Raw genomic sequence first — 127,016 nt, forward strand, 5'->3', positions numbered from 1 at the left:
TGGGTGTGTCAACCTTCGGACATTTAATAAGCACACACCCTCCTTGCTAGAATTTCTCCAATTCTTCTGTGCCTCCTCATAGCCTCTTTTTTCCCTCCCTCTTTCGCTCTTGGCCAAGTTGGCATTTCGGCCGTAGCCGTCGGTGCATTACAAAGCACACACACTCTCTCTTCCACTACCGCTAACACCGCGTTCTGTTCCCTTAATCGACTGATTGACTGTACGCTTTACATCATGGCTTACAACTAATTTCTTTAGTTGCGACAAACCTCGTGCGTCCTCCAAGTTTCTTTTGCTCCAGAATATGGAACCTCTAATGTGATCAGCGATACGCTAGGCAGTAATTCCGCCTTTCTGTCTCTACGGTTGATCGCCCTGAGTCTTTGAGTGTTAAAGACTTTTGTTCTACTAGTTCTGCCTTAAATATCTCGTGGGGGTTGTCTCAATGAGATTGAGATTGAGATTAGAATCGTGAGATTTGGGCATGGTTACGGGTTCAGTGTTACGGAGAGATTTCTCCTTAGACGGTTCGTGCCAACTTGTATAACGGCCAGTCCTACTCTTGTTTGGTTAAGTTGTAATACTGGGCATTGATGGGTGAAAGATAAACAGTCCCTTGAGATAACTGGACAGCAACACATAGAAAGACATTGAATGTCCGCCCCAGCGTACTGGAGAGTGGTCCATCATCGTCAACCACTTAGACAGCCCTTCTTCATCCAGTGATCTGTGTAGTATACTTCTCTACCGACAATAATTCCCGAACTATCTTACTCTATCCTTAGTCAAACAGTCTACCCTCACACAAGCCACGTCCCCTTCTCCGCAAAACAAAGGATCACCCCAGCACAAGCGCATCTGAGATACTAGCTGTGCCAGGGATCAACCTGCATATGGTTGACTTGATTTGATATGTAATACACTCACGTTGACTCCTTGAAACGTCTGGAAGTCAATGGCCGATAGGACACGGCATCTTTGCCGCCTACCATCTTTGGCCGTGCGTGACAGTTGGGTCAGGTAGACCATCAGGACTGAACATACATACCGACAGTAGATCACCGTCTTAGAGTCCTTCCCCATGGAGATTTCCCCACATGCATTGGGACATGTCCCCGCGGGTTTGAGCCTTGTTCTCTCGTAAGGAGTGTTGGGGTTCAGACACTGCTTTGAGATGGTGCTTATGAGGTTGAAGGGGATTCTCTTGTTCTTTTGACGCACCAAGTAGGATGGGCCAAGTCTGTAACCATCTTTTCTTGGTTTCTCGTTGTTTGGGTCTACTTGCCTAATTCTTTAGTTGTCAGGAGAGAATGGAAGATACGGGCCGTTGTTCCTTTGACCTTTCATACCTATGACTACACCACAAAGAGATTGTTTCCCCAAAAGACCGATTGCCTCTGTTTTTCCTATTGACCTTTGAGTGATAGTTGTTATATCATTCTCGTGTTTATCCCCCAATTCAGGTGCATGTTGTATGCATTCAACTGCACCGTCACCCCAAAAATGCTACTTTACTAGGGTCCTTTTCCTCTCCCCACGCCCTCTCTTTTGTTTAGTGGACACTCCACTGTCACTCCACTCGAGTCTCCATATCACTCCACGGGACATGACAGTCTAGCCCAGGTCCCCCGTTCCCAACTCTTTTTCTCTTGCCCTGATGTACCTAATTAGATATTCTCATCAATTTTCTTGCCCTTGTCTCTTTCTTACTTTATAAATCTTGTCTTCTTCCCTCCATTGCCACTTGTTTATTCTCTTATTCTCTTTCTTCATACTCTTCAACTAAATTTGCTGTGCCGTCATTGTCGCTTATAGACTAGACTCTTTTACTGTTTGCATCACACCATCACCACTTATAGACATCTCGCGGCTTCACAAGCCCCCCAAACTCAATTCAAAATGGCACAAAACGATCAACTGCCCGAGTTTCAGCAATCTTACACAAATGATCTCCCTCACGATTCAGACAAGACTCTTGAGCGTCAGACAACAGCTGCTCACCAAGCTGCTCACCCTCATCTCTACCCCAATCCTCAACACATCCATCCCGCATTCGGTGGTGCTATGCAACCAGGTCTTTGGAAGCCTGTAGAGGCGCACCGCAAGTTCGCCAACCCTGCTCCTCTTGGACTATGCGCTTTCGCTCTCACCACTTTTGTCCTGTCATGCATCAACATGCACACTCGCGGTGAAACGTCTCCCGCTATTGCTATTCCCGTGGCTTTTGCTTATGGAGGTCTTGTCCAGCTTTTGGCTGGAATGTGGTATGTCTTATAATCTCACCCGAACCAACCTTAACTTTATACTGACCAAACTAAACAGGGAAATGGCCGTTGGAAACACTTTTGGTGCTACCGCCCTGTCATCTTACGGAGGTTTCTGGATCTCCTACGGTCTCTTGCTGACTCCCACCTGGAACGTCCTCGGTGCTGATGGACCTTATGAGGGTGACACAGGCTCGGTCATGGGTTTCTTCCTGACCGGCTGGTTCATCTTCACTACTCTTCTTCTCATCTGCACTCTCCGTTCCACCGTTGCGTTCTTCTTGCTCTTCTTCTTCCTCGACATCTGCTTCTTGCTGCTCGCCACTGAGAATTATGCTCATGATTTGGGCAACCACACTGCTCAGATCGCTCTTCAAAAGGCTGCAGGACTCTTTGGATTCTTGGCTGCGTTTATGGCTTGGTACAACGCCCTTGCCGGTCTACAGGACAGCAGGTACGTAACCTATTATTCCATCACCAATGTCCAAAATAGCTTACTAACATGTCTCCAGCAACTCTTTCTTCCAAGTCCCCGTCATCCACTTCCCCTGGTCTGATGAGGGCCGAGCCCACCGTCACCAAAAGGCTGAGGAGCACCTTGCTTAGGCTTTTGAAGTCTACTTGTTTGCATTTTCACGCGTCACGATATGATTTATTGTTAAAACAAAATGGGAGGCATATGCATCATCTCGACCGGGACCACCAATAGTTTGGTACGAGCCCCATTGCATTGAAGGAGTTTAGAAGGTCATTTTCGCTGTTCCAAACGGTCATAGTTGGCTTCTGTTTAGGACCTGCCGCTTGGACCATGGCATATATAGAGGGTGGTTACTATATGATATAATATGATGGAGGACGTACATATCTTGGAAATGATGAATACTCATTTGGAAATCGCACTTGAAGTTCTTGAAGATTGTAGTCCCCACGGGTTCATTAGATCTGCCGCTATTGATGTCCTGCAGCACCCCCACACTTATAAACCTCAAGGAACACTAGCTCGACGAGTTCCAAGAACCCGGTAGGATGGGGAGTTGTCAATTTGTGCGTTACAGTCTTGAGTTGATGGATTGCGATCGTTTGGTTCCGTCAATCCCGGAAGTGGGGCCGCCCCAAACCCCGAAACGCGGGACCGGCCGGCCGATGATACGTTCATGTTTAATAACCAAAGAGGAATCTTGAACTATCCTCAAATTAATGGGTAAGTATTTTCAGTCTTCCTTATCAATCGTTGTTAGAAATATGAACAGTTTGCTATAAGGCTAATAACTCCGAGACATCTCACCAATCGTACGATCAAAATCACCTGACAATAAAACAGTCCACAATGATCCAACTGCCGACAACCACCTCATCAACCGCTTCCTATAAAGCATCTACACCGCCGATCCCGCCCATGGTTACAATCCCCCGCAATTAATAAACCCCCTTCAATGCCTCGTATCCTTCGCTGGACAATGAGCAGGCCGCAAATCCTGTTCCTCTCTTGCATTGGTTTCGCAGTCGCCCTCACTGCTATGCTCTACAGCAACATCATTCATCCTTCCACTCTGACTTCTATTCTATCAAAAACCATGTCTTCTTCTATTCGTCCCGTAGTCGTCGTGGGCTCAGGTCTAGCTGGACTGTCAGCATCGTACGAGGCTCTGCAACGGGGTGCACCATCGGTTCATCTTCTCGATCGCGCTCCTAAACCTGGTGGTAATAGTATCAAGGCTTCGTCTGGTATCAATGGTGCAGGAACAAAATACCAACGCGCCGCTGGTGTGGAGAGCGATACTTCTTTTTATAGCGACTCTGTTCGGTCAGCTGGCTCGCGGTTTCATCTCAGCCAACCACCTGTGGATCGAGAGGCTCTTGTTACCAAGCTCACGACTGAATCAGCAGCCGCCGTCGAATGGCTTGTTGACGAGATCGGTGTTGACCTTAGCGTCGTTGCACCCCTCGGTGGGCACAGCGTTGCTCGCACCCATCGAGGTGCTGGAAAGACACCCCCCGGAGCTGCCATTATTATCGCCTTACTAAACAAACTGAAAGGGAACGAAAAGTTCTCTATTACAAATCTCGCCGAAGTCAAGGCCCTAGTCAAGGAAAACGATGAAGTTAAAGGCGTTGAGTACGAATTCGAAGGCAAGAAGCACAACCTCGAAGGCTCAGTTCTATTTGCTAGTGGTGGCTTTGCCGGTGATGCCACAGGTCTTTTGGCACGTTATCGCCCTGATCTAAAGGGAATCCCCTCTACCAATGATGAGAGGCCCGGATCCCACGATATTCTCACCTCCGTTGGAGCCGAGCTATTAGATATGGACAGTGTTCAAATCCACCCAACAGGCTTCGTCGACCCCGCCAGTCCCAACACGATGCTCAAGTTCCTCGCAGCCGAGATGCTCCGTGGTGAAGGCGGTATTCTTCTTTCACCCGACGGGTCACGTTTCGTCAATGAGATGAATACCCGCGAACACGTTAGCAATGCCATTATGAAGCTTCCAACTGCCACTGATGGCGACGGTATGATCAAACAGTGGGACATAACCATTCTTCTCGATCCCGGTGCTTCTGAAGCGTCGGCAAACCACATCAGCTTCTACGAATGGAAAGGTCTCCTCAAAAAGGTCAAAATGCGCGATCTAACCAACGCTCAAATCGTTGCTGTGGATAAGTATGCCCAAACTGTCGCTGACGGGTCAGCGGATGAGTTTGGTCGTACACAACGTGGAAGGTGGACACTTCCACCCGGAGAGAAAAATCGAGACCAAGATATTTACGTCGGCAGAGTGACGCCCATTACACACTTCACCATGGGAGGAGTTGCTATCGATGAGAAGGCTCGTGTGTTGAAGAAGAGCGGCGATAAGCTTGTGCCTATTCCTGGTTTATTCGCTGCTGGTGAGATTACTGGTGGTATTCATGGTGATAATCGCCTGGGAGGATCTTCGCTGCTGGAATGTGTCGTGTACGGGCGGACTGCTGGTACTGAGATTGTTGGCTCGGCGTAAAGAGATGATTTGAAATATCATGTTTGACTCATATGATGTGCGTCTATGTAGAAAATAATCAATGATATGTATTGATTGTGGTTTCTTGCTATACTTGAGAGTACTAGAAAAATTGGCCGTTGGAAGCATAAGGGACAAAATTATTAGGCCAGTTTATACTACTTAGGTCAGACTTCTTAGGTTGTTTATTTTTGTGTCCTAAAGCTTGGAGCCCAACTTTTCTGGTGCTATAGTTTATATAACGCATTTACAGTGTGTATTGATGAATAAAACAACAGCTAGGCTATTCCACAGTCTATGCCCCATTGGCAGTCTGGCTCACAACAAACTAATGTCATTAATCCTAACCATCTGTTCAGAGACTATCTACTCCTGCGTTGCATCAATCTCCATTCACCTACTCCAATTTGAGAGGGTTCGCCTTGAAGAACTCCTCCGCAGTTACAAGCTTACCCCTGGCCCTCTCAGCAGCCCAAGCAACAGACTTTTTCTCCCCAGGACCAAAGTACCCAAACTCGTCACCAGAATGAAAAGCCTCTACAAAAACCTCCTTGAAAACAGGCAACTTGTCTGCAAATTCCTCGGGGGGAATCTGCTTGTATGTGATCTTTTTCCCAGTGGCTTGACTCTCAATAGCCACGATATCTTCCATGGTGTAGTACCCAACAGCCGCGTTGAAGCCAACACCATCGTACTTTTCAGGCTCGGCGAGAATGGCACCAACGAAGCTGCCAACGTTGCTGCCGTTGTCAACCCATGGGATACGTGTCTTGGGTGAGAGTTGGAGAGCCAAAACCCAGTTCCCTTCCGCGTCCTTCTGAGGTTGCCAGAAAGGGATCTGGACAAGATTCTCGAAGAAGAAGGCGAGACGAACAAATGCTTTCTTGATGGGGAGTGTACGGATGTACTTTTCGCCCTCGGCCTTAGCGTCAAAGGGATGGATTTTGGTGTATTTGCCGCCAGAGATGTCAGAACAACTGGGAAGACTGCTAAAGATGATGTACTCAATACCAGCTTCAACAGCGGTATCAGCAATTTTCTTGATGATATCATATTCAGGCTTTAGGTCGGTAGCAGTCCAGAAAGCCGCAGTCACGAGGAAGAAGTAGTGAGCACCCGTAAGAGCCTTCTTCATGGAAGCTTGATCGGTTAAGTCGCCCTGGACAACTTCAACACCGCGCGCCTTGAGGTCTTTGGACTTTTCGGAATCGACATCACGGGCGATGGCGCGGATGGTGTATTGTTTTGAGAGTTCTGGGTCGTTGAGGACGTAGTTTATGAGGCCACCACCTTGTTTGCCTGTGGCACCGGTGACTGCAAGAACCTTTGACATCTTGGAGTTGCTGATTGTGGTTTTATAGAAGTATTGATGTTGTATTCCGGTTCTAAGAGTGGATGGCTTGTTCGAGTCTCGGGGAAAGGCTATCTATCGTCTTATAACTTTGATGAGATGCGACTTTGAAGAAGTTCATTGCACAATAATCCAAACTCCGCATAGTCCGCCAATTTTACTACAAACAACAATAAAGCGAATGCGATAATAATCCTTCGGTCTTTCCCCAATCTGCCGGCCTTTGTCTATCAACGAATAACCTGCCTCCATTCCCGAGACAACAAGGGTTAGTGCTGCTGTCAGTTACTAATGCACCTAACCCAGCGCTTACACATGCGTTAAGCCAAGTCCGCAGAAGCGTTACACAACGTTAATTGATGTCACTCTCCGCTATAATAGTTCATCCGATTGAGAGCCATGTAAGCTTGCGCTGTAAAGTTGCGCCGACATGATAAATCAGCTAGGATATGCATCCTGATAGCCAATATGGGCATTGGCGTGATTCTGCATTCTGTTCTCATCAATCAGATCTAGATATACATGGCTTTCGCATAATTAACGATGACTGTGGGCATTCTGTGTAACGGTATTAACTGGCAAAGCATGCCTGTCTATTATTGCAAGGCACTGGCTAATTAGTTGAGATCTCTATGCCAACTTGGTCAAACAATTAATTAAAACAAATCCGCTGGGTAGTTGAATGCCCAAAACAAAACTTTTCTCTTTCCGCCGCGCAAAACTCCGTCATGAATCCTGAATATGTCTTCCAAGCTCGGCAAAGTCCCCAACATCTTCTCCCGTGAGATCCCAGTCCGGATTGTTATACATAGAGTAGCAGTGCTTGTAAAAGTCATCGTGCGGGATATCCGCCATTAACATCTCCTGCTGCGAGTTTCCATCGGCCGCCTCGGCCATGGGAACCCAGAGGTTTGAGAAATTGTCCCAAAGGTCTGTGTCGAGAAGCATAAAATCGTCTGGAGATGTGCTTTGAGCGCCCGGGACAAGATCGTTTGGAAGAGCGCCCGAGTCACTGAATCCAGCTGGTGTTGCACCGTTGGTATGCGCCGCTCTGTTGTTTGCTTGGGAATCACCTGTTGTGCCATGGGGAGACACATTGACGACTTGGAGTGACTCGATCTTCTGCGCCATCACTTTCCATAGCCTCTTGACTTCGTGCAATCTCTCGCGAGCATATGTGTTTCCATGATCAGCAAGGTGCTGTAGCTCCTCCAGTGCCTGCGTCAATCCAGGTTTAGGACCGATCTTCAAATTATCTTCGCAAACTGAGTCTAGAATGGCAGCGAGGATCATGATGAATGCAGCTGAGAAGGAAGCCTCAAAGTCGTAGAAACCAAAGATTGCTGGACTACGTTAGCACAGAACAATGAATGAGGCAAACTTAACTTACCAATCATGTTTCGCTTTCTGAGGGTGGCAACTACCTTGAGCTGCCGTCTTGCGGCTTCAGCACAAGTTCTAGATAGTCTTCCAAGTGGCGAAGCATGCAGTTGCTCTCCTGTTGGACCATGGCCGCTGAGAATGAGCTTCGCAGCATGCAACATGATCGGCCTAATCGTCAGGATAGTTGCCTGTATAAATGTGAGTATCATCGTTGTAAAGTGGGAGGACTGACATACCTGGAACAGCATCAGATGCAGTGAAGCAGTCGTCCTCAAAGATTGATCACGGCCCAAGTTGTACACATCCGTGACTGAATCTGAAGGGATTTCCTGAGAAATTTCGTAAAGAGACTTGACAATGTCCTGGACACGAGGAATAAAAGTGTGTTCTGACTCGTCTTCTGGGTTGTACAGTACTGTTCAACAAGGTCAGCAGCTGCCCATCCTCGACTGTTCTAGAAGGATTCTTACCGGCCAAGATACGTCCTGTCGCCCTGGCGATCTTGATGTTTGTACACATAGGCCCTACAGGTGGAAATCCAGGGGAATCAGTAGGGAGAGGGATGTTGATTGCCTCATCTCCTATGCTTGGAGGGTTTCCCGTTGCTGCAGCCAGGCGTCTGAACAGATAAATCATCAGTAACCATACGATGAGGTTCTGTCTAGAAAACTTACCGTTCTTGCATATAGATTGTCCACCAGAGGCGGTTCATGTGAACTCTCTCCGACTGCATCAAGTGTCTTGTTCCACAGACTCTGTGATACTTTTGTGAAATTGCAAGCCGCATAGCAGTGCTAATCTACATGATATTAGTTAACCGGCGGATCTGGATGTCTGGGCATATCAACTTACATAAAGATACGCCTCTTCTTTGCGGTTCATGTTGCCGAGGTAGATAGCAAAAAGAGCAAAGATCTCAATTCCAATCTTGCCTTTGAAGCGTAGATCAGACAACGTTGGAACGTTTCTGTGGGCGTACTCGAAAAGTACAACGCCTGAAAACTCGTCATTACCCTCGGGATTAGCATCGAATAGAGTTCCAATCGCAATCATGAGAATCATCTCAAGAACCCATAACGATTCCAGCTGAGCAGGATCATCACGGTTCTGGTAGAAAGCCCACATCTTATCTGAAAACTCGCGAGCATCGATGTGATGTTGTGACTGGCCAATGTAGAACAAAGCAGTGTCCAACAACCGCTGTGCTTCATGTCTGGGTGGTAGCTTGGGGAAGTCGCTGCTGGAAAGACGCCATGGGTGGCTGATGATTTCATGAACTTGATTTGCCTCGGGGCTTATCCAGGGTTTACCACTCTGTTCTAGTTCAGCACGAGATGAGCCCAATAAGTCTTGAACTCGAGAACCAAAGGTGTGGCTGGAGCTAAGTGAAGAGCCAGCAAGGATAGCTGTAAGAGTATAAGTAAGAGATTGGATGTGTAAACTCAGATGAGTTTGACTTACTGGCAACTGGTGATGCCTGAGTCCCATCATAAGAAGGATATTTAGGTTGGGATAGAGGTGCCGAGAAGCTGGTGGAAGGACGGATGAAACTCGATGATCGTGATCTGTTATGCTGGGGGTCATGTGGAGAGGATTGAGACAATTGCGGATGGATGGCAGATTCCCTTGTTTGGTCGATGTGAGCCGTCCTTGAGACCGGGGGTTCTATGGTATATCAGTATAAGTCAATGTTATTAACAGGTCTTCACATACCAGATGCCCTAGGAGGTAGAGTGGAGGGCAGTCCATCATATCCGTCTCTTTCATATCTGGCTAGCTTGCTCTCAAGTTCTTCGATTCGACTAACGAATCGTCAGATACAAAGTGTAGAGGACATTAGGAAAGGAACTCACTTGGCCATGTACATGCGTTTATGTCCATGCTCAGGAACCGTGCAGTCTAAGCCGCGCTTGGTACAATATTGACAAGGGGTAGTCCCCGAACACCGAACCTTTTTCTTACGACAAGTAAGACATCTGTTGCATGTCAGTCACTGGGTCATTCACTTTCACTTAGACAATTCACAATTAATAGTGGAGAAACACAAACAAAAAAGAAACTCCAAATTTACTTACGCCAATGATGTTTTGCGCGCATCTTTACCATCGGATGGCGCCGAACGCTTCCGAGCCATTGAGGAGGGAGTTGTGTCTTGGGCGACGACGCTCATTGATAAGACGCACAATTTCCTCACACGAACGAGGAAAGAGAGATTCTGGAAGACTTGACCGAAGATTTGGAGGGGCTCAGATACTGGAGCTCCGAAAGAGACGCGGGGGGTGGAGGGGACTCAAGCGTTGTTATTCTCTCGGGACAAGTTCCGGACTTTGAACTTATCAGAGGCGAACTTCTCCGCGACGCTAATCCGATCACGTGATTTTCTCCCCATGGAGCCGGGCCAGCTGCCGCCCTGTGATGAAGAATTAGATCCACAAGACGATTGAATTAGCAGGGTTTAGAATGGAGTTTATCTTGATGACTGGCGTTAGTTAGAGGGGGAAATGCGATCCAGGGACCGGTTCAATTTGTAAAGAAATGAGGTCAACACAGGTCTACTACAGCAATTGGCGATTGTCGGGATGACTATACAAAAGGAGATATCTAATCCCGTTGTTTCTATACATAATTGACCAATTCTGAAATTCTTGTGACTCTTCTATCCTTAGCTGTTGTTCAATGTCTGCCTTGAATCTTGAACTGACTAATGCTTGGCCCGACATCGGACACTATGGCCGAGGCATCGGAGAAGCTTCCGATCCTGTGAGACACTAACCACCCGTTGCGAATTTATCAAGAAACCAATGGCACTGAGTGCCATCGTATATACTTAGAGAACCTAAGAGATCTTTATCATTATGGCGAAAGTCTATCTTTAAATTGGAACCGCAGATCTCTTGGTAACATACACTATCAACAACGCCGGTGGTAAAATCAACTTAGTAAACTAGACACTCACTTAACCAGCTTGGTCCCTTTCAGTCTTTATACACGGCAAATCTAAGTAATACAGAGTGTCTATACACTTTGATATATCATACTCTGATAAATCGTCTTGTCTTGAACATATCAACTCTATGTATATCCTCAAGTTTTTCGATCCTCAGGCCTATTGTCCACTGACTATGCCTTGTGTGACAGGTCATCCATGTAGAAACATGACTAACCTTGATGAATCAGAAATCTTGTACTACGGCAGTACTACTCCCCGAGCTCTCATATTACATCATAGTCATATAGCTTCGTATCTTTGTATGGGGTATATACGCCAGTCACATACACCCAATCCTTCTCTCTTTGGAACATCGAGTTTCCAATATCCATCACACGTTGAAGCGGTCTACAAAAACGTAACATTCATCGGATAGCATTCCTTCCGTGAGTATCTGCTGATACAATTTATACGAGAATTGATGTATAGACCCCAATTTCGGAGGCCATGCAGTGTATTCAAGCGGCACAAATCCTCGGCAAGTGAAGACGTGACATGAATCAAGACGGCAAGCAATTTTCGGACCCCAATAAACAATCGATCGATAGTTCTCAAAAAGAATACGAAATTTAACTTTAACGAATGACTTGCTCATGATTGCATTTTCTCGCACTCTTGTCCTCATTAGGAGATGCACTCATGGTTTAAAAAACTTCCGAGATGCAGATCCCTTTTTTAACATGGATTGGAAACTCAAAACTGTCAGCGCGCGTGTCAAAAGCCAAGACGCTACCTTACTCAATCAGGTGCTATGAGCCGCTGCCAATGCACATTGACAAGCGCCCGCACCCTGGAATAGTTGAGTGGGCAAAAAGTTGGGGTCTGTCTTTGTCTTTTCAGTTTCCTTTTCCAGTTATCGCGTCCCCCCTCCTTATTTGCTTTGCTTTTTGTTAGTTGGGGGCCGTAAAAGGGTCGTTTGTTTGCTGTCTTTCTGCACGGAAAACAAGATTCAAACAGCATTAGGCTCCTTGTTAGTCTCCCCGAAAGTGATAGCCGCCCTAGTGGAACGTTGCTTTTCGGTCTGGTGTCTGGATAGGGTCAATTATACGGATCTTTTGCGATAATCTACCTATCATGTATCGAGTTGAAAACTAGATAACAGCTCCTAAACTTGGCATAGCTAATAAGCTAAAGAGCTTCCCCTCATAAGGAGCTGTCTGCATCGGTAGCTAAGCGATAGCTGTGAGGTACCTAGCTCAAGTGGCAGCAGAGCTATATCACCAGTTGACCGATTGACGTCATTGGCATCATTGTCAGTCGAGTTCATTGTAGTCGAATACTTAAGTAACTTGTTTCATCCTTTCTTTCCCGTATTATTATTCTTCTTGTAGTCAAGAAACACTTGCAATTATTCGCTATAAATATCAAGGCTGTCATTATTAATTGTGTTGCCGCAGCTATTTTCAAATCCTGTCCTCCTCTACCTTGAACGTGGTAGTGACCTTGACTGCACCACTGCTCTTGGGTCTCAGACCTGGCGTCAACTCTTCCTCACTCGAGTTGCCTGTACCCCTTCGAGAGTCCCACGTCGACACTACTGTTCTCTCCGCCGACGGTCTACCAAAATGGTCCTTCCCAGCGTAAGCTGCCTCGCAGTCTCGCCCGTGGCCGTTCAAGTCGTCCTCCCGTGCGAATGTAGCGAGCCCAAAAAGATCGCTCTTCTTATTGCCGCTGTTGGTAGCCCTCGAAGGACCAAACTGTCCTAGCCCTGTTCCTGTTCGCTGATCCGTGTCTTTCAATTCAGACCGTCCCGATGTCGTTATGCCAAGCTTGCGGCCGAGTAATCGAAGCAAAGGCCTCAAAGTTGCCAAGGAGCCGGCGGTGATGGCAAGACCTTGTTCTGTGGCCGACCAGATGGCGATATCGACCGTTGCCCCTGTTTATGATTTGTTAGTCTATGATCAACGACTTTATGATTAATGACTTGAGACGTACACAAGAAGTCTGGGTTCTTGAAATCCTTAACAAAGGCGAAACGAACGACAACGGCTGAGCTGGCCCTGTATGGTGTGAGCTGGGGTACAAAAGAATAATGAGGAGTTACTAACACGCAAGCCATGGCAAATAGAGGAATCACAGCAAGCTTTGTCTTTTTTCCCATGTTGAGCTTGGATATCAAGAAGATGGGCAGGATGGCGCAGGTAAAGTCGGAGATGACACTGAAGACACTGTACAGATATGTGAGGGCGATGATGACGTCGGGGCTGACGCATTTTCCGTCTTGGTTCGTGTTCCAGAAATACGAGATGGGCCAGCATTGGAAGAGGGTGACAAAGAAAAAGACGATTCCGGTGCAGAGTGTTATGGCCATTGTGCCGTAAAGGATCCAGATGTCCATCTTTCGGTTGGTGATTCGAAGAAGGGTGATGCCGATGGATATCTTTGAAGTAATCATGGTTAGGCAGTACCACAGATAGCACCACCACCACCAATTTCTCGCTTTGATATAATCTGCTGGATCGAGGTCACTTCGGTGACGACCGGTTCCGTGCGTGACACCACTAAGGGAACTTGTGCAAAACAATAGGAATGTGACCTGAGGTCGTGGTCAGTAGACAGTATGAGTGCTGACAGACGAAAGACTTACAAGAGCAGCACACATTGTCCAATCATCCATACCAAAGTTCTTGACCATCCGCGTACGAACATAGATTCTTAGTCCAACTGCTATAACAGAAGAGACAAGCAGTGTGTAACACACTGCCTGAAGCTCAGGGCCTCTATTCGGAACACCCATGATTCTTGACTATACAAAGTCAAGCTTCAGATCCAAGCAACAGTCGCATACGGTAATAAGAAGAAGTAACTATTATAACAGAAAAGAAAAAAGAGAGACAGAGAGGATTGACGATAGACGAAGGAGGATCCAGGACGGGGGAGGAGCGGGCCGCCAGGCAACTGGAGTCGGTGGTCGCAGATATGTATATAATAATGGGAACCGAGAGACCGGTAGCTTTCGGTTAGGCCATGGTTCATGTTCCTATGAAACCAATATCTTGGATCAAAGTCTCCGCTGCGGGCCTTTGGACACGGGCGGAACCATGACAGATTATACCGAATGAGGTTATTGATCCTACAGGGGCTTTGGATCATCTCGTAGGGGACCCTGGGGATGCGACTTATTCTGATCGACTCCGTGAGGTACAGATACAGACTTGGGGAGCAACGCTATTCGCGAATTGGGCGTCCAAAATCCACAATGTTACCTCGCTTTTGGGTCTCATTCGAGGGGCAAAGCAAGCCGGAACCCCGGAACCCAGCTTATGACGAATACTAGAGCGATGTACTGTACACACGGAGCCGATCAGAAAGGGGATACAAGGGCTCTCGCCTCGGAGAGAAAAAGAGGAACAAGTAAGGCCCCAAGGACCGGGCACTGGCGTTAGTGCTGCATAGTCTTGATTGTGGTTGATAAAGTTTGCCTTGCAAGAGTAAATAATGTCTGTTCGCAGAATGTCTAGATCGTTCCGGTAAGGCAGACGAAGGTACTAAGCCAGGTTGAAAGTTGTACAAGCACCGTTTGTTCCCCATACCTGCCCAAGCAAAGTGGTCATGTCAGCCAAGTCTATGTCATGATAAAAGATTGAACCGAGGGACGGAACCTGACTGCCAAATGGGGAAAGCGAGCTACAATAGTGGCGCCGAGATAATCTCCACAACCACCACCTCAACATTTAATTTTTCTTCAACTCCCTTTCTTAGAAGGAATAAAGAACGCACCTCGGCTTGTGTGTTGTTTTTTAGGCGTCATTAAAGAACTTTCGCAACGCCACACGGCATTCTAGTCAATGTCACGTAAAAAGTTCTTGGTTCAGTTTTTATCAAATCAATCTCCAGAGATCTCAAAAGGTTCGAACCAACGCTAACACCATATGGTACAAGCAATTCCATGACTGGCCTAGATTATCAATCCCCCCGTCACTACTACATGCCGTGTCTACTAGTGTAGGGAGGGGAAGCCGGGAGTTGTGAAGTTTTGACGCTCAAGAAAGCGCCCGCAGTTAGCTTGAACAATTTCCAGTCCGTCAGTAACTACTACTGCTGTAGTGAAAGTCTTGGTGTGGGCTGTCAATGTCAACTAATCATACAATCAATGCCTTATGGCCTCCACCATAATATTATCAGGGACCCAAGTGCACAGACTGTTCCCAGGCACTGACTGTTTCCACCCGACATCGTATTTCCGCAGAGTTCCAGAATAAAATAACGGTTCGCCAAAGATGCGTGGCAACCAATTCCGCTCTTTGATACTCCATCTGTTATATAGCTGTATTATGCCCCCTCGACATTTCTCATCGGTGAACCCTTGGAATCACCAGCACGGATGCTCCGTACTGTATATGTCTATGTGTCAAGGGGTCACCCTGACCCCAGGCCCTGACAGCTCTTGATCGTTCTAAAATCGTGGCTGTGGATACCTGATTCTCAGACTTTTGCTTTTTTCTCCTGACTATGGCCGAACAAAGTGATGATCATCCGCCCCCTTGAAGATTCAGAGCCTCAGTTTTCCCATCCACTTTCCCCTTTTGCTATCGCGGCATGGCATCGGCAGTGGATAGTCGGCGATCATTGCTGTAGAGACTAACACTTGCATTCGAAGAAATGATTCCAATGCCATCTTCCATTTCGCTACAGATCAGCCCAACCTTGCCCTTGCAAGCAGCTACTTCACACACCGACAGACTTAGGCGACGACAAATTTGCAGCCGGTGTTTCAAACAGTGTGTGTCTTGTGGCTTGCAATTAGTACCCATCTGTAGTTTCTGTAGAGTTTCGCATCAGGTCAGATATCACGCAATGGCTGAAGCCTCTCTCCAGTCGGGAATTTCTCCACTTGTTGAAACACATTCTAGATCGACTGCCAGTCATCGCTTATAAACTTTGCAAGGGCGAGGCCACGTGTGACGTCGATCGATGGCTGCACGCGCGCACGAACAAGACGCCACTGTGCGCCCCAGGTTTAGGATGGCCAAGACCTGGGATTTTCAGGACACCTGCAGAAAAAGCAAAGAAAAAAATGAACTCTTACTAGGGGCCCTATGTTATGGGAAATTGGTGCTCTGTAAAGCGTATCTGAGCAATGGTATCCGGTCAAGACGGCTAAATGTGGTGGTTTAGCACGGTAGGTGGATTCTAGAACTTCGTAAGGTGTCGAACCAAGATAGATACAAAATAATGGGAACTGGCTCGACCTCACAGCAGGACAGATCGGCATGAATAATCTCTCACTTCTACTGCACCTCATCAGCACTGTAGTTGTGCTACAGCTATCTCACTACGGATCTATTAGCTTATCTATTTGCTCCGTTTAGCGCCTTCAAACCTGAGGATTAGACGGACAAGCCGGACCCGGAATAAGATTCCCTATTTCTTTGACCCACCTAGTTGTGATACAAACACCGTCAACGTCGCAACGCTCATGGTGGATCGTCCCACTGGGCTCAAGTTTTAGAGTACAAAAATAAACAGCCTTTAAGTCGGATCTAACATGACATGAAATAACCATATTATTTTGTCTCCCACATTTCCGGTGGCCATCTTTTGTAGTGCCTTGAGGCTATCCTTGTCAAGTCAGTCTGACAGCTGATGTGTCGAAATTATGGAAACTCAATCTCATCATTTATATGGAGTAAATTCAACATATTCCCGTCCAATCGCCATTTACAATAGTAAGTCTCGTACAACAGGTGACGCTGAAACGTTTATCTACCCAGCCAAACACATCGGTAAACTACAAAGTGGGCTGAGTGCACTTCACAACACGGATTTATTCGGGTAACATGGTTTCTCTTGGCTGATCATACATGACATGCGCGAGATGTCAGAGATTCCCGTTCTTGATTCAATCTTGCGTATTGTTGGTGTGTCAGCCATCTTGTTAGGCTACGCCAAGATAGCCACCCACTCAAGCGGATCGCATGAATATCACTTCTGATTAGTTAAGTGGTTGATAGAACTATCAAATCAGGTTTATTGATTATCTATCCATGGCGTACTGGCATCTTCGTCTGATCTTCTTCAAGCCCCTGTTCTTTTGCGAAATGCTCGTAACATATTCCTATGCAATGACTTCCTCAACAATGAGACAGAAGGTCTATGTGAGGCTCCCAAACAACCGTCCACCTGATATCAATTAAATGAATCGGTAAAATAATGTACGGGTAATTCTTGAAGTTGTCCGGGAACTGCAAGTCTTCCAGATGCAAGACAACTCCGACATCACCGCCTTCTTCCATCATCATCGTTGGAGTCCGGTGCCATTTATTGAGAAGAGATGCTTTACTGTATTGTAGAAATATAAAGTGGCAGCCACGATCATGTAGCTTCTTGAAAGACTTGGGCAAGTTTGAAATGAGAGCGGATTGTTTAAAGGCAATATACTTGTCGCCACCGACTACTCCATGGCTCTCGCTGTCTTGTGCGTCTTTCTGCCCAATGGTAAACCGTCGTCCACAACATGCCACAACCTGTCTGCCGACGGCAGAAGAATCGAAGATGAAAAGATCGCACGTATCGTAATCGGTGGATTTGAGAAGCTTTTTGAGGTTTTGCTTGATATCTCTGATTTTGGTCCTCTGCGAGTTCGGTAGCGGACTGTTGTAAAACCTGACGATGTAAGAGCCCATTTTGATACCTTTATCAAGGCTCTGCAGTCTATCCAAATGTTCTTCCAGACTCACAAGAGGAAGCTCCACCACAAGTTGGTTCCCTAACTCGTAGATGGCTTCACACCCGGGCCAGAGATTAGCAAGATAGAGTATAACCTCCTCTGATGGACACTTCCGGTAAAGCATCTGGTCAGCAAAATCGTCCTCAACTTCAATCGGATCGCCTTGCTCAAGGTTTACGACAAAAGGCATATCGCCGAAATTTGTGGCATCAGTCCAAATAGCAATAGCTCCAGCCACTGAGGATGGTCGCTTGTCTTCGTCTGGCGGACCGTCTTGGCATCTGATGACTAGGAAAAGTGATGATTCAATAACATCAGTCGCCTTGTAGTACTTCTGGAGAACCTCCATTAGAGCATTGTAGTGGTCATCGCTGACTTCTTTCCCTGCTGAAGCGTCAACGCTATCAGAGAAGTCGAACTCTTCGAACTCCAGGGATACATCCCAAGGCGACCGGTGTATCGGTGTGATAGTAGACATAGTTCTGATGGAGGAGCCCAAAACAGTGTTGGTGGCGAAGGGAAAAACAGAAGAGGATTGTCGATGCACTTTCGTTAGTGTAACAAAGATTAAGTTTTGTAAGATTCCTGGATTGTTGGCCAAAGGAAGAAGAAAGAACCTTTGTTATATATTCCAAGATGCTTGAGGTTTGGATCAAGTGATGTCTTGGGGTCAAACTGTATTCAATTTTGTTTGATGGTTCCACACGATTTCTAAAGTCTAATATCGACTTTTTCCCTCGCTCTGAAGCTTTAAGTTCCAAAACGTATTCAATTTTATCTTTATTAATTCAAATAGAGTTAAACATTTCTGATAGCATATATCGATTAGATTTTCCGCAAATTTTCTGCCAATAGGTCAGGACGGATTTCGCCAATGCATGTCTCAAAATATAACCTCTATTACGGAGAAAAAAGAAAAGAGAATGTCAGCGACAGACAGCGTACCCTGCACCTGGCAGCCAACAGCCTCGGATGAGACCCCCGCAATTGGTAATTTCCCAGAGGCGGGGGAATCGCGGGGGATGGTAAGAGCGACCCTTGAAAAACCATCCAAGAATGGGATGGTTCATCAGGTGACCAAGTAGGAAGGAGGTATAGTATGGTCACACTCACCCCCAAAATCTCGAATTTTGAGACCCAGGGCCAACTTTGGCTTTCATTTCTGGCTTTTGTCTCACTCGTAACATCCGTCCACCGCAACTAAGAGGCGCGCAGAGGTTGACCTGTACCGGAAATCAGATTCTGGGGAAGGAAACACGTCTACGGATACCTAGCCGAGGTCAACAACAGGTCACGGGCCAAGATGACTTCGTCGCCTCCGCGTCAGAAACGCCGCAAGGCTTCTTGCAAGGAGTTTCAGTGCACCCACGAAGGCTGTGGGAGGACTTATTCGCGTGCCGAACATCTTCAAAGGCACCAACTCAATCGTAAGCAAGACTCAACCAGGCTGGTTGCCATTGACTGACACGTTTCCAGACTCCCCCAAAGAGATCTACTACTGTGACTATCCTGACTGTTCATTTACATTTGTCAGGAAAGATCTCTACGCTCGCCACAAATTGAGACATGAGCGTCAAGTGGAACAGTATGGCAATGGCCGTCTATCTCAAAGGCCTCAAAAGGAGTTTTCAAAAATGCCCAGGCAACGAAGTGAACGATACTCCTTTAGTGAAGATGGCTCAGCTTGGAGTGACACCCAAGATGAAGGGAGAGAAGAATCAGAAAAGGGACGGCAGGTCTCAATGGTCCGGCAGTCCATGGATGCTTCCGGACTTGATTCTAACAACTCAAAGCAATTCGGAATCGATGGGGGCATGACGCGTCAAGATTCTGGTCAACGCGACGAAGTGGGTGGACCAAGCAGCTACTACGGAGACCAACGACAATTACAGAGTCGCGATTCATCCCCAGAAAAACAGGCCATGGGATCTGTACCGTTTCGGATTGATCAGATGCCGCCTGCTGATATGTCTATGCCCCTGACAAGTCCCGAATTGACCGGTCGTCCGGGACGGGCTCGAGCTCAGTCTTATGCTATGCCCAACGGAATACCAGCGTCAAACACGGAACATGTCAACATAGAAGAACAGCATTTCGGACTTTCCCCATCGAGTACGGATGAGTTTACCACTTGGCTATTTGCTGGTCAGGGGCTAGGTTCTAACTACAACTTTGTGCCCAGTACTTTTGGCATGGCAGGATACTCCAATAACTTTGGGCAATTGTGTACAGATTACACGCCTCAACCAGGCATGATGGGGAGTTCCTACGTCGAGCCTATCAACAGCCTATGGTTCCAGTCAGAACCATTGACCATGGAGACACCAGTAGTGGACTTATCGCAATTTGGGAAGAACAGTTTTTCAGAGCACAAACGACAAGCGCTAATCCACTATATGCTGCAGCGTTTCAACGAGATCAGCCTGCAAGGCAGCAGGTCGGCCGCGGATATCAAGGGTGAAATCTTTGGAAGTGACACTGATGCTGAGAGCCATGTTCTGAGTCATGTCAATGTTGAACGTTATCTCAACTCATATTGGGACAACTTTCACGATCAACTGCCTATTCTCCACCGTCCAACATTTATACCCGAAACTGCAAACGACTTTCTTCTGTTGGCTGTGCTTATTATGGGTGCTTCCATGGTTGATAAACACGGTGCATCACAAGATACTATGGAAAAAATTTCAAAGTTCACCACTTTTGTTTCTTGGAATCTGCGTTGGCAGGTTTTCATGCATGCCGACTCTCATCCACCCGCGAAGCTTTGGGTCATACAGACATTATTAATTCTCGAGGTGTATGAGAAGATGAACGCAAGCCGGGTTCTTCACGAGCGTGCTCATATCTACTTCCCTACAACACTGTCTCTCATGCGCAGAGGAAGTGCCCTGACAGGGAAGCAGTCCTCGTATGTGTCCAGAGTTCCAACCCCTCTGGGTAGCCCCAAAATGGGATCATCCAGAATGTTTCCTGGATCGAATCGGCCGGGCTTTAACTCGTCCCCTGAGAAATGGTGGGACCACTGGGTTGCGCAGGAAGCTACTCGACGAGCTGCTTTAGCTGCATTTATCATCGACGCTACGCATGCGGCTTTATTTGGACATACACCCACACTTGTGATTCACGAAATCAAACTGCCACTTCCTTGTGACAACACTCTGTGGTCCTCTGATTCGCCATCAGAGATTGGTTGTGTCGAGTCAAGTCTTCATGCCAACGGCGTCACGCCAATCACTTTCCTTGATGGTTTACAGCGAACACTCAATGGCCAAAGAGTGCGAACAAGCCCATTTGGAAGGATAGCACTTCTAGCTGCCCTTCTTTCTGTGACATGGCAGATGCATCAGAGAGATCTTGACCGCTCAACACTTGGGACCGACACCATACCTGGCGTCCAAGAACGTTGGCGGCCAAAATTGCTCAGAGCTTTTGATTGGTGGAAGAAGGACTACGATGATGGTGTTGCCCATGTCAAGCACGCTGCGTTTGATTGGCAGAGATTGGGATTGATTAACAGAGGAGGAAGCGACGATGGTGAAGCCATGGAAACGCAGGGCACAGTGCTCTACCATTTGGGTCATATCACAGTCTACATCAGCATGCCAGAACTTTGTATCTTTGCTGGTGTCCCGCAGATTCTTGGCAGAACTGTTTCTTCTGTGGATTGGAGGAGGACAGAAGCCAAGATCAAGGAGTGGGTGGCATCACCCGGAGCCATTGGTGGGGTTTATCACGCCTTACAGCTCATCCGGCTTATTCTTCTCCAAGAGGAACCGAAAAGAGGAGGCATGGCTAACGAAGCCAACGGGCTGCCATCGGCTTGGTTTCCTTCCACTTATCCAAAATACGATGCTGGAAGTGATAAACTGCTGGTCAGACCTTGGGCTCTGTATTATGCATCTCTGGTATTATGGGCATACGGATTCGTACAAGATGGAAATATCGACCCATTCCCAGACCATCTGCAATATCCTACCAGTAACATCGGAATTCCAACAATAACCACAGACTCAAGTGTTCCTCCAACCTCCAACCAAGGGGCAACCAGTACTCCTCAAGGATCTCAAGCCGAGAAGACCCCTATGTCATCCAACATGGACTACGAAACATTAAAGCGCGACCGTCACGAAGATCTCCGAACATATCTGCAAATCATGATTCCTCCCACGATCGATTCCATCAAAGCTTTCCACCTGCACCAAAATCAAGCTGGCGTGGTAGGAAACAGAAACAAGATCATTGGTTTGTTAAGTGTTGTTGACGATGCTCTGACGAATACAAAATGGGAGCTTCTGTCTGAGGCAAGAAATAGACTGAAAATGGCGGCGTCGATGATGCAACGACCTATGATGTAAGGTTGCACATTTAAGGAGTAATATCTAAAAATTAATTATACTTGATGAGCTTGGGATACCTTTGTTTATATATGTTCGTTGATAACAGAATTTCGTCACGCGATATTACGTGTCAGAAGGCACCCACAAACTGATGATACGAAAGAACGTGACAGTGTCTTATACTAGAGGCGACCCAGATGTTTCCCAAGAATACATAGTCTCTAGTACCGGGCATTTCCTTACGTTTGGCAGTCTACGCCAAGACCGAGGCGAACAAGCATGTTGCAACTGGGATGGAAATGGTTTGTGCTTCATTGTTAAGCTCAGTCCGGTCCATACCGAAAGTCGTGGACCAAGCTAACGGCAGTGCCAGCCGTTAACCGAACAAAGTCTTAAAAAGAGGCAGAGCAGGATGCAAGCATGAAACACGTCTGGAGACTACTGCATGCTACTGCATATTGTTAGTTCACCTGATGCCTTAACCCCTAGGATCATGGCGAGTCAGACATGGCTCAATGGCTGTCTCTGTAGCTTTGGTACCGCAGTCTCGGGTCAAGGTCGACCGAACGGCGTTTAACTCAGAGTTCTCAGTTGCACCATCCAATAATCTGTTGTTTTGCTCGGACTGCATTAGGACGAAATTAGCCTGAGTTGGTCAACGCCGCATCCGTGCATCGTTGAATGGGGGTCAGTCGTGGCTGTCAACTCCATATGCAACCCTACTAATTCGATCAAATGGAGTGACAGGGTTTGCAGCAAAAAACAGGCTTTGAAGTCTGACCCGGGCGAAAGCAGTGCAAGTGAGGAGAAGCGCGAGAGAGTGTAGGCCGCAGCGACAAGCCGAGAATTTCGCCTAGAAGGAGGGCGCTCAGAACGAAGAAAATGGCATTGGGTGCCCCCAATGTCTCGAGTGTGGGAAGGGTTACTTCTCCAAGATAAGCATGGTAATCGTGGTAGCTTATGTGAAGGCATATAGCTCCAAGCTTGAGACAAGATGATCACTGTACAGATGTGAATGGGTGCAGTTGCATTGGGAATTTATTCACGAATCATCGTTACAGGTGTCATGGGGTGACATTCAAGGGGCCCTGGTTCCTGGGCATCAACTCTGATCATGATCGGAGTGGAGAGAAGTTGAGGATCATTAGTTGTCCGATTTGGATGACAACAGATGACAATTACATTTACCCGGAGGTTGGAAATAAGCAGCATGTGATGGTCTGGTCCAAAAAGTATCTCTCACTAAGAGAATGTGCTCGAATCTTGCAAGCGATATGGAGAAAGGCCAGTGATCGGCACCGTTAGGTTCATCCCCCAGAAAATACCCCAGACTCTCCTCAACAGTACAGTCTGGGGAGGGCAAGGATGGCTCTGAGTGGTCAGATGGTTGCTTCAGCATTACCCGGACCATTGACGATCGACGTGATGCATCCTTCGAAAACGCCAGAGAAATCACCCCGCAGAATATTCCACCAATGGTTGGAGATGGCTTCAGAATTGACTAACACGACGGGCCGTCGATCCTATTTCTTGCAGAACGCTAGACGATTTGAACGGAATCGCGGGCTTCGAGCTTGACGATGCATGAGGAGAAGTGATTGCCATCCTTGCCTGTACTCAATTGAGGCGAGATATAACTATTCACCATGTCCAACCCACAGTGACTCTGCCATTCTCACTTCTGTAAAGTAGTTCGCTGCTTTGAAGCTGTAGAGTGAATCAACCATGGCTACTTCAAAGCAGACCGGAGAGATCAACCCTCACATCGAGAGCACCGATGCTGGTCTCGATCATCTGAAGAATGTCGACCTTCACGATAAAGCCCTCGCTAATGAAGCTCTCGAAGCCACTGCCGACGAGCACAGTTATGGCGTCGTGCAGGGTTTCAAGACTTACAAGGCCGCTGCTTTTTGGTCAATCGGTGAGTTTCCTTTCTCTCGACAGTTGAACGTAGTTGACAGTGTCAAGTCATCTCGACGACCGTCATCATGGAGGGCTACGATGTCACCCTTCTAGGATCCTTCTACGGATACCCAACATTCAGAGAAAAGTACGGCGTCTGGCTCGACGAGAAAAACGGACATCAGATCTCGGCCAATTGGCAGCAGCGTTTCAACTGTCTCGGTGCTCTAGCCAACATTATCGGTGCCATGCTCAACGGGTGGGCGACGTCTCGATGGGGGCATCGCGTCGTCCTCATTAGCGGTCTCTTTTGGCTGACCGCCTTTATCTTTGTCGTCTTTTTCGCACCAAACATCGAGGTCCTACTCGTCGGTCAGTTCCTCTGCAACATCCCTTGGGGTATCTTTGCTACGACCGGTCCCGCCTACGCCGCTGAGGTGACGCCCTTGGCCATTCGAGGATACCTCACTGCCTATGTCAACCTGTGCTGGTGCATCGGACAGTTTATCTCAGCTGGTGTGCTCAAGGGTCTCGTTAGCAACCCTACCCCGTGGTCATACAAGATTCCCTTTGCGATCCAGTGGGTTTGGCCTATCCCACTTGCCATTGCAGCATACCTCGCCCCCGAGTCGCCTTGGTACCTTGTCCGTACGAACCAGCTTGAGAAAGCAAAGGTTTCCCTCGAGAGACTGTCTAACCCGGAGCACAACATCAACTACGACAATGCCGTTGCCTTGATGGTCCACACTAATAAGCTGGAGATTGAAGAGCGATCGGGAACATCGTACTGGGACTGTTTCCGAGGCAGTAACCTTCGACGTACCGAGATCGCCTGCATGGGATTCCTATCTCAAATCACAAACGGTGGTGCTCTCTGCTACAGCGGATCTTTCTTCTTCCAGCAAACTGGTATCAGCCCTGAGACATCGTACGGCATTGCCCTCGGCGGAACTGGCATTGCCTTCATGGGTACCATCATCTCGTGGTTCTACATCTACAAATTCGGTCGACGAACCATCTGGCTCACTGGCTTCTCATGTCTCGTGGCCATCCTCTGGACGATTGGTTTCCTTGCTTTGCCTAAACAGAACCAGCCCTTAGCCTGGGCGCAGTCCATCCTGTGTGTGGTGTGGCTAGGAGCATACTCCATGACAGTCGGGCCCATTATCTACACCATCGTCGCTGAGATTGGTTCGACTCGTCTGCGAACTCAGACGATTGTGCTGGCGCGTTCGACCTACTACGTTGGAAACATTATTTGTGGAGGATTAATCCAACCTGAGATGTTGGCGCCCGGTTCTTGGAACCTCAAGGGTAAAACTGTGAGTCTTGATGAACTCAATAGGGTACCGATTGCATACTAACAAAAAATGTAGGCTTTCTTCTGGGCTGGCTTGGCCACTTTGACCCTGATCTGGGGTTATTTCCGTATGTTTGAGACAAAGGACCGCACTTTTGGTGAGATGGACTACATGGTAAGTCGCGCTTTGTTTGTCATAACAACAAAGAAAGTCAAGCTGACAAAGTTGAACAGTTCCAAAAAGGTGTCTCAGCACGCAAGTCTGCCAAGTACCAGATCAACGAGGACGAGTTCTTCATGGCTCATGACAGGCCTGAGGCAGAAAAGCAACAGGGTTAGGTTTAGATTGGGAGGCCTGACAGATGGAATTGTGCTGTTAGTTTATGACATGACATAATTTTCGATACCATCAATGCTCGAGTACCAATTTTGTTTTCGTATTTTTATGTCGATCGTTTTTCGTTTGTTGTGTTGAAACAATACTAAATTATCTAGCGAACAACAGAAGTCATAGCGGAGTGTCGTCGTGAGACGTTGGACCCTCGGTCAGCGCTTAAATTATGTCAGTGAAAGAGTTGCCGATTCAGGGTCTACTCTGGTACGGACAGCGCGCGCTTATGCTGATCTTCCAGCGAAGATTTCTCAAGTGAAATGCATCTTTTTCTTTCTGTTTGGAGGTTAAATAAGGTCTAGTCCATCAATTCAGCATCATCTGTAGTGAAAGACAGCTTCTACTTATCTCATAACTTCCCTACGTACTGCGATACGGTACGTCTATAACAGGGTCATTGACTACCATTCACATATCGCAACATGCTTTGTACATTCTTTCATCTCCAAAAAACAACCATCCAACACTTTTGTTATGACTTCACATCTTTGTTCATATTCAAGCCACTTTCAATAACGGATCGAGCGGCCTCTTAACCGTGCCAGCCAAGGGCTGCTATACCCACTTCAAGGGGGAAAACGAGACGGCCCAGTCGCATCTAATTTAGCGCCTTTTGCCCCAGGGCTGTCAAGGGTTGCCAAGGAATTCTCCGGCCTCAGCGAAGAATTGCTTCTTACGTAGTGTTTTATGTAGAGAAACGAGCTGAAGGAGAGCGTCATAGCATAGGGCTTGAGAGAGAGAAAATATTGGGGAAGTATTAATTACGGGGTATCCTTAAATACCCTTATTTGATGTCTACACAAAAAGCCAAAGCAATTCGAATGTCTTTGTTCTTGGCTTCGTATTACAGAGATTGGTCCAAGGAATTAATCCCAGCACCAGATCCTGGTTGTCAATATGCATTTGATTTATTCAGCTTGTTTAGCTTTCATCTGTTCTTCAGTGATTGGCGTGTTTGGGCACCGATAAGTGTTCCTTGCATAAACTGCCGCCACCCGTGTCAAAGACGCACCATTGAACTCAGTTTAGAGAACTCAGTTTGAGAGACAACTTCAAGACAAATGTTATGTCGTATCAAATCTAAGAGTACGAGAATACATTGTAGGGATATGTACGAATGTCAGGTATTCGCATTACTCATGAATACGTGGTGAGCCATCATTCATCTCTTGATTCTTTATCGACGATCATACCGCAAGATTACTAGCCGGGTATGAGACAGGAGAAGGTGCAGACCACAACCAATCACCGCCTGTACCCAAGACATTACATGCTATTCTTAGCGGTTTAACCATAACTTAGTGGACCAGCGTCGTAAGCATTCCCCTGAAAAACCAGGCACTTAGTGCTTGTCCGGCACGTGACGGCTCCACGTCCGCTGCAACCGAGCCGCCCCTACCTAATCTCAGCGCGTTCCGAAACCAAAAACAAAAGACGGTCTTTTCTCATTCTTCATCCAGACATTTCCTCTCTTTCCGTCCATCTATCTCTCTTTTTTTTTTGGGTAGACTTTTTTCCATTATTTCCTCGTCACTCTCTTTTGCCTCAACGGCTTTTATATCCAAACTTAACTCACACTCCTTTTTTGAATAGACTTTATAACAGTCTAACGTGGTGTGACCGTGCTCAACGTTGTACCGAATAAAAAGTATCACCACAAATCGATCGATAATCAACTCAATCAGTCAACATGAAGGTTTCATCCGCTGCCGTTGCTGCTGGTGCCCTCGCCATGGGCGTTGAGGCCAAGAACTACCTTGGTTTCAACTCTGGTGCTACTCTCGCCAACCGAGAGGCTAAGTTCAAGGCCGACTTCCAGGCCGAGTTCGAGACTGCCCAGAACCTCAAGACCTCCCCCGGTGACTTCAACGCCGTCCGTCTCTACACCAACATCCAGGCCTACTCCGAGGATGACCCTATCGAGGCTTTCGAGGCTGCCATCGACACCAAGACTCAGATCCTCCTCGGTGTCTGGACCTCTGGTACTGACTCTATCGACAAGGAGATCAGCGCCCTCAAGAAGGCTGTCGCTAAGTACGGCTCTGACCTGACCGACCTCATCATTGGTGTTTCCGTCGGTAGCGAGGATCTTTACCGTAACTCTGTTACCGGTGTCAAGAACAAGGGTGGTGTCGGTGTCCAGCCCGATGCTCTCGTTGACTTCATCGACGACTTCCGCTCTGCCTTTAAGGGTACTCCCATCGCCAAGGTTCCCCTCGGCCACGTCGACACCTGGGATGTCTGGGGTAACGCCACCAACAAGCCCGTCCTCGATGCCATTGACTTCATTGGAGTCGATGAGTACCCCTACTACGAGAACGACAAGGGCAACAGCATCGACAATGCTGCTAAGCTCTTCAACAAGGCTTTCGATGCCACCGTCGCCGCTTCTGCCGGTAAGCCCGTCTGGGTCACCGAGACCGGATGGCCCTACAAGGGTCCTGACTGGGATGAGGCTGTTCCTAGCGTGAAGAACGCTCAGAAGTACTGGCAGGACGTTGGCTGCAAGAGCCTCTTCAACAAGGTCCCCACCTTCTGGTACAACCTCCGTGACTCCAACCCCGACAACAAGATGAAGTTCGCCATTACCGAGAACCTCTCCACCACCCCCCTCTTCGACCTCTCTTGCGACAAGATTGACGATGAGGAGACCTCCAGCTCCGCCGAGTCCAAGACCAAGACCTCCACTGGTGCTTCCAAGGCTACCGGCGATGCTCACTCTACCGGTACCTTCGTCACTGCTACTGCTTCCGCCACCGGTACCGGCTCTGACAGCGAGGACTCCACTGCTACCGGTACTGGCTCTCAGTCTAAGCCCACCTCTGGCTCTGGCTCCGGCTCCAGCTCTGGTGACGATGACTCTGAGTCTGGCTCCTCCGGCTCTGGATCTTCTGGCTCTTCCGAGTCTGGCTCCTCCGGCTCTGGATCTTCTGGCTCCGGTTCCGCCACCGAGTCTGGTTCTTCTGGTTCTGGATCTGGCACCGAGGCTGGCTCCAGCTCTGAGACTGACGCTGCTGCCGAGACCCCCAGCACTGTCAACGGTGCTGCTGGTTTGACCATCTCTGCTGCCGCTATTGCCTTCTTTGCCATGCTTGCTCTGTAAATGTCCTAAATGGATCTGGGTTGAATGACGCCCATTAGCGTGTCTTTTTTACTTATTTCTCGCACCCGAGATCTGTTTCTTGTAATATTTTATGGATAGATTACGGATAGACAAATGTTGGCTATTTTTTACAATATTGCGTGTCAAAAAATTGTGATTGAAATATCACTACATATACGTGAGACATGTACGTGAAACTCTCAAGAACGAAGAGTCGACTTATAAGTGAAACCAAGGCTTGACCGTTGCACCTGAGCTAACTTTCTTCCCGCCTCAACGACCAAAGCCACAACCTTTTTCACCAACTCAATTCGGTACAAGACAATAAAGTAGCAACATCAGAACAAAAAAGAATCAAGCCACTAGGATCAAAAGATGAACCCAGCAAAAGAAAGGGTCTGGCCGGGGATTGAACCCGGGACCTCTCGCAAGCAATGCTATAGGGTTTTCCCTAAGCGAGAATCATACCACTAGACCACCAGACCGAGCATGAGACTGTTAAATGAATCACGTGATTTTTTGATGCTGAGAATAGTCGAGATTGCAATTTATGTCGCCAGTTCTTGGTGTTGACAGCCTCTAGGGTGGGACACATGCTTTGTTGACCTCGTTCGACAAGCGATTAATTAAAGTGTGATGGTAGCAGGTATGAACTGTATACATACATGATCTTTGTTCATCTCGACTTTTCTTGAGCCTGGAATTCTAAGGGTATACACAGTTAATGCGGCGTTGGCTCCCTCGTATCTCAAGTTCTTAACATCAATGTTAGCTCGATCGAACTGGGCGGAGCATTTTCCCTAGTCAAGGATGGAAACAAGTACCGGCAGAGCGGATTGACGAATAAGCAACTTCCGACATGAATATCTTCCTCCGGTCATTTCCTCTTCTGCTGACTGACGGAATTAATGATACGCGAACCTGATTTATGTCGATCAATTTGGTGTTTGGGGGCTGTAAATGCAAAAGGATGTTTTCTCTCGACGATCATTGTCGTTCAAAGCTTCCATGTTTCATATCATGATTAATATGACGCAATCCCGAATCCTCATGATAGATTACAACTCATTAAAGGCCACTCATTAAGAGTTCTGGGTATCTTTTGATGTTAATCAGCCTTACAGACGCCGTCGCTCGACTGCGCCTTGTTTGTGGGTTTCTTTCTTCAGCCTCAAGCCATCTGTCCACCCATTAGACACATGTTCTCAGCTCCCGCCGCCATGAGGGGTCCTGAAGTTGTTGAGAAAGTTACATGTGACGTTTGTACCACAAGGGTCTCCCCTCTATTTGCTGACAGTAAACCTGTATAAATACCACAAACCCATCATCCATAACATCACCAAACAAGACTTATTATCCTCTATACCATTTTATTAAACCGTTTATTTTTGATCCTACAAGAAAACAATCATGGCTGCCGTTCAACTCCAAACCGCCCCTCACCAGGTCGGCGTCTTCAAGAACCTCATAGCCGCCCAAACTGAGACGCTCGTTCTCAAAGAAAAAGTCATGTCCCTTACCGGCGATAGCTTCGACATTAAGCTCGCCAACGGCCAACCCATTCTCAAGGTCGAGGGTAAAGTCATGAGCGTTTCCGGCCGCAAAAAGGTCTTTGACATGCAGGGCAACCACCTCTTTTCCATCGTCAAGGAGCTCATGCACATCCACGCTACCTATGCCGTGGAGGACCCTCAGGGTGTCAAGATCATGGAAGTCAAGAATAGCTTCAAGCGTGAGTTTTATCCTTCTTACCATTGTAAGGAACCGCATTCTGACTGTCTATTTAGTCATGGGCTCCAAGGCCACTGCTACCTTCACCTCCAGCGACGGCACCGCAGAGGTTCTGGAGATGAAGGGCAATTGGTTCGATTACGCAGCTGATATCTTTGACAAGTCTACAAATACTGTAGTCGCGCGCATCGACCGCAAGATCCTCAGCGGTCGTGACATGATCTTTGGTCAGCAGACCTACGCTCTAATGGTCGCGCCCGGTGTCGACATGGCGCTCATGGCGGCGCTGTGTATCTGCATGGATGAGAAGAACAACGAGAAATAAGATCGATGTCCTGATGAGAGTACGTGTGTGATAGATACCCCGGGAGTGACGACGCGCGGAACGACGCTGGAAAGTTGAGGTTTGCTTTGAATGGCCAAGGAAGCGATGGCCTTGTTGACATGTATAATTGCCCTATTAATTGAGAAACAAGAATGAATTGCAATCAAAAAATGTTGATGATCAAAGCGAGCGTAGAGATAAGCGTGAAACTGACGACAGGTTCGGCCAGTGTGAATACTTCGTCTTTTGCAATGTTACATACACGGTACTATAGAAGGGAAAGAGACCCTTAGGGGAGTCATATTCTTTTCACGAGCCAAAGACATGTATTTCGTATCAAGAATTTTCATCGATCATCAATTGCAAATTTATTACCAGTTTATAAAGTTCGGTTTTTGCATATAACCCAATGTGAAACCTTGCGAACAACAACCACGGCAGCATCTTTTACTGCATAACCAAGACATTTCTGAATCGAGGCTTTCCAGCTTTCAGGCTGTCGACTGCATCCTGGACCTTATCCAATGGGTATTTCTCAATCATGCACTTGACTCCATGCGTCAAAGAGAAGCGTAGTGCCTCCTCGGAGTCGAGAGCATGACCGCTAGGCCAACCAACAACACTGGCACCCTTCAGCACTAAAGCCAGAGTATCAATCTCTGCAGCACCGACGGGTGCAAGGTTAAGCAACTTGCCCTCGGGGGCGAGACCTTGGACGAGAGGAGTTATGGCTTTGGGGTTGGGTGCTGTCTGGACGATAATTGAAGCACCTCCAAGCTTGTTCAGTTCCTCGCCAACGTCGTGCGTCTTGGTGTTGATGTAGTGGTGAGCGCCGAGCTTCTTTGCGAAGTCTTCCTTGTCGTCGGTTGTGGAAAGAACAACGACTTCGTAGCCCATCTTGTAGGCGTATTGAACTGCGAGATGGCCTAAACCACCGAGACCCTGAACTGCGACGATGCGACCCTGCTCAACATGCATCTTGCGAATACCGTTAAAGACAGTGACACCGGCGCAAAGAAGAGGAGCAGCGTCGGCGGGCTCAATCTCCTTGGGTACACGCACAACAGCCTCAGAGCGGAGGAGGACATACTCGGCGAATCCACCATCGCGGCTCACACCATTGACCTCCTTGTGGTCGCAAATTTGGAACTGAGCTCGTTGACACTGTCGGCAAGTTCGATCGTGTCCACCGTGCCAAGGTCCACCAACGCGGTCGCCATTCTTGAAGTTGGAAACATCTTCGCCGACTTCAACGACATCACCAATGATTTCATGGCCGGGGACACGGGGGAAGACGTCGCCCATGTGGCCTTCGCTCGTAGCTACGTCTGAGAAACAGACACCACAAGCGAGGACCTTGACGAGGACTTGGCCCTTTGAGGGATGCTTGAGGGGGACATCTTTGAGTGTAAAGGGAGCATTGGCTTTCTCGATAACACAAGCCTTGTATGTTTGGGGAAGAGAAGACATGATTGATAGGGTATTTACTGAAGTTGGGACTCAATTGGTGTTTATGGATGAGAGTGTACTATTGAGAAGTGTGATGAGATAGATATACACATCTCTCAGCTAGGAGGACGATAACTTATATATAATAGAACCACGCATGCAGCAGCGGAGCTCCGGATGCGATGGCTAACATAGTTGACGCTATCAATGAAACATCACCAAAGTCTTTCCCCTCATGAGATGCTCAATTCGGTCATGGTGCTACCATAGAACACATTGATAACAAAACAATTGCACATTAAGCAGCGGAATAAACTCTAGTGCCGCCTAATTCCGCGCGTCATTGGGCAGCGCACGGGTTTATGGGGTTGAGTATTACATCACCATCTCCGACGGGACGAGAGGCCTGCGTTAGTTAGTTTCGTGTAGTATTGGGATATCAGATCTCCATAGACACTATTCCGTAGATGGTTGTCGGAGATGAAAACAGTAAATGTTCCAAAACCGATGGTTCTTGATTGGTTTAGATGGTTAATCCGAGTTCTGAGATGATCCGAGATAAGCGCCACGATAGCTGCAGCCACACCTTGAACGCCACAGTCTTCCATAGAAAATTTCCCCCACCATGAGCAGCATTTGGTGATGCGCAACGCTGCTATTGTAGCTTAACCCATACATGCAAACAAACCTAACGAAAGATGCCTCTCGATACCTCAACATATGAATTAGCGCTTCTGCGCGTCGACGGGCGAAGATGGAATGAACTCCGCCGTCTTCACGCCCAGATTAGGACCCAAGATGCCGCCGACGGTTCATCATATCTCGAAATGGGCCATACAAAAGTCATGTGCGTCGTGACAGGCCCTTCTGAACAGCAGCAGCAACGACGCGGCGGTCAACAAGGATCTCGCGACATGGCGGCGATCAATGTCAATGTGGTGATCGCAGGATTCTCAAGCGTGGATCGCAAGAAGCGAGGGCGCAATGATAAGTGAGTTTTTCCTTGCCCATCACGATTGCTTTGGACTAACTTTTGCAGGCGCATCCAGGAGATCGAAACTACAATTGCCAATGCACTCGCTTCGAACCTACACACGCATTTGTTTCCCAACTCATCGATCTCAATCTCACTTCACGTTCTTTCACAAGATGGATCGCTACTCGCTGCTCTACTCAATGCTACAACACTGGCGCTTATCGATGCTGGTATTCCTATGTCGGACTACATTGCTGCCTGTACGGCGGGCTCGACCTCTACATACGCTGCTGGGGACGACACGGCCGACCCCCTACTCGACTTGAACACCCAAGAGGAGCAAGAACTTCCGTTCCTCACCGTCGCGACGCATGGCGCTACCGACCGAGTAGCAGTCTTGGTATGCGAGAGTCGTGTGCAAGTCAGCAGGTTGGAGGGTATGTTAGTAGTAGGTGTGGATGGATGTAAACAGGTCAAGCAGTACTTAGATCAAGTGGTGAAAGACAAGGGTGCTGAAATGGTCCAGGAGGGCGCCGTTGAAAGGAGTGACGCGATGATGGATTTGGACGAATAGTATTGATACCAAGGGTTTTTGCATCGGGACAGAAAAATTAAGTTTGGAGTTCTTTGTTTGATCCGTAGTTTTAAGCTACAGGTATGTCTCCAGCGCTAGAATAATATCATAGTGTAACAGGCTAATTGTAAGATTTCGAAGTTGAACCGTGTGGTATTTACAGCTCCTCGTGCTTGATCTCGTGCTTGGTCTTGGGCTCGGCTTCGGACTCGGCGACAGGCTGGGCCTCAGGCTCGGCAGTGTCTTCAGCGTGCTTAGTCTCAGTCTGAGTCTCGTACTCAATTTCGGTCTCAATGACGGTTTGGGTCTCCTGTCCGTCGGCGCCAGTGACAGTCTCGTACTCGGTCTCAATCTCAGTCTCGATAACGGTCTTGACATCGTCGGGACCATCAGTCTCGATCTCAGGCTCGGGGTCAGTGGCCTGGGTGGATCCAGCCTTCTTCTCGACGACAACACCCTCGGGGAGCTTCTTCTTGGCACCCTCGCCCATGCGGATCGCGTCAATCCAGCTCTCGACGTTTGAGAGGCTAAAGTCACCTTCGTACTGGCGCCACCAGTTACGGCGGGTGTTGATAGCAATCAGGTTGACCTTGTCGTTGAGTCCAAGAGCCTTGGGGAGAGTGGAAGCGGCGTCGCTGTCGCTGGGGATGGCGATGAAGGGGAAAGTGTTACGGCCTCCGTGGACGTACTTGGTGTTGAGGTGGGAGAGCGACTCAACAGCCTTCTCGCCAGCTTCGCCAGGAGTGAAGAGGAGGACACAGGTGTGAGACTTCGGGGCGAGGCACTCCTCGGTGAGCTTCTCTAAGCTCTTGATAGTAGCGATAGGAACAATGGAAGGGACAGGCTCGGCAGTAGGCTCCTTTGATTCGGCGGTAGGTTCCTTGGCCGCTTCAGTGGACTTGTCCTTCTTAGCGCTCTTGGTGTCGTCCTTTTTGGCCTTGGTGCTCTTGGTGCTCTTGGTGTTGCCAGTAGCGTGAATAGGGTTAGGCTGTCCAGCTTGAGTGAGGAACTTGACCATGCCCTTCTTGGCCATCTCACCGTCATAGACAATAGGGTCCTTGCCTTCACCAGGGATCAGAACGAGAGCGGGGAACTTCTCAATGCCAAACCTCTTAACAGCACCCGCTTCCTTATCACGGATCTGACCCACAGAGATGACATCGAGGAAGTCAATGGCTATGCTTCGAATGAGCGCACTAGTAGTTCCCTTTTGAGTGAACAGGACAGCCTTGGGCTTGTCACCCTTAAGGAAAGAGTCCAGGTCCTTGTCACTCACACGTGTAACGTGGTTGTTGATCTTGCTCAGGACAGCCTCCTGGATAGCACCAGCAGTTCGCTGGCCCTGGTAATCCTCAACGATGGGCTTACCAGACTTCTTGCCAGGGCGGACAATCTTGAGAGTGGGAAAGCCCTGGACGCCCATGGAGCCACAGAGCTGCTTGTTGGCGTCATCATCACAGTCAATTGCAGCAACTTGAGCAAGGCCATCGAGGTTTTTGGCAGCTTTCTCATAAGCGGGCTTGAGATTCTGACAGTGACCACACCAAGGAGCGTAAAACTCGACAATCTAGAAGGTGTAAGCAGAGAGTCACAGATGCGGGTAGGGATGACTTACAGAGGTGTAGTTGGACTTTGCAATGATCTTATCATAGTTGCGAGCGTTTAGCTGAAGAACAGGAGAGTTCTTGGTGTAAATAGCAGCTTGAGCCTCGGGCAGAGCCGCCAGGGCTGCTGTCAAAGTTACCAGCAGAGAAGTGGGGTTATGCATTGTAAAGGTTAATGCAAGGTTGGCGATGTAGTAGAGAGAAGAATGAGAAAGTGTTGCTCTTGGACTGATCAGTCTTGAAGTTGAGTCTTATTTACTGGGCTCAATGACAAGAAATCAGAGTCACTTGGTGTCGTCGTCAAGAACAAAGTGGCATCTTCGGAGAAAAAGCCACGGTGATCAGACAAGGGAAAGTGAAGCTGGGTCCTTTGATTCGACGGTTCCAGATTCAGCTTGTGCCACAAGTGGCGTGAGCTGACCGAATCCGGGGAAATATGTGGCTATGCAAGCGAACCACTAAAACCGTTACGTCAACGCGAAGGCAGAAGCCCCAGGGTACCAGAAAAACTGACCGCTGCAAGTTTAACAGACGAAATTAGTGGACCACTTTATGCCTTTTAGATGATCACTCTTAGACTGCTTATTTTTATATACTAAGAATTAAAATGCTATTTTTTCTGTTACCCACTAGAGAAGTCAAGAGAATGAGGAGATCGAGATGAAGGTGGGGTAAGGATCTCCAAAACAACTTGGAGTTGACATTCAACTTGCGTCATTCCAGTTTAGTGCCCGACTTTTAAAGAATTATCCCTCGTTTCGAATCTGAGCCATTTCCGAGAAACTGTCAAACCTGTCAAACCCGTCAAAATACCGCACATTATGGCCGAGCCACTACCAGCCGGGCTCAAAATCCCCGAAGTGAGCCGCTTCATCAACCGCGCGAACCAGCTCAGAACCATCAAACCGGCCCTCGCATATTGGTGTAGGCAACCACCCAACCACATAATCACGACATAGTCTATACAGTTGCTAAAACCTTTGACTGCAGGCGAATACCATGCTGTCAACCAGATCGTAGGCAAGGGCCTACACAACTCAGACGACGAAGCTTTTGAGTTCACAAAGACCCTGATCGAGCGCCTCGAGACAACAAAGACGGAGCGCGCTGACGATGAAGCGATTATCGACAATGCTACTGGACAAGCCTACGTTGAGCAGTTCGCCCAGCAGACGTTTGATCGCGCCGAGCGTGCCCTGCGAGCTGATAAAGTGACGAGGTACGTCATGGTGTCGATACCATGCCCAAACATGCGAAATTGACATATTCTAGACAAACCGCCGACACATTCGATGCTGCTGCAACCTTCTTCGATCTTACCCGCGAATGGGGCGAGCCTGATCCCGAGGTTGTGAAGAAGATCAAGTTCGCAAAGTGGAACGCTGCTCGAATTCTCAAGGCAATTCGCGAGGGCAAAGACCCCAATGAAACAAATCCTAGAGCGCCAGAGCCCGAACCCAGTGTTGGCTTGGACCCATCTGACCCCGAGGTTCAACTCTTGACGGGAGGTCAGAGAGCTACAGTAGAGGATGCACCAGACGGTGGAGAGTCGCCCAAAGTTGTCACACCTATAGAGGCGCCATCAAAAGACCCAGCTGACCCTAGTTATTTCCCACCCCAAGCTGAACCGGAGGGGCAGGCACCAGAGCCTTTTGTCCCGTCACCCATGAGCACAAGCTCTACCCCGGGTGGTGAACTTGGTCGTCCACCAGTCGGTCCACCACCTGATGTTTCTCCCGCAGCAGAGTCTCCAGCACAGCCAGCAACACAGCCTTCAACTGATGCCCCCTCATCCACGGAGATATCCGACCACCACGATGCTCTTGCAAGACCTATGATGCCTCATCTCAATTCGTCACACCCCGGAAAGCCCCCAGGCATGGAATCACCAGCACCACTTTCTGCTGCTGCGGCTGCCAGACCATTCCTACCTCACCTTGCTACATCACACCCTAAGGCACCAGTTGTTGAAACACCATCTCCCATTGAAGCTGCTGCAAACGCAAGACCCTTTTTGCCTCACCTCACTTCTTCAGCCATTGGAAATGGACCAGTCCCTCCAAGGGGACCCCCTCCATCCAGTGTCAACCCTTCATATCCTGGCAAGGCACCAATTGATCATTCGAATCCTCTAAATGCCGCAGCAGCCGCAAGGCCATGGCTGCCCCATCTTGCTTCCGCTCCTCCTGGAAAGGGATCGGTTTCCGAACCCCAAGGACCTCCCGCTGTCGAGCCCATCAGACCGATGATGCCACATCTTGCCTCTTCACACCCTGGAAAGTCCCCGGCTCCTTCACCTCCATCAATGACCCCCACATCTGCACCTGCTCCAGAAAAGTACTCGACAGACCAGAAAGACATCAACCAGGCTCAGAAGCACGCCAAGTGGGCGATATCGGCGTTGAACTTTGAGGATGTACCTACTGCAGTCAAAGAACTGCGGAACGCGCTCGCGATGCTTGGGGCTCAGTAACTTGTTTTGACTTCACGAAGCATAGAGATGGACAATACCACGGGTTGGGATAGCATTGAACTTGATATAGTTTCACTGCATGGATATAGCTAGATTATAGTAGCCATATACTGCATTATTGTATATAAAAGAAAACGTGCTCGTCGTAAAATTCATCAGAACCAAGAAAAATAAGCTCAGGCTGTACAACACTAGGCCAAAGCCAATAGACCATGCGCTTCATATCCAGGGTGGGGGAATCCTTCAGGATAACCCACCGGCTCAGCCCCTTCTACCTCATCGTCATCGGCGTCAGTCCATCCTCTTTCAGGACCCCATTCAATGCCGAGGCCTTGTTGCTCGACAATGTCCATGAGACCTTGCATCATGTCTCCGGATTTCTTGACGCTAGTCCAACCATCGAACTGAACAACCTGAAGGGAAGGCAATGCCTCCAATACATCAGTGAGAAGGTTCCGACTGAAACCCTCATAGAAACCCTCTGATCGGCGCCATCCTTGGAAGATATTGTCACTAGGGTCGCACTCGACAAAGACATTGAGGCGCTCAACATCTACGCATTCCGAGAGACCAAGCGCTGGGTTAACAACCCATCCACGAGGTGGCGCATTCCATCCAGGGCCAAGGCGCAACTCGAGAGATGTAACGCATCGTCGCTGCTGTGGCTTTAACCTTGCCAACAGAGGCTTCTTACTTTTGAAGTATTTGCCAGGATAGGTAGGAAATAGACGAAAAGTTCGTGTGCTGTAGAAGGCGAACGTAGCTTCATCATGTACCTGTTTGCAGACTCGCATAAGACCAAGCTTCTTGTGTACACGCTTGTAATTGCCAGGTCCGAGATCTAGAAGTGTAGGAACATCATCGTAGAAGTATGTATAGATCTGAATGCGTACTTCGGCGGGTAAAGAGAGGAAATGGAACGGGTTTTTAGGAACTCGACGCTTCGTTTTAAAGGGAATGAGAGGTACGTCTAAAGTAAGGTCGGCAATGTTGAGTTTGTTCACGTCCTCTTCGGTAACGGCTGATTCGGGTGCAGCCTTCGCGGGAAGCGCTTTGCTAGATGAAGGCATCACAATGCGTATAGAACCCGCTGGCCGAGAGGCTGAGCTTTTGCTAGACCGTCGTGCCATGATGAATGTAAGTTGTGGTGAGGATGAAGGATTCGAGGTGGCGAAGAGGGCAATTTCTGTTCAAGATAAGGTGGATCGTGGATGCATGAATCGCTGCTAGGTGATGATGATTAAGGACAGATAATTGATCGCCTTGATTGCTGGTTCAATCTTCTGGAGTGAGGCTTGTCATGAGGTGTATCATGGTATGTAGGTCGGTGTCGATTGAGAAGAATCCGCTTTAGAAGGCGGCGCGGGCGATATCCATTGTTAGTGTCGGGTAGCTAATCGGAATAATCGCCGGGATTTATTGAACTGTGGCAAAGTATGGAAAAGTTATCTATCGTTCAGGAAGCGTTAGAAGAATGCTCTCGAAAAGAAGTCACGTTTATGTTTGAGGACCAGACGTTGGATGACAATACATCGCTTGCTATTGAATCTTGATGTTATTCGAGCACTGCCTTTAATCTCAAGGGATTTTAACTGGATGCCATGAGGGGGGGCGAGGGGCCATCGGGGCGTGATCGGAGAGAGTTCACGTGATAGTTCGTGATAACGATATGACGACATTGACAGTGCACGGCTAATCTGCGGTGACAAAGCGTCAGAAAGCTCCACTTTGGCTTGCAGAACCGTGCGATTTTTTTTCCACAGCCGACTGCGCGATGCTGTGGTTATGGCGGAGCATTAGACCAACTTCGTCAAGCTTTACGTCTGTACCCTAGGCCATTGAAGTTTGACCCTTCAATCCACCACCCTCAAACCTCGAAAATCGCTCCAGTCCTAGCGACAGAACCTCCTATTTTTCGAAATGTTGTCTAGAGTAGCCCAGGCTTCCCGCTTGGGCTTGATGACAGCTCGTCTGTCACAGCCCGTCGCATCTCCCTCTCTCCGAGCGATTCCCGCTACTGCTCCTCACTTTGCCTCGCCATGGCTCCGATCATACTCCAAGCGTTCATCCGGTCAACCACCCAAAGATTCGAAACAGAAGCCTTCGCAGGCGCAAAACGATACTGAGGCCGCCAAGACACCAGAGAAGCCCGCCGAGAATGACGTTAACAAGGCTAGCGAGCAATCGCCCGAGGCTCCCAAAGAGGGGGAGCAAATACCTTTCCACAAGCTTCCCGACTTGACACAGGGTATCCCCTCAACACTTTTTGAGGAGATGGGAGGCGATAAGAAGAAGGAGCAGCAGGCTCTGCAAGAAATGAAGGAGGCTGAGTCCAAAGGTGGCGAGCGGGACCGTTCGGAATATGTCTCTACTTCTGAGCGAAACCGCAAGTGGTGGACAAGATTTATGCTTACTGCGACTGCTGCCGGTGGTACACTGAGTCTTCTATATACGGGCCGCAACTGGGAGGATGCCATCGAGGCTGAGCGTCACTCTGATATTCCCAATGGTCCTGGTCCTGGATTGTGGTGGAAGCGTGCCAAGGCCCGTATGACCGAGTCCGTTACTTACTACCAGGAGCCTGCTTTCGAGAAGCTCCTGCCCGATCCCGACCCTACTTTCGAGCGCCCTTATACCCTCTGCCTGAGCTTGGACGACCTCCTCATCCACAGCGAGTGGACTCGCGAGCATGGTTGGAGAATCGCCAAGCGACCTGGTGTGGATTACTTTATTCGATACCTGAGCCAGTATTACGAGCTGGTTCTCTTTACTTCCACCCCTTATGCTACTGGTGAGCCTGTCATGAGGAAATTGGACCCTTTCCGCTTGATCTTGTGGCCTCTCTACCGAGAGGCTACCAAGTTTGAGGATGGAGAGATCGTCAAGGTAAGAACCTCTCTCGACCATTATTCTGCTTGCGCTAACAATTCAGGACCTCTCCTATCTTAACCGTGACCTGTCCAAGGTGATTATTATCGACACCAAGGCCAAGCATGTCCGCAACCAGCCCGAAAACGCCATTATTCTTGACCCTTGGAAGGGTGACCGAAATGACAAGAACCTTGTCAACCTCATTCCCTTCCTTGAGTACATCCACACCATGCAGTACGCCGACGTCCGCAAGGTGATCAAGTCTTTCGACGGCAAGGACATCCCCAGCGAGTTCGCCCGCCGTGAGGCTATTGCCCGCAAGGAGTTCCAGGCCAAGCAACTCGCTCACAAGCACAAACACGGCTCTGGTGTTGGTGCTCTGGGTAACATGCTCGGTCTCAACCCCAGTAACATGAACATGATGGTGTCTCCCGATGGCGAGCAGAACCCCGCCGAGGCTTTCGCGCAAGGCAAGATGTTGCAGGACGTTGCCCGTGAGCGTGGTCAGAGAAACTACATGGAGCTCGAGAAGCAGATCCGCGAGAACGGAGAGAAGTGGCTCAAGGAAGAAGCTGCCATGATGGAGGCTGCCCAGAAGGAGGCCATGAACAGCATGATGGGCTCTTTCGGAGGCTGGTTCGGCGGCAACAACCCACCCGAGAAGAAGGCCTAAGCACGAAAGTGATGAGCGAGGTGCAAGCACATCTCCACTAATTAATGTCTTGTAATTTTCTTTTTACGTCGGGCTCATGAGAGAGAGCCTGTGATCATAATCATCTTCTAATTGGAAGACAGATTTATAGAAAAGCATGGTGATGACTTTGGGTATGGGTAGCATGAGGGTTGCACTGTAAGAGGCGAGGGACAAGACTTTGTATATTAGGTGTATGCTGGGATTGTTATGTAAAAATATGATGTAAAAAGTTAAAGCAATGATCATGAAGCTGTTCAATTGGTGTTTCTTTAATGTCATTGTGCCTTAATGTTTGCAGTTTTTGAGACATCGGTATTAGAAAAGCTGGCCGCCAGAAGCATAAGAGACGAAATTAGTAGGCCAGTTTATGTTACTTAAACAATAGTTCTTAGAGTGCCTATTTTTGTACCATTAGAATTGTGACGCATCAGACCGACGGACAAACAGACGAATAGTAATAACTGATTCCTCCAAAGTGATGCTGTGGCACAATTGACGATGTTTACATGGCTGTAAGACATAACACAGGCGTGGTGGCTTATTTACCGAGGTTACATCTCATAACTTTCATCCCTTCACCGTAATTCACCACCTTCACCCTTCTTATCCAAAATGTTGAGTTCTTGGTTAATAGGCCTCTGTGCCAGTTCTTTGGTGCATGCACTTCCCGTTTCCGATTATGTTATTACCAAAGTCCCGCGCCTCATCGTTTTCGGGGACAGCTTCAGCGATAATGGGAATGGCTCTTGGATAGTCAGCAATGGGACATGGCCGGTGGATCCGGCTTATTACAGGCACTCATTTTCGTATGTATGACCCTTCCAATTGAAGACATATGCACTGATATATCCCAGAAATGGGCTCAAATGGAACGATCTAGTGGCCAAAGACCTTGGTCTTGAGCTGATTAATCTTGCGACGGGCGGAGCAACGGCAAACAACGACTTTGTCGCTGGAGGCACAGGCGCTCAGTCAACCATTCCTGTTCCTTCAGCCGCAGAACAAATCTTGTCGTTCTTATCGTGGGATAAGCCGAGGACTGACGATGTCTTCGTTCATTGGATTGGCGCCAATGATATCCTGTTCAACACGAGCATTACCGGATCGCAGGTTACGAGCCTGATCAACGAGAATATTGATAGGTTATATCATGCCGGTATGGTTGCCTAGGTTGTTTCTTACTCTCAGATACCACTACTGACCAGAAACTAGGCGCAAAAAAGATCATCCTCGCCAACTATCTCAAAGCCACAGCCTTTCCAGCAACGTACAACTCCCCCGACTACGACATTCCCAGCGTTGAGGTATACAGCAGCGATCTGACCCAAGGCCTCAAGAACATCGCTGCCGCGTATTCTGCCTATGTTCAGACAGCTGTGATCGACGTAGGCGGCTTGTTCAATGACATCGCTTCGGATCCGGAAGCTTATGGCTTCGAGGAGAAGTATGTGAATCCACCCACAGCGTGTCTTATTGGTGTTTATACAAGTGAGGGTGTACCGAGGCACTTGTGTAGTGATCCAGAGAAGCATGTCTTCTTTGACTCATATCACCCTGGAAAGGAGGTGCATGCGTTGATTGCGGAGTTGTTTGAATAAAAGATTCACCAGTTCTCCAGTTAAGACATTTGGGTAGCTTTTGGAATGGAATTATAACCAGTCCAATACTGTGTTGATTCTCGGTCTTAGATACTCTGTTAGATTAGATACAGAACTAATATGTCCAAGGTTATGTTAACCTTATGTCCTTTAGAAAGGGTAATAGTTAAGCTTTATTTTTCGTCTAACATCATATCCCTCGCATCAAATGCTTTTTCTGCGTAAAACTTCATGATTCAGATACCCAGAGATCGTTCTCGCATGGTTCTGAGGCTCTCGCCGGCTTTGAGGCACGATGCACAAACATATGAAGTTCGAAAAGCCCGGGTGAGATGGTGATCTGAAGTTATGATTCTTTGTGAAGTAGCTGATTCATACTCAACTCAGGTAGACACATCTGAAGTATATAGAAGAATATTTTCAGTGTCATTGTAGGCCGTAAGAAGATTTTCGAAGAACAAATGCCTACGACGATGTTCCCCCCCAATGGCAGGTTGATTCACACCCACTAGCTGGACAATACAAACATTCCAAAGAGACTTGACTTTCGCTTCTAGAAACAAGCAAGGCTCGTTGATTCGAGATTGTGATGGCATGGCCACTGTATCTCTACCCATAACTTTACTCTGCAGGTTAGTGATGAAGCTTGTTTGAGGTTGAAATTGGCCTGGATCTTGCGGCCGTTTGTGGAGTTGTCGTTTGATAGCTGTACTACGCCACAGGGCAGCGTCTTGACAGGTTTGGCTTAAGCTTAGGCTTGGGAAGGGTTGCACGACAGAACGACCAATGGTGGCGCAACTTAGACTCGTGTGCTGTATTGATTAGAATTTTCTTCTCTCTTCTTCTACCAGCCTAACTGTAGAGCTGACGCTTCAGGCATCATTAAGGGTCTCATGGTGGTGCCCAAGGGCGGTCTTAGCATTAGGTAGGGAGACGTTGGACATGCGCTAACTGCGTGGCTTAACGCAATTCAAAATGTGAACAATGAAGCTCAAGATATTATTAGAAGTCACTGAATGAGCATTGTTGAGACTAACATCAATTATCAATGCATTGTGAGAATTCGGGGTCGCCTTATACACTAAGTCTGCAGTATAAGCGCGAGGCGGCTATTTGAACAAGATGGGGCTCAAAGCAGTGACTTCATTTCTGCCAATGCACCCAATGCTAATTTGCATCAATTTATTTAGTTGAAAACTAGTTCAAAAAGACCCTGAATATCTTATGCTTAGGGATTGATTGATGATTATCGTGGGTGTCGATCATGTGGTTTGAGGACTGGTCTCCTGAAGGATCGCATTCCAGAAAACGAACATCACTACTAGGAACAACCAACAACCGTGACATAAACGTCTTGTTAATGCAATGATTTACGAAAACAACGTCAATATTGTCACAGCATTTGCCTGGCCCATCAAACTTGAGTGAGGCTCGCCTAATTCCCCTTGAAATGGGGACTAACCAATTGCAGGGAAAAGCCATGGCTTGTTTAATTTCGTCTGAAACATCCCTGCCAATTGCTCCCCCATCTTCAATCTTGAACCTCGTTCTCTCTCTCTTTCTTGAAGGGGACCCGCCCCGACCGATTCGTCTCATCTCGACTCCTTAAACTTCTGCAGCCGCCAACTCTCTTTTCTAAAACTGGGCTTTGACCAATCGTTCCTTTTTCCTCCCCCACTGATCGGATTCTCTCTATGTGAGAGAGAGGCGCGAACATGGCAGTCGACGACGCTACCTATAATCAACACCTTCACCACCGCGGGTCGGTAGACCAGCTGTTTGAGCTGGTGGATGGCCTCGACGATACCCAGATTCACTCTTTACTGGAGGATTTTAACAATACCGTCTCGAGCAATGTTCCTGTCTCTCACGGTATCGAGTTTTTCGAACACCCGAGCTCTATGACAAGAGCAAAGACTACACCAACGACGACCACGACGACAACAGCAGAACCTACGAGATCGTCTTCTATTCGCAAGAGCTTTAATAAGCTGCCTCGATTGTTTACGCGCTCACCGAGCAAGAGATCTGCCTCGGCACCAATACAGCGTCCCCAGACTGGTTTGCCACCTGCGACACGACACTACCGACGAATCAGTCGGCCTGTGCTGCCTTCACTCGCGAACGGCCCAGATTTGGACGCTTTACTCTCAGCCTACCTGTCGCCTGCACCACCTTCAACCTCGCACAAGACCATCTCCCCATCAAGGTCGATATCCAGCAGTTCTACTCTAAGCATCGAAGCGGAAGACTCTGGCGTTGATTCGCTTGCACCCCTGGTCTTTGGCAGACCACAAAGGGAAGAGAGCCCGATGGGCGACATCATGGAAGTGTTGTCTTTCTAAACAGCGAAATAATTATCCCGTGGCGACGCGAATTATTGTAAACAAACAGCACACCATGGACACTTCTTTTTTGTCCCCCTACACACTTTCCCACTATCGCTAGGCTATCTGCACTGTCCCGTTAGCTTTGCTTTTAACCATAGGCTCGGCGTTTTTTATTCCTTCTGTTCTATACGATCATTGTGGAGGCGTTTTCTTAATGCTGCTTTGCTAGTCAGGTACTAGTCTAGACTGTCACACACACACACACACACTCACTTACTGAAGATGGATATTACATGAGGAGGGAGGTCCACTTCTTATTTTATTGCTGCCATGTTTGTAGATGAAGATATATAATTCATTACAATCAACTAGTCTACCTACTGCTTATTCTACAATACCCATTCGTTTTCTTTGCGAACTCTGCTTGTCTTGACTCGTTGTTAATATCACTGTTATTAATCCGCGCATCGTCATTTCATGGGCTTGCTAGCACTGGAGGGTCAGTGGAGCAACGAGATCCCTTGGAAATAAGCCTGATGTTGTTTCCACTGGTGGATTGTGGCTTGTCTTGTCCTCGGGTTGGGTCCATATCAGAAAAAAAGTGGTCGCTGGAAGCATAAGGAAACGAAATTAGTAGGTCAGTTTATGCCATTTAGGCCATGCTCTTAGGTTGTTTATTTTCGTACCCTAAAACCTACCAACTAACCAACTACATACCCGGGTAAGGGGGGTGGGTCTGGAGCAGAGGTGATTTTCGACAAAATAAATACACTCTCTTAGGAAGGATCGATCTTAATAGACAGCAGATTTCGCAAAGAACAGCCTAATAACAGTCAATCAGCAGATCTAGCATTATCATAGCAGTCTAATTACCTATTAATCTATTACCCCTTAAAAGCTTGTATATAATACATAAAGAGGTCAGAGGTAGATAGAGGCACAGAACGGTCTCTCGACCACAAGAGCCCTTTGATGGTCATGGCCAAAATCACACACATCCAAGACGTAGATTCAATCGTCGCTTGGTTTGCTTGAAAAAAAATAAACAGCGCATTAGTCAATTTAGGCTATCTTACGCCTTCTATTAGGCTGTTTAGTTTCTGTTAGGTCTTTAACACCACTCGCAGCGTCCAGGCCACGCATGCAGATCTCTGGTTGCCTCTTGGGCACTTTCTTGATCCTTCAGACTACGGCCGAGTGCCCATTGGGCGGGCTCTTGGTCAGTTCCCCCCTCATCTGTACCATTGTGAGCCCAGGCACCGATCAACACTCTGCCATGAAGCATCGAATCTACCAGTCCACTAAGGCCACCCGTCATTTTCCAATCATCGCCTGAGTCCCGGTATATTCCGTTACATGAGGCAAGTCGCTGTTGTCGAGCCGTGTCTTCTTCTTTTGTGTCGAGACGAATCTTCCGAACGGGACCTAGTCCAACCTGGTCCAAGGATATAAACTCATCGTTCAATTTTGATATCTCCTTCTCTATGAACAGGCTTAGATTGGGACCTCGTTCAACAATCCATTCTCGATCGTGGCCGTCGTGATGACCTGCACACTCAGCGCCATGAGCACACAGCGCCCAACACAGATATTGGTCAGTATGGAACACGTTAAAACGGCGGAGTGGTAGGTTCCATATCCACATGCTACGGCCTGGACATGTCCGTCTTGATGATGGGCGCCCTGGTAACATCTTGCAGTCTGCACAATAATGCCCGCTTGCGATAGGAAATGGAGTGTAGGCTGCTGCTAGATCGAGTTTCTGAAGGTATGGGAATGGCTCACGGTACGGGAGGTATTCTAGGATATGACCCTGTATCTCCCGGGGGAGTTTGTAGTGTATGGCAATCTCGTCGAGTATGATGTGTGCTTGTTTGCGCGTCTTGCCCTCAGAAATTTGCCGTGCATCGAGACAGAATTGCCTGGATCGACGAAACATAGAGATAGTCTTCTCATTATTTTCTCTTCCGAAAGTTTCAATCTCATAGGTGATTTCTAGTCGAATTGGTCCGTCAGAACTCCTAGTAGTCCAGAAGAACCCATCTGTGTTTTCTTCGCCGCAATCCCATCTCGGCATAAGACCTTCAAAGAGTGTAGGGTTGGCCTTGTTGATATCGAATGCCTCTTTGTAATAGTGGAATTTTGTACCGTCCTGTTTCGAAATCTGAGTACGTTCGGAGGGCGATAGAGCTTGTGCAATTTTCAGGTCACTCTCGTTCATGACTATCTCATCATGTGCCAGATGAATCCTATCGTCGACAAAGACCCATTTGAAATCTTCATAGTTGTTGCTGGATTTCCATGTGTTTCGTAGAGGTTCGAGCAGTGCATCATCCAGCTCAATGCAAAAATTCGACAGAGCAGTCTCTTCTGCTTCTTTTGCGGTGCGATACAACTTTTCATCATGCGCTTGGTGAAATTGGAATCCCAGATAAAGGAGCATCCGGGCAGTTATGAAGTCTCTCTGCGGATGCGGGAGCTTCATCAAAGTCTTGGTGGTTGTCAAAAAATTGGACCAGATATCAAATTTCAAACCTTCAGCGGCATTAAATATCAAATGGTAGTCGTTGAATCGCACCATGTTGTGACATAGTTTGGCCATGATTTGCTTGATCTGCTGATCCTGGTGGGCCAGGTTGTTGGATTCGACCAGGTTGTTGATCTCGTTCGTCAGCCATCCGTTGTATCTGACAACCATGTCAGCTAACTGTCTCAACGGACGGCCAGAAGGATCGTCAGGCATTTTTAGATCGTTAAGCTTTATGGAGAGCGTGAATGTGTGAAGGAAGGTACAGTTGCCGAAGTGAGCCCCAAGATTATTTAGGCACACTGCGTCTAGGCAACAGACATAAGTGGGTCCTTACAGCATCTCTACATTACCTATCGGGAGAAGGGAGTCTGGGTTAGGATGGCTACAGAATAAAGGCAGAATGTTTTTGCCTCTTGTTGATTTTTTAGATACACGCACCCATCGGACGGTGAAACACTCTCTCTTCCCAAGAAATCCGGCACAAAAAGAAGAGAAGTCAGTCAAGACTGGGATCATCTTGGCTCCTTTCGGCTAGCTGGCTTTGGGCCCTACTCTAGTAGATCATCTCAACTCATCCAGCCATGTTACTTCCACGTCCATACATGTCTCTCCACGGTGATGAGACCAGGGCATCGTCAATATGTTTTGACACACATTGTCTGTTTTCTTTCTTTACACGACACGCCCATTATCTTAGTCCGTACTCTCATCACCTCTAAGTGACTGGACATCAGAAACGTAGTCCAGCGCGCTGTACTTGCTTCGCCTGGTCGCCGTGTGAAAGTCCGGCAACAACCGAGGGCTCAAAAAAAGCCAGCCTTGACTATCTACCGACATTTGCTGCGTTCGATCAAAATGCTGTGGCCCGGACACAAGCAACCCGTCGTGAAGCGAGACCCTGAAGACTACTGGACAAGTCTGACGAGATTCGTAAAACTTATGCATCTAATTCCAGGGCTAGACTTCAATATTATGACGAAACTTCACGTACAAATTTTCATGAAGTACTTGAAGCAAAATCTACCCCAGTTGATCAAAGGCTTGAGAAAGGAACTTGGATCAGTGAAGAAGACATCTCTCACCCGAAACTTGGAGGAGAAAGCTGTATACTTGGATTTGATGAGCTCCCCGATTACACGACAACAGGATGGCAAGAGTGGCATATCACCACTAACGATTGTGTTGAAGAGGGTTCTAACAGGAGGAGTGCATCTCTTAAGCCATAACAGGTCTACTTGCAGCCTTTCGTTAGCACTAACTTTACCTTTTTCGGTGTTATTCGCTGCACCTCAAAAGTTGTCTATTGCGGTTGTGGAGACTAGCGAGTGTCAGGACCTTACCTCTCCAAGCCAGCAGAACTTGGCCAATATGGAGATGACCATACACAAGGAGAACGCTTCCATGAACGTTCGCATAGGTGATAGAGGAGATTTGTTATATTTAAGGGACACTTCACCCGCCGAACAAATTAAGCGTAGGCGTCGAGCCTATGCAAAAATTGCCATGATTCAGGACGTCTTAACCACAGACAATCCTACAACCTCAGTCTGTCTCCAGGGAGACATTGCTAGCAAGGTTCTACTCGACGAAGCCTTATTCTTAGTTGACCAAGATATTCATCACATGGCGTTTAAATGGCCGAAACATGAAAGAGAGAACCATCTGAGGGTTGGAGTGCTTACCTCGCTAAACCCAAGGCGCCCGTTCCAAGTACTGATACCAACTCATTGATATGACGTTCATTGGGGGCTACATTCAAAATATCAACAGATATGTAAGCTACCAAATACAGAGCATGCAACCAAGATATTCAGAGCTTCCCTTTCCATGAATAGTCCAATACAGTGAAACTGGAGCACGTGAGAAAACGCGCCACTTTCCAAGAATAACCTGACAATTCTTTATTAGCTATTTTATTGTCTATCAAAGTATTTCGGCTTCATCTCGTATCAAAGCACTGATCAGCTGCTAATCCGATAGAGGCAACTGGATATCGAATAGTGGAAAAAGTCAAATTGGCCCGAAGCGAGCCGCATCTAGCAAACACAAAGCGAGCCGCGGTTGATGGGGTATAACGTAATTTTTATATACAAAAACTCCACCTCTTGAAAATATTTGATAAAAAATTGCTCTGTATCGATGAGCTTTTACGTACAATATCATGGGGGCAAGATCGTGACCCGTTGAGTCTGTTCTTTGGTCTGGGGATTTACTTCTTCCCCAGACCTTGGCGCTTTTAATCTGATGTGACTTCTATATAAGACGAGTAGTCTATTCTGACTTGTCCATTATTCTTTTTTCAATCAGCTTATAGCTATTGTAAAAACTCATCATGGATTCAATCACACCACATTCAAAGGCTACGAAAGACAACCTGCACCCCGACCAAATCACTCGTATCGACCAAACCTATGACCAAGCCCCCGGTACAGTCACCGAATTCGAGAAACAAAAAACCGCTGAAGGTGAAGCCCGCTTCCGTCGTCTCGGATGGAAGCGTCTCGCCGTGATCCTCATCGTTGAGGCCATCGGCCTGGGAACATTCAGTCTTCCTGGTGCCTTTGCAACACTCGGTATAGTCGCAGGCGTCTTCTGCTGCATCGCCCTTGGTTTCATGGCCATCTACACAGCTTGGATCATTGGAAAGATCAAAATCTTATATCCGTCCATCCAACATTATGGAGATATCGGTGGTTTGCTTATGGGCAGGTTTGGAGAGGAGTTGTTTGGAGCCATGTATGTGCTTCAGTTGATCCTCATCACTTCTTCGTTCGTCCTCACTGGAAGCATTGCCTTGAACATTCTGGCCGACGGAAAAGTGTGTGGTCTTGTATTCAGCGCAGTATCAGGGTTCATGTTGTTTATCCTTGCCGTCATGCCTTCCTTTGCAGAGGCTGCCATACTTGGTTACATCGATCTTGTATGCGTCATGACCGCCATTGGTATCGCAGTTATCGCGTCAGGTGTAGATGCTGCGAACCAACCCGGAGGTTTGGGATCTTCAGACTGGTCAGCATGGCCCGACCCTGACGCAACTTTCAAAGATGGCATGGTTGCTATCTGCAACATTATCTTTGCCTACTGCTTCGCCATGTACATGACACCCTTCATGTCGGAAATGCACACCCCAGAGGACTTTATGAAGTCAGTTTGGACACTCGGCAGTGTTGAAATCTTCATTTATACCCTCACTGGTTCCCTTATCTATGTCTTTGTCGGTAAAGACGTAGCTAGTCCTGCCCTTGAGTCACTGCCTGGTATTCTGCCAAAGGTAGCTTTTGGCGTGGCTCTACCCATGGTTTTCATTTCAGGAGCGATTGGAAACACAGTTACTGCGAAATACGTTCATCTCCGATTTTACAGAAACTCTATCGTGCGGTTTGTCAATACGCCCAAGGGTTGGGTCACTTGGCTTCTTACACTTGCGGGTATAACAATCATCTCCTGGGTTCTTGGTGAAGCTATTCCCTTCTTCAACGACCTTCTTTCACTGAGTTCGGCACTTTTTGTTTCTGGATTTATTCTGTATTTCCCAGCCGTCATGTGGTACAAGCTTATCTGTAGGGGTAAGTGGTATGCCAGAGAGAATATCTTGCATGCTGTTGCTTGCATTTTTACATTCTTCTTTGGACTATTGGTTTTGGTTGGAGGAACATATGCTACGGCTATGGATATTGTAAGTCTTCTAATATTGATAACGTTTGATAAACTGACAAGTACTAGCAACACCACTATGAAATTGGAGCTTTCCGTACGCCTTTTTCGTGCGAGGCTTGAGTTGAAACCATAATTTGGAAGCTGAGAAGCTGAACTCCCGTCGTTACCCGGATGGAACGGACTGATCATTGTGTAATATTGCTAGTGTTCCTAGAATATCATTTAAAATTCCGGAAAGCCACTACCTACTTTTCTGTGTAAGCTTAACATTCCTTCGGCTGCTTTTAAAGCTTGCCGCCCAAAGCCTTAAAAGATCAACACACCTTTTCTCGCACTTCTTATTGAAGACCTTTCACGGAACTGGAATAATGACATAATTTATGGCCTGTTATTGAGACCTATGCTGCATGATTATGAGTTTGACTCTTAGTAGCATGGAAGACAAGATATCCTAACCGATGCATCGTAGGCTAAACACAGGCTACAAAAACTCCATCTGTAGCATAAGAAAACGTGTTATCATACTCCAAAAACGGTATGCCCATCCAAAGCAGGATCAACAGTTGTTAACAGCAAGTATATTATCATATGTAACAGAATTCTTCCATACGTCGGCGGCGCACTTCTTCGTACTTTGCATCTGACTCGTCGCTTCCACCCCAAAAGCCACTTGTTTGTCGGAGGCTGTAGTTTGCGTGTTCGCGCCCAAGGCACAGTGGGCAAAGCATCCGTGAACCACAATCGACAAATCTTGGTTCCACATCAGTCCAGCTCTCGAGGAGCTCTCTCCCGCCCCGGCATCCCGCGTAAAACATCCGAATACCTTTGCACAGCTCGAATTTTCCCCGTTCGACTCAGGCAATCACTCCAGGGGCCTTGATGTACCGATACAGAAAAGACCTCCAAAGCCTTAGCTCCTGAATAGGAATCGTGAAGGATTGGTCTGGCAAGACTGTTTTGGAAATGTTGAAAAAGGGACATTCAGGAGGGGCTGGTTGATCTTCCATCTGTTCTGGATTGTGCCAGGGACTAATCAAATAATTCTTATAATGAATTAAGTCTGAGCCACTTTTGATATGGCGGTATCCCCACCATTCGTTGATTACGTTGCAGACCAAAGCTGGTTCTGAATTCTTGCCATCGAGCTGGACAGACACCATTGCGACTGGGTAGACTAGTCAATGAACACGTCGTCTAACATCGTTTTCCGCCCAAGATAAGATGTCGTACCAAAGTTTAGCTGGGAGGGTCTTATTACCTTCCTTGGTGGCAATATTATTTGGATTTTAACTGATTATATTGTTGATATAGGCAGCAGTCCAGGAAGTCAGATCGAGAATCAGGATGGAATTCCGGTTTGTCAAGCACTTGACGTCTTTTCCTTTGACAGGCCGCATGGTTGCTGAGTGGTATAGGAAATATCCCGTTGTTGTGTTGGTTGATGAAAAGTCGATTGTCGAATCTTGTGGGCATGAGTCAAGTAGAAGGCATCTTGTTAGTGCGGGATCCCTTTCATTTACTTACTGTTCAATCATATTAACTTTTGTAGAAAGGGTTGACACGATTGTGTTGAGTTTTCATATGCTTTTTGAGTTGAACAGATGCACGGCAAACCTTGACTGAAAATCCAGGCACCAGCTCGTATTTGCATAGGAACGGAACTAAAATCAGAAAAAATTTTGTTCTCATTCGCTATAGTTTGGAAGGTGAAGTGATTTCCTTATCCTTCAAGGTTTTGCTTAAACTTTATGAGTAGCATTACCTTAGTTCTAGGTAAATCAAGGTTACACAGATTCAAGGGAGAGAAAAGACACATTTAGCCACCACGACCAATACTCCAGCAATGACTCTATTGAGAAGAAAAGCTTTTTTTTTTTTATTTTTATTTTAAAGAGATTAGACAGTGGGGATATCTATAAAGCTCTGGCGTTTACTGAGATTTGAGAATGAAAAACGAACATAAAATCAACAAGATGAATTGTAGTTATCATAAGATGCTTTCCCGAGATTAGATCTTAAATTGTGAAGAGAATGAACTAAAACAAAAGATGCAAGTTTTTTTTTACAGTCGTTCTGATCACCTTAAGAGGGAGTTGGTCGCAGTCCACATGGGTGATTGAGTAGGTGTACTATTGTAGTTGTCGTCAATGCGGCTCAAATTAAGAAAGCCTCTTTTTAAGGCGAGCGAGATGCTCACCACAAGCGTTGCATCTGCTATTCCTGGTCTTAAGTCCTCAGGCTTATGGTTAATAATAACCATACTAAGATTCTTTATGATCCCATTTAATTCGCCGAGTTTTTTTTTAAATGGCCCGATTTTCCAAACTCAGTAAACTGTTTCCACTGATATCTGCTGTGTTATGCTACATGACCCCCCTTGAAACGTTGTGATCCTTGTCTTTGTATACCCTGTCAGTTCAAATTGATAGGCTGAAGACATCAAAAATTCTCCATTCGGCCGAAATGGGCTGTCATGCCGGTTAAGTCGGGCCAAACTTTGTAAGAGAAGTGTTTCCAGATTGGCGTTTAGCGACGCATGTCATGTACATCTTATTGGTGGCTTTTTTCTTCTCGATTGTCATTCGATACATTGTCGGATTCAGCCGAGATGTTACTCTACCCTTGATCCTACGTATTATCGTCCATGATCAACTTGACAGACGAGGCGGTTACACCCGAATGGTCGAGATAAGATGTGGCCAGCCCAGTGAAAGAACTTCCGAAAATGCGGCATGGTCGTGTATAGGAATTGAAACGCCTGAAACTACATGTCATTGATGCCATGGATTTCATAGGTGCGCTTGTTTTATCTTGTTGTTTGGGGTGAGAGGATGATGGCATTCTTGGAGACATGATTCAGACATGATGACATGACGAACCTTCTATGGCCTTGATGCTGTTTGATAACGAAGTTTACCATCATTCTAGCGAGATTGTCGAGTCATGCAGGTTTCTAGCATGTCAGCTCATGTTTGAGACCGATTCATGACAGCCATCAGCTGAAGTTTCTTTGCGACGCCACATGTTTTAGCCAATTCTACTCTTCGTATACTGATTCATCGGCAGTTATCTTTCGTTGATTTGTTCCAGGTGTGATTCGTGTGGTGGCATGGCGATGTAATCGGAAAGAGGGCAATAGGGTAGCGGAATCGAGGGTGATACTCTGCAATATTGATTTAAACAGAAGTTGTCTGAGTTCAAAACCTGATATCCTAAAAACAATGGACTTTGCACGACTCTTTTTCCAAAATTATTTTGAGGTGAAGCTGAGAATGCGAAAATCAGTGTCAACGCGAGCAATATTTGAAGGATATTGAGTGCCTAAATTCAAATAGAAGTCATCCAAGTTAAGATTTAGAAGTAATTCAAATCAAGTCATCAACTAAGAGGCACCTCATGTTCAGTATGACATTTTCGTCCCTTAGATTGGACGACTCTCCAGGGTAAATTGTCTAGATTTCGTGGTTTATTGCGCTTTGGAAGAATGTTAACCAAGAGGTGGGCCAATGAGAAGACAGGCCTACAACCATCAACTCAGCATAACGCCTTTGCAAGTTGTCGATATTTCGTCTGGACTATACTCTAAAATTACTCTCTTTCTTCCCTCTCAGATCAATTCCATCATCTAAATCGCTCGGACGATTCAGGAAGTTGTTGCCGCCTGTGCTCGTACAGTCTAGGCTGCCACAATAGGCCTGTGTTTCAATATACGGCCTCGAAAGCGGTTGACCCAAACAAACCTGACATGTCAGCAGATAAGGCCGAGTATTCATCCTCGCATTACCCAAATAGGCTATAATTCCATCTCCCCCAAGAGAAACTGCAACTTTGATTGTGTCGAAGTCTGTGCACTCGCGACGCCAAGCAAAGACGATTGTCACCAACGGGAATTGCCAGTGAAGCTGAAGCGTTTATAACGGACATGACAGCCTGCCAAGAGAAAAAAACTCCGATAATCGACCTCAGCTGCGGCATACAGTCGACCCATGGGAAGCTTGTCTAGACTTGTTGATAATAGAGTAATGCTTTGAAATCTCTGTAGCGAAACGGTCAAGGGGAAAACTAAATTTGGTGACATGATCATCATTCGATTATCCTCGGATATAGGATTGTTTCGAGGTAGTAAACCCGAATAGTTCCTTGCAGTTGATCTTTAATGCGGTATTCTGGCTATATAAACTGCCACTATTGCCAAGCCTGATAATGGCTGGGTTGTGGATTATCGTGAAACATGTGTCTAACGGTCTGGAAAACGATTCCACTTAAATCCCCTGGAAAGTGCCCAACCTGGTGGAGGTCTATAGAGGGCCCTTGCTCTTGGCAGGTACAGACTTTGACGTTTAGCGAATGCCTACAGAGGGCCCCTGCCACCTTCACACAACCCCCACTTTGTTATGATACAGGGGCCGTAGCATATACTCTACCTACTTAGATTAGCACTCCAGGATATCAGAGAATGAATCTCTATCACCGACATGTATATATACTGAATTCAAGTCGTATGTTTTCACTCTCTTGTCATCATCAGCTTCAGTCATTTGCACAAGCAATCAAGTCTTCTCTTCTTTCTTTCGAGGTCCTGGTGATCGTCTTCTTTGTACTTTCTTTACTCCTTCTTTGAATCTTTTTATCATTGTGCCGGCACATTTCTTCTTATCCAAGATGCATTCCTTCAACATTCTCCTTTCCTCTTCTCTCTTCGCCTTGACCCAGGCTCACTCGGTCATCCTCGGTGCTCAGGGTCTCGATACTTCTCCCAACAGTATCGGATTCCAAGTCGATCCCGAAATTGCTCGCAACTGCATCACCATCAACCCTTGCCAACAAGATGCCACCATCATCCGCGATGCCGAGATCACTGCCAACATTGTGAACCAGTGTGGTCGTACTGAGATCTCTGGAAACATCGACGTCGGCGAGAACACCGAGAATGCTCTCGCTGCCAACCAGGTTACTCAGGTTGAGGCTGGTGGTGAGCTCACTGTCACCATCCACCAAGTCAACGCCGATGGTGCTGGTCCTTATGTCTGCGATCTGGACGAGAGCAGTAACACAAACACCAACATCCAGAACCTGACCGTCACCAACAACGTCCCCGGAACAAATGGTCTCTCACAAGTCAAGACACAGGCCTTCAACATCACAGTCAAGATGCCTGATGACCTCAACTGCTTCGGTGCCTCCACCGGAAACATCTGCACTGTCCGATGCCGCAACAACGCTCTTGCTGGTCCCTTCGGTGGTTGCTTTGCCGTCCAGCAGGCCGACACTGACAAGAAGACCAACTCTCCTCAGAGCATCAAGACAACACAGACCTTCAACGGTATCAACGCTCAGATCCTGCAGAACCAGAAGGATTTCCCGGACGCTGTAGCTGCCAACGAGAACGCCACTTCTGATGAGGCTGCTCAGAACAAGGCTGCTGTCGATGCTCTTCTCGGTGCTACCGTTGTGACATCGGCTTTCGCAACCGAGACTCCTAGTGTTGCCCTTGGTCGACCTCCTGCTGCTACTGCTGACCCTAACCAGGGTAACGATGGCAAGGTTGGTGACAACAACGGTGGTGACAACAACGGTGGTAACAACAACGATAACAACAATGACAACAACAACGGAGGCAACAACGGAGGCAACAATGGTGGAAACGGCGGTAACAATGGCGGTAACAATGGCGGTAACGGTGGTGGCAATGATCAAGGAAACAACGACAACAACCGAGGTGGTAACGGTGGAAACGGAGGAAACGGAGGCAACCCCTTCGGTGGTAACCGAGGCGGCAATGGTGGTAACCCATTTGGCGGTAACGGTGGCAACCCTTTCGGAGGTAACGGACAGAAGGCCAAACGTGGTTTCAGCAACCGTCGCTGGTCCAAGCGAACTGTCTTCTAAACAGGGATATGGGATACAAATAGAAGGAAGATATAGATAAAAATGTCCAGGGATTTGGGGACAATGGTATAGTCTTGAGAGGGATAGTTTAATTGATCTGATGACCAACTACTCTCACTGTTTCTTGCAACATTCATCAATACGAATTTATCGTGATCAGGTTACTCCGGGCTTATCTACTTTCAGATCTACCATAAGAGACAATTACCTCCCTTGTTTTTGTTATCCGTGGACTGGAAGGACCAGCCGCCTGAGTATTCTCCTGACCATTCTCCATTGCTGCACGATGCTCATTGAGGATACTTCTATCACTCTGGTTATCAGAGTGTCTTTCCGGATGAGCCTCTGTCTCCACAAGGGCACTCCATTGACCAGCCTTGTGCTTTGGTACAAACATGATATTATTGGGGATATTCTTCAAAGGATGAGAGTTCTCGCTTGACTTAGCTGTTGAAGGAAAGACTTTGCGTAGAATAGGTCGAAGGGTCGGAAGACAGGCGGCGATAATGATGAGGGCGTTTTCGGCTCCGGCTGTGAGGAGAAGTTCACCGACGTCGTAGGTTGGATCGAGACTTGTTGCATTGGCTTTGAGTTTGGTGCATTTGATGATAGCAATGGATCCAGCACTGGAAATATTAGAAGAGATCGACGTGGATGGCATGGGTGATAGCTTACAAGACACCAAGACTCATAGCAATGGCGACACCAAATTTTTCCCTACTCTTCATGTTGAGATTCCATAGCATGGCCCATGGCAAGAGGGCCAGAATAAAGTCTGTAGCAGCAGAATAGGCTTGTATCAAGTTAGTACCGTGCAATTGTGTCCCTAGACTTGAGATACTCACCTCCAATAAAGTACATCACTCCTAAGTAGACGTGAGGAGCCCAGCACTCACTGACTATAGCAGGGTTCCAAGTTGTCCTCGGGTCCTTGCATCGCACAAAGATAATGATTGATATGAGAACATGCAGCGTGAGCATAGAGACGACAATGAACCACAAGAATCTGTGTATGAACGGCTGCACAGCCAGACGCATCAGACTGATGGAGAAAGATATCTTGCCGAAAGCACATGACATGATGACTAGAGGTTGCGACACTTGGCCAAGGAGAGCAATTGGGACGGCATTTCCAGGGACGTAGAGGAGAACCCATTCGATGTGTCGACCGAGACCTTTTTGGACGGCTAATTCGATGATAACTCCATAGGCCATAAGGGTAAGCTTATCAGATGTTAGTTTATGTAATTGATAAAGCGGAATGGTGGACTTACGAGAGATAATGTAATGACCCAGTCATCTAGACCAAATACTTTGCGTACAAAGAGTCGTGTATAGATTCGAAGAGAAACGAGAAGGAATGGTACAAAGACTGAAAGCCAAGTAACAGTACGAATGGCAGGTCCCACAGTCTCTGCGAGGTACTCGGGAGAGGGCGGTGGTGTATCAGCAGCTGATGACATCTTTGTGCTGGAATGGCTGTCTACAGACACGCGACTTCTCTGAGTGTCTCAAGCTTGCATCATCGTATTGATGAATTGTTTGTCAGGGATGGATGCGCCGTCCTACATATATACTTGGTTTCAGTATGTACATTGGACATGCCGCAGGCAAACACACATCAGCTGAAGCAAAAAGAAAGCTACAGTGTATTATGGCTTTCTTCTGAGTCTGTCATTTGTGATTGGATGTATGCAATGTCAGAGAGTGAACACACTTTATGGAAAAGGATCGGATTGGATACGAAATCAAGGGACTTGTCTCTGAGACAAAGAAAGAAGCAATTAACAGTGCAGAAGCGGACGTGCCAAAGACCGTAGGCCATACCAAAATACCATTAATTCAACGAGTCTCGAAGCTGGATGTGAGACAATAGTGGATACGAGTAGCTACAGTTCTTATAGGTGCACTTGAATACAATAGTAATAACAACGTAATCTATAAGGTCTAAAGAGGTTGATCATTGGTATGTTTGTTCACTCGCGCATAAGGAATACGACAAAATTTGGCAGCAAAAGTCACATATCAATTGTCAAGTCTGATATCACGCAACAAACAAAATTAGAGACTACTTTCTTACAAGGATTTTATTCCTCGTTAAATCTCATTGGTCCCAAAGGTCGCGAATCTGATAGATCATACTATTCCCGCATAAAGACTGTATCCACTTTCCACCATGTTACCCTCCTCCATTTTCTCTCGCCACGGGTTTTTTGCCAGCCGGGAGAGGGGGAGACAACTTGAGGTAATTGAAGGATCATGTGTGAGAAATTAGATGGGAGTTGTACAGGAGATTGAGATCATCTCGGGTAGGTTTAAGAGGCGCTTTAGTGCTGATGTTGAAGAATTGTTGACTAGATACCCATGAAGATCAACGGCTTTTAGTTGCCTCAACCTTCTTTCAACATAAGACTCGGACTTGGACTCGGGGACTTGAGAGTAAAGACTTCCCCGCAAATGGTGTCATGTGTTGACCAACAGTCAGAAATGAAATGATACGCAAACTCAACAAGCAAATAAAGAGAACCAACAGCTCGATACAAAAGTGACAATCACTTCTCACAATCCTCTACCATTCAGCTCGTTTCAACCTCGGAATCTCTTTATCTCCTCAACTTTCCCCAGGATAACCCATGTTGAAGAACGCGGTCCGTCATACCCGGCGCGTTGTCTCCTCTTTTCTCTTTCTTCCGAACAAGGATCAGTGATTCGGGACCGTCACAGTGGGCAAGACTCTAAAGCCACGTTTTCAGGGGTCAGAGGAGCATTGTTCGTGCCTGTCTCGCTCTTTACTCGATCCGTTTTCTCGTACGTATTTCCAGACATATCATAAATACTAGCCCGGTTCTTGGTGACAGAAATGGGAAGGTTACATGTGGGAATGCGGCACGGATTATTGCGTCTCTTGGAACCAAACAAACAGGTTCACTTTTTATCACATTCTCGTCTAAGCGTTCATGCAGATCAGGAACAGGGTTACTCGCTATCTATCCAATGGACGACTCTTCCCACTACCAGGAAAAAGCAATATAGTCTACGTCGTTTCTCCTCTTTCTCCCAAATATGATATTTCCTCGCTTTTTTTCTGATCCATTTCAGTTCTGGGACATGTGGTACAGAAACAAATCTGTACTGTAGATCAATCAATATGGCAATTTCCACTGTCTCTTTGGGTTACCTCCTGTACGCGGGTGTTGCTTTTGTCGTCGCCAGCATATTATACGAGTTCTTTCTTTCACCCCTCAAGCATATCCCAGGACCAGGACTTTCCAAGTACACGGATTTTTACAGGGCATATCTCACTACGAAGGGGCATGTCGATGGTCACATTAGAACCTGGCACCGAACATGGGGCGCTGCTGTGCGTGTAGGACCTAATACTGTGAGTATTAGTGATCCAGATATGATCAAGGTCATTTACACCACCAGAAACCCCTGGCGAAAGGTAAGTAACCCAAAGCAAATCGTGTGGCTTCAGACAATAATAGCCAGTTCTGATATTTGACAGACTAACATGTACCGTCCCAATGACGTTCTTGTCAACGGTCAACGCATTCAAAACATTTTCAATACTCAAGATGAGGATTTCCATCTGAAGTACACAAAGCCCATTAGAGGTTTCTGGACCCTTCCCAAGATGCTAGAGGCGGAACCTCTGATGGACGAAACTCTCTGTGAACTCATTACTCATCTGGACAACCGCTTCGCCAGCACAGGATCTGTCTGCAAGATGGATGACTGGCTCTCTTACTACGCCTGGGATGCAGCTGCTAGTATCAGTTTCGGCCGTACCTACGGTTTCATGGAAAAAGGTGGTGACGTAGAGGACATCATTGCCGAAAGCGCTGCTGGACTCAAGTACTTTGCCCCCGTTAGCCAAATCCCGTGGCTTGATGAGTGGCTGGACAAGAACCCCATTCATCGGGTTGGTCCTCGTCCTCTTGTCAACGGAGTCATCTACACTATCAAGATCCTCACAGAGTACCAGCAGCAACTAGCTTCCGGCGCTGCGAAGCGCAAACCTGTGGACTTGTTCATAGATAAGTACAACAGTCTCAAGGAAACAGTCGACTTTGTGGATGATCAGCAGGTTATCAACTGGCTCATGCTCAATGTTCTTGCAGGCGGTGATTCAACAGCTGGAGCCATGCGCGCTCCTGCTTACCATCTTCTCAAGAATCCTTCTGTGTGTGAAAAGATGGTCGCCGAGCTTCGAGCTGCAAACCTGACTTTGCCTGTTCCTCAATGGAAGGAAATCAGTCAACTGCCCTACTTTGACGCCGTCATGCGCGAGTCGATGAGAATTTCGCCCGCTGTTGGTTTGATACTCGAGCGCGAAGTTCCTAAAGAAGGCCTTGAGCTCCCAGATGGTCGATTCATTCCTGCTGGTACAAACATCGGTATCAACCCTTGCGTTGTCACACGCGATGTGGGCGTTTTTGGCGAAGACGTTGATGTGTTCCGCCCTGAGAGATGGCTTCGTGGTAAAGGAGAAACAGAGGAGGGACATGCCGCTCGGGTAAGACGCATGCATGAGTGTACCGAGTTGATGTTTGGCCATGGATCGAGGGTTTGTATGGGTAAGTACATGTCAAAGCTAGAGATGTACAAGATGTTTGCTACGCTCTATGTTAACTTTGATGTAAGTCACTTCTCCTCACTCCTCTCAAGACTGGATACTGACTGTCGTTATAGGTACGAATCACTGATCCCAGTCATACTTGGAAGTATGAGAACAACTGGTTCATGTATCACAGAGATATCCCTTGCAAAGTTAGTCGTCGCGAAAAGGCATAAGCAATCATTAAATAGATATATATCTCATCTTCCACTTTTAATGGAGAACATACTTCTTCAATTCCCTTTCTCCAGCCTGCCACTGATCAATTGCCTTGCCAAACATGTAATTCTCAATGTAAATATCTCCCACATATCTATACTCGCCCTGCGTTCCCTCTGGTCTCAGCAACACTGGAGTCGAGCAACCCAGAGGCACAACCACAACATCCCCCGGAAGCATAGCTCCAGATCCGAATCCGAGTCTGCGGTTCTGGGTAAGACAGAAAGTCCTTCCTATCATACGATCCCCAAAGTTGGTCTGAAAAAACTGTCTTCGTGCTTCAGGTGGGATGTTCGTAGGTATATCGACATGCATTCGTAACATATCATCGAGAGGAAGATGCAGGAGACGATCGCGGAAGAGATTCACTATGGCATGGTAGGATACCAGCTTCCAGCGGCTTCTATCATATCCGGTAGTTATCTGACCAAGACATATCGTCGCCATGAAAGCCTCTTCTGCCAACTGTATCTGAAACTGTGTTCGTCCCTCCACAGCTGCAAGAAGTAAAGCCCTCCAGTGTAGAAACGCCATTAGAAAGTCTCCCAGGTTGCAAAGAGTTCCAACAACCATTCCTTTGGTCTGAACGACATCTATTTCGATGCCTGAAATTTCAAGCTTGTTCAAACGCTCATCATGAAATTTGCAAATCGCCTTTGTAGGACCTGATGCGCTGAAGCCGTACTGGCGGCCCATGGCTGACGTGAGTGGGATATGGGACCAGTCTGGAACAAAGGAAGGCAAATTGGAGGATCCTGTATTGACTGGGAAGTGCACAGACTCGCAGATAACATCCAGCTTCTCAGTAGTTTGGATAAGAAACTCAACAATTTCTGTGTAAACATCCTTGACGGAAAGATTATAGTCGACACGGAAACCGTTGCGAACATGCGCAGGCAAAACACCGAGTATACCGTAGAGCTTGTCTCGTGGATCAGACGATACTTGGCTTCGACTAGCTCTTAGTACTTCGAGAAGGGCGTTTTGTCCATTCAGAACCTGAGACTTGAGAGTCGGGAGGCTGGCGGGCCCCCCATGAATCAGAGTCTGCACGCAAGTAAATTTGTCAGGTCTTCTCATATCAGGACCATTTGTCTTGAAAACAAGTTCAGCGTGATGTCTGCGAAACAATGTTGAAGCAGTCTTGTATGATTGCCAAGGGAGAAATGTTTCTCCGCAGTGAACAGCAATTCGTTTTGCGTGGAAGATCTCTTGTGAAACCCAGAGTCTTTTCCAGTAATCTCTTCCAAACAGCGACACAGCGGCCAGTAAATCCCCGTCCTCAGCGCCTTCTGCCAGTATCCGAGAGACATCTTGATCTGGCATAGCCTGAGAAGTCGGCGGCGCGAGTCTAGCCAGAAGCTCTACCGCTCTTGTACTATCGTTGTTTTCAGGTCCAAGCCATATGGCTACAAAAGCAGCGTTGGCGTAAATCTGATCCACAAGCTGAACATGCTGGCTCCTCTCATCTGTATTCTTTTGATCAATACACAAGGCATCTGCCCAAACCAACACAGATGATTGTCTTTGTCGAAGTGCTTCTAATGCTCCATAAAGGTTGACGGTAATGGGCACCCGAGATCCCTCAATGTCGATATTCTTGGTATCACCGACGTCGCCCCATGTGTATGATACAGCGACGTATTGGGGCGTGTTGGTGATAAGAGCCTGGATAATTTCACACTCGATTATAGTTTTGTGGCCTGGCGCAATCCTGATGAGTCTGATGAAGCCTGTTTCGAGAGGCGTGTAGTCATATGGTTGCAGGTCAGAGTAGTCGAGAGTAGATACTACACTCGGTCTGGATATGGCTGAACTAATAGGGGTGATGTTGTAATTATGGGGACCTGTAGGTGGGAACCCCGTCACTTCTCTCCCATTCAGAGAAGAAAACCTAGGTGTCTCTTCAGAGATTGACACTGGAGATTGTGGAAGTGGGACCGTGGTGGGATTCTGCGAGTTCGTTATGGCCATGGCCTCCCTCTCCTCAATCTTGGAAACTAACGACCCCGGGACGGGAAAAGGAGCTGGAATAGGGTTCGGATAGGGCCGATAGTTGCCTTTTCCAGCATTCAAACTTTGCGAGTGTCGAGGAGGAGATACCAGTGGCTGAGGCTGCGATTTCAACTGATACTCGGCGATATACGTCGGATAATGTGAGACTGGTGCCTGGACTGGCGAGCTAAGAGGAGCAGGCTCATTTCCGTCTTCAATGACTGTCTTGCGTCTGAACAAAGAGCTCAGCCGAGCCTGGCTCTTCTTTGTCGTGGGTTCCTTTTCAGCCATGTTGACTTGACAGAGACAAAACTGCGAATAAGATGAGAGAATTAAAAGCTTACTCTGAACAATTCATCGAGCTGAAAACTAGCGGAGGTCCAAAAAGTCTTGGGTGTCAGCCTGGAGCTGGATCTTTCCAAGCATCTTTGTCCTATCACACAGCGTTGTTTGGTTGTTCAGCCTAACAAGGCTTAGTATGAACCGGGGTATCGTGTTCGCGCCCCTCGCTTGGAAATTAGATTACATGATGCTGCAAAGGGCTACTAGGCTAAAGTTACTTAAAAACAAACATCATATATCCGAAGCTATATCATCGTCGTTGAATTATACTCAAAGGAATACAGAAACCATTTGCCATATCACTATATACTTATAGAGTTGATGAAAGTAGAGAGATGATCTGCCGTTCTTCAATCAGAACGATATGTGATGTAGTGGACGCAACAAGTTCCTCCATAGATTCGGCTGTTACTGAATCAGACAGGAGAATCTGACTCAGGGAATATATTCTAAGTATTAACAGATAAATAAATAACTGCCAGGAATTGATGTAGCTGGATAATATACTTGAATAGTATACATATGCTGAGACTTTCAAGGTTACCCGCTGTGCGGTCTACCACTAGCTTACATTGCCTCCAACGGCAAACCTGTTGGTCTAGTAGCCATGGCCAAGAGTGAGGCCACACTGGTCACTCTCATGAGCGCTTTTGAGGTTACATTTCCACTAAGAGAGCCTCCTACAGCTTATCTGGCCAGAAAGAGCACTGATAATGCTTAAGGAATTCATGCGAGTACTAACAACGTGGTTGGAATTTGAGATTGATGAAAAAACAAGAACTGCCTACTCACGAGCACCATTGGTCAAGAAAACAATGGCCGCAGAAAAGATCAGTTAGTTTTGATCTTTGGAAATGATAAACAGAGCTGCCTCCAAACTCTCCCGTCGCTGTACCTGGTTCAAGTTCGCCCCGTTCACAAAAGCAGCGGAGCATGACTGTTGAGTATAGTTTAAACTAACCGCTACTAAAAAACTAGGATTATTATTCTATCTCGGGCTCATATAGAAAGTTGTCCACGTCCAACTGTTCAGCAAGATCAAGCAGCTCTCCTGGGGTGAGTCCAGCCATGGCATTAGCGGCGAAGAGATCCCACCCAGTTTCGTCAGCGAGATGTTCATCGGCGTGTTGACCTTCATTCCCTTCTTGGTCCTCATTCTCTTGAGTCTCTGTAGGAATCTCTGGAGAGACAAAATTGCTGGCTGGTGTCAAAGCTGAAAGCTTCTGTTCCAGCTGCTCCAACTCCACTTTTCTCAAAGGAGCGATCAAGCTTCCCTTGGCGATGAGAGTATCGAAAACGTAGCGGGCATCATCTCGCCATGAGCTATCCGAGAGGAGTGAAGGGCAGATGATGGGGATGAGATGCAGTAGAAATGCTGATGACGAGGCGTACTCGATTTGGAAAGGCAGGAATGCTTCTAGACTTGCTGTCAGCGGAGTTTTGCGATAGCAACACTAGCTTGGCTTACCAATGAGATCTTCGTCTGCCAGAGCACGTAAAGTCTTGAGGATTGACTGTGCAGAACTGACACAGGATTGAATCAGTGATGCAACTGGGGGAGATAGTGATAAACCGTGTGTCATTTGTGTTTTGGACTGCTCGATATGCATGTGTAGAGCACACATGATTTGTGGTCTCGTTGTGAGGACGACACACTGGTAATTGGTAAGTAAAGCAGAAAAGCAATATCCCCGATACTTACATGGTGATATTGGAGTAAAAGCCGTGTGGCGATTCTCGAAGCTTTACTAATCGAATCGCGGAAATGCTTGTTGATGATGTGAATCAGATCACGATTCAGCTCAGCCAAGTTTCTCAGGATAGACTGAGTGTTGCTGAAAAGAGTACCGTCATAATCTTTGCCAACTCCATATACCGCTGTCTTTCTGTTAGCCATAATATTCACTGATTGTCAGTAATCATTTTCATACTTACTTCCTAGAAGCCGTGCTATGAGACGCGCCAACTGAACGTGGAGAGTTAGACTCAGCGACGTTAAAGAATTGTCAGCTTGGGAAGGCAGCTTGTTGGTGATGTCTTCATCTCTAATAGCGCTAGTAGCACCGATAAGAGCTGCAAACTCCTGATCCAGCATGTAAACTACCCAGAAGATTATGTGGCATCGTTTTGAATGTTGAGCTCCAACGACCTCTTCTGGCATGTGTCTATGGAAACCAGATAACACGCAGATTCGAAGAGCTTGTCCTATCTATGAGAAGCCATATCAGTATTTTCCAGGCTGAAGATCAATATGGTTTTACTCACATGCTGATATGCTGCCACTCTCATGTCGATTGACTGAAAGTATATCGCTGCAAGAGTAAGTGCCTGTGCTGAAAGAATTGGATCTAAGGCAATCCCAGCCAGCTCAGGCATAAGAGGCATAGCCCTAGCAGCGTACTGATAACCCGGTGGACTTCCATCGGCACTCTTTCCGCCGAGGAACGCCTTTCCAAACGCTATCATGAGCAAATATTGTGCATACCACAGCTTGCACGATGCTGCCTTCGTTGAAGCATCCTGGTAAAGCTCTTTAAAATGTTGAAGGAATTCAGTTTCATCGATAAGGCTTGCTAAGGGACCGAGATAGAATCTTGCAGTCTGTACGAGAAAGAATGCGTAGTCTGATGGGGGTAGGTTCGAGATATCGGGATGTTCTTCAGGCATCAGGGGTCTCCATTGGAGACGGAATGCGACTCCGTCGAGATGCCATGGCGGGGGATCGTTGTTTGCTTCTGGAAGATGTTTTCCAACCAGAGCTAGGACTCTTCTACAGAATGCCCAGGATGAGGCAGGGCCCATATACCCTGTAATATTGTGTGAGTATACGTGGATCACTGTCGAGGTTTTGGGGCTCACAGTAGCGTCCGAAGGCTTGGCCAAAGACATAATCATTGTCGACAAGTGGATTCTGGCGAAAGGCAGGTTCAAGAACATCGTTTGATAAAAGTGGCCTTGTTTCATTTTGTTCACCGTTCTCGCCATTATCATCTGGTGTTCCGAGGGTCAAGTCTTGGTATCGAGTTAGTAGACGTAGACAGAGCAAGGCAAGTATTTGGTCACTCACCCCCATCGGCTTCTACTGCAGATGTATCCTGAGGAAGTACTGTTGTCATACCATAATCGGAAACGGATGAATGTCTCGGCCGGGATCTTGATCCGTTTGGAAGTGATCCGGGAGATGGAACTCCATCTTGTCGTCTCTCCAACGCTCTGAGATAACTGTAGCAGCCAATGAGAAACGGCAGAAGGTAAGACAGTGATATACTCTTCCTTACCTCTCAGTTACTGTGACCTTTTTCTCCTCTGTCTCGTATATGCATCTTTCATTCTTTCTTCCGCATCTTGCACAAGGTTGTGCCCCAGAGCATTTGACCTTCATGGACCGACATCGTTTACAACTTGATGATGCTGATTAGCTTTGACCTGCGTATCGGGTTTTGGTAGACATACGCTTTTGAACACTTCTTGACGACTCTGAAATGACTCTGTTGAGTATTGGGCATCCTTTCGACTGACATAGAATAACTTTCGATGATGTACAGACAGGGAAAGAGTAAACTCAAAGTCGGAGTCTCGTCCCGACTTGGGGAAGGAACATCCCGGTGACGCCCTTTCCTATTTGAGTAAGTCTTGATGAGCTGGCTTATCACCGCTATCGGATGTGGAGAGATGGACCGGGACGACATCCCGACTACTATTCTTTAAGCAGTTTGTATTTGTCATCCAAACAATATTCTGTTAACAGACAAAGCAGTCTAAAATCATCTATCATAGAGAGAAACATCCTGGGATAGTGGCTTACTTGTGATCTACCAGTATGACGATCAGAGCCTACATAGCGGTGAGATACCCTACAAGATCCAGGTAAGTCATTGTAAAATCAAATCAAGAACGCGGAGTTGACCACAGAATGTAGACCTTCAATAGTCCTGCAGGCGTACAAACAGATGAGAAACATGTCACCATCAGCAATAAGACTCAACTCCTCAGCTGCGGCTGTCGCCACCCAACCCGCATTCTCAGCAGTCCAGCCCCTCACCAACTTCGCAGAGAAGATAGCCAATCGTCCAGCTTTTGACAACTCCAACAGACCTATCGAGGTAACAAAATCCCCTGATCCAACATGGTCTTATGGAGACGGTGTTCGCACTGGAGAGATACCCGCCGTCAACAAAGTCCACAGAGAAATCGACCCCTACTCTTCTGATAGATCCGTCAGCCAAAACTATCGCCTCTTGATATCTGGCATCGCCCCTCGCCCAATTGGTTTCATCAGTACCGTCTCCAAAGACGGCAAAAAAAAGAACCTTGCGCCGTTTAGCTATTTCCAAATGGTCGACCATGATCCGCCAATGTTTATGGTTAGTTTCTCGTCTCGTCACGGCCGTATCAAGGACACATATCAGAACATGAAAGATACCAAAGAATGTGTTATAAACACTGTTTCTGAAAATATGATTGAAGCTGTTAATGCTTCATCCATTGATACTCCTTATGGAATTTCAGAGTGGGATATTACTGGTTTGACGGAAGGTGAAACGGCCACAGTGAAACCCTCACGAGTTAAAGAGTCAGTGCTTTCGATCGAAGGTAGAGTTGTGGATATCAAGGAATTCGAAGGACACAAGCCAGGCATGAGTGGATCTGCCATCTTTCTAGTCGAGGCAACGAGGCTTTGGGTTCAAGAGGACGCAGCGAATGAGGATTTCAGCCATATCGACCTTGACAAGCTGCGACCAATTGCACAGCTTGGTGGAATGTCTTATGGACGAGTAACGTCTACTTTCGAACTTCCTCGCACTCGATGGGTGGATGAGCAGCCGAAGAGCGAGTTTTTGTCTAATTTGGAGATTCAAAAATCGGATAGATAATCACATATACAGGAAGATCGACAATCTTGGGCCGGACTAAACGATAGATATATGTACGAATTTGAGTATTCTAGTCCTGGGGAAACTTGGAGCCTCCCTGCTTCCTTATCTCATCCATAATCTCCATCACACGAACAGTCTCCGACCAAGGCATGACATCGCTCTCAACCTTTCCAGCAGCAATATCAAGAGCCACCGCGTCAGCCTCCCAGTAAAATCCCCTCCCAGGCTTCTCAACATCATATTTCTTTCCCTCCACATCTCCATCTATGTACACGGTGAAGTTCTCAGGTGCAGCTGCAGGGCCCTCTACCACGATGCATCCTCTGGTTCCTTCAATACGGCAAAAGATATTGGGGGTCTTGACTTTTGAGTTTGACGTAATAATGCCCTGCTTTCCATCAGGGTAGAGCAAAACTATAGAAGTACTAAGATCGACACCTTGGACAAGAGTTTGCGCAGCGCAGATCTTTGGTGTAGTTGCATTCTCGCCTATGCCTGAATCAAGGCCTAAGAGACCCCACGTCAAGCTGTAGATACCAATATCGAGTAGCGAACCCGCACCCAGTGAAAGATCTCGCAAACGATGCTCAGGAGCTAGAGACTCAATGCGTTGGTCCATGGCAAAATCGGCAAAGAGGCGAACCACATCCCCAATGACTTTGTCCTTGTGAACGAATTCCTGGATAGTCTTGACAAGAGGGAAGAAACGTGTCCACATAGCTTCCATAATGAAAACACCCTTTGCCTTTGCCGCCTCGAATACCTCTCTCGCTTCTTTAGCATTCAAGGTGAATGCTTTCTCGCACAAAATATTCTTTCCGTGCGCGATAGCATCGAGACAGTTCTTCTTGTGGAAGCCATGAGGTGTTCCGATATAGATTATATCAACACTGGGGTCTTGGTAGGTTTCTTGGTAACTCCCGTAGATAGTCGGAGGTTGAGACGTGTTTGGAAGATGTTCTTGGACAAACTTTTTGCCCTTTTCAACAGAAGAGGAACCAATGGCTTGGATGATGTGTGTTGCTTTGGCGTCTTTACGGTCGATGGTGAGATCTGCAATGAACCAGGATGAGATCATACCAGTTCCAATGATGCCCCATCGTAGGGTTGGCTTTGACTCTGACATGATGTTCTAATTGTGGGTGAGATGAGAAGAAAACATAGAAAGTCATGATAATAACTCATCCTTCGGTTAAAAGAACTCTAAGATGGAATTGCTTTCAGGCTGTTTAGAAAACCCCGCACTACATGGTGGAACCTCTAACTGATGGCATTTCTGATGCTGTATATTAAACGACAATAGATGATGAGGTTACGGAGTCAACTCTGCGGTAGTAGCGACTCAAATCAATCTGTCGCTATCTGTGTGTGTACCTAATTCCTTGTCGTCTTGAATAGACTAGACTTGCTTTGCTGTATAAAAATCAACCCCTAGTCTAACACAACAATCCTAGCTCAGAACACTTCCAAACTTGGTGGCTTGACTGCGAACGCAAGAAGAGCATCTTCGAATGCAGAGATGGCGGTGGTTGATATACTGGGAATGGATATCATGCCGCTGAAAAAGGGCCAGGCCTGGCCTGCTAACAATTTCCACAGTACCTTGGCCACAGTTTCCACTCTTTTGCTCATACAGACAACTCATCAGGCGAGGCTGGAGGCTAGCGAAATGCAGGCCCGCGGAATGCAGGCCCTCTCTGAATATAACTATCAAATTCCATCTATGAAGAGTCAGCATCAGGGCCTTATAGCCATCCATTATGCTTATATCATCTCATAACATGCTTGTGCCTAGCATAGTACTATCACAAGCATGATTCACTCTGAATGATCGTCGAGAGTTAGATATATACCTAGTTTGCCCTTCTCTGGTCACCTTCGAATCCGTTTCCAGATACGATATCCAATGGCTTTGCCACATTTGTATCCCCCCTTCCCTCACTAACTGCTTCTGTTGTTTCCCACATAGAGCACCCTGGAATTTGTCCTAATACGAAGGTAACGCAGTCAGTCAATTCACGTCCATACATTGTGTTCCACGATACTAACCACTGTCGCAGCCCTCGTATTCGCAGGCCTTGTACGACACGATGCCGGCAAGAAGAAGTAGCTTGTGTATCAGTTTCGGTGCTTACCTCACTCATACCCCTCTTTACAGCACGATACGGTTGTTCAACTTCCTAGAAATCTACTGCATTATACGGCTATCACTGCAAGCCACAGGGAAAGGATGGAGCAGTTTGAACTATCAGATCGAGAAAGTGCCGTCGACACTATCCAGCCTCTGCTGGAAACCTCGCAACTGATGGTAGTACATGTGCCAATTCGCTTCAGAGCATAATTGCCGAATATTACACAAAAAATAATGTTCCCCTGAATGCTGTCCTTAGTAACGGCTTATCTGGACAGTGGAGGAATGGTGGCAGCCGCAATTAAGCCTGGATGTTGACTTGGAGAGAAGCAAGGTGTATTTAAGATAAGATTTGTTAAAGGAGTGTATTAGTTAGATTTTCATCGTGCCCGATAAAATCAATGCTCTAAATAAGTAATGTAAAAATGATAGATCAGTCTAATGCCAAACAATCCGTCAATGTTCCAAACAAACAGACTCAAAACCCATATATCCAAATGATCGTCAACATGCTGTATGTACGTGTAATGCAACGCTATGCTATGCTATGTTATGCTTATGCAACGCTCGTTATTCATAAGACTTGGAATAATTGAAGTGAATCCACCTCTTACTTGGGGCAGACAGGTCGGCTCTGACCACAGGCATCCTTCTTGCAGCATCCCTTGAAGCCGTTGGAGCAAACCTGGAAGAAGCCAGTGCCGGGAGCGCAGGTTCCGTCAGAGCGAGCCTTGACCTTGAAGGACTGGGCAGGCTGGTAGGTACCGGTCTTGTAGTCGGGGCACCAAGAGTTACCACAGGCGTCACCCTTGCAGCAGCCCCGAAAGCCGTTGGAGCAGGACTGGAAGAAACCGGTACCAGGAGGGCAGACAGTGGGGTCATCAGATCGCTTAGCGGGAGAAGAAGGGCAGATAGGCTGGGTCTGGCCGCATGCGTCGTTCTTGCAGCATCCACGGAAACCGTTGGAGCAAGACTGGAAGAAACCAGTTCCGGGAGGGCAGACAGTAGGATCATCAGATCGCTTGGCAGCGGTGGAAGGACAGATGGGTTCCTTCTGACCACAAGCATCGCCCTTGCAGCAACCTCGGAAGCCGTTTGAACAGGACTGGAAGAAGCCGGTGCCGGGAGGGCAGATAGTGGGATCTTGACGCTTAGCCTCCTTGGTATCGGGGCAGACACCGGCATCGCCAGTGCAAGCATCAGACTTGCAGCATCCCACGAAGCCGTTGGAACAGTTCTGGAAAAATCCTGTTCCAGGAGCACATTCGCCGATGGGAAGATCAGTGGAAGTGGCTTGAGGGGCGACAGTGGTAGCTGTCTCAGACTCCCACTCGTGACCACCTACAACAGGGTTGGCGACGACAGGTGGTTCAGGCTCAGTGATGAAGACAAGGTCGCAAGTCTTGAGGGCAAAGTCTCGGCACCACTTCTTGTCGCAAGGGTCTTCGGAGCAGTATCCACGGAAGCCATTCTTGCCGCAGACGTAGTACTGGACTGACTCGAGACCGAGGGGAGCGAGGCCCTCACATTCGGTCTGGGGCTTGGAGTTGGGAGAAGCAGCGGCGAGACCGGAGATAGCAAAGATGGCAAAGATGGCAGAATGCATTTTGAATATCGTTGTATGGGAGAAGAGTCGAAATAATTGACAATTGGAAACAATGAAGTGAAACTAAACTGTTGGCAAAGACGACTGAGAAGAAGCGAAGGTTTGTAAGGAAATAAGACCTGACAAAGGAAATAAGGAAATATAGAAAAAGGAAATGGAAATTGTTGTATTGATGTTTTGTGTTGTGATGATGAGAAGAGAAATTTCATCTTGGTGGTGGCATCACAGACTTCTTATACAAAGTTGCTTCCCATTGTGAAGCTCAACAATATCACACTAATATCGCAGCCCACAACTTGTTAGTTACTACCGACTTCCGGATTATGGCGGAGGAGGCTATGCCATAGCATCGGCATCTCACACACAGCCTGTCTTGGGGGCTTACACTACATCGGAGTGTCAGCCGTCAGATGGGTTTAGCTGCAATACAGTAGTAGAGAAATACTCAGCCCCCGCCTTCAGCTGATTATTAGCCCTATTTTAAGCTTAAGACTCGGGCTTAATTAGGTAAAGTAGGTAAGCCTGGACCGCAGTTAATTACTCTAGCCTCATTTATGGATCAAAACTCAGCCCTGTAGAGGTTGTTTCTCTGGTTTGCTGTGGCTTTATGCTTTGCCCAACAGTAAGCTGTTGACCAAGCTTTGCTGGTCTTGAGACTTGCAGGAATCTCGCTATTACTTACTTGAGAAACAAAATAATCCACTCACTTTGCGCTATGTCAGACCGGCACTTGGACTGTTTATTTTCTGCATACTGAGCTTAGGTCTCCAGTTTTCTACCATCCCCTCCCTGGTATGGAGGCTGTTCGGGACTTCGGTACAACAGCGTTATCTGCAAACCACTTTCTTCTTGTCTCTCAACGAGTCTTGGAAAAATGAAATTAATACTAATCTTGGACTAGGCGACCAAAGACAGATTGTGGCGCAGCAGCTATATTCATCTCTATTGCTTATGCCCAGCTTCCTTTACTTGTGGGATTCTGCAGTTATCCTTACCTATCACGTAAAATAAAATCCTTCAAGTCATCAGCTTACTTTGATCCAAGTCATTCTATGTTACGTCTCCCAGTAGTGGTAGTAAGCGGTCAATCGCTGACACTGTATTCCACAACGCTATGGCTGGCTTGGGGTCGCGATGTGGTGTGCATCAGCTGGGCAGCCCATCACCACCGCTAATGGATACTTCCGCCTTCCATTCAAATTTACTGACTTGTAGGCTATCTTTGTATTTATTTCTGGTTGGAATGCAGTGGGAAAGTGTATGTGCAGTGGCCTAAAATGATGAGTCAACTGGCTCAACAGAACAAGATCATTTGAGCCGTCGACTTACTGATATCTCATTAAAGTTGAAAATAGAATACTTGGTTCGTCTTGCTTGTTGCAGCTCTTGGCTAACACAAGTGATGAAGTCATTGTGACAACTCAAGCCATATAATATTGCAACACTGTACAGAAGCTTACATAGTGAATCCATCATCCAATCAAGATATATTTCACTTCTCTAACTTCTGGATGATACTTTAGAAGCCAGTAGACTGTTGCCAACACTGCAGCACTAGACCAAACTTTTAGACTTACTCCAAGCTTCAGCTTTCTAACCCACTAAAAGTCAACCAATATGCCGTGTAGTGTTAACAAGGCTTGTATGCTGAGTTGTTGAGTTACGAAAAGCCGGTAAGCTGACATTCAGCTCATCAGTATCAACTCTGTCGATGAGCCAATATACCGATGTGCCGCGAGTCCGACTTGAAGCATCTCTTGTCGACGTGCATATTCAGAATCTGGTCTTTCGTCTATTCCTGATTCTTCTCTTTAAGACTTGTGCTATATCTAGTTGAGATCTTGTCAGAAATACAAATGTGGATTCTTTTGTTCCATGTCCTTGGCCTTGCTTCCAACGGGCACCTCTGAAGTATGAATTTCACTCCTTGAATCCATCTGGACTTCTGCGTCAGGTAACATCATATCTGCTCCGGAGTTACTCTGAATATCATCAGAAATTTCAACACGATCTGCGTCTGGTAGTGCTACATGGGTAGATGATTCTGGTTGATCCAAGTCCATCGAGACGTCATGTACAACTGGAGAGTCACTTTGCCCAGACTTGTTCTTGTACCATAATTTGACCTGTTCAGATGTCTTCAGTGGAAGGCTGTCCCATTCTTTAGTACGGTCATCCTTTCGTTGAGATGAGGGTTTGAATGAAACTTGGTTGTTCTCGGGTTCCTCGACAGACTGGACGAGACGGAAAAGAGCTTCTTCCGTTTCAGCCAGGCGTGCTTCCAGCCTTGTTATAAAACCAATAGGAAGGCCTCTGCCAGTCTGTTAGTTTGTCAGGGATAATGAACAAGTGTCACCGTACCTTTTGTTCTGTTCAGGGTAGTGACAGTTAGAGGGATCATTATTGCATTGTAAGCAATGGGGTCTATAAATATCAGTACTGACACAAATACTTAGTGAGTATAGATAGATACTAACAATTTTCTGTCACACTATGAAATATTGTCAGTCAAATTTTCTCCCTTTCTTTCAGAAAACTTGGTCCATTTCACCTTGCGTTTTCGCTGTCGACAATGACTGCAGGCTATTGGATTCAGCTGCCCAGACTCTTGCTCGACTAAAGGCTCACTAGTCTCCATGGGTAATTAGTCATACAGCGATTGATATCAATAATATGTTATTCTTATTATCCATTACAAGGCAGAGTGAGTGTGTTACTCAGGCGATGAAATCTAACCCCGCCTCGGTGTTTTCTTTGTCCGGCGCGGCACTAACACCTTTACAGCAACTACTGCTACGTTAGTTGATACTTTCATCACTCTACTTTATTCCTCAGCATGCCTTCTCCATCTTCATTACTCTGCCAAGGGTCACTTCTACTTGCCATATAAGAGCCCATATCACTGATTACTAATCAAAATGTCTTCTCACCATTCACCGTACGACACTCTCGAAACAGCATCTCACTCTACCCCAGGACATGAATCTCAATCTTCAAAACGAAAACACTCAACTTCAGGCCGGGAATATGGTTTGATGCGCGACACAGGAGAGCATGACGCCGCTCGTTTCGTAGGAAGTGGCAGTGGAATTCACTATATCCGTGCCGTGCACTTAAGGCTCGCCAAGAAATCTGCCTCAAGAACAGAATCTTCAACTATCAACACGCTTATCCCTGGAGAAGATGATCAATTACGACAGGGCGCTTCGAGTAAAAGAAATCAAGAACAGTTTCTATGGAACGACGATGAAGTCTGCGCGGACAAAGAAGAGCTGCCAGAGTTTCAAGATTTCGTGGACTGGTCCAAGAGTTATTTCGAGGCATGGCATCCAGTTCTTCCCTTTCTACATGGCCCAGAAGTTCTAGGCTTATTTGAAGAGATTTCTAAAGGCGACATCTCTTCCTTGAATCCTATCGACAAAGTTATCGTCAAATCTATCCTCTCCATCTCATTGGCCGATAGTCGTCAGTCTATCACTTTTAAGAAACCAATTCCAAAACAGTGCCTTTTCAACAGCGTCGATGATGCACTAGCAAGCTCACAATTCGCCCTGAATCAGCCTGCATCACTCCGAACAACACAAGCTGCTCTAGCTATTCAGTTATTCTTGACTTCGATGCTGTGTCTGAACGCTGCGTCCAGATTAGGTGGGCTTGTCGTTCGAGCTGCATTCCAATTAGGGCTTCATCGATGTCCAGCACGATATCCATTTTTCACTACCAAGGAAGCTTCAGTTCGTCGAAGAGTCTTTTGGTGTATATACATCTTAGAGAGACTTCTATGCCAGTCTCTGGGTCTGCCACTTGATATTCACGACGACGATCTCGATGTTTGTTATCCCGGCGAAGAGCGTCATACACTTACCAACAGAGACGAAAACATCCAACGGCTACAACTTTTGACCTTTGTGACAAAACATGCCCGTATTCGTGGCCTTATCCTTGAGCTCAGAAACAAATCCATGCTACAACGCCAAGACACAGCAGATCGAGCAGCCTTTGTACAAGCCGAGTTGGCAAAATGGTTCAACGAAATCCAAGACGCTGTCGAGGAAGATGACCTCGCCGATACAGACTCAAACACGCCTCCAATATCGGAACACCACAAAATCATGCTCTTGGTTCTTAAACACGAATCGGTGATATGTCTGAACAGGCCTGGCTTGGCCTCAGACCATCCTTCTCCCTCATACTCTTCCGCTTTTCAAGCCTGTATTTCCGCTGCAAAGTCGATATTGATAATACTGAAGAAGCACCAGAACCGTCATCAACTACAGGTTGACTCAAATGGTGCAAGATCGCAAACACCTTTATTATGGCCATCATTCACATGGTCTATCTGGATTAGTGCATTTGTTCTTATCCATGCTGCTTTTGAAAGACAAGTTCCTCTCGACAGTGCACTCAAGTATGTCATCCTATTACTTTAATATGATGTCATTTCTAATCGTACGTAGACATGTTGCTGCAGCAAAGAGTATTCTCGGCCATCTAGCGGCTCGAGACACGTCTTGGCCAGAATATTGCCTCGGTGCCATTGATGAGCTCACATCTACCGTCCAAGAGCTCTCTCAAGACCGGCCTTGTATGATCGAATCACCTGCCGACGCTTCCATCACGACAAGAACTTTCTCTCCTGGTATTCCGCAACAACGAGGAGGTGATACCGCCACACCCTCAAGGCCTCCAAGGTCTTTGAATCAAGATCTCGCAACAGGCTCAAGGGTCGCTATTGGAAGTAGAGACACAGAACGGTCTACCACGTCAAACCCTTCTTCCAACGTCGCAGCCTTCACACCACGATCTTCATCTCCCCGATCACAACAGCGTAAACGCCAGCGGACATTTCCATCTGCTACAGCCATATCTCACGGCATGCCTTATCACCATCAGGAAAACCCCCACGGCCCTTATATGAGTGACTTACTCTCTACACCAAACACTTCATTGCCACTGGAAGGGTCGGCATACCCACAGTTAGACAATGTGCCCCTTGAAGGTCAAGAGTCAATGATGTGGTATGACCAGCTCTTTGCAAGCTCATTCAGTGCTATCGACAATCCATTCCTCGTTCATGCAGAATTTGATGCTTCTGTTGATCCAACGTGCAATTATCTACGCTAGTCTTTGACATATATATGGCTAATTCATCATACCTCCTTCACTTGCATCACCTCCCTTGACTTGTTCAATATCACCTGCACATGCTTCTTACCCGAGGCTCCATCTCCAAAGAGGTTCTTATTCTGGAGATGTTCAAGGAATAGCTCATAAGCTGGCATATATCCCTTGACGAACTTGATCACCTGCTCGTCCGTCATTCCTGGCTTGTGCTCTCTCAAAGCCCTCTCCTGACCCAGTCGCCATTCATAAACTTGAACCAGCTTATCCGTGCTCAAGTGTAAGAATCCATCAAAGTATTGCGGTCCAGCAAACGTGTCGCAATATCGTCTGAGATTCTCGTTGATCAACAAAAGATAGTCGAGCTTGTGGCTTGCAAGGCTATTGGTGAGAGACCGCTCCTCAGACTGCTGCGTCTCCGAGGCTTTAGCTTGCTCCCACTTCCTGATGACTTCTTCCTTGGTCAGGGGCTGGAAACCGAGAGCCCAACCTTCAAAGATGAGCACATCGAGATCTTGACCTAAAGTCACCTCATCCCATTCCTTGACTGGGACTCTCCCGCCTTGGCCTCCGTGGAGACTCTTATCGTACGCAGGCCATTTGACGGTCTTCTTCTCGCTCTCCGCCCGGCCAAGGACCTGATCAAAGAAGTCCTTCGCAAGAACCTCATCATGAGTTCCAGGCTGACCACGAGTTTGAAGAAGGCCGTTGTCTGGATTCGCTTCTCGGATAGCCACGAGCTCTGGGTGGTCATGATAGAGATCATCCAGGGACAAGGTGCGGTTCTTGAGGTTGTGCTGAGTTGTCAAAGCTTGAGATAGAGCTGCGGCCCATGTTGACTTTCCACTACCTTGGAGGCCGGAAAGTCCAAGGACGAATGGTTTTGATGAGTTTTTCTGGTGGGCGCGGATTGCAGGCACGAAAATGTCCAGAACGGCATTGATAGCGTTTGGGTCGATCATGTTAACAGGAGGTTTCAAAGATTATATAATTTGGTGGTTTGGCTGCTGAAAAGAATTGACAGTATTGAAAAGAGAACCGTGAAACAATGCCAGTCTGGAGAAAGTAATAATGTTTCAACTCATATGTATAAGCCGTTGCTTCGTCAAGCGGATATTGACGACAAATCCCCGCATAATGTAGGCCGCTATCCACGGAAAACCGTTAATGACAGCGGAGTTGGACCAGCGAGACCATGTGGTTAGCCGGGTCCAATAAGATGATGTTATTCTTCATGGGTTTGAAGCGGACAAAGAAACGTCCGCCTGCTCCACATGAGCCATCAAGAGTGATATAATTCCACATGAGCAAGTTCAAGCATATAAATAGAAGAATCTGAGAGATCTTGATTTACTATTCTATCTCTCTACCCATAACATATTACACCATGTCTCCATCAGCCGTCGCCGCCGAAAAGACTTACAACATCGCCTCCATCCCAGCCGATGGCATCGGTCCTGAGGTCATATCCGCTGGAATCGAGGCGTTGACTGCTTTGGCTGGCACACTTCAAACATTCAACCTTGAATTTACTCACTATGACTGGAGTTCAGACACTTACAAGAAGACGGGAAAGTACATTCCTGACGGTGGCCTTGATCAACTAAAGAAGCACGATGCTATCCTCTTTGGCGCCGTAGGAGCTCCTGGTAAGTAACAAATCTCAAAAGGTATTAGTCAGTTATACTTATCGTCAATAGATGTCCCTGACCATATATCTCTCTGGGGTCTTCGTCTTGCTATCTGCCAACCATTCCAGCAATACGCAAACGTTCGTCCCACACGCATCATGCGCGGAACACAATCTCCACTACGTAACTGCAAGACCGGAGACCTTGACTGGGTCATCATCCGCGAGAACAGCGAGGGTGAGTACGCTGGTCAAGGTGGTCGATCGCATCGCGGCCATCCATGGGAGGTGGCTACTGAAGTCTCTATCTTCACACGCCACGCCGTCAACAGACTCATCCGCTTTTCTTTTGAAGTTGCGCAAAAAAGACCAAGGAAGCATTTGACTGTTGTTACCAAGAGCAATGCGCAGCGCAATGGTATGGTGTTGTGGGACGAGGTTGCTGCTGAAGTCGCGAAGGACTTCCCTGATGTGACGGTGGAGAAGATGCTGGTTGATGCTATGACTACTAAGATGGTTCTCAAGCCTGAGAGTATTGATACTATTGTCGCAAGCAACCTAGTAAGTCAATACCGAAAACCACCGATCTATTGCTCATACTAACAATTGTATAGCACGCAGATATCCTGTCTGATCTAGCAGCAGCTCTCGCAGGTTCAATCGGCATCGCACCAACAAGTAACCTTGACCCAACCCGCGAGAACCCATCCATGTTCGAGCCCATTCACGGATCGGCTTTTGACATCACCGGCAAAGGTGTCGCTAACCCAGTCGCTACATTCTGGACGGCAGCAGAGATGCTCACTTGGCTAGGTGAGGAAGATGCGTCGGCCAAGTTGATGGAGTGTGTGGAGAATGTGACGGCTTCTGGGGTTCTTACACAGGATCTTGGTGGCAATGCGACAACCAAACAAGTCACGGACGCGGTTGTGGAAGAGATCAAGAAGCTTGGGAAGGGATCAGATTAACGTTTTTATGTTCTAATTGAACTCTGGATTGTTCTCTTGTCTTGTTATTTACGCACGGTAACTTCTTTGTCTTGTCATATGTATGCTTTGTTCTCCCTTGTTTGGACAAAAGCAGACAGATATAGCAACATGGCTTTGTGTTCTTCAACTAGTCTCCAAAACCTTTACCGTTGTTAAGACATGTTCAAATAGTCGTATTAATTATAAGACTGTCATACAAATCTCATTGTTAACTTGACTGAGCCAAAGAGTAAACATCACCAACGCTCAATTTCACTCAATCGTTACTTACCCATCACGACATCCCTGAGAACACAACCTTTCAAAATGTGCCACATTACTATCGTCAAATGCAGTGCGAAAGACTGCAAAAATTCACCGCGCGTCCGCATCGTCTACTGCCATGGCGCGCGAGAAGACAGAAGAAACATGATCCCAGCTAACTGCGATGAACGCCAAACTGCGATAGAGCATTTCAAGCAAGATGAAACTTTACACGGATGCTTTGGATATACCCTGGATCCTGAACTGAGCCAAGATGAAGATTGCTTCCTTCACTGCTCTTTATGAAGCGAGAAGTGATGGTGCTATCTATGTACAAGTCTAGTTGTGGAAGCAAATCACACAAATGGATGGGCATTATACCTGTCCAGATAGAGAGATATGGAAGTAGTAGCTAGCATCAGCAATTCACAAACAAAAGAGTCATTTTTATGTTTCATTGGCCTTCATTGTTTATTCAACATCGCAGTAACTAACTAGTTCGTACATGTACAATCATGACCTGGTGAAGACTAGGACTTAACCAAGGAAAAGCAAAAACACCTACCTGTAAGAACTGAAGCACTGCAGTCCATACATACATATACTACATACCACATGTCTATCTATCTTTTATCCTTCTCGCTCGTCTATTCTGTTAGACCGGAATTTCCCGTTTTGATCATGTACCTAAAAGAAACATTATGTTAGAAAGACGAATCAAGGGAATTGAAGAAAGGGCTACAAAGGCACTTGTGAAAGAATTTTGGAGCCCAAGAATCAGAAAGAGAAGATCGCAACAGTGTATCCCACCTTCTCAATGGCGATGATGATGATGGCGATGTTGGTGATGGTGATGGTGATGGCGATGGCGATGGCGGTGGCGGTGGGTTCCTTGGCCAAAATCCTCATCTTCGTCAGAACGTTCAGCAAGCGCCCTCCCAAAAATCATCAATCTCTCAGACAAGCGACGCTCGTACCCTGCCAATCCATACATAGCTTCGTTGAAAACGTTGTCTCGTCGAGCTTGTTGAGCTGCCCACATGTCGCCAATGGCATCAACGTCGAGCATGCCGCCGACGGCTTCATGACGCTGATGTTGCTCTTCTCTTCCCCTGTGTCCCATCGCTGGCGCGAGGTATTCAAAGCCGCCAGGAACCATGCGTCTACCTACCAAGTCCCTATATCCAAGACGACCATGGCCACCCAGTGCGTCATGCTGGGGAGGGTTTGGTATAGGATAGGCGTTAGGAAGGCGAGGAACGGCCTGACGATCGTTGACTACTGGGGGGAAGGGATCAGGAAGGATTCCATGGAACATCCCTCCTAGTTGCCTCTGAACTGGAAGCCTTCTCTGCATTTCGGCGATTTGGGGTCTCTGTACCATTCGGGCTATCTGAGCCCTTTCTCTTTTCAGTTGTTGTTCACGAAGAGCCTCCTCGTGCTGCGGCAACGCCAGCGGTCGGATCACTCGCCTGGAAGCCAAAGCTTTGCACTGTCTCTCTTCTTCTCCGGAGTTAGGACGCAGCCGCGGGATCCTAAGCGTTTCAGTCCCGACATTTTGGGAAGTCGGTGCCTCTGTACGAGGCCGACGGCGGAACTGTGGTGGTTTGACGCCAGGGCGGTCCCGCATGGGCACCATTGTCTCAAACCCCCCGTACAAAGTACAACGACAGTCCTTCCATCCTACGCCGCACAAATAGCAGAACTCGCAAAGGCAGGGACACTTCATGTGGTTGCATGCGGCTGACAACTCGATCATCCTCCCGCAGTCAGGGCAGTTCACAGTTCGGTTGGCGTCCATGGTGGCCCAGACATCTTCTTCTACATCTCCTTCAGTGCAGGGTTGTCCGCGGTGGCGTCTCGCACCGCAATCGAGACACGTTTTGTCGTGGCAAATAAGACAGCGTCCTTTTCGATCTGGCGGTATAAATGCCGCACAGTTGCCATCGTGGCAGTAGACTCGATCGGGAATTGGAATCTGACGTTCTTCGTCCATCTGTCGAAATATATGGACAAGAGTAGGGGAGCGTGCGAGCGCAACCGCTGTTTCATCGAATGGCTGGCAGCATTTAGGGGGGAACTCTTCCTGAGAGCGAAGACCAAGTCGGAGGGCTTCGCGATAGCAAGACAAACAGTAGTTGCAGCCGCAGGGTACTCTAACGTGAGCACTCTCGGTACAGACAATACATTCTTCGCCGATGCTTTCGGGTTCAGGTTCCGAAGGGTCTGGGAGAAATGCGGCCCTTCGTTCTTCGCGGTCCAATACAACGCGATGGGAAGTATTTTGGACTTCGGGACTGCGCAGCCGTTGGGCTGCCAACTCGTCTTCTGGCATGATTCGTGAGACTAGAAGAGCCTGCTCTTCGGGGTCTGCGAGTTCGAGGGCAAGAAATATCGTTCTTGCGAGGTAGGCTTCTGAAATTCTGTTGTGTCCCTTAGTGGGGAGGAGATCAAGACGAATCAGTAGGTCAACAAGGTCCGGATGAACCTTGTCAAACGCATCTGTGTGGCGTGACATGTTTGGGGAATTCTTACAGAATGAGCTTCTTGAGAGTGTTTTCGAGATAAAATACACAAAATGTGAAAGCTGGTTGGGAAGTTGGTTGTGAGGTAAGTTTTGGAAAAGGCTGGACGCAGACGTTAAATAGTCAGGAGAAACAAGAGGTGCACAACTTGGGCAGCTCTGGGTGAACATGAACTGAACAGTAACAATGTTCGCAAGTATGGGAATTACAAGATGGAACACAGACAAGGTCAGTTGAAAGGGTACGCCTTTAAGTACACCTCTGGCATTGTTGGGTACCAGTGGACCGAATAGTGACATTGTTCCTAAGTCACGGAATGATTAGGAACTCGACTGCAGAACAAAGTCGAATAGTTGCAGTGACGTTGTGCTCAACGGCCCTGTCTCTTTATGGCCATTAAGTACTAGACCGAATACAATGACAATGTATCCGTTACCTCACGAACAGTTCGCGCACAGCTCATGCAGGTATGCGAAAATTAGAACTCGAAGCCGAAAGGCAATCAGATTGATAATGCATTGTCCCTTCTGTAACCCAAGAAAATACATGGCCATGCGCCTTCACCTCGCTTCGCTTGACAATTAGCCGCTGCCCACAGGGTATCCGGGCGTCCATTCATCAACGACATAAAGACACTTGACTCCTTGAAAGAATGATAAATCATGATACAAGTCCAAGAGCCAAGAGTGGTATCCTACCCAAACCCCCCGTACCGACAGTCCATAAACCCCAGCGGGGAGTGATTCGACCCATGTGACGTGGGTTAACAAACAAATAAACCATATAATATAAAATAACATTAACGCGTAAACCCCACAAACTCCACTTCGTCGTGAACTCCATCGCTGATTCCCTATGTGACGTTGAGGGTGAAAGACACGCAATATAGACAAACAAACAATTCGACGGCTCGAAGCCTAGTAGCTGAAGTCAACATTGGCCATTGACATGGCGGGTGGACCTTTGTTCTGGTCATTGTTGTTATTAGGTGGTGAACTGTTGGTGTTGTTCTGGCTCACGGTTATGGAAGAAGCATCCCCGTCACCCAATGTTGTATCTGCGCTTGATGCAGATGTTGTCGTTTGAAGTTCGTGGCCAGCTGGAGGTTGAGCGCTCGGTGACCAACCATCGTTGAGCATCTGCTGGAAACTCCAGCTCGGTTCGAATGATTTACTGTTCCATGCATGGTTCACACGTTCGTACATTTCGTCGATCTGTTCCAGGCTGATCTTGCTCGTCTCATACACCATGCACCATACAAAGAAAACAGCCAAAATGCAAAAGGCGCCCCAGATAAAGAAGATTTTTGGACCAAAGGAGGCGTTGCCTGGTCCTGTGCCAACCAAGAAAGGCGCGCCGTAAGCAATGCCAAAGTTGAGAAGCCAGTTCGATGCTGTTGAAACGGACATGGCCTTTGCTCGGACCTTTAGAGGATAAATCTCAGAAGTGACGACCCAGACCACGGGGCCCCAAGATGCGGCGAAAAAGAAAATGTTGAGAGCACAAAAGGCGATGAGGATGGTTTGTGACGCTTTCTCGTAGCTTTGTCCTGTCGCTGTATCGAATGACGCCATAAGAAGTTGACAACCAGCCATACCAAGGGCTCCAATCATCAAAAGTCTTCGTCGGCCCCATTTCTCAATGACTAATAGACCTGGTATTGTCGATACAACGTTGATAATGTTTATAATAAGCGACTTGGTGTAAGGGCTTTCAACGCCGGCGCCGTCAAAAAATGATGTGCTGTAATACATTATAAAGTTGATACCGGTAAGTTGTTGAAGCATCTGGAGCACGCATCCAGTAAAAGTTCGTCGACCAAGATTTGGTGAGCCGATAAAAAGTTGCTTATAGCTGTCGGGACCTAATGTTAGTTCGTATTGATGATTGGCAATCATTTCTTGCAGTTCATCGACGAGTGCTGGATGGGTAATGTCAAGTCGTCGTAGCCGGCTAAGTGATAGGCCGGCGGCTTCGTGCATGCCCTTCTTAACAAGAAAGCGAGGTGTTTCTGGTAGCAGCAATAAACCGCCGGTGAGAATAATGGCCGGGACTATTTGAAGACCAAGAGGGATGCGGTATGCAGATGAGTTGTTGAGTTTGGAGGCCAGGATGTTAACAATAGAGGCGGCCAATAGGCCCAAGGTAATGGATAATTGATAGGCGCAGACGAGAGTGCCTCGTATCCATTTGGGAGCCATTTCAGACTGATATAGTGGAACGAGGACAGAGATGAGGCCGACACCTACACCAGCAAAGAATCTGTATACGGTTAATGATCTGATCCTCCCGACTCAATTTAAGTGGGAACATACCTTCCGACCAGCAACAAGTCAATATTATCAGCAGCAACTTGGAAGATGGCACCGACGCAGAAGATAGCGACGGCCAGAAGTAAAGTCTTACGACGACCTAATGAGTCGCCGGTGGGTGCGGCAAGTAGAGCACCGAGGGCAGTGCCAGCACTTAGAATAGCGACAATGATAGATGAGTCTTTTGTGCAAATGTCGATGGCGCCGTTTTCATCGACGCAATTTGTGTGTTTTCCGAACTGCTCCTTGAACTCTGTCATGGCAAGGATACCGTTGATGGCTCTGGAAAGATGGATAGTTAGTATTTGTGACTGAAAAATGATGTGACGCGATGAAGTGATTTGGTTATGGATGAGCGAATGCGGTTCGGGATCCAGCCGGTCGTTTTATCTTGACGGGTTCGCGAACATGAGTCGTTATCGTTTCGAATATCAATACCGTATAAATCCATCTCGCATTTCCTCGTAGTGTTATCCATTTTTGTTGTTCAAGATAATGTGGTGATGGTATCGGCGTCATCTTCCGTCACCCAAGGTTCGCCGACGTCGTCGCATCGTTAAAAAGTCAATCGTGAATATCCGTCAAAGCGTCAAAGAAAGTCCCTTAATTCGTCTCTTGTCGTCGGTTTCGTAGTATTCGATATCGCCGTATTTTTCCATCCGCAACACATTCCATTTCCCGCATCAAAAGGCCAAGAGATTGGTGGTCTGTCTTACCCAGTATCGTAGCCGAACAGTAACCCGCCAGAAGCAACGAAGAGACCGACCATGATGGCCGGCGCCGACGAGCCCGCGACATTGTCGGGTTTCTGCCAGCCCATGGCAATGGCCATGGTGTCGGTGTTGAAGTCGTCAATCCAGGGTTCAGAGGTGTCAAGAGCGAAAGGCTCCGAGTCGGCGAGATTTTGGTGGAGGTTGAAGGGGTTGAGAGATCAACGGGGGGACATTGGGCGATTCCGTGTGGGTAATATTGGATGGCAGATGGCCACTGACTCTAAGTCTGTTATTTTCGCACTGGGTACCGGGTACTTGGGTTGGTTAAAGTCAATGCTCGGCTCTAGTCTTTTTGAGGAGAAGGGGAATCACGTAGTACATGGGGTAGAAGGTAGAAGGTAGAAAGAAGAGTAGATATGCTAATATCATGAGCTGATAGTGAAGAGACGCGATGAATAAACTTGTCTTGTAATTCCAAATGTAAGAAAGTTAAGCTGGGTCCAGGTTCAGCCAGGTCCAGGTCCCAGGGAAAAAAGAAAGACAGAGAGAGGGGCAGGACAGACCTGAATGCAATGGAGAGTGTTCCGTCTCCAGACGCAGGAAACCGAAATGGAAGGGATCATCGCTCTGGGGTCTGTTAACCCATTCTTGTACTAGGCCAAGCATTGGCTCCCTGTCCTGCAGCCACTGGAACCTCGTCAAGCAATTCTAGTGGAGTCTCTTCCTCTCTGGGAAGAGCGTGGACTGGCTGAGCTAAGCGAGTCACAGTGCGCTCTCCAGCTATTGACGATACAACATTTAATTTTCCCTTCCCTTTTGATTCTATGTAGCATTACACAACAACAACTAACTCACTCTCCAGGACATTTTATTTTTCGGATAGCACAACATTACGCACGCGTCTCCTTCCAGAAATCCGACGGGGAGACCTCACTGTCTGGGCGCCACGAATCTGAAACTGAGTCACCTATACACGGTCCTTGTCTGGTCTTGTGTTAGTGGATTCAGGTCAAGTTAAAGCAGCATCAACAAAAATGGCAGGGAAGTATTCAGCTGTTGGTTCATTCCGCACCCGGTTAACCGTTGGCCTCTTAGCTGCATTCAAAGGTTGGTCAAATGGCGGAGAGTTGACTCCTTCAAGGACGAGTAGTGACTGGCCTGAATACTACTTCATATAGCAGGGGAAGGAGATTCCGCATTACAACTAATATCCTTGTGCTATAGTTCGTTCAGATCCAGGACAATCGATCCCGAAGCTCTGACTTGACAACATTACCATCTTAAAACCCATCAACACAACAGACAAACATACAGCACTGTCTACTGGGTGCTAGAAAAAATGGCCTCCTAAGCTTTAGGGTATAAAAATAGGCAGTCTAAGAAATATACTCTAAGGAGGCATAAAGTGACCTACTAATTTCGTCCCTTATGCTTCCAGCGGTCAATTTTTCTGATACCCTGAGGACTGTTTATCAGAACTTCACTTCCAAATAAACCCAACCACGCCAAGAAACACAGTCAGAACACTGTACGTTACACGCAGCCATTCAAGACACAACGGTGCCTCCGCCATGCAGCGCTTACCCCGGCCTAGCACCCCTTCCAACGGAACCGCACTCTCTACTGTACCAGCGAGTTTCTAGTCGCAATCAGATCATAGCGCGGGTACCCCCAAGCTACGTGCGACTTTGCACAGTATGCACAGTCTCCAGCCCTTCCCCCGCAAGGGTCCAGTCTCGGGTACCGGTACTTGGCGTCCATGATTTGAATTGTAAGAGCGAGCGTCGACCCTTGTGGGTATGATCAATTTGACAGAACAAATGGTCATGCTATCAGGCAAATCACATCTTTCCTTGAAGAAAAGTTCATGATTTAACTCAACGACAATTGAATTACAAGCCACTCACGTTACAACGCGTTTTACAGGACCAGGAAACGAAATTCTCTACGATTTTATTGATGCAAGCTCCAAAGTGGCTTCGTGAGCTTTCAAAAATAAAAATAAAATGGCCTAATTGATCGACAAGAACCAAAGCCCATTTCGCGGGTTCAGCCGCTCCTGTCAGTTCGGAAGCCGAAACAACAGCGGCAGATCGAAGAGCCCTTGACAAATTAGCTACAGTGACAATGACAGTCTGCTTGATGTCCAATACATCGCCAAATAACGAGTCCCCTTATGGTCATGCGACGCTTTCTCCCTACTTGGCGTCTAGGCAGATGTGAGAAGCCGTGGCTTTTGGTGGCTTGGTCACTCTACATCAGACGCTACAGAAGAATGTGTCCCGAACGGGAAGCTTGCAAGGCTTCTTGCATCCAACTCAGAGAATTCAGACGAAACAATGTGACCGCGGTACTTCACTCGATATGGACAATAGTTCCAAGCTGAAGTTGAGATATATCCTACAGCATTAACAGCAGAGATATACGACATCTCTATTCCAGCATTTTACTAAAAGCAATATCATTTCCACCATTTTATAGCTTTGCATTCCATTTATTACAGACAAGTCAGGTACATCGGTCCTTTAACACGTGCTCGGCGTAACTTTTTGCGGGGTGCAGCAACAAAGTACGGGGAACAAGGATCAAAGACCGCAAGGCCGAACGCCCCCTTGGCAGACAAAGAAATGTCAGAAATGCCGCGCTGATCATCTCAGGTGGCTGTCATCTTCACGTGGATCAATTAATCGCAGCATGTCAGATTCTATTTCGTGCGCGTATAGTCATTGACATGATTACTTTTGGCTGAGCGGATACGAAGCGAGATCAGACTAAAGGATTGACCTGAACTACGAGATTTACCCTAGACCACATGTTCTACAGTACGGAACTTCAGAAGCCAGTTTTATTTGAGCGGCTGGACATATCAACTGAGCTAATTATCATCAAAGTAGCTGGTTTCAGTAGGTAGTCTCAGCTTGTGCTCATCGCGATCGAGAGTGTATTGGGCTACTCAAGATCCAACAACTCCATGAGGTCAACAACGGAAGCAAAGTCTGATCTCATCGATGATACCTTTCATCATTGCAACGCTTCACCCGTGAATCCTACACAAATACTTGACCAAATGCAACGTTTTCTCAAGGCCGCGTGGTAGTGTAACGAAAACCATTCAAGGCGAGACAAACTTTCCCTTCCCATCTTGATCGTCAGGCACAAACACAAAAGGCCCTTACAAAAAAGACCGTCGTGGTACATGTACTATACCAAGCCACTCCGTTGATCAACGTCAAGCCGCAAACTATCATACCAGAGGATAAATAGATCACAGAGTTTTACTATAGGGGTAATTCGTAAATGGTAAAAATATTTTTGGTAATGTATAAACTAGATTGCAACCAAGCTGCATGCATCCCGCCTATCAATACAATACAAAAAAAGTTCCTAGACGCCTAAATTGCCAAAAAGCCCTTTTTCGGCCATGATGGTTACTCGCACAAAAAACAAAACTGCAAAAAGTTCATGGCGGCTTTGCTCTTTTGTTTGCCGCGTCACCGTCGTTACATCAAGTGTCTCCACATAGCCTCTAAGGCTCGAGAGTAACCTCCTGGCCCTTGACGCGGCCGATGACCTGCTGGGGCGCGTACTTGGGGATGACCTCGTCGTCGTGCAACATCTCAAACTCCTCGGTCGCGTCGCGGCCCATGAAGTTCAGGATGGCCTGCACGCCACCGGGGTGCTCCTCGAGCCAGTCGCTCAGGTCCAGGACGACACCCTTGACGACGACCCAGACGTTGTCCTTGGTGTTGTGCTCTGCGATCTCCTCCATGGTGTACTCCTTCTCGGGAACCTTGAAGGCCTTGGGGTCGTTGGGCTTAGCAGCCTTGGCACCATCCTCCTTGACGGGGTTGGGACCGGCGGCAACGCTGGCGTGCTCGTCGACCTTTGAAGGAGCTCCGGAGCCTGAAGAAGCGGCGCCAGGAGCACCCCAGGAGACAGTCACCTGGTTGGGGATTGAAGGATCGAGGTGCAGAGAGATTTGACCAACACGCTCAGCGGCGCTGCCAGCACTGCCCTTAAGGGCGTTCTGGAAGAGGTAGTTACTGGCAGTGTCACCAGCAACACGACCGTAGACAACACATCCGAGAAGAGAAGAACCACCCAGACGGTTGGCACCGTGGACACCACCAGCCAACTCACCACAGGCGTAGAGACCGTCGAAGGGCTGCTTGTCCTGGTTGAGGACCTGGGCCTTGTCGTTGATCTCAATACCACCCATGGTGAAGTGGAGAACGGGCTCCATGACAGCGACGTGGAAGTCGTCGTCAACGTTGACGGGCAGGTTGTGGAAGAACTTCTTGCCCCAAGGGTCCTTCTGCTTGCCGTCGGCAATATCGTTGTATGTAGAGAAGGTCTTCTGGAGGTGCTCGGGGGTGCAGCCAATCTCCTTGGCAAGCTCCTTACCAGTCATCTTCTTCATGAGACCACGGCCAGAGTAGTGGCGAGTGTGGAAATCAAGGACCTTGGAAGCCTTGGAGTTGAGAATAAGTCGGATAGGGAACTTGTCCTTCTTCTTCTCATCCCACATCATGCCGGAGACGTAGTCACGGTGACCAAGCTCATCGCAGAATCGGTCACCGTCGGCGTTGAGCAGAAGACCACCCTCACCACGGAGAGCCTCAGCAGCGAGGAACTTCCACTTGGAGCCGGGGTCCTTGGGGTCAACGAGACCTGTGGGGTGGACCTGAACCTTGTCCATGTCGATACCGTTACCACCGATGGCCATAACCATCTTCTGGCCGTCACCAGTGGCGTGTGTGCCGTTTGTGGTGGCAAGGCCGTAGGTGTCGGGGCGGTGCTTCTTGAGCAGAGAAGAGTCGGAGAAATCAGCGGCGTAACCACCAGTAGCGAGGACGACGGGGCCATCGACAGAGACAATCTCGCCATTGTGCTCGTACTTGACACCAGTGACCTTGTTACCCTCCTTGTTAAGCTCGGTGACGCGAGCCTTCTTGATGATCTCGACGCGGCCGGGTTCGCTCTCGGCAAGCTCCTCGAGGCGCTGCATCAGGGCGTAGGTGATGGCCATACCGGGGAACTTGGCATCGTGTCCTCGGTGGGTTCGGGGCTGGGAGTGACCACTGTGCAATTGTTAGCAGACTGTCTTTGATTTATAGCCGATAGCGAATTGAGCATACCCGAGACGAGAAACGAGAGTGAGGTCGAGGTTGAACTCATCCTGAAGCCACTCAACGGCAGCAGCAGACTTGTAGGTGAGGACCTTGATGAGGTCGGGACGGGCCTTGTCACGGGCAGACTTGAGAGTATCATCGTAGAACTGCTTGACGCTGTCGGGAATGCCAGTGTCGACTTGCGTTCTTGTGAGAGCACCGTTGATACCGGAAGTAGCCTTGGTAGAGTTTCCACCGAAGAAGCCTGCGCATGTTAGTCAAGTTGCGCGCATGGGACCAAACCCAGGCGCTCAAATGCGCCGAGGGCTATCGGTTCGGATCGGAGACTTACCCTGCTTGTCGAGGACAACGACGTTGCCGCCAGCCAGGTAGATGGTGTGCGCAGCAGAAAGACCAGAGACTGAATACGGGTGTTAGTATGGGATGATTCGGTCGCGTGGAGCGACTTTGAGCATCATTGTCAACTTACGGCCACCGCCTACGACAATCACTCTAGGAGCCATTGTTGTGTATGTGTATTGTTATGTGGAGGGTATACGAGGAAGAGAATGATTCAAGACACAGCAGATTAGACTCCCACGCCAATGGAGAATAATACAAAAAAGAGAGAGATGGAGATTGGAGGTGAGAGTGTGGATGAAGGAATTAAGAGAACAAATCCAAAAAAGAAAAGGTCGGGGAAAGGAAGAGAGGATCAAGGACAAGTCTTATTTAGTCGATGCGATCCATGCGACTGGACTGGACGCCCACAAGGCCGAGGGGCAAGATCCTTGGCCTAAGGCGCAGAAGCCGAGGTCGAACCATGACCATCCCCATGATGACCTAGCGAGCGAGCGCGTGCAATCCAACCTGCCCATCCATTTCTGACCATCTGAGCTTAACAATGATAGTCAATCATAAGAATTAGGTACTTAAAAGATACTACAGACTGCCTTGAATTATAGTTTGACACTGTATATCTACTTTACTGCCACTCTGAATTGTTATAAAGTCCTTCCTATTGTCTTGATTTTGTCTGTTGCGAACAAATACTTGCGGGGAGTACCAAATAACAGGCGCAAATCAGATGCTGGCATTTTCTCAGCAGGTCCAGTCCAGGATTGTTCCCCGGAAGCGGCTCTCATACCCACTGAGACTTAGCGTCCACCCGCCTGTATCCACCCCCGCTACGGGCTTCAAGATTTGGGGATTGGGGGAATACTTGGAATATTGGCATGGCTTCATGTTGTTGCTCAGTTGGGTTAGAGAGAGACTGAGCTGTTATCCAGCCTGGTGAGCTGAATGAAAGGTACTGTTCAGTTATTCCGACAGAAATTCTCCAACATCGCAGCCCTCGCCGTAAGCTACACCGAAACACCACCCGCTATATCCCCGGCGACCGGGCAACCCACCGACTATGGCCTCTGATGTGCCGAGGTCTCCGCTACTCTAGGTGATGAGGTTCGTGTGGGGGAAGCTAAGGAATAATTCCTGACTTGGCAGCATCACAGTTCCTGTTTCTGGATTGTGAGCAGGGTCGTGTCGAATACCATCAAGTGTTTTGTCATGATAACACGTGGTATTGACCAGGCGTTTCACTATACATATGCCATATTGCTGATGCTCTGACAATAGCATGAGCATGTGAGAAAGTCTTCTCCTCACTTCTCTGTCTTTGATACCTCCAAAACCACCAATCATACCTCCCTTCTCCAAACCCCACACAACCGGACTTGTGACCGACCGCCTCGGCCAAGTAACCGGATACCTGTCAATGGCTTAATGATGCTTCTTGAGGAGGACACGTGATATAAAGTGGCATATTCCCCAGACTAACGAGAGAACAAAGTGCCGTCCAGTTTTCACATGTTTCTTCCCGTTGAAGCATGCACATGAATCGCTGCATCTTTGATCATCCTACTCCATGACGCCCATGCATTTGAGCATGCCGCCATTTTCCCCACGTTCATGATTAAGGTGCAATAACAAACATTCTTCAAGAGGCTTGTGACAGTCAGATCTGGTCAGCTGGACTCGTTTTCTTTTTCAAGGCTTACTATTCGTCTTTACCTCAGATCAAGTCAAGAAAAAAAGCACGTGAAAGTCTTGCCCTCCTGGTTTCAGTTCAGTCTTTGCCGCTGAAGCGAGACACTATACTTTTTGAGTTTTCCCCGGATTCTACACGTGCATCATCTGACCCCAGACTACGCCACTTCTCACTGCTTCGTTTTCCTCGGCCATTCTGACTTGAATTCTGGGGATGAAGCTGACTCATCCGGAACTTTCACATGTGAATGTGAGATGAATTAATGCAACTTCATTTTGGAATAGCCTAAAGGTCCAAATTGAATAGCATGAATTGACTTGTTAAGTCCGTCTTTTTTGCATTTAGCGGTCAACCTTTCCAATATCCTGGGGTCGTAGTAAAGACATAACGTCGCCGTTATTTTCGACATGAATGCGTATCAGATTGCCTTGTTGCAAAGTCACAAACTATTTTACGGCACCAAAGCAACACCAGATGTTACAAACGTTGAACTGTTAACGGTGAAAGCAAAGCCACAAACGAGTTTTACACACCAGAATAGACTCGAGCATCTCGTGGTCGACTCCAGGAGAGAATGCTGCGCGATCAACTCTAGCCTTGGAAGATGCTGTATTGTTGGCAGATAACACAGTCTAAGGCTAGTCAATATCTATTGATCTCTCATCTGTAATGAATATAGTCCATATAGTCCATCTGTATTCTTTCTCCAGGACCCTTACCCCGATGGAAGGATCTGTTCCAAACACGGCCTTCTCAAGTTGTCCGGAAAACAATCCACCTTGACTTGGCATGTTCCGTAACGATGCTTCCCACAACGCCATTGCCAACAATCCTTTTTAGGAAACCAACCGCCGTCCTTTCCAGCCAAGTGGTATCAGTATTCTTCAATGTATCGCAATTACTTCATGTGTGTGCACTGCAGACGACGACTCTTCCATCCTTGATTCACTTCAACATCAATGTTATATGATTGGCCTACTCAGACCCGCCCCACCTCCACATGATTTCTTCCCGCATCACGTCCCTCCTCTCATGACGTACATTCTTCAGTATCACTTCAATCCTACATCACCATCAGCAACATGAAACCTCTTATCGCCCTAACAGCCATACTAAGCCTCGCAACATCCTCACAAGTCCCTCTCAACGGCCATCTCCCTATAATGCCTTCCTCCGACTCCCCTTCAGTCCAACCCTCCGTGGCTCTCGGCGACATCCTAGGTTCCAACCGCGGCCTTACATCCTTCTCTTCCTTCGCGCGCATGCAGCCCTCCACCGACACGCGCCTCTCCGACCTGTCCACCAACACCACCGTCCTCGCGCCGCTGAATTCGGCCGTCGATGCGCTTCCGCGCAAACCGTGGGAGCAACCTGCTGATTACGATGCGTTTGGCGCGGATGCGTACGAGGGTGATGGTGGACAGGATCGTGCAAAGGAGAATATGAGGCGCTTCGTGGAGGCGCATCTCGTGCCGGCTAGTCCGTGGCAGAAGGAGGACAAGATCAAGACCTTGGGCGGTAAGGAGGTTTGGTGGGTTGTCAAGGATGGGAAGAAGGTCATCATGCCTGATGAGGTCGAGGTTGAGCGTGTGGCCAGCCAAGTTGGTAACGGAGAGCTTGTAAGTTGATTGTCATTGATATGGAGGGAAATGCTAATCCGGTTGCAGTGGATTCTCAAAGGAGTTTTGAACTACGCTTAGAATTGCGACAACACGAGTAATGATAGATTAATGATTATTGTACACAGCTCAGCAACAAGCCAAATACTACAGAAACAGGCTACAGATGCTTCCTTACAGCACCCAGCGTAATAGAGATAATGGACTTAGGGTTTAAAGACAATACCACAGCTCAATCTGAAGCTGGTTCACTCAGTATATTGATTAGGTCAACATATTCGTCGCCGGTATCATCTAACCATACTCCCGATCAAAAACAACATCCAGACAAAAACAGATTAACAAATCACAAGAACACCCGCAACAAACTTCTTCCATCTTTTCCATCATGCAGTGTGTTCGAAACATATCAACCCAAAGCATGGTTCTATTTGCACACCAAGAGACTTCAGGGCTGTGGGCCCAAAAAAGAAGAAGAGAAGCGGAAACACAGGCATGATTGCCTCGTAAACAAGAGACTGAGGCCATAGATAGACACTGACTAAATTGATGACGTTTCATGACTGACATACAGAGGCCAGCCTATGATGCCCTGTCGGTTGAAGCGTGTAACGGAAAGCACTTTTGTTTGGAGAGTAAACGACGAAAGACGATCATTCAATCTTGACCCTCTTTGCGTCTGACTCCTCTGTAGCCTCACTCTGGGCTGTGGCTCCCAACTCGGGAGTCTTTCGTTTCGTAGCAGTGGAGCCGCTTATACCGACACTCAAGTTTTGTGACGAGGTTCCATTGGCATTTGACATAGTCTCCTTTATTTCCTTCAAGATGTTGGAATTTGCATTTGGCGTCGTGTTCAAGGCATCATCTCTGAGGAAGCTAGGCCCTGAACCAACAACTGGGGTTGCAAAGTTCAGCGGACTAGGCAGCGTATTACTGTCACCTCCCCGGAAGTTCCAGTCCGGATAGAAGCTACTTGGACTCGGCAGAAGTTCATTTGTCAAGAAACGTGATGGCAAGGCAGAGACAGGAGTTTCACCATTCACATTCTGCTGAGGAGGCGGCCGGGCAAAGGGATTTGGTGGACCAGTAGCACCTGCGGACAATATTGCTGACGCAGATGGAGAGGGAGGAGGAAGCACGAGCGATGACTGCGAGTTGTGCCGTTGGGGCACTTGTGTACTGGGTTCGGTAGGATTTCGCGGAGAGTTTGACTCGGCAGTTCGTGCGCTACCACCGCCTTCTGACCCGCCATCGGGAATCTGCACCGTTAGACGGGGACCACGCGGTCGGGCTCCACCAGGGCCGCCAGGAAGCTTTGCACTGTTTGAACGTGAAGGCGGCGTTGGTGCTGATTCCGGTATCGACGACAACGACCCAGTTCTCTTTGTATCAGTTTGCGTGCTTGCGCGCTGGGGCATGTGAGGTGACGATTTGGACGCGTCAGCGGCCCGGTTCAATGCAGCCACATCTATTGACTGAGAACGGTTTGCGGCGTTGGCGGCATTCGCAGCGGCAGCGGCAGCAGCCGATTCTGATTTGACAGATTCTGATGTAAAAGATGCAAGATGCTGTGACAAGATGGACCGGTTTTCTTCAATGGGCGTAAAGATACTGTGCGTTTTCCTTTGAGGCAGCTTTTTGATAGCGCTGTCCGTATTCAGTAAAGGCGGTTGAGGGCGTTCATGTGGTTCAGTCTTGATTTCTACAGGAGGAGGCGGCGGGGGCGGAAGATCTTGCAGGCGACGTTCAGGCTGGGGCGGCGGTGGGGACATTTGCGACAAGTTCGAAGTAGGATGTTGCTGATTCGGCTGAGGTGACGGTGTTGGACGTGCGGGAGCTTGGATTCCTTGAGACGGCGGCTGCGAAGTGTAAGCTGGAGGCATTGGCGAAGGCATCGGTGATCTGCGATCTTCCATATACGGTCCTTGTGGATGTGGCTGATGCTGCGGATGTTGTTGATGTTGTTGATGTTGTTGTTGATGTTGTTGATGTTGTTGTTGATGTTGTTGATGTTGTTGATGTTGTTGATGCTGTGGCATAGAGGGAGGCTGTTGGTGGTATGCATATTGCTGATGAGGAGCATGTTGAGGAAGCAAACCAGGAGGAGGATGAGGCGAGTTGTAGATCGGAGGAGTAGCCATATAATTCATTCCAGGATGTTGAGGACCAGGTGGAGGCGGAGGTTGAACCATACCGGGACCCATTCGGCGCATGTCGTTTCGTGATGTCGGTCGCGAGCCGATTGACGGCTGTGGAGTATGTGTTCGCTGAACAGGGTGTCCGGGATGTGCTTGGAAAGGACCGCCGCCATTACCGATAGGTGGTGAAGCTGAAGGTGTTTGATGTCGGATCTGAGGAAATGGAGCTTGGAGCTGTGTATAAGGATGAGGAGGCATCATTTGGTTCTCGACCACTTCGGGACCATGGGGAGGGGTACCGTCGCCTTCCTCTTCATCATCGTCATCGTTTCCTCCGTTAAAGTCGGCGGGACCTTTGTGTTCGCTTGGGCCACCATGCTAGTATCTGTCAGTACACCATGCAAGAACTCGTCGCACTTTCGCCCAATCTCCTGATCTTGGGATGCGACAGGCACTATGAAGTGGACTCACATATTGATATCGATGGATAAGCTCTCGCATATCCGCTGACGAATACTCGTAGAGCTTCTTGTTGTTGCCAAAGATGAAGACGGCGACATCGACGGAGCAGAGGACGGAAAGCTCATGGGCCTTCTTGAAAAGACCACCCTTTCGCTTCAAAAAGGTGCTGCGTGCGCCAGTTAGTCGCGAAACTTCCTGATATACGGGGCCAGATATTTAGGGGCGACCCAAGTATTACTTACACAGAGCGATTTCTGTCATCTTTGATCGCCTTGATCTCAATCTTTCTTCGTCCCATGTTGAACGGTTGTGCGTCTCAAGTTGGAGAAATGTGTCGCGTTTCCACGCGGGGAAGCTAAACGGTCGCGGCCAAAAGGACGATGAAATAACCGTCAGAGGCGCCAAGCAGTGGAGTAAGGTGGGAATTGGAACGGGTCGCGCAGATCGTCGAAAAAGAAAGGAGTCGACGACAAGTGGTCAAGTCGGAAGGTCGGGAAATGCTCAAGTCGAAGGTCCGGCTGTGGTCGTAATCGTAAGCGAGAACAAAGGATAATTAACGGCGTGCGTAATGTGGATTCTGCAGGTAGAGTCGCTCGAAAAGGGCGAAAAACGTCAAGTAAACGCTCGATGGGTAAAGCCGTGAGAAAGAGGAGCAGGTTGGGGTGAGATGACGGAGGCGGCTGTCGCGGTGACCGTAGAAAGGTAGTTTGAAGGCTTAAAAAAAGAAAGAAAAAGAGTGGGAGCGAGAGAGGATCTGTCGACAGAAGCAAAATGTGGTTTGGCTTGCTTAAAGCTGGGACAAGCCGAGACCTTCAAAGATGTGAGGTGAAAGGACCTCGAGGTCGTTGGAGACCTTTGTAACTCAGTGGTCGGCAACTGGTGGAGGGGTACCTGTTGCCGTAGCGCGTTGACGGTATCTCTTTAAGCTTGGCCTTTTGGTGGTAATTGGTACCCTTTTTAGCCTTGGGGAGAGATGAGAGGAAAGAACAAGATGAGTGACGCCGACATGCGAGTCGCGTAAATCATGAGATTCGTTGTGCGGGAGGAAGATGTGAGTTCCAAAAAGCCGTTGCGACAAGTACTTTAGAAAGTTTCGAAGATCCTTTACGCGACGCGCGACGCGAAATAAAGGTAGATAGATGCTGAAGTCAAAGATGATGACGATCTGGCGCTTGAGCTTCAAGTCGCAATTAAGGAGTAAGGAGCACACAATTGACCCCAAAAGTCGAGTTCATCAAAGACCAAGGACGATCTGATAGAAGGTCGATTGGGATGGGGCTGAATCTGGCTGGCGTCTGTGGTTGGGGGATGATGGGCTTTTTCTAATAATAGCCCAACGGATCGTGTTCACTCTAAATGTACTCGTGCGTGATGGAGAAGAGGGACTTGGGACGGGAAAACGGGAGTGGGATAAAAAAAAGAAATGGAAGCAAACATGGAAACTCGCGGGACCTCCTTGCTTAGCTAAGTTGTTTATGATAGGCTGTTTCCTACCGTACTCACCGTCGTGGTGGGCTTGGTGGGCCAGGTTACGGCACTCGAAGCCCTGGAACAGTCCCCTAAAAAAGGCACCAACGTTGACAAGACAGGAGAGTCAGGCCAGGGCCCTACCTAAAGCGGGCAGCTGTTAAACCAATCACCTACTTTTTAGAAACATCATCGATGAACACATTTCTTGTCATACTACGTTAATTTTTCTTTCTCCCTTGCTTTAAAAGTGCAGTCAATGATCTAGTCGTACAGTATTATATCAGCCTCTTAGTAGAGATGAATCACGAGTCTAAGTAGTTCTCTTTGTACGTCAGAAAAGGCAACCTCGAATGAATATCAAGGCTAAAGCACAACACAAATCATGAAACAACAAGCCCAGGGCATATCCTGGCTCATGTCAACGGAATCAACACGTCAACTAGAGCAAGCAAGGCTAAAGCATCCGTCCGTCTAGATTTCGCTTCCCATCTTTCCACACTTCATACGGATGGATGTGCCTAGTCTCCTTTGTTCCCACCCTTTTCACTGCAACTTCTTTCGTATTCGATTGCATCTTTGAGGAAATTGAGAAAGACTGGTGTCTATACTTTGTTTAACAGTATTTGCTACTAATTGATCATGTGTCCTATTGTAGATAAACTTGAAGCTTTCTTTGTCTTTTTAACTGTGGAGGGCCTGATAGAACCCTTGCGGGTAAATTGAACAAAGTCGAGTGTATCCATGATAACCAAACTCGTTCACCATATCAGTTCCATGTCTCTCAGCATTTCCGCTATCAGATGTCAGTGTTCCCTCGTGGTAGATCCGGGCCCTAGTTTAGTTTCCAAGCGTGATTTTCCTGATTCTAAAAATACAATTATGCATAGCAGCCTCACCCAGGTCATGCATGAAGCTTCCCCCCTCACCCTCAATCCCTACCACCCACCTGGCTATCTGGGCCAATTAACCCGGTTTCTGAGTGGACCAAGCGAAATGGGGGTTAATCTGCATTTTACATTTTGCCCACTTCTGAGACGTGAGAGGTCCAACTCCCCCCGTTTAACTTGAAGCACTACTACATTCTCTCACCTAGAAGCTCGCCTACGTGTGATAGACATCTTCACCGCATGTCATGTCGTGGAGCTTTTCGCTAAGCATCATATCACGTCGCATCAGTATCACGGGCTCAGCCCCCCGGGACGGCTAACTTCCGCTACGGGATGCATCAGAATCCTGCTGAGCCGAGCTCAATGCTCATCATAAACTTGTCGAGACAACGTGTCGCACATCCCCACAATCATGAAGTTGGAAACACAAACAGTATGCAAGTATGGTAGTTTGGATATTCTATTAGCAATGATAGTTGACTACCATCTCAGTCTCTCGGTATAATGCAATGCCGTCGTCGCTGTTGGTGCGGCCCTTTTCCATGAAACAATCCCCCCAACTCCATTCCAATGTCATCAACCAGTGTAAGTAATACAACCCCAAGAATAATAAACATGTAGCCGCTTTTTCTCCCTTTTGGTTCAATTCCCATTACCAGTCGTTTAAATCGGTGATCCAGCCGCGCCTCCGGGGGCGTTGTAGTTACCAAAACCTCCATGCTCAGCAGCGCCGTTGTCTGCCTTCATCGTACCGTTAAGCAAAGGACATAACCTTGAGTAAAAAGTTAGTAAAGGGTTTTAAAGAAGATATCTTGTTTGGTTTGGCGTATTCAGCGCCAGCCCTTCCCGTTTCGCCATTTCGGCGTGGGGTTCTTTTGTTCTCGTCGTATACGCTCGAGTTCGCGCAGAGCACGCTTGCGTTCTGCTTCGAGATCTCTTTTTTCTTTGCGCTGGCGCTTTAGTTCTTCTCTGACCTCTCTCTGCGCAGCTCTTGCTTCTTCTTGCCGCTTGGCTTCAGCAGTTCGTCCAGCCTGTCGCTTCGCACGTAGCCGCTTGACTCTAGCAGCCTCTCGCATGTGCACCGCTTCTCGTTCAGCACGCTCGGCTTCTCTTTCAGCAGCTCGTTGCTCTTTGCCTTCCTGGTCGGCAGCAGCTTTGGCCTCTCGAACCTTGTCCTTGTCGCACTGCTGCATAAGGATCTGCATCTGAGTCTTTTTCGTTCGTTGTTTCTTTGTCGTCCCATCCACTGAAAATCCAAGCCAATCATACGAAACACAGGGGGAGAATGAAACAAAAGGAAGAACTGGTGAAGAAGGGGGGGTCATACTTCTTGTTGGTCTTGATGTGGCCGACCTGGCCACAATTGGCACACTTGCGGGTTGTTCCAGTGGGGACCTTATCGCCATTGACACTGGGTGATCCGGCGTCGCCTGTGCTAGCCTTTTGGTGAAGCTCTTTTTGTTGTTCTCGAGCTTGTCGTCGGGCCTTGTTCTTTTCGAGTCGTTCCAGCTCCTTCTTAATTCTGCATAACTGTTAGCGATGATCATCACAAGGCCAAAAAAAAAAACATACCTAATGCCTGCAAGACGGTCATGGTCGGCATTACCCGTAGGGCGCGAGCTATATATGCTGTTGATAGATATACGTAAGCTGGTGCTCTGAACTCCAATCCCACAATGTCCATTTGCGAGCCAGGGGTGCCGACTCCGTATGTTCGTCGAGGTCTTCTGGATACGACACCCCTGTTTCGTTGTTGCTGGACTGTCCGGGTCATGGTGGGTGGGTGCACGTACTCTCTCATTTCAAGGTCCGCCTCTGTTCGCCGCTTCATATACTGCGAAATTACTACCGGATCGTGAACGATTTCGATTCGGCTTTGCGTGCTGCCATCGGGCATTCGAACGTCTCGAGTGATACGGATAGCGCGTTTCTGCTGTCGACTTGCGGAAGTCAAACCACTAATTTGGCTGGTACCGTCGTCGAACTGGGCTGGGGTCATTACTGATTGAACATTAAATCGGTCGTCTTCATCTTCGGTTACTGCGACGTCCTTATCGTCGTGCTCCTGGCCGTCTGACAGAGTTGTCTTTTGCTTGTCCCAAATTTCTTTAATACCTTCCTCGTACATGGCTTGCTGCTTCTTGACGTTGTATGCGTGGCCACCATTAGCTCGCTTCTCACGCTCCATCGCATCTGCAGACGTAGCCAGAGGTCCTTGAACTGCCTCGATATATCCTCCCTTCATGGAAGTACGAATGAAAGAGAAACCAAGACCGTGACCTGTCGGATCTCCTTCACCGTGAAGCTGAAGCATAGCTTTTTGAGCGCAGGCATCAATGAATGCCTTGGTCGTTTTCCATGGTGCCATCTTGTCAGCGAGAGTTTCTTCTTGTTTTTCTTGTTGCTTCTTGGCGCCCTTTGTAATTTTGCTGCCGTCATCATCAACATCTTCTTCCTCGCCTTCCGCGTCATTGTTCTGAACATCCTCTTCCAGGGAAGCATTTCGAGGGTCGTAACCAGCATCTTCGAGTTCCTTAATACCCAGCTGCATGGCATCAAGAAGGCAAACTTCCTCAGGCTTGATCATGGACCGTATTGCGCTCTCGTCTGGTAGTATCTCTCCAGGTTTCAGTCGCCACATACCCTTCTCGCCACTCTCTCTGTCATATTGAAGAAATTCTTTCAGCTTTTGACGATTCTGAGTGTCGGTAGAGTCGGCAATGTGCTTAGTAATGTCAGACAGTTGACAGTTGTCGGTGTCACTGTGTCTGATCATACGAAATGCGAGCATTTTCATCCTGTTCTTGGAAGCGTTCGTGACCTTGCGACTATGTGGGCCAGGAACTTCGACCGAGGGAAATTGTTGTCCAACAACATAAAGGTGATCAATTTTGTGCAGAAACCACCTAGAGCCTTGCTCTCCAGTGGTGCTGCGCACCACGAGAAAGTCGCTGCCCCTTGGATTGTGTTTGAAGACGGGAGCTCGATACATCTCATTGTGCAGTGTCGGTACAGTCTCTCCAGGGTCGACGGTACCGAATAGGGAAAACGGTGAGCGATCTTCAGGGAGAAGCATGCGATACTCTCCGAGATCCTGTTTGGGTAGCTGCTCGTCCTCGCTGGTGTCCTTTCGGCGGTAGTAATTGATCAAGCGGTTGCCCATACCAAAGCTACTGAGTACTCGTGGACGCTGCTCACAATACTCGTACAGGACAGCAGTAGAGTTGTCGTTGATGCTCAGATCCTTAGACTTGAGGAAGACCTCGTGTGCTTTACCTTTCATCATCTTGCGCTTCTGGTGCGCAGGCTTGTCAAACTTGATAATGTGACCAGCAAATTTCTTGTACCTGAAACGAGGACGATGGTACTCATCAGTTGTACCGCCAAGCTTGACCTTGTAATAAGGCCACGAGAGCTTGATAGCAGGCATACTATGCTCGACGGAGATATTGCCGAGTGTGGCACGGACTTTACTCTGGTGGTTCTCTTTCAAAGCTTCATATGCTTCGTCGTTGGAAATATTGAATCGGTTGGCGACACCCCTTCCGAGATTGCCGTTTGCCATGCGCGTTAACTTGTTGTCTGTGCGAGGTCGTTTTGCGTTTCGTTGAAGATCCTGCGTTTCGATAAGGAGGTAGGGATCGCTCAAATCCAGTTGAACACGCTTAGCACCTCTGCGAGTTGCGTCTTCGAAGTTGTCGAATGAAGGGGCGGCGTAACGGGGGATTTCTGGTAGGCCAAGCTTGAGCGTCTTGCGCTTCTTTGGTCGTGTTGGTCCATCGTCACCAAGGTCCATCAGGAACTCGGCATCCCATTCGTCATCTTGCTCCTCGAATGTTCGCTTTTGTGCTTGCTGCTTCTCTTGCTCGGCTGATTGTCGAGCCTCGAATTCAGCCTCAACTGTGGCAATTTGATTACCCCAATCTTCACAGGCTAGTTCAATATCGCGGAGGCTAAAGCCAGCAACCGTTTCGGAATCGGAATCTTGATCGAGATCGAACTGGACGTTATTTTGAGCTTGATCTTGTTCGTTGAGACCGCAGTAGACGAGACCTCTCTCCTCTGCCTGTCTAGCTTTGCGGCTGATGGTGGCAGTACCAGGGATGCGAAAGAGTTTCTCTTGATCGGGCGCGAGCTCGAGAGTAAGCTTGCTAGTGACAAGCTTCTTTGGCTTCTTTGTGGGCTTCTTTTCCTTCCAAGTAGCCTTTTTGGCTGGAAGGAGTTCGCTCCATGTCAGAATGTGTCCCTTCTTGTAGGCAGGCCATGTAGCTTTGAGTAGGTCTTCGACGGTTTCGGCGGGGGCGGGGATATCAGGGTCTTGGTTGTCGAGATGAGGTTCGGGGTCGAAGTTGATTCCCGGAAAGCTCAGGCCGACATCGGTAGGCTGGGTATCAGTGTCGGCATCACGAACATGAGGCGCAGGAGAAGAAGGGCCAAGAATGGGATCAGGCGAGGATGGACCCTCTCCAAACAAGTCATCTGCGTCATTACTGGTGCCTCCATCGTCCGTGAGCCCAGGCATCTCCATGGAGACGCCGGCACTTGGTTCTTCTTCAGGTAAATCATCGTCGCTAATGTCCTCGAAGTCTTCAGCATCGTCGGCCTTGCCAGTCTGGTCGAATTCTACGGCATCGAAATTGATGCCAGCGCCGCCGGTATCTTGGGAATCTCCGAGAAGCTTTGCGATTTCACGGTCATCGGCAGCATCTTGGGCTTTCCATTCGGTTTCGTCGAAGGAGGAGAATTCGTTTTCGTTTTCTTGGGCCATGATCGCGGTGTCGCAACAGTTCGTGTCCGATCGCTTTGGGGCGGCGGCAGGTTTATGAGTCCTGTATCATAATTTTCTCGCGTTTTCAGTGACCGCGCGTCGGTCGGATGGTGGCGGGTGGCGTGGAAAGATATATCGTGAATTTGTGAAGGAAATTTGTTGTCTCTAGTTTGATCACGGTTGCTTTCTTGAGGAGAGTTGCTGAGAAGGAGCGTGTTGTTAGCCAATCAAAGTAAATGGTCTGTGCGGGTAATTCGAGGTGGGGCAATATACCTGTGGCTCCTCTGAACTTATTGTCGTGAAGAACAATCTCTATAAAGCATGAGGCAATAGTAATTTTTCAAACTAGTTTGTCTGTTGTGGAAAACAGAGAAAGTGTTTTTCGTTTAACTTTCATCCTTGAAGAACGCGGATGGATTTGTCTTTTTATAGACGATGTGCCACAGACTATGATTCACTGACAGCGGTCTTGGGGTACAAAAATAAACAGCCTAAGAAGTCTAATCCAAGTAGCATAAGCTGCCTCTTCATTTTGTTCCTTATACTTCTAGCATCCCATTTTTTCTAATGCCCTGAGACAAAGGCACTTAAGCCAAAGTTCACGTTAAAGATAAGGACTTTTTTCAGCAAGGAATTATCCAGGCAGACCAGAAGTCTTGATCAAGATACACTATCAACCGAAAGGCCATGCTATCTTCTCTTGTGTAGGGATATCAGTAGAGAGTTCTAGATAAACTTTCGTAGATAGATGGACGCTCTGCTTGACGTTTCGATGCATCATCAGGCTCCGCAACCTTGCCTTGTGTCTGAGTTTCTAAGACAACCCTGATTAATTATCGCATTTGCAGATCGGATATTTTCTGGTCCAGAATGTGCAATTATTCTCTGTTCTGTTGAACTCTCTGTATCAAATCTTGGCGCGTTGGTTACCCTGGACTTGATCATGTCTCCAAACTTTAGCCAGTAACATCTACCCATACTGTCAGAGAAACTGAGAGCCTTGGAATCCTGTTCCAAAGAATAACAATAATGGTTTCATAAATAATCCACTGGTTTGTGGTAGCCAATGAGTAGTGCTCAGTCATTGTGAAATGTCCACGTCGGAGCATGTCGAGGATGGAACTGACATACCCGCGAACTTCTTGTACGTGTCTTTGCATAATCTTGGAGGTAAAGTAATGTTCTTATTAGAGATGGAATAGAGTTTTCCATGATGAGAACCATGCAGATAGATAATTGCCAGGGTTCACTGATGCTGAAAGATGCTTTAATGTGTCTGTTACATGAAACACCATGCTATTTCCTGTTCCTCTCCGTCCTCGTCGGCTTGAAAGCCTCTACTTGTCAGAAACAAACTAACTTGCCTTGTTAGATCAAAAACAAAAGGTAAAACGTGTTAATGTCTCTAAATTGGTTTAAATAAAATAGACACTGTCTTGTACACACTATAGTGTTCAGTCGTACGGGCAGCAGAAGTATAGATAGAGTATAGGGTGTCGTTATACTCGTGGACAGTCATAGAGAAATGTTTAGCTATTTACAACCACACTATCTATGGAAAAAAACAAAGCCTTGTGACCGACAGTCTTTGACGTGTCTTGATATTGATAAGAATATGGCCTTTTTGCTTTGACCAAGTCATCTCTCCTCAGCGAGATTGCTCCATAAGCCCGAGTATCTTGCATGCAATTGAAGCCTCGTCTGGGGGCCAGTGACCTCTAATTCGAATCCTCTGTCCTTTCGAAGCACTTAGATCCACAAAATGAAGCAGCCATGTCGACTGTCCTGACAATCTGGGGTAAACTCGCTACCGTCCAAAGAGTAACAACCGCGCTATGCTCTGAAAAAGATAGTGCACACAATGTGGAGATGACTTCTTCACGTCCCCAAACACAGACACCACTCTGCCACACTTCCACGTTACAGAGTCCCCATATTGTGCCACTTGCACAGCCGTGTTTGCCTTGGCAGATGCCAAGTTCACACGAGGTATCCCTGCTCGAGACCCTCTTGGGCGTGAATCCCCCGCAATCTGGGGAAAACACACCATCGTGAATTGTGGAGGGCTAGTGTAAGCGCCTCAAGCCGGGCGAGATCTGGGGTACACTAACGTGCTTGTTTCTTGGGGAGTTGCGTTTCCCAGGGGCGTGTTTTGTTCTCAAGTTAACCGATTGAAGCATAAGCTGAATCCTCGTCGTAAACACCGACCTTGAGCTTGGAACTTGGTCTTTGCGCTCTACTACGAAGCTCTGTGTGGGAGAAGGCAAGTTTAGCCTATAGGCCTATAGCGATAGCATTAGCCAGAGAGACGGGTAGACTCTTCTTGACCTATCTTGGTAGCATCGCCGTGAGGTGGTTGACGTGTTGGATGCGGAGTTGATGGAGGTTTCTCGGGATGGCGTTCGCCAAGTGTCTCGCTTGTCATTCAGGCACCTTATTATTGCGATTGTGGCTGTTGGTATCGAGTATCTACTCCTCACCTCACGATAAGACTAGCTTCCATTATCATGTAGTGAGACAGATGTTAAAGGGATACCCATGGATACGGAGTCTATGCCGTTAGCCCGCCGTCGCCCCGGGGAAGAGGCAAAACTCGCCAGTTCTTACCCGTCCATGGTGACATGATACCCACGACGTTGATTTTGAAAAGTAATTTCGAAAGCTTCAGCTTAAAGGGGCGAAGAAGCTTGGGCTATTGAATAGGTTGCAGCACAGATCAAAAGAGCAACAAAGACCTATAACATGCAACCACCATGATACAGCACATCCAATTTACAAAACTAAGTGTGGAGAAATGGTGCTATTGTAGCGACTCTAGCATAGAAGCGTGCCGACAAGGGGGATTTTGAAGTTGGGGGGGGGGCATGGCATTATTTACGCCTGGTTTCATTTATTCCGTCACCGTTGAGGCTAAATTTAAATGTATGTCGTGCAGTTAATTGGTTCATAAACGGTTCTGTCAACGTCCGCCATAACGCCCGCATATGTCGTCGCGGGAGATCATCATTATCACAACTGTTTACAGCTCTTGAAGCTGCAGGAAGAGATCCTGTGGAAGTCGAGTGCCGTGTTGGAGGAGAGATGTCTGGGACCCACCACGCTGGATATATCACACCTACCTGTTTAGGCCAAGAGGATGTAGTCTAAGAGCGGCGTAGTACTGGGATCGGATGGGGATCGGACGAGTTTCCGATCATGTGATCCGAAAGGAATGTGGTATGATTGGGATCTTGCATATGATGAGGTCTCACTGAACAAACAATGAAGCTCTTATCTTTGTTTCAATTTGTTCATGGTTCTAGATTTTGATGGCTCTCAAGCTTGACTTATCTTCGTATTGTTGGTAATTGATGAAGGGATGGCCGAGATAAGTTTGGAGCTAATATTGAGGCTCAAGATAGCCAAATGATTCCCTATTGGATTGTTTGTGATAGAAGCCATATTCGAGGGATTTACATGGGATGGTCAATATCAGAGATACCGTCTAGATGGAACAGCTCAACTGTCGTATCGTTTACCCCTTGTAGCGATGACAATTAAAGCACAATCTCCAATAGACTCGACGATGATGCGTGTCTCGTTAATAGTTGCCTTTTTCTTGACGTGCTCTCAAGGGTACGTAGATAATCCTAGGGCGATAGATGGCCTAGACTCTAGGACTATACCACTTATAGTCAAACCGATTGCTGAGCAAAGCAGCATGTAATAATGAATTCGCCGCGTTATGATCGATTGACTTTGGTCAATTCACTAGCCGTATTTTATGATCATGATCGAGTAATTGCCACTGTTGAGAACAAACAAAGTTTCCTTTCTTGGCAGCTGGACGAGAGCCGAGAATCACGGCGGATTGTTTGCGTTTGTTTGTGTGTTTTGATGATCGTCGGGTTGTTCATCCGAGAGCTTCTAGATGTTTGTAATGGATGGATTCGATTGGAGTCTCTTGGAGAAGAAGAGGGTGTCGAGCTGCGGAGAATCCGTGAGGAGAGGGTGACTGGGTGGTTAGAATGAGGAGAGCTGAGGGTGAGGGCAAGGCTATCGCGGTACATGCATTCTGTAAGTTTAGTGACTTGCAGGGATCGGCATGGATTAGACGGAGTGTTGGTTGGTGATGATGGCCAGATAAGAGAGACATGTTCATTACCTAGCTACTTTGTGCTACATGCTCCGAAGGTGAGCGATTTTGGATCCTGGTCAGCTTGGACGTCATGATCACTGATTAACCAGATAACAAGACCCATTTAACTTGTGTCGTTAGATAAATGCCAACGTTAGTAAGTAGAGATGTAATCGCCCCCGTTATCATGGTTTTCTTCATAGTCGATTGATCACTTTGTTTGTTCCTCTCTCACATGCCCAACGCCTCAAAATTACACTTCAGTTAGTCCAACTCCTCCAACCTGGTCCAGACCTGAACTGGACAGAACTAGACTGTTTATGGGTATAGTTGTCGATATCGTGGCATTGGCTTTAATGGTCAGCGACGTAGCCTGTACTACCCCAGGACTTCAATAATCAAGTCTGTGACCTTGGAGAGGGACCCAATTATACTCGAGTTACACCCACCATTCTCATCATCAATCGAGTGCCGAATCCTCCTGTCTACCCGAGGAGCAGGGGAGTTAGTGAATGCAGTTTAGTGAATGATTAGTGAATGCAGCCTAACTCGGGCCCACCGAACTACATGTACCAAGAGCTTCCCCGTGGGGAAAGACCCTCACCTCGTCACCTTCTCCACTCAGCATCCGATCAAGGACTTGACACTATCACCAACACAGTCTAAGCTTGTCTCGACTGCAAGGGCCTGGACCATGAACTCGCTACAGTAGCCTCGACGCTAGACAAGCTACTCGAGATAAGCTCTCTCTCTACCCGACAACACCATGGTTGTATATGTACAATTGAGGTTGCTATCTACGCCTCCTGCTTCAAGCCAAACTATTTAACACCTCGTATTCCCTCTCCATTCCTTGTCTTGATTCTCTTCCCTCAGGCTCTAGTCTCCATCAACATCTTTCCTCTCTCCTCTCTCTCCCATTTCTTCTCCATCACATTCGCAATGTCAGACGACGAAAAGAGAAGACACTCAGCCTCCAAAGGCAGCGCTGTCGCAGGCGACACTGCCAGCATTCAGTATGGCATCGACGATAGCATGGGTCATCTCCACAGACGACTCAACAATCGTCAAGTCCAGCTCATCGCCGCCGGTGGCTCTATCGGAACCGCCCTCTTCATCTCCATCGGTGGAGGTCTCGCCAAGGGTGGCCCAGGTAGTCTCCTGATCGCTTACACCCTCTACTCCCTTGTTCTCGCCCTCGTCAATAACTCCATCGCCGAGATGAATACATACATGCCTATCGCTGGTGGATTTGTTCGCCTGGCTGGTTACTGGGTTGACGATGCCCTTGGTTTCCTTGCTGGCTGGAACTTCTTCCTCTACGAGGCTCTTATTATTCCATTTGAGATTACTGCACTGACTTCAGTTATTTCCTTCTGGAACGCTGATGCTCTGAACCCTGGCCCAACTGCTGGTATCTGCGCTGCAGTTATTATCTGCTACGGGTAAGTCAACATCATCCAACGCCCCTTACCAACTAATGCTGACCATACTCGCAGTCTCCTCAACGTCCTCGCCGTCCGCTTCTATGGTGAATCCGAGTTTTGGCTCTCGGGTGGAAAGCTCGTGCTTATCTTCATCCTCTTTGCCTTTACTTTTGTCACCATGTGCGGTGGTAACCCCCAGCACGACGCCTACGGCTTCCGACACTTTTCCAACCCCGGCTCCTTCGCTACATACCTCAGCCAAGGCGACAAGGGTCGTTTCGAGGGTTTCCTCGCCGCTCTCTTCAGCGCTTCATTCACTGTTGTAGGCCCCGAGTACATCTCAATGGTCTCGGCCGAGGCCCAGCGCCCTACATTTACCATCAAGAATGCCTTTAAGACTGTCTACTATCGATTCTGCATCTTTTTCATTGTTGGTGCTCTGGCGGTTGGCATCTGCTGTGCCTACAATGACCCTGCTCTCTATGACATCTACTTTGGTGCTGGTGGAACTGGCAATGCTGCTTCTTCTCCCTATGTCATTGCCATGACCAACCTTGGTATTGGAGGTCTCCCTCACGTCGTCAACTTCCTGATCCTTACCTCTATCTTTTCCGCTGGTAACACATATACCTACTGTGCTACCCGTGCCCTCTACTCCCTTTCTCTCGAAGGCCGTGCCCCTCGATTCCTGCGATACTGTAACAAGTCCGGAATCCCTGTCTATTGCTTCTGTGTTACCATGCTGTTCCCCTTCCTCTCCTTCCTTCAGGTTGCCAACGGCTCTGCCAAGGTCCTCGGATGGTTGATCAGCATTGTCACTGGTGGTGGTCTCATCACTTTTATGGTCATGAACATCACCTTTATCAACTACCACCGCGCCTGTGTTGCCCAGGGCGTCGACCGAAAGACCGAGCGTCCATACTACGGCTACTTCCAGCCCTACGGTGCCTACATCGCCCTGGTCATCCAGTTCGTCATCGTCCTCACCTACGGATACTACGCTTTCCGACCCAAGTTTGACGTTGAGGTCTTCTTCCAGAACTACTCTATGCAGATTCTGGCTGTCCTTCTCTTCGCTTTCTGGAAGGTCTTCAAGAAGACCAAGTACATCCGACCTCACGAGGTTGACCTGGTCTGGGAGCGTCCCCTTATTGAGGCATATGAGGCTACCTTTACCGAGCCTCCTGTTGGATTCTGGACTGAGATGGGCCAACTGTGCATGCCTTGCTTTTTTAAGAAGACAAAGAGATCTTCACAGGTTTAGGAAGTATTGCGGGTGCTTTTACGGGATAATTGTTCAATAGAATTATGACTGAATGATTATCATGCGAGTGTTATAATTTAATTGTTTAAAACACCTACTTGTGTCTTTGTTTCGTGTGACTATAGAAACAAACCATCCTGATGAATGAACATATGTTTCGGTCGCTAGTGGGTAGCAGAAAAAATGGCCTCCTAAGTCTTAGGGTATGAAAATAAGTAATCTAAGAACCATAGTCTAAGGAGCATAAACTAACCTACTGATTTCGTCTCTTATGCTTCCAGCGGCTAATGTTTCTGATACCCTGAGTACCAGCGAATTTGGGTAGAACTTCTACTGCTGTCGACTGCGCAAAAGATCATCCAAGATCTTACCAACAGCCAATACCTTCTCCTCCTCCACATTCCTCCCAACAATCTGAACATCCACTGGTAGTCGGTTCTGTGCCATATCATTCTTGTTCTCCTCCCAAAGCTTCTTGTTCCATTCATCCATCTCGTTCCTCGGTTCGCAATCCATCGTCACTTCAAGATCTCTAGGCTCAACCCTCCCAGCTGGTATGACCAAAGCTGTATAGTCTAGTAGATTCCATACTTTAGTGTAGCCTACCCATTTGATGCTGTTATGCGGCACAGCTGCGTGTGGTAAAGCTGGCGTTATGAGAGCGTCGACAACTCTACCTGTCTTTGACGATATGGCCTTGTTCCACTTTTCAAGATAGGCCTGTTGGAGTTGTCGCTTGCGCTTGTTGAGTTGCCAATACTCATACACGGAGATAGGTCTTCCGCGGTCGGTAAGTCTCTGGACAGCGGGAATGAAGGGTTCACCTCCTGCTTCAACATCGCGACGGATGTCTTCGCAGCCGTCGACAGTGAAGTAAGCGTCCATGACTTCTATGCACTCAGGGTGGAATTCGGGCTTCCACTCGACGACCTCGTGACCGTCGGCCTCAAGTGCTGCAACTGCCTCTTCGATCATTCTTGCAATCGTAGGATGGGGCTTTACGACTCCATCATCGCGAATGACACCAATTGTCAGCTTGCGGTTCAGGACATCGTCATAGACGTTCTGGCGCCATGGGATAGGGATACAACGACAGTCTTGTGTCCAAGGTTCCTGTAGTATGATTGCCTTTGTTATGTCATGGATGGACAACATGGAGCGCGCAAGTGGCCCGACTGATGAAGGGACATGCTCTTGCCCTTCAGTGGAAACTGGTGCACCAGTATAAGGGAGCCGGGAACTCTACATGTTGTCAGTTTGAACAAACAGGATAACGAGAGACGTACGCTTGGCTTAAAGCCATAGAGACCCATGATATGTGAGGGCATGCGGATGCTTCCACCCAAGTCTGTCCCGAACCCTACAATACTTCCTCGAGAAAACACCAGCGCAGATTCGCCACCGGATGAACCTCCAGGAGTGTATCCAGGGATAATCGGGTTTTCCGTCAAGCCCCAAAGAGGATTGTCAGTCTCAGCCCACTGCATACGTCAGTTACTGTCAGTTCCATATATGAAGCCGAGCTTACCATGATGCTTTGTGGGAGGTTTGTTTTACTGATCATGACAGCGCCCAACTTCTTGAGTATGTTGACCAGTACCGCATCTTCGGACGCTGGTTTGAAGGCTCTAGCTGTGTAGCTTAGAGTAGTATCATGGCCTTTGAAGTTGAACTGATCTTTCAAGCTGATCGGAATTCCGTGGAGAGGCCCTTTTGTCTTTCCTTCTGTGGCAAAATAGGCGTCAAGTTCTCGAGCTTGGGCTAAAGCGTCTTTAAAGAGAATCTCTGTGAGACTGGTGATGGGTAATCAGTATCGCAATTGGACTCGATAATTAGAGAGAGTCTTACCAGTTTGTCTGTAGACTTGTTAGCTAGAGAATAGTCATTGCTCAAGTATCGGGAAGTCTTACTCGTTTGTGTGCTTGAATGGCACTTCAATATGACCACGTTAACACTGACAACACAGACGTGACCAATTAACGCACCGTGAGATGTAAGCTTTGATAACATCCTCGCTTGAGTATTTACCCTTCTCTATTTCTCTTACGAGATGAGTGACTTCGTCAATATCTGTGATGGAGTTGTAGTGCTCCGTCTTGTTATCGGCATCTGATAGTTCGGCAGAGCTGAAAGCTGAGATGTCGTCTGACTGTCGCTGTCGCTTTTTAGCAACAACCTCTTCCCAATTCATAGATGTCATGGTTAATTTGAGTAAGAATTGATCGAGTCTTGGGTTTGGTGCAAAGTTGAAGTCATGTAGCCTATAAACTTGTACAACTCCGCATTATTGCCTTGTACTGGTTCGGATGCCAAACCCGATACCAGACCCGATCACAGACCCGAAGCCAGACCCGATGCAACGATAAATTGATCACCGCTCCACGGATATTGAAGTCATTATTGCTGTCACCTCCCTGTTCTACTTTCACAAAATTCCATGGTTGTAGTTAAACTGTCCTGGGGTAACTTGACTGTTGCCTTGGCCCGTCTTTATGTTACGATACACAAGCAACAGTTCACAACTCAGAACAGGAAACGATTCAATTCAGTAAACTCATCCGGTACCATTTGCGCTATGAACCTTTAACAACACCGGTTCTACCTGCGAACCCGTTTAGTAGTCCTTAGAGAGGCTCAGACATAAGCGCTTGCCAACTAGCGTCATTCAGAACGCTTATGATGTCCTGAAGATCAGTTAGTCCCTTGATCTGGCACAGGAAGTTTTGACCCATATAGAAAATGTAGTAGTTACTATCGAGTTCGAAAAGCGACACATGCTCGCCGGAGTTTTCCTGCGTGCTGAAGAGTGGCTTCACTATTCCTCCCAAACCACGTGAGTTGGCCTCGTTAGGAATAATACGTTCCTACATGGGTTCGCCACCCATTTGGTCGTAGTTGTTTGTCCAGTTGTTTGGGGGTTTGAACTTGTTCAGCTGATTAGTTATGTACATTGCCTAGATAGTATCGATAAGACTTATATCAGTATTTGTGACGCGAGCACCATCGACTTCTTTCCAGATTTCGCTCATTTTGTGTCTGATCGAGCGAGGTGATTTATATATAAAGTGAGTTACTGTGGTGAACTTGAGATGAGATATTGAGCGGAGTTGGAGTGTAGAGATCAGAGGGCTCTCAATGAGCCCTTATGGAGAGTCTCTTATAGTTATGCCGCGCTCATAAGAAAGAGCCATTGACGTCAGATTCAATCGAGATCTGCGGTACCTATATAAAAGCTGAATGAGGGTTTATTTGCAAACCATAGAAGCGTAACATCAAATCGTCAAATAACAAAGGGAGCCAGTACCGTCCATGAAGTGTCTCAGCTGAAAAACTGACATTACTGCTACGACTTCTTGTAGTCCACTTAATAAGACATAGTTTAGCCACTGATATAATATGAATCATGGGCTTGGATTGCGTAGAGAAGCTGACCTTTATGTAGCCTGTGCTCTCTCTACTTCTGTTCCAAAACAGCTCCATGCCTGGATGATACTCTAAGTTTTGAGGCCTCATTGACTTGGCAGGTTGAGTATTAACAAGCAAGTGGTTAGCAGATGATAGAAAGAACCTCCAGTGCAACGGCTTTGTCTTGGAACCTTGGATGACTTTTAGTTCTGCTTCATTGTAATCCGTTCATGATAGAGCTTGATGTTGGTGAACATGGCAACAGTTTCCTACTAAGAGCGGGCAGACGGATGGTTCCGTCCACTAACTTAGCAGGGTTGATGCCGGTTTCCGATAGCCCCCTACCACCATGTTTATGTTATTTTACAATGTATAATGACGTGCATGACTATTTACCATCACCAAAAGATGATAATGTTAGATACATCAATAGGTATTTATAAACGCGATGATGTTAGAGCCAACATCAATTATATCTGGGGTTATGTGTGTAAGTGTTAATAGCTCTGGTTTGTTAATGAGCTACACAACACAGGGATGGAAATCAGCCGATAGATGGGAGCTGTAACGAGCCACTATAATCACGAAAATATGTTTTTCTGGTTTTTATGCAACTGCCCTCACGATCGGATCTGGAATAGGCCGTCTTACAAGGCGACGTCTTGATCTTTCTCCATCCGTGATATCCGAGTTCTGGCTTTGACTTATAAAGAGAAGTCCCCTCTGAAACAAGATATCAATCACTCACAGTTTTTATCATCCTTACTCATGTCATCACTCAAGTTATTGATCTGTGGAGGTGGTTGCGCCGGACCAGCCCTGGCCTTTTGGCTCGTCCGTCTTGGCCATCGAGTAACCATTGTCGAAAGGTTCCCAGCTCTACGCGCAACAGGTGCTCAGATCGACTTTCGCGAACAGGGTATTCAAACGGTCAAACGCATGGGTCTTGACGATGTGGTTCGTTCAAAATTGGTGGACGAAGCTGGTGTGGGAATTGTTGACTCAACCGGTCGAGTCATAGCTACAATTCTCGCCAACAAATCAGGCAAAGGTGCGCAGTCTGTCACGTCCGAATATGAAATTATGAGAGGCGATCTTGTGAGGATTCTCTATGATGCAACCAAGAACGACGTGAAGTACGTCTTCGGAAAGACTGTCGAGAGTTTCGAACAGGATGAGAAGCAGGTCCTTGCTCACTTTTCGGATGGTACATCGGATACGTTCGATATTCTAGTCGGAGCAGATGGCCAAGGCTCACGAATTCGAAGAGCAATCAACCCACCAAATACTTTAGATCCGTATCGACAACTTGGCCTTCACATGGCGTATTATTTCATCCCAAGAGCGGATGACGATACCAATATCCGCAGAACATATTCAGCTTCAGAGGGAAGAATGATCTTTTGTCGAACCCACAACTCAACGGAAACTCAAGTCTATCTCATCTTAAAAGACGACTCGTCTGAGACATCCAGTATTCACAAGGGCACAGTCGAGCAGCAGAAAGAATTCTGGTCATCAAGATTCCGCACCGCCGGGTGGCAGATCGACCGTTTCCTCGAGGGCATGAAGACTACTAAGAACTTTTACTCACAAGAAGTAGTCCAGGTTCAGACTGATACCTGGTCTAAAGGCCATGTTGTGCTTCTCGGAGACGCAGCTCACTGTCCTTCTCCATTTAGCGGCATGGGAACTACAGCGAGCTTCGTCGGCGCATATGTCTTGGCAGGAGAGATAAGTCGGAATCCGGATAATCTGTCGTTGGCGTTCGAAAACTACGACAAGACGCTGCGGCCGTTCATCGACGAGGTGCAGAATGTCAAGCTCAATGCCATAAAGCTGTTTATACCTGATACGCAGTGGGGTGTCACCATTCTTCAGTGGTTTGCTTGGATTGTGTGTCTTTTGCGGATTCCATATCTAGTTTCGAGGTTTTCGAGCGAGGAAAAGGGAGGCTGGCCGTTGCCTGACTATCCTGGGCTTAATGGCAGCAAGTAAGCTGTGTGCGATTTGTGTGAAGATCAAAGAATCTCCACTCCGTCTTTTTAATGAACTTTCTCATTTATATGATGCGTAATTGATATTTCAACGATACTCTGCGAGATGCACGTGAAGCTTTAGGCACTTCCGAGTGATTCATTACAAATATTATCAATAGGCTTGTATTGGTTGATTTATATAATTGAAGGATTCTGAGGACGGCCAGCACCTTCCGCTCCTGTGATAGATGATTTCAGTGTACATATACTGTCGGAAAAAGTTGATCTTCAAAAGTAACTTAGCGACCGTGGTGTAGTGGTTAGCATTAACGCCTTCCATCAGGAACAAAAACAGCGTTAGAGAGGGGTTCGATTCCCCTCGGTCGCAAATCCTTTTGCCTCTCTTTTGCCTTTTTTATTGCTGGTAAATTGAACGCGCTGTGGTGTTTTTGGATGGTATCGTGAGATGTCTTGTTGTGGTGTTGAGCCCGGATTGAATGGTTTCCTCTTTTGGCGCGGGTATGCACGTGATTTATCGGGTACGCACGTGGTTCGCGAGTAACGACAGAACGGCAAGTGCAGTATGGGAGCTCCTTCCGCAAATAGGTATTGTATCTACATTTTGGTGGAGATGGTATTGTCGTGAGCTGGACTCTATCCATTTGTCGAAATTGACGTTGGCAGTGCTTGAGGCCATAAGTTTGTGAACTATTTGTTGTGAGACAACAACCTTCATGAAATCTCCATGTGCTTCTTGGCGTGTTTAAAGTCAACCCGAAGGTCTGACTATTTAGAAGAATACATATGCTGTAGATGGGAATAAATATTGTGCCAGACAAGCCAGGCATATACTCTGTCATACTTACATCAACCTCTGTTGTCCCAATCCAATTTAAATGTTCAAGCCAACAAAAACCACAAGTACAGCGGCATACGCCGCGGTACTCGACACGACATCCTTGGAACTCTCCAGAAGAGCAACTACCATCAATCCAAAGATAGTCACAAGCAAGGTTGGAGAAACCAAACTTGTCCAAAGTGTATTTTGTGAAACCATCAGCTACATGGGCATCATCAAAACGATACCACCAATAGTAGCAACGCCAAGTCTTAGGTAAAATCCCTTGTTTCAATTTTTTAGGTAATTGTCTTTTCTCGAGACTATGCCAAGCTATTGTCGACCTCTATACGACAAACCACTGCCTCAAATATAGGGTTGAGGGTCGTTTGGATCCTCATTCTACCTATTCATTGCTGCAAAGCCCGCATTCTCCAAAACGTAATGGCGCTTCCACGTTGTATAGTTGCCGTCAAGCCACAAAAAAAAAACCATCAGAGATCGACTTCCAATTCTCGCATTTGAAATACGCGGAACTATACAGCAAGTTCCCCGGTCGACAAAAACAAGACGGAAATGGCTTCTCTTCACTACTGATCTCCCTCGACGTACTGTCTCTGTACAAACGGACACAACTCGTTCTGGTGAAGCCAATGAATTTGTCTTCGGCGATGCGCAAGACGCTAGCCGTTGAACAGAGAATATAGGAGTTTACAGACTGTCAGAACAGAGTAAGCATTTTTGAAGAGATAGGACCGGCTGAGTGTGAGAAATTGCTTCATATTCCCCAGTCGGAATGGAGCAGAACTTGGAGATCGGCTGTTGACAAAGCCCAGTTTAAGGGATCGATGGTTAGCACTAGGGTTACACCCAGGAAGAGTGATTGTCTAAAGAACGGAGGGAAAGCAGAGGATACATCTATCAAGAGTCGGTTCATGGGTCTTTTCTCGTTTGGAAACACATGACTGGGCACTTAGTATTGAATCTTTCATTTGATAGTCAATTGACCTTGTTGATAATTTATTGGGGAACCTCGACGTCCTTGCTAGTGTCAAGCTCCTCAAATCGTCGCAAGTCCATGGGCTTCTCCAGAAGGGGAATGACGTAAGGGTCGAAAGTCTTCCAGTAAGGGTTCTCGAGGTGATACTTTTGGCTCTGCAAACATAGTCAGTATTGTATTTCAGTGGTCCTCAGCAGGAAAGAGAAGAAACTCACGCTCTCTTGCTCGTATCGCTCGACAATGGTAAAAGCGCGCTTGTCAGAGGTGGACTGCATAACGTGCCACGACAGGGTCTCCTTGTCCTGAGAGTAGACGCGGCTAGCCTCAATCAGCTTGGCGGTGAGCTTCTTGAGGGACTCCTCATCGTCCTTGGCGTAGAGGTGAACAACGATAGTATAGACCATTTTGATTTGAGGGAATTCGGAGTGACTTGTGTGGGTATATTGTGGTGTTGATGGTTGTTGAGGAGGGGTTGAGGGTGTATTGGTTTTATGGTTCTGGCTAGTAGTGGGGATCATGTGATATCTCCACTGATGACGATCTGATGCGCGTTTGCCGCATACAGGTTTATTGAAATTTATTTATTTTGAGTCGATGTACTAATAATCATGTTAGGATGCAAGGAATAAGTGAAGAGTATTCTATTTTTGAAGTTGGTGATGTTGTGGCCATAAGTCTAGGGTACGAGGTTTCAGACGAGATGACTGAACACAGAAGAGATAGAATTTAGTTTCGAAAATTCCACTATGATGGAGTAAACTGCATGGTCGAGAGGGGAGGAATAAACTGCTGCTTAAGCTTATTTGAGAATGACAGATGAACCAAGCCATTGGTGGTCAGTCAGGTTGTCTGTCACTGTGCTGTTGTCACGACTGCGGAGTATCTCAACGTTTGCCACATGGAAATGCTGATCTCAATGTCTTTCTGATACGCATTCCATCTGCCGATACATCGGATATGCCGAGTATAAACGCTTTGCAACGGTGTAGCTGGATCCAGTTATATCAAGTTTGTAACCCTTGGTCAAGCTTTATGTGCTACTGTCAATGTTTTGAAAAATTGGACTAGTAAAACACGACTTTTCTGCCACATCAACATGTCGTCATCATACGTCAATAAACCGAGTGACAAATAACAGAGGATAAAAAAGATTCTCTGGAACATTTGGAAGCTTTTTAGCGCAAGTTGCATGGAACTTAACCCTGCCCGATGGTAGGAGCTTCAAGCCGTCGCCAAGGAAGATCTCTTGACCAAAAATGGATCCACAGACGGCGCCTCACCGAAGAAAGACTCCACTGGGAGCCTCACGGCAGTTTCTTTTCCTTATCAGTGGGTCTGAACTAGGGACAGGGGATCGCTCGGATAGTAATTCCGCTTGTCTTCGCTCGGAATTGACTGGAAAGATAAGTGAAGACTTGTTCTTGCAGGTTGAAGCTGTTAGTATCATGTATCACGATCGTCCAGTTTCTATTACTATCAAGTTACTAACTCCATTCCATGCATGCATTCTTGACCGAGCAACGCAGTAATACCACATTCTGCAACTGTTAGCCCATCAAGAAAAGCCTTTCTTTCCCAACAAAGCACTGATTGCAATGCAAGTATCTTTGAATCGAACGATTAAATCCTACGATCGCCTCACCAAGACCTAAGGATCGTATGTATTCACACGATCCCAGGCCAACAACAACTCAAGAGGGTCCATCCTGGTCCTGGTCCAGCCTATCCTGTGACCCCCCCGGAGCCTCATGACAGATGCAATCAACGCCTCGGCACCCAAGCATCTTCACTACACGAGTCAGTTCAGGACATCGGGGTCTTGAAACCTACCGAACAGAGCAAAGAGACCGTTGGTGACGCAAAGGCAAGGCATCATTCCTTTATACCGAGAGCAGGTTCCACAATAGCTGTGTTTTAGTATTGCAGAATCTGAAGTCCAAAGCTCTTCAGACTCAGCTTCGCAACTGAAAACAGACTAAAAAGGATCAGATCTTCAAAAAAGCGCCGAAATATCGGGATCAAGACGTCATACCTTCTCGGACCGAGACCCACTCTTCGGCGGACCGGCGCTCCCGGAGACTCCGCTCGTCTTATTCGATCCTTCTTATCCCCGAAAAGGGACCGTCGAAGAAAACATCGACATTCTAAAATGCATTTTTTTTCCGCCTTCACACTCTATGCCTCTTTGACAAATCTTTCTAGAAAAAAGAGGCAAATGTTCTAGTCTATATTGCCCCTGAAACTAATGCAACTAAATTACACCAAATCGCTACTGTTCATCCCTTCTCTCCGAATCGCGACTCATAAAGATGGACCAGTCTCGGCGGCTTCATGGTCGTATAGTGGACCACGACATGACAAAACTCCACACCGTATAATAGCCAAACCATGGTCCCAAGTAAACAAGAACGTGCCATGATAAGGCGAGTACAAGAAAAAAAGGTAGGCGATCGATGTCATCATACTGGGCCAGCAGGGAAGCCTAGCACACCGTTGTAAACTCTGGAGTTCCTCTTATATCTCTTATCTCTCTCTCCATCTCGCTCCTTTTATGAGTCAACGTCTGCTCTAACAGCCACGCTCTCTCTCCTCTTCCCCATCCTTATCACATCTTCCCCGGACTGAGTATCACAATGTCTAATTATATCCCCTCATTCTCTGCCCCCAACTCAAGGCCAGGCTCTCCTCTCCCCCTCGGATCCCCCTCGGCCTCCAGACCAACCAGCTTCTACGCCAACTCGAGAGCGAACTCATTTGTGGGAACAAGGAGGAACTCTGCCGTGCCGCCTACCTCAAGGAAGAACTCGGTCGCTGTGCCTTCGCGCAAGAACTCTACAGTCGCTCCTTCAAGCCCGGTTAGCGAAGGCAAGTCCTCTTCGGACCCCGAGTTTACAGATGTCGAAGTCTTGAAGAACGAAAAGGGCGAGCCCCTGGCCGGACGTATCGTTGGTGGTAAATATGTCGACCCTGCCAATGAGTCCATCGATCCCGAGTTTGGTGCCATCAAGACGGTCGATATCGATATGCCCCTTACTCTGACAGAGGTTGTCAAGGAGAATGGAAAGGAATACATCGTGCTGGGTTTTGCTTCGGGCGATAAGGAGAACCCCTTCAATTGGAACCCATGGTACAAGCGATCCATCTCTACCATCCTGAACCTGATGACACTGTTCATCGGTCTTGCCACTACAGCCTACAGTTCCGGTATCGCCAGCATGTGTGAAGATCTCAACGCCCCTAACATCAAGGGCCAGTTGGGTCTCTTCACCTTCAATATCAGCTGTGCCATCGCGCCTATGATCCTTGCTCCTTTTTGTGAGTTGGTCGGTCGAAAGGTCGTCTACGCCAGTTCATTCCTGTGCTTCTCACTCCTCTTCATCGGCCTCGCCCTCGCCCAGGACATCAACACCATTATCGGACTTCGACTCCTGCTCGGTCTTTTCGGTTGTGTCGGTACTATTCTCGTCGGAGGAACCTTCGACGACATGTACGAACCTCACCACCGAAGTCGTCCCATGGCCATGTTCAGTTGGGTTGCCATCTTCGGAACTGTCGGCGCTCCCATCTACGCTGGTTTCATCAACCAGTCTCTCGGATGGCGATGGATTGAGGGCATCCAGGGTATCGCCAACGTTCCTCTCCTGCTAGTCATCTTCTTCTACTTCCCCGAGACCCGTGGTGGTGTCGCTCTTCACAAGCGCGCCAAGGCTCTCCGACAAGCGACCGGCGATGAACGATACGTCTCTGCTGGTGACATTCTTACTCCCAGTCTGCAGGCTATGCTCAAGGCTAGTTCCGTCAAGGCTATTCACATGCTCGTAACTGAGCCCGTCGTCTTTGCCTTTGGTCTCTGGATCGCTTTCTGCTGGGCTGTCGTCTTCCTCTTCCTCTCCGTCATCCCCATCACTTTCCAGGAGAATCACGGTTGGGGTGAGGGTGTCGCTGGTCTCCCCTACATCTCACTTTGCATTGGTACCACCCTCGGCTGGTTGGCTCACCACTTCCAGATGCGTAAGTTTGACCGTCTCGTCGCCGATCCCGATGTCAAGGTCACTCCCGAGGCCCGTCTCTACGGAGCTATGTACGGAGCCATGTTCCTCCCTATTGGCCTCTTCATCTACAGCTTCACCCAATACTCTCACGTCTCTTGGGTTGGACCTGCTATCGGTCTTGCCCCCATCGCTTTCGGTATCTACTTTGTGTTCGAGAGTACATACAGTTACACTGCCGATTGCTATGGTGAGAGCTCTTCGTCCGCCATCGCTGGTCAGGGTCTTATGCGAAACACCCTGGGTGCTGTTACACCTCTGTTCGCCAATGCCTTCTTCCACAATGTCGGAAGCCAATATGCTGGTCTCATTCTTGCCATTTTTGGTACTATTCTCAGCTTGATTCCCTTCGTCATGTTCAAGTATGGACACAAGTTGAGAGCTCGCAGCAAGTTGGCTATTGAGATGTAAATGAGTATGAGTATGAACATACCAGAAATATATGCATAAAGATACACGAATTATAGACATTTATAGAAATACAACACAATAATATTTTGAAGAATAAGCAGATTGTTATGATCAAATGTTATACACTTACTGAATGGAGTTTCTGCCAAAATGAATATGATCGGTAGATTGTGAGCATACAAATCATTGGATGGCCCCCAAGACTTAGGTTATAAAATAAGTAGTCTAAGAACTATAGTATAAGGAGCATAAAGTGACCTACTAATTTCGTCTCTTATGCTTCCAGCGGTCAATCTTTCTAATACCTAGGGACCCGGCAATATAGAGGTTTCATGAATCGGCAGCTTACAAACTAATAAACCCAAGCATATAAATTGCACTTTATTCAAAACATGCTTTGGGAAAGAAACTTATCCAGGTCTGAATAGTCAAAGCCCGATAATTCCCCTGCCAGATTGTTGAACCACCTCATATCATCCACCTGCTGCAGAGGAGCTTCAATTTGAGTCTCGGAAAGAGGAATAATAGGGAAACTCTTGACGATATTGCTCAAATCTGATGCACACTTCTCTTTACGCCGCTGCTGCATCAAAATCAGCAAGGATGCCGTGTTCAGCGCCTCTTTTGTAGCGTTGGTGTTGTACACAGTTGCGATGTTGTTGAGACATTGCATTGCGTCGTTGAGCTGTGCTAATGATTCTCTTGTATCAATCGCTAGAAGTAAACATATGATTTGAAAAGGCACGTTGGCCATTTGATGCCATGGAGCTCGAGCGTCAATGATAGCCTGTGCAGCTTCAATACCCTTTTGAGTGATGGAGAGTATCTGTTCGAGAGTCTTGCCAGTGAAGGACGTGTTCATGGATTGTAAACGGCGGCAGAGGCAAAGCGTCAAATTACACTGAGCCATGACGGAGGGAGGAACTGAGTGGACACGGTTGAGGACTACTGATAGAGAAGCTTCGAGTTCAGCAGCATCGTGAGTTTTGTGTGGATCAAGGTCGGTGGAGTATGGCAATAGCTCCATGAGTTCCGGAGTATAATCCCCTTCTCTAGTCGATGGCATTTCTAACGTCGAGTTGCAAAGCATCGTTCTAGATCGACCCATGTCGAAAGAAATCCAAATATTCAAATGCACCGAAACAGCAAAAAGCCTTCTTCGAAGCTCTGAATCGACCTTTTCCTCGGCTACTTGGAAAACTGATTCTTCACTTGGTTCGCAATGCAGACCTGCTGCTTCCAGCATATGCATGAGGATCGAACTGGCCATCCAAGCCATGTGTGGCGTCTCGGCGGTTCTTAGATATATCACTCTAAGTAACCAACCTGTAACACCTGTCACAGATGGAGTGTCGGACATGTTTTGTTCAAGGATGAATCTGGCGGATTCTATCAAGTCAAGCTCGAGTGGTAGTGGCTCGACCTGTGAGAACAAACATGCTATGGCTGCTATACCACATAGAACTGCATCTTCAGACTGATCGTACATAAGACCAGACCATCTGTTTTGTATGATGCGTGAGATCCAATCCCGGTCGATGAAGCCATAAATGTGATCCAACTTTTCAAAGTAGATATCACTGAGACTTTCCATCCCTTCCTGAGATAGCATTTCTGTGATTGGTCTCGAGACAGGGGCCTGTGATGTTCTTCTTGCCCCAAGGAAAGCATTCCAGGAAAAGGTGTGCATGCGAGGAGCATTCTTTGGATCTAGTCTCAGGGCCAATCTTCTAAAAAAGGCAGCCCCAGAGTTTGCTTCTAGAGATTGAAGTTGATGCGGCGATGTAATATGTGACCGGGGATCTTTGTCCACCTGAACTGGAGGTGAAGGAAGAGGAGCTTCTTTGTCTTGCTCGAGTATTTTCCTTCTTTTGTTGGCATTGTTTTGCTTGTAGTTGTAGGTACAGTCATATTCGAAGCGGACACAGGCTCCACAGGGTCGATTGCCGTCACATTTCCGTTTTAACTCCCTGCATGTTTCGCAGGCCAGCCTGGAGCGTTTGCGGCCTTGAGAGGAAGACATTAATTTTGTATGTGCCAAGGGAGATGAGTGACTACCGGTGGACTTGAGGCTGAGAAATCCATGTGAAGTGTAGTTTGAAGTCGGGAGATACGGCCCGAGCGGGTATGTCGGTTATATCGGAAGTTTCGGTAAACACCAAAAGACTGCATCATCAAAGTTCAAACACTCCATCATAGAATACTTACCTGAATAAGATTCAATTACGAAGCAAGGTTCGGCGAGAAGAAAGAGGTGAGTTCGTCATTATCCCGACTAAACGCGTGAATATGATATTCGCGAAAGGAAGGAACGCATGCACGTGATTGATCGTGAACCACGTGCGTTCCCGCGCCAAAAGTGGAAATTACCCAAATCGGACTCAACACCACAACAGAACCTCACGATACCACTTCAAAGACATCGCATTCTATCCAGCAACATCAAAAAAGGCAAAAGAGAGGCAAAAGGATATGCGACCGAGGGGAATCGAACCCCTCTCTAACGCTTTTTCATTTCCTGATGGAAGGCGTTAATGCTAACCACTACACCACGGTCGCTGAGTGCTGTTATTGACCGTCAAGCTTCTTTTAACAGTATATATACATACACCCACGGCAGGGTCACTGATAGAAGAAGGCCCTGAGCTGTACGCACAGTAGCACCAAGGGTTCATGTACCTAGTATTCTGTGGCCTTCTGGTCTTAGTGACCCTCCAGCTTTCGATGCCCAGCCCGCGCGGCTTCCCGTCGTCGCAAGCCAACCGCCTCTATCAATAGCCCCATCCGGATAGTAACCTTGACCTTTGATGTCATTCCCATGTCCCAAGTGTTTTCCCGAAAAGAAAGAAGGGAAGAAAATAGCCCATGACTATAACCGCCAGCAATAGGTAAGTACACCTTGTTGACCTTTCTGCTCGGTCTAGATGAACCTGCTGATTGACGCCCCAGATAAGTGAAAGTAGAAAAGGAATAAAAAACAGATGAGGACATCAACCTTCGACATAATTGATGGTATCATTGGCCTTGGTTGCGTTGACCCCGTTGGTACGCTTCAAAGCTTCGCTTGAATTCAGCTTTTCCAGCCTTTTGCCGGTTCTTGTAATTGACAATTGCGGCATCCATCTGCTGAGCGATCCATGGTTCAAGAGAGTCTTTGAAGTCGTTGAAGCATCCCATCATCTCATTCTTAATAGTGGCCATAGCCGAGTCAACTTCTGGGTGATCTCAGGCTCTAGTTTCGACTTGATTCGTTCGGCATTGGGCTCAATCTTTCCCTCGATTTCCGGTACGTGGTGATGTAGGAAGTTCT

The 127,016-nt window shown here is 47.5% G+C and overlaps 47 protein-coding genes and 3 non-coding genes across 50 annotated transcripts in view; 25 read left to right on the forward strand and 25 right to left on the reverse strand.

The window, feature by feature from the left end:
• Nucleotides 1-1,674: 1,674 nt before the first annotated feature.
• Nucleotides 1,675-2,990, forward strand: EDB82DRAFT_274439 (GPR1/FUN34/yaaH family-domain-containing protein). Its single transcript, XM_025728747.2, has 3 exons — nt 1,675-2,264; nt 2,323-2,718; nt 2,777-2,990. Exons 1-3 carry the CDS (start codon nt 1,900-1,902, stop codon nt 2,868-2,870), a joined length of 855 nt encoding a protein of 284 aa, XP_025583083.2. The 5' UTR covers nt 1,675-1,899; the 3' UTR covers nt 2,871-2,990.
• A 531-nt stretch (nt 2,991-3,521) lies between these two features.
• On the forward strand, nt 3,522-5,429 carry EDB82DRAFT_509670 (FAD binding domain-containing protein). The gene has a single exon (XM_025728748.2). It carries the CDS (start codon nt 3,698-3,700, stop codon nt 5,258-5,260), a length of 1,563 nt encoding a protein of 520 aa, XP_025583084.2. The 5' UTR covers nt 3,522-3,697; the 3' UTR covers nt 5,261-5,429.
• Nucleotides 5,430-5,501: 72 nt separating this feature from the next.
• EDB82DRAFT_509671 (uncharacterized protein) lies at nt 5,502-6,894 on the reverse strand. The gene has a single exon (XM_025728749.2). It carries the CDS (start codon nt 6,591-6,593, stop codon nt 5,658-5,660), a length of 936 nt encoding a protein of 311 aa, XP_025583085.1. The 5' UTR covers nt 6,594-6,894; the 3' UTR covers nt 5,502-5,657.
• A 153-nt stretch (nt 6,895-7,047) lies between these two features.
• EDB82DRAFT_568548 (uncharacterized protein) lies at nt 7,048-10,625 on the reverse strand. The gene is made up of 10 exons (XM_025728750.2): nt 10,070-10,625; nt 9,848-9,970; nt 9,708-9,796; nt 9,456-9,659; nt 8,847-9,400; nt 8,669-8,793; nt 8,465-8,613; nt 8,231-8,409; nt 8,002-8,182; nt 7,048-7,954 (listed from the first exon to the last, which is right to left on the reverse strand). Exons 1-10 carry the CDS (start codon nt 10,162-10,164, stop codon nt 7,338-7,340), a joined length of 2,316 nt encoding a protein of 771 aa, XP_025583086.1. The 5' UTR covers nt 10,165-10,625; the 3' UTR covers nt 7,048-7,337.
• A 1,570-nt stretch (nt 10,626-12,195) lies between these two features.
• On the reverse strand, nt 12,196-13,988 carry EDB82DRAFT_274487 (uncharacterized protein). The gene is made up of 3 exons (XM_025728751.2): nt 13,571-13,988; nt 12,919-13,519; nt 12,196-12,859 (listed from the first exon to the last, which is right to left on the reverse strand). The coding sequence occupies exons 1-3, from the start codon at nt 13,718-13,720 to the stop codon at nt 12,387-12,389; spliced, it is 1,224 nt and encodes a 407-aa protein (XP_025583087.1). The 5' UTR covers nt 13,721-13,988; the 3' UTR covers nt 12,196-12,386.
• A 2,938-nt stretch (nt 13,989-16,926) lies between these two features.
• Nucleotides 16,927-18,440, reverse strand: EDB82DRAFT_509679 (uncharacterized protein). The gene has a single exon (XM_025728752.2). It carries the CDS (start codon nt 18,129-18,131, stop codon nt 17,058-17,060), a length of 1,074 nt encoding a protein of 357 aa, XP_025583088.2. The 5' UTR covers nt 18,132-18,440; the 3' UTR covers nt 16,927-17,057.
• Nucleotides 18,441-18,956: 516 nt separating this feature from the next.
• EDB82DRAFT_430653 (fungal-specific transcription factor domain-containing protein) lies at nt 18,957-22,011 on the forward strand (the record flags this gene model as incomplete). The annotated part of the gene is made up of 2 exons (XM_025728753.2): nt 18,957-19,080; nt 19,130-22,011. 2 exons carry the CDS (start codon nt 18,957-18,959, stop codon nt 22,009-22,011), a joined length of 3,006 nt encoding a protein of 1,001 aa, XP_025583089.1.
• A 1,550-nt stretch (nt 22,012-23,561) lies between these two features.
• EDB82DRAFT_274519 (general substrate transporter) lies at nt 23,562-25,675 on the forward strand. The gene is made up of 4 exons (XM_025728754.2): nt 23,562-23,914; nt 23,962-25,217; nt 25,272-25,370; nt 25,430-25,675. The coding sequence occupies exons 1-4, from the start codon at nt 23,719-23,721 to the stop codon at nt 25,532-25,534; spliced, it is 1,656 nt and encodes a 551-aa protein (XP_025583090.1). The 5' UTR covers nt 23,562-23,718; the 3' UTR covers nt 25,535-25,675.
• A 1,333-nt stretch (nt 25,676-27,008) lies between these two features.
• EDB82DRAFT_509681 (glycoside hydrolase superfamily) lies at nt 27,009-28,823 on the forward strand. Its single transcript, XM_065608821.1, has 2 exons — nt 27,009-28,472; nt 28,512-28,823. Exons 1-2 carry the CDS (start codon nt 27,277-27,279, stop codon nt 28,687-28,689), a joined length of 1,374 nt encoding a protein of 457 aa, XP_065464223.1. The 5' UTR covers nt 27,009-27,276; the 3' UTR covers nt 28,690-28,823.
• A 260-nt stretch (nt 28,824-29,083) lies between these two features.
• Nucleotides 29,084-29,174, reverse strand: EDB82DRAFT_t211. The gene has a single exon. It is a non-coding gene; the product is annotated as a tRNA-Pro (tRNA).
• Nucleotides 29,175-30,099: 925 nt separating this feature from the next.
• Nucleotides 30,100-30,745, forward strand: EDB82DRAFT_478634 (tubby C-terminal-like domain-containing protein; the record flags this gene model as incomplete). Its single annotated transcript, XM_025728757.1, has 2 exons — nt 30,100-30,421; nt 30,477-30,745. 2 exons carry the CDS (start codon nt 30,100-30,102, stop codon nt 30,743-30,745), a joined length of 591 nt encoding a protein of 196 aa, XP_025583092.1.
• Nucleotides 30,746-30,929: 184 nt separating this feature from the next.
• Nucleotides 30,930-32,664, reverse strand: EDB82DRAFT_509688 (chaperonin 10-like protein). Its single transcript, XM_025728758.2, has one exon. The coding sequence runs from the start codon at nt 32,213-32,215 to the stop codon at nt 31,193-31,195; it is 1,023 nt and encodes a 340-aa protein (XP_025583093.1). The 5' UTR covers nt 32,216-32,664; the 3' UTR covers nt 30,930-31,192.
• A 228-nt stretch (nt 32,665-32,892) lies between these two features.
• EDB82DRAFT_528001 (3' exoribonuclease family, domain 1-domain-containing protein) lies at nt 32,893-33,744 on the forward strand (the record flags this gene model as incomplete). Its single annotated transcript, XM_025728759.1, has 2 exons — nt 32,893-33,185; nt 33,234-33,744. 2 exons carry the CDS (start codon nt 32,893-32,895, stop codon nt 33,742-33,744), a joined length of 804 nt encoding a protein of 267 aa, XP_025583094.1.
• Nucleotides 33,745-33,901: 157 nt separating this feature from the next.
• On the reverse strand, nt 33,902-35,512 carry EDB82DRAFT_528002 (uncharacterized protein; the record flags this gene model as incomplete). The annotated part of the gene is made up of 2 exons (XM_025728760.1): nt 33,902-35,311; nt 35,360-35,512. The coding sequence occupies 2 exons, from the start codon at nt 35,510-35,512 to the stop codon at nt 33,902-33,904; spliced, it is 1,563 nt and encodes a 520-aa protein (XP_025583095.1).
• Nucleotides 35,513-35,918: 406 nt separating this feature from the next.
• On the forward strand, nt 35,919-37,917 carry EDB82DRAFT_509694 (Vta1 like-domain-containing protein). Its single transcript, XM_025728761.2, has 3 exons — nt 35,919-36,272; nt 36,339-36,567; nt 36,621-37,917. Exons 1-3 carry the CDS (start codon nt 36,170-36,172, stop codon nt 37,819-37,821), a joined length of 1,533 nt encoding a protein of 510 aa, XP_025583096.1. The 5' UTR covers nt 35,919-36,169; the 3' UTR covers nt 37,822-37,917.
• Nucleotides 37,918-39,398, reverse strand: EDB82DRAFT_509695 (uncharacterized protein). The gene has a single exon (XM_025728762.2). It carries the CDS (start codon nt 38,949-38,951, stop codon nt 38,013-38,015), a length of 939 nt encoding a protein of 312 aa, XP_025583097.1. The 5' UTR covers nt 38,952-39,398; the 3' UTR covers nt 37,918-38,012.
• Nucleotides 39,399-39,593: 195 nt separating this feature from the next.
• EDB82DRAFT_509696 (mitochondrial import inner membrane translocase subunit TIM50) lies at nt 39,594-41,625 on the forward strand. Its single transcript, XM_025728763.2, has 2 exons — nt 39,594-40,707; nt 40,754-41,625. Exons 1-2 carry the CDS (start codon nt 39,742-39,744, stop codon nt 41,363-41,365), a joined length of 1,578 nt encoding a protein of 525 aa, XP_025583098.1. The 5' UTR covers nt 39,594-39,741; the 3' UTR covers nt 41,366-41,625.
• Nucleotides 41,626-41,949: 324 nt separating this feature from the next.
• EDB82DRAFT_509699 (GDSL lipase/esterase) lies at nt 41,950-43,172 on the forward strand. Its single transcript, XM_025728764.2, has 3 exons — nt 41,950-42,192; nt 42,241-42,542; nt 42,599-43,172. Exons 1-3 carry the CDS (start codon nt 41,999-42,001, stop codon nt 42,982-42,984), a joined length of 882 nt encoding a protein of 293 aa, XP_025583099.1. The 5' UTR covers nt 41,950-41,998; the 3' UTR covers nt 42,985-43,172.
• Nucleotides 43,173-44,508: 1,336 nt separating this feature from the next.
• On the forward strand, nt 44,509-45,715 carry EDB82DRAFT_509701 (uncharacterized protein). Its single transcript, XM_025728765.2, has one exon. The coding sequence runs from the start codon at nt 44,700-44,702 to the stop codon at nt 45,327-45,329; it is 630 nt and encodes a 209-aa protein (XP_025583100.1). The 5' UTR covers nt 44,509-44,699; the 3' UTR covers nt 45,330-45,715.
• Nucleotides 45,716-46,345: 630 nt separating this feature from the next.
• Nucleotides 46,346-48,124, reverse strand: EDB82DRAFT_509702 (uncharacterized protein). The gene has a single exon (XM_025728767.2). It carries the CDS (start codon nt 48,055-48,057, stop codon nt 46,426-46,428), a length of 1,632 nt encoding a protein of 543 aa, XP_025583101.1. The 5' UTR covers nt 48,058-48,124; the 3' UTR covers nt 46,346-46,425.
• Nucleotides 48,125-48,246: 122 nt separating this feature from the next.
• EDB82DRAFT_509703 (uncharacterized protein) lies at nt 48,247-49,646 on the forward strand. Its single transcript, XM_065608822.1, has one exon. It carries the CDS (start codon nt 48,700-48,702, stop codon nt 49,573-49,575), a length of 876 nt encoding a protein of 291 aa, XP_065464224.1. The 5' UTR covers nt 48,247-48,699; the 3' UTR covers nt 49,576-49,646.
• Nucleotides 49,647-49,977: 331 nt separating this feature from the next.
• On the forward strand, nt 49,978-51,742 carry EDB82DRAFT_509705 (transmembrane amino acid transporter protein-domain-containing protein). The gene is made up of 2 exons (XM_025728768.2): nt 49,978-51,520; nt 51,568-51,742. The coding sequence occupies exons 1-2, from the start codon at nt 50,177-50,179 to the stop codon at nt 51,619-51,621; spliced, it is 1,398 nt and encodes a 465-aa protein (XP_025583102.1). The 5' UTR covers nt 49,978-50,176; the 3' UTR covers nt 51,622-51,742.
• Nucleotides 51,743-54,039: 2,297 nt separating this feature from the next.
• EDB82DRAFT_509706 (uncharacterized protein) lies at nt 54,040-54,563 on the forward strand (the record flags this gene model as incomplete). Its single annotated transcript, XM_065608823.1, has 1 exon — nt 54,040-54,563. The coding sequence occupies one exon, from the start codon at nt 54,043-54,045 to the stop codon at nt 54,277-54,279; it is 237 nt and encodes a 78-aa protein (XP_065464225.1). The 3' UTR covers nt 54,280-54,563.
• A 1,388-nt stretch (nt 54,564-55,951) lies between these two features.
• On the forward strand, nt 55,952-57,390 carry EDB82DRAFT_578127 (uncharacterized protein; the record flags this gene model as incomplete). Its single annotated transcript, XM_025728769.2, has 1 exon — nt 55,952-57,390. The coding sequence occupies exon 1, from the start codon at nt 56,164-56,166 to the stop codon at nt 57,388-57,390; it is 1,227 nt and encodes a 408-aa protein (XP_025583103.1). The 5' UTR covers nt 55,952-56,163.
• Nucleotides 57,391-57,540: 150 nt separating this feature from the next.
• EDB82DRAFT_274751 (uncharacterized protein) lies at nt 57,541-59,237 on the reverse strand. The gene is made up of 4 exons (XM_025728770.2): nt 58,665-59,237; nt 58,236-58,614; nt 58,066-58,183; nt 57,541-58,016 (listed from the first exon to the last, which is right to left on the reverse strand). The coding sequence occupies exons 1-4, from the start codon at nt 58,851-58,853 to the stop codon at nt 57,563-57,565; spliced, it is 1,140 nt and encodes a 379-aa protein (XP_025583104.1). The 5' UTR covers nt 58,854-59,237; the 3' UTR covers nt 57,541-57,562.
• A 1,301-nt stretch (nt 59,238-60,538) lies between these two features.
• EDB82DRAFT_433725 (cytochrome P450) lies at nt 60,539-62,187 on the forward strand (the record flags this gene model as incomplete). The annotated part of the gene is made up of 3 exons (XM_025728771.2): nt 60,539-60,835; nt 60,899-62,032; nt 62,086-62,187. The coding sequence occupies 3 exons, from the start codon at nt 60,539-60,541 to the stop codon at nt 62,185-62,187; spliced, it is 1,533 nt and encodes a 510-aa protein (XP_025583105.2).
• Nucleotides 62,188-62,224: 37 nt separating this feature from the next.
• On the reverse strand, nt 62,225-64,587 carry EDB82DRAFT_465907 (heterokaryon incompatibility protein-domain-containing protein; the record flags this gene model as incomplete). Its single annotated transcript, XM_025728772.2, has 1 exon — nt 62,225-64,587. The coding sequence occupies exon 1, from the start codon at nt 64,514-64,516 to the stop codon at nt 62,225-62,227; it is 2,292 nt and encodes a 763-aa protein (XP_025583106.1). The 5' UTR covers nt 64,517-64,587.
• A 728-nt stretch (nt 64,588-65,315) lies between these two features.
• EDB82DRAFT_578131 (uncharacterized protein) lies at nt 65,316-68,110 on the reverse strand. Its single transcript, XM_065609981.1, has 9 exons — nt 68,021-68,110; nt 67,846-67,968; nt 67,635-67,789; nt 67,427-67,579; nt 66,833-67,374; nt 66,503-66,776; nt 66,270-66,445; nt 66,036-66,222; nt 65,316-65,984 (listed from the first exon to the last, which is right to left on the reverse strand). The coding sequence occupies exons 1-9, from the start codon at nt 68,086-68,088 to the stop codon at nt 65,551-65,553; spliced, it is 2,112 nt and encodes a 703-aa protein (XP_065464226.1). The 5' UTR covers nt 68,089-68,110; the 3' UTR covers nt 65,316-65,550.
• Nucleotides 68,111-68,275: 165 nt separating this feature from the next.
• Nucleotides 68,276-69,504, forward strand: EDB82DRAFT_509718 (uncharacterized protein). Its single transcript, XM_065608824.1, has one exon. It carries the CDS (start codon nt 68,518-68,520, stop codon nt 69,439-69,441), a length of 924 nt encoding a protein of 307 aa, XP_065464227.1. The 5' UTR covers nt 68,276-68,517; the 3' UTR covers nt 69,442-69,504.
• EDB82DRAFT_509720 (uncharacterized protein) lies at nt 69,505-70,625 on the reverse strand. The gene has a single exon (XM_025728775.2). It carries the CDS (start codon nt 70,568-70,570, stop codon nt 69,512-69,514), a length of 1,059 nt encoding a protein of 352 aa, XP_025583109.1. The 5' UTR covers nt 70,571-70,625; the 3' UTR covers nt 69,505-69,511.
• A 1,299-nt stretch (nt 70,626-71,924) lies between these two features.
• EDB82DRAFT_509722 (uncharacterized protein) lies at nt 71,925-73,612 on the reverse strand. The gene has a single exon (XM_025728776.2). The coding sequence runs from the start codon at nt 73,179-73,181 to the stop codon at nt 72,186-72,188; it is 996 nt and encodes a 331-aa protein (XP_025583110.1). The 5' UTR covers nt 73,182-73,612; the 3' UTR covers nt 71,925-72,185.
• Nucleotides 73,613-74,920: 1,308 nt separating this feature from the next.
• Nucleotides 74,921-75,882, reverse strand: EDB82DRAFT_509726 (uncharacterized protein). The gene is made up of 4 exons (XM_025728779.2): nt 75,733-75,882; nt 75,659-75,672; nt 75,543-75,605; nt 74,921-75,494 (listed from the first exon to the last, which is right to left on the reverse strand). Exons 1-4 carry the CDS (start codon nt 75,817-75,819, stop codon nt 75,026-75,028), a joined length of 633 nt encoding a protein of 210 aa, XP_025583111.1. The 5' UTR covers nt 75,820-75,882; the 3' UTR covers nt 74,921-75,025.
• Nucleotides 75,883-76,046: 164 nt separating this feature from the next.
• On the forward strand, nt 76,047-78,318 carry EDB82DRAFT_274863 (fungal-specific transcription factor domain-containing protein). Its single transcript, XM_025728780.2, has 2 exons — nt 76,047-77,589; nt 77,639-78,318. The coding sequence occupies exons 1-2, from the start codon at nt 76,100-76,102 to the stop codon at nt 78,303-78,305; spliced, it is 2,157 nt and encodes a 718-aa protein (XP_025583112.1). The 5' UTR covers nt 76,047-76,099; the 3' UTR covers nt 78,306-78,318.
• On the reverse strand, nt 78,190-79,458 carry EDB82DRAFT_274868 (P-loop containing nucleoside triphosphate hydrolase protein). The gene has a single exon (XM_025728781.2). The coding sequence runs from the start codon at nt 79,262-79,264 to the stop codon at nt 78,332-78,334; it is 933 nt and encodes a 310-aa protein (XP_025583113.1). The 5' UTR covers nt 79,265-79,458; the 3' UTR covers nt 78,190-78,331.
• Nucleotides 79,459-79,570: 112 nt separating this feature from the next.
• On the forward strand, nt 79,571-81,123 carry EDB82DRAFT_450097 (uncharacterized protein). The gene is made up of 3 exons (XM_025728782.2): nt 79,571-79,951; nt 80,003-80,493; nt 80,547-81,123. The coding sequence occupies exons 1-3, from the start codon at nt 79,690-79,692 to the stop codon at nt 80,898-80,900; spliced, it is 1,107 nt and encodes a 368-aa protein (XP_025583114.1). The 5' UTR covers nt 79,571-79,689; the 3' UTR covers nt 80,901-81,123.
• A 503-nt stretch (nt 81,124-81,626) lies between these two features.
• Nucleotides 81,627-83,872, reverse strand: EDB82DRAFT_509729 (uncharacterized protein). Its single transcript, XM_065608825.1, has one exon. It carries the CDS (start codon nt 83,857-83,859, stop codon nt 81,979-81,981), a length of 1,881 nt encoding a protein of 626 aa, XP_065464228.1. The 5' UTR covers nt 83,860-83,872; the 3' UTR covers nt 81,627-81,978.
• A 734-nt stretch (nt 83,873-84,606) lies between these two features.
• EDB82DRAFT_478659 (uncharacterized protein) lies at nt 84,607-86,261 on the reverse strand (the record flags this gene model as incomplete). The annotated part of the gene is made up of 2 exons (XM_025728784.2): nt 84,607-85,951; nt 86,005-86,261. The coding sequence occupies 2 exons, from the start codon at nt 86,259-86,261 to the stop codon at nt 84,607-84,609; spliced, it is 1,602 nt and encodes a 533-aa protein (XP_025583116.2).
• Nucleotides 86,262-90,240: 3,979 nt separating this feature from the next.
• On the reverse strand, nt 90,241-92,349 carry EDB82DRAFT_528024 (FAD binding domain-containing protein; the record flags this gene model as incomplete). Its single annotated transcript, XM_025728786.1, has 4 exons — nt 90,241-91,795; nt 91,853-92,090; nt 92,178-92,246; nt 92,316-92,349. The coding sequence occupies 4 exons, from the start codon at nt 92,347-92,349 to the stop codon at nt 90,241-90,243; spliced, it is 1,896 nt and encodes a 631-aa protein (XP_025583118.1).
• Nucleotides 92,350-94,823: 2,474 nt separating this feature from the next.
• EDB82DRAFT_275269 (uncharacterized protein) lies at nt 94,824-95,719 on the forward strand. Its single transcript, XM_065607365.1, has one exon. It carries the CDS (start codon nt 94,955-94,957, stop codon nt 95,498-95,500), a length of 546 nt encoding a protein of 181 aa, XP_065464229.1. The 5' UTR covers nt 94,824-94,954; the 3' UTR covers nt 95,501-95,719.
• Nucleotides 95,720-96,144: 425 nt separating this feature from the next.
• On the reverse strand, nt 96,145-98,389 carry EDB82DRAFT_528026 (uncharacterized protein; the record flags this gene model as incomplete). The annotated part of the gene is made up of 3 exons (XM_025728788.1): nt 96,145-98,007; nt 98,101-98,257; nt 98,334-98,389. 3 exons carry the CDS (start codon nt 98,387-98,389, stop codon nt 96,145-96,147), a joined length of 2,076 nt encoding a protein of 691 aa, XP_025583120.1.
• A 2,722-nt stretch (nt 98,390-101,111) lies between these two features.
• EDB82DRAFT_431969 (uncharacterized protein) lies at nt 101,112-105,216 on the reverse strand (the record flags this gene model as incomplete). The annotated part of the gene is made up of 4 exons (XM_065607709.1): nt 101,112-101,220; nt 101,725-101,970; nt 102,021-102,077; nt 102,242-105,216. 4 exons carry the CDS (start codon nt 105,214-105,216, stop codon nt 101,112-101,114), a joined length of 3,387 nt encoding a protein of 1,128 aa, XP_065464230.1.
• A 4,944-nt stretch (nt 105,217-110,160) lies between these two features.
• On the forward strand, nt 110,161-112,189 carry EDB82DRAFT_275537 (amino acid permease/ SLC12A domain-containing protein). Its single transcript, XM_025728791.2, has 2 exons — nt 110,161-110,778; nt 110,833-112,189. The coding sequence occupies exons 1-2, from the start codon at nt 110,276-110,278 to the stop codon at nt 112,022-112,024; spliced, it is 1,695 nt and encodes a 564-aa protein (XP_025583122.1). The 5' UTR covers nt 110,161-110,275; the 3' UTR covers nt 112,025-112,189.
• Nucleotides 112,190-112,209: 20 nt separating this feature from the next.
• On the reverse strand, nt 112,210-114,282 carry EDB82DRAFT_509759 (amidase signature domain-containing protein). Its single transcript, XM_065608826.1, has 6 exons — nt 114,010-114,282; nt 113,935-113,956; nt 113,873-113,880; nt 113,553-113,817; nt 113,311-113,505; nt 112,210-113,266 (listed from the first exon to the last, which is right to left on the reverse strand). Exons 1-6 carry the CDS (start codon nt 114,222-114,224, stop codon nt 112,355-112,357), a joined length of 1,617 nt encoding a protein of 538 aa, XP_065464231.1. The 5' UTR covers nt 114,225-114,282; the 3' UTR covers nt 112,210-112,354.
• Nucleotides 114,283-116,187: 1,905 nt separating this feature from the next.
• Nucleotides 116,188-117,433, forward strand: EDB82DRAFT_559949 (uncharacterized protein). The gene has a single exon (XM_025728793.2). The coding sequence runs from the start codon at nt 116,198-116,200 to the stop codon at nt 117,425-117,427; it is 1,230 nt and encodes a 409-aa protein (XP_025583124.1). The 5' UTR covers nt 116,188-116,197; the 3' UTR covers nt 117,428-117,433.
• A 277-nt stretch (nt 117,434-117,710) lies between these two features.
• EDB82DRAFT_t194 lies at nt 117,711-117,796 on the forward strand. Its single transcript has one exon. It is a non-coding gene; the product is annotated as a tRNA-Gly (tRNA).
• Nucleotides 117,797-119,266: 1,470 nt separating this feature from the next.
• EDB82DRAFT_478667 (uncharacterized protein) lies at nt 119,267-119,650 on the reverse strand (the record flags this gene model as incomplete). Its single annotated transcript, XM_025728794.1, has 2 exons — nt 119,267-119,401; nt 119,462-119,650. The coding sequence occupies 2 exons, from the start codon at nt 119,648-119,650 to the stop codon at nt 119,267-119,269; spliced, it is 324 nt and encodes a 107-aa protein (XP_025583125.1).
• Nucleotides 119,651-121,772: 2,122 nt separating this feature from the next.
• Nucleotides 121,773-123,898, forward strand: EDB82DRAFT_275587 (major facilitator superfamily domain-containing protein). The gene has a single exon (XM_025728795.2). It carries the CDS (start codon nt 121,880-121,882, stop codon nt 123,704-123,706), a length of 1,827 nt encoding a protein of 608 aa, XP_025583126.1. The 5' UTR covers nt 121,773-121,879; the 3' UTR covers nt 123,707-123,898.
• A 23-nt stretch (nt 123,899-123,921) lies between these two features.
• Nucleotides 123,922-125,903, reverse strand: EDB82DRAFT_509768 (protein RDR1). The gene has a single exon (XM_025728796.2). The coding sequence runs from the start codon at nt 125,727-125,729 to the stop codon at nt 124,092-124,094; it is 1,638 nt and encodes a 545-aa protein (XP_025583127.1). The 5' UTR covers nt 125,730-125,903; the 3' UTR covers nt 123,922-124,091.
• Nucleotides 125,904-126,179: 276 nt separating this feature from the next.
• On the reverse strand, nt 126,180-126,265 carry EDB82DRAFT_t210. The gene has a single exon. It is a non-coding gene; the product is annotated as a tRNA-Gly (tRNA).
• A 165-nt stretch (nt 126,266-126,430) lies between these two features.
• EDB82DRAFT_275618 (uncharacterized protein) overlaps nt 126,431-127,016 on the forward strand; it is a 632-nt gene continuing 46 nt past the window's right edge. The window contains exons 1-2 of the mRNA XM_065607366.1: nt 126,431-126,594; nt 126,661-127,016. The exon at nt 126,661-127,016 is cut by the window's right edge and continues 46 nt beyond it. Of these exons, the coding sequence (XP_065464232.1) occupies nt 126,716-127,003 (288 nt within the window). The 5' untranslated portion in view covers nt 126,431-126,594; nt 126,661-126,715 and the 3' untranslated portion in view covers nt 127,004-127,016. The remainder of the gene's footprint in view (nt 126,595-126,660) is intronic.

This window comes from Fusarium venenatum (genome assembly GCF_020744135.1).
Source record: "Fusarium venenatum strain MPI-CAGE-CH-0201 chromosome Unknown EDB82scaffold_3, whole genome shotgun sequence".
Classification (NCBI taxonomy): domain Eukaryota; kingdom Fungi; phylum Ascomycota; class Sordariomycetes; order Hypocreales; family Nectriaceae; genus Fusarium; species Fusarium venenatum.

Coding starts and splice junctions, on each gene's coding strand:
- EDB82DRAFT_274439 (XM_025728747.2), top strand. CDS start 1,900: ATGGCACAAAACGATCAACTGCCCGAGTTTCAGCAATCTTACACAAAT. Junction 2,265..2,322: donor CAGCTTTTGGCTGGAATGTG/GTATGTCTTATA, acceptor CAAACTAAACAG/GGAAATGGCCGTTGGAAACA. Junction 2,719..2,776: donor GCCGGTCTACAGGACAGCAG/GTACGTAACCTA, acceptor ACATGTCTCCAG/CAACTCTTTCTTCCAAGTCC.
- EDB82DRAFT_509670 (XM_025728748.2), top strand. CDS start 3,698: ATGCCTCGTATCCTTCGCTGGACAATGAGCAGGCCGCAAATCCTGTTC.
- EDB82DRAFT_509671 (XM_025728749.2), bottom strand. CDS start 6,593: ATGTCAAAGGTTCTTGCAGTCACCGGTGCCACAGGCAAACAAGGTGGT.
- EDB82DRAFT_568548 (XM_025728750.2), bottom strand. CDS start 10,164: ATGAGCGTCGTCGCCCAAGACACAACTCCCTCCTCAATGGCTCGGAAG. Junction 9,797..9,847: donor AAACGCATGTACATGGCCAA/GTGAGTTCCTTT, acceptor ACGATTCGTTAG/TCGAATCGAAGAACTTGAGA. Junction 9,401..9,455: donor TCAGGCATCACCAGTTGCCA/GTAAGTCAAACT, acceptor ATACTCTTACAG/CTATCCTTGCTGGCTCTTCA.
- EDB82DRAFT_274487 (XM_025728751.2), bottom strand. CDS start 13,720: ATGGGTGTTCCGAATAGAGGCCCTGAGCTTCAGGCAGTGTGTTACACA. Junction 13,520..13,570: donor GGACAATGTGTGCTGCTCTT/GTAAGTCTTTCG, acceptor CCACGACCTCAG/GTCACATTCCTATTGTTTTG. Junction 12,860..12,918: donor CAAGAACCCAGACTTCTTGT/GTACGTCTCAAG, acceptor AATCATAAACAG/GGGCAACGGTCGATATCGCC.
- EDB82DRAFT_509679 (XM_025728752.2), bottom strand. CDS start 18,131: ATGTCTACTATCACACCGATACACCGGTCGCCTTGGGATGTATCCCTG.
- EDB82DRAFT_274519 (XM_025728754.2), top strand. CDS start 23,719: ATGGCTACTTCAAAGCAGACCGGAGAGATCAACCCTCACATCGAGAGC. Junction 23,915..23,961: donor CGCTGCTTTTTGGTCAATCG/GTGAGTTTCCTT, acceptor GACAGTGTCAAG/TCATCTCGACGACCGTCATC. Junction 25,218..25,271: donor GGAACCTCAAGGGTAAAACT/GTGAGTCTTGAT, acceptor CAAAAAATGTAG/GCTTTCTTCTGGGCTGGCTT.
- EDB82DRAFT_509681 (XM_065608821.1), top strand. CDS start 27,277: ATGAAGGTTTCATCCGCTGCCGTTGCTGCTGGTGCCCTCGCCATGGGC. Junction 28,473..28,511: donor TCTGGCTCCTCCGGCTCTGG/ATCTTCTGGCTC, acceptor CTCCGGCTCTGG/ATCTTCTGGCTCCGGTTCCG.
- EDB82DRAFT_509688 (XM_025728758.2), bottom strand. CDS start 32,215: ATGTCTTCTCTTCCCCAAACATACAAGGCTTGTGTTATCGAGAAAGCC.
- EDB82DRAFT_509694 (XM_025728761.2), top strand. CDS start 36,170: ATGGCCGAGCCACTACCAGCCGGGCTCAAAATCCCCGAAGTGAGCCGC. Junction 36,273..36,338: donor ACCGGCCCTCGCATATTGGT/GTAGGCAACCAC, acceptor CTTTGACTGCAG/GCGAATACCATGCTGTCAAC. Junction 36,568..36,620: donor CGAGCTGATAAAGTGACGAG/GTACGTCATGGT, acceptor GACATATTCTAG/ACAAACCGCCGACACATTCG.
- EDB82DRAFT_509695 (XM_025728762.2), bottom strand. CDS start 38,951: ATGGCACGACGGTCTAGCAAAAGCTCAGCCTCTCGGCCAGCGGGTTCT.
- EDB82DRAFT_509696 (XM_025728763.2), top strand. CDS start 39,742: ATGTTGTCTAGAGTAGCCCAGGCTTCCCGCTTGGGCTTGATGACAGCT. Junction 40,708..40,753: donor AGGATGGAGAGATCGTCAAG/GTAAGAACCTCT, acceptor CTAACAATTCAG/GACCTCTCCTATCTTAACCG.
- EDB82DRAFT_509699 (XM_025728764.2), top strand. CDS start 41,999: ATGTTGAGTTCTTGGTTAATAGGCCTCTGTGCCAGTTCTTTGGTGCAT. Junction 42,193..42,240: donor TATTACAGGCACTCATTTTC/GTATGTATGACC, acceptor GATATATCCCAG/AAATGGGCTCAAATGGAACG. Junction 42,543..42,598: donor TGATAGGTTATATCATGCCG/GTATGGTTGCCT, acceptor ACCAGAAACTAG/GCGCAAAAAAGATCATCCTC.
- EDB82DRAFT_509701 (XM_025728765.2), top strand. CDS start 44,700: ATGGCAGTCGACGACGCTACCTATAATCAACACCTTCACCACCGCGGG.
- EDB82DRAFT_509702 (XM_025728767.2), bottom strand. CDS start 48,057: ATGCCTGACGATCCTTCTGGCCGTCCGTTGAGACAGTTAGCTGACATG.
- EDB82DRAFT_509703 (XM_065608822.1), top strand. CDS start 48,700: ATGCTGTGGCCCGGACACAAGCAACCCGTCGTGAAGCGAGACCCTGAA.
- EDB82DRAFT_509705 (XM_025728768.2), top strand. CDS start 50,177: ATGGATTCAATCACACCACATTCAAAGGCTACGAAAGACAACCTGCAC. Junction 51,521..51,567: donor ATGCTACGGCTATGGATATT/GTAAGTCTTCTA, acceptor GACAAGTACTAG/CAACACCACTATGAAATTGG.
- EDB82DRAFT_274751 (XM_025728770.2), bottom strand. CDS start 58,853: ATGTCATCAGCTGCTGATACACCACCGCCCTCTCCCGAGTACCTCGCA. Junction 58,615..58,664: donor GGGTCATTACATTATCTCTC/GTAAGTCCACCA, acceptor ACATCTGATAAG/CTTACCCTTATGGCCTATGG. Junction 58,017..58,065: donor GCTATGAGTCTTGGTGTCTT/GTAAGCTATCAC, acceptor TAATATTTCCAG/TGCTGGATCCATTGCTATCA.
- EDB82DRAFT_578131 (XM_065609981.1), bottom strand. CDS start 68,088: ATGTCAGTCGAAAGGATGCCCAATACTCAACAGAGTCATTTCAGAGTC. Junction 67,375..67,426: donor CCAAGCCTTCGGACGCTACT/GTGAGCCCCAAA, acceptor ACAATATTACAG/GGTATATGGGCCCTGCCTCA. Junction 65,985..66,035: donor GGCAGACGAAGATCTCATTG/GTAAGCCAAGCT, acceptor CAGCAAGTCTAG/AAGCATTCCTGCCTTTCCAA.
- EDB82DRAFT_509718 (XM_065608824.1), top strand. CDS start 68,518: ATGAGAAACATGTCACCATCAGCAATAAGACTCAACTCCTCAGCTGCG.
- EDB82DRAFT_509720 (XM_025728775.2), bottom strand. CDS start 70,570: ATGTCAGAGTCAAAGCCAACCCTACGATGGGGCATCATTGGAACTGGT.
- EDB82DRAFT_509722 (XM_025728776.2), bottom strand. CDS start 73,181: ATGCATTCTGCCATCTTTGCCATCTTTGCTATCTCCGGTCTCGCCGCT.
- EDB82DRAFT_509726 (XM_025728779.2), bottom strand. CDS start 75,819: ATGGAGACTAGTGAGCCTTTAGTCGAGCAAGAGTCTGGGCAGCTGAAT. Junction 75,495..75,542: donor TACCCTGAACAGAACAAAAG/GTACGGTGACAC, acceptor ACAGACTGGCAG/AGGCCTTCCTATTGGTTTTA.
- EDB82DRAFT_274863 (XM_025728780.2), top strand. CDS start 76,100: ATGTCTTCTCACCATTCACCGTACGACACTCTCGAAACAGCATCTCAC. Junction 77,590..77,638: donor CCTCTCGACAGTGCACTCAA/GTATGTCATCCT, acceptor AATCGTACGTAG/ACATGTTGCTGCAGCAAAGA.
- EDB82DRAFT_274868 (XM_025728781.2), bottom strand. CDS start 79,264: ATGATCGACCCAAACGCTATCAATGCCGTTCTGGACATTTTCGTGCCT.
- EDB82DRAFT_450097 (XM_025728782.2), top strand. CDS start 79,690: ATGTCTCCATCAGCCGTCGCCGCCGAAAAGACTTACAACATCGCCTCC. Junction 79,952..80,002: donor TGGCGCCGTAGGAGCTCCTG/GTAAGTAACAAA, acceptor TATCGTCAATAG/ATGTCCCTGACCATATATCT. Junction 80,494..80,546: donor CTATTGTCGCAAGCAACCTA/GTAAGTCAATAC, acceptor ACAATTGTATAG/CACGCAGATATCCTGTCTGA.
- EDB82DRAFT_509729 (XM_065608825.1), bottom strand. CDS start 83,859: ATGTTCACCCAGAGCTGCCCAAGTTGTGCACCTCTTGTTTCTCCTGAC.
- EDB82DRAFT_275269 (XM_065607365.1), top strand. CDS start 94,955: ATGAAACCTCTTATCGCCCTAACAGCCATACTAAGCCTCGCAACATCC.
- EDB82DRAFT_275537 (XM_025728791.2), top strand. CDS start 110,276: ATGTCAGACGACGAAAAGAGAAGACACTCAGCCTCCAAAGGCAGCGCT. Junction 110,779..110,832: donor GCAGTTATTATCTGCTACGG/GTAAGTCAACAT, acceptor CCATACTCGCAG/TCTCCTCAACGTCCTCGCCG.
- EDB82DRAFT_509759 (XM_065608826.1), bottom strand. CDS start 114,224: ATGACATCTATGAATTGGGAAGAGGTTGTTGCTAAAAAGCGACAGCGA. Junction 113,506..113,552: donor ACCTCCCACAAAGCATCATG/GTAAGCTCGGCT, acceptor TGACGTATGCAG/TGGGCTGAGACTGACAATCC. Junction 113,267..113,310: donor TCTATGGCTTTAAGCCAAGC/GTACGTCTCTCG, acceptor GACAACATGTAG/AGTTCCCGGCTCCCTTATAC.
- EDB82DRAFT_559949 (XM_025728793.2), top strand. CDS start 116,198: ATGTCATCACTCAAGTTATTGATCTGTGGAGGTGGTTGCGCCGGACCA.
- EDB82DRAFT_275587 (XM_025728795.2), top strand. CDS start 121,880: ATGTCTAATTATATCCCCTCATTCTCTGCCCCCAACTCAAGGCCAGGC.
- EDB82DRAFT_509768 (XM_025728796.2), bottom strand. CDS start 125,729: ATGTCTTCCTCTCAAGGCCGCAAACGCTCCAGGCTGGCCTGCGAAACA.